Source organism: Coregonus clupeaformis, chromosome 20, assembly GCF_020615455.1.
Source record: "Coregonus clupeaformis isolate EN_2021a chromosome 20, ASM2061545v1, whole genome shotgun sequence".
NCBI classification, from domain to species: Eukaryota; Metazoa; Chordata; class Actinopteri; order Salmoniformes; family Salmonidae; genus Coregonus; species Coregonus clupeaformis.
This window is the reverse complement of record NC_059211.1, coordinates 60423264-60567442: the sequence shown is the minus strand read 5'-3', so window position 1 is coordinate 60567442 and position 144179 is coordinate 60423264. Positions and strand designations below refer to the sequence as shown.

At 44.5% G+C, this 144179-nt stretch overlaps 4 protein-coding genes and 1 long non-coding RNA gene across 8 annotated transcripts in view; 2 read left to right on the top strand and 3 right to left on the bottom strand.

Moving 5' to 3' along the window:
• The window catches only part of LOC121533001 (endonuclease V-like), a 20715-nt gene extending 12177 nt beyond the window's left edge, over window positions 1-8538 (bottom strand). The window contains exons 1-5 of the mRNA XM_041838770.1: window positions 8500-8538; window positions 8285-8360; window positions 7985-8193; window positions 971-1105; window positions 164-203 (exon numbers count right to left, since the gene is read on the bottom strand). Of these exons, the coding sequence (XP_041694704.1) occupies window positions 164-203; window positions 971-1105; window positions 7985-8193; window positions 8285-8360; window positions 8500-8538 (499 nt within the window). The remainder of the gene's footprint in view (window positions 1-163; window positions 204-970; window positions 1106-7984; window positions 8194-8284; window positions 8361-8499) is intronic.
• Window positions 8539-20350: 11812 nt separating this feature from the next.
• LOC121532838 (stromal membrane-associated protein 1-like) lies at window positions 20351-22115 on the top strand. The gene is made up of 3 exons (XM_041838630.2): window positions 20351-20630; window positions 21250-21611; window positions 21895-22115. The coding sequence occupies exons 1-3, from the start codon at window positions 20351-20353 to the stop codon at window positions 22027-22029; spliced, it is 777 nt and encodes a 258-aa protein (XP_041694564.2). The 3' UTR covers window positions 22030-22115.
• A 2513-nt stretch (window positions 22116-24628) lies between these two features.
• Window positions 24629-25982, top strand: LOC121533002. Its single transcript, XM_045205834.1, has 3 exons — window positions 24629-24950; window positions 25269-25714; window positions 25849-25982. Exons 1-3 carry the CDS (start codon window positions 24629-24631, stop codon window positions 25936-25938), a joined length of 858 nt encoding a protein of 285 aa, XP_045061769.1. The 3' UTR covers window positions 25939-25982.
• Window positions 25983-39536: 13554 nt separating this feature from the next.
• On the bottom strand, window positions 39537-83577 carry LOC121534012 (SEC14-like protein 1). 4 transcript variants are annotated; one of them, XM_045205856.1, is made up of 17 exons: window positions 83220-83577; window positions 74547-74636; window positions 50062-50211; window positions 49348-49479; window positions 47923-48051; window positions 47005-47314; window positions 46735-46844; window positions 46329-46563; window positions 44689-44777; window positions 44497-44567; window positions 43626-43797; window positions 43343-43477; window positions 43008-43142; window positions 42127-42384; window positions 41620-41798; window positions 41275-41301; window positions 39537-40102 (listed from the first exon to the last, which is right to left on the bottom strand). In XM_045205856.1, the coding sequence occupies exons 2-17, from the start codon at window positions 74607-74609 to the stop codon at window positions 39997-39999; spliced, it is 2301 nt and encodes a 766-aa protein (XP_045061791.1). In that variant the 5' UTR covers window positions 74610-74636; window positions 83220-83577; the 3' UTR covers window positions 39537-39996. The 4 variants fall into 4 exon arrangements, with proteins under 4 accessions (XP_045061791.1, XP_045061793.1, XP_045061792.1 ...); XM_045205858.1 differs by having other exon boundaries at window positions 46329-46518; XM_045205857.1 differs by lacking the exon at window positions 41275-41301.
• Window positions 83578-85316: 1739 nt separating this feature from the next.
• LOC121534013 lies at window positions 85317-91423 on the bottom strand. The gene is made up of 5 exons (XR_005994526.2): window positions 91268-91423; window positions 90116-90270; window positions 89075-89252; window positions 88202-88377; window positions 85317-85824 (listed from the first exon to the last, which is right to left on the bottom strand). It is a non-coding gene; the product is annotated as an uncharacterized LOC121534013 (long non-coding RNA).
• Window positions 91424-144179: the final 52756 nt, after the last annotated feature.

Sequence of the window (144179 nt, the reverse complement as noted above, 5' to 3'; positions counted from 1 at the left end):
CCCCATATGTATAGTATGGGACGTGACCGTCACAACCAGCTTAAGTCTGAATTCTCATGCGTTATCCTATTTAACAGGCTGGTTGAGAACGCAAGTATATAGCAGGCTACTGTTAGTAGTAAATGCTATCAGTAGACAGTATGTAGCCCGTTCCACTACTCACCTCTGTAGTGGAACAGACCATTCCCATCCACCAAGACCACCTATTGGGGACAGATACAGAAAGAAGCAACGTGTGAGAGATGAGCAAGTCTCAAAGCAGCTCTCTGCTGTCCCTTGTACTTAGCATAATGTCTTTCTTCATTACAGGCTAACTAAAGGAGAGTTTTCACAAAACCTAGTGAGATTTTATTGGATGGATGTATTGAACAATGCCAACCGCTCATTCAGTGAATTCTTACAGTGCCAAGGTGGTTGTACAGGCATATTTCTTCTGTGAATCATAAAGAAATCATTGTAGGAGCTGTACATAAAACAGCAGGGACTGGTCTGTCAGTGCCAATGGGTAAATGTCAGTGATAAATCCATGAGGGTAGTGTGCGCGTGTTTTGCGTGGGAGAGGTGTTTTGCGTGTGTGTGTGTGGACAGGGGCCCGACTTGAAGTGGGAATGAGTGATTTGTGTGGGCTGTGACTAACACAGGAGAGTGGGAAGGAATGGATGATAAAGCTGACTGGAGTCACATTGTGGGAGAGGAAGATAGAGGGGATAGGATAGCTGAGGTAAACAGTTAAACAGTTGGACACAGCAAACCGACAACATCAATGAAATTGTACTAATTTTCAATGAAATTGTACTAACCTTTAGTCTCAACAAAAGTTAGACATTAGTCTGAGACATTTCAGAGTGATATTTAGTTTCAACAAAATTGAGACATTCGGGTTCTCGGAGTATGACAGTAACTAAGTCAGTTAAACTGCAACATCTCCAATGCCAATGATAAGCCAGGGTGTGTGTGGCCAGGCCCTGACCTGAGGTAGCAGGCTGGGCTGGGTCGTCTCCAGGCGCTGCAGGGCCTCCAGCAGATAGGGGGTCTCCCTGAAGGCCAGGAACCCTGAGATGTAGGGGGCGGTTAGGGTTACCATCTGACTGTCCTCATACAGCAGCTGGTAGTGGGCACAGGGAACAGACAACAGAGAACACCGGCATAAATGTGTGCCCGTGTTATATCTAATACATTGCCTTCAGAAAGTATTCATACTCCTAAACTTATTCCACATTTTGTTGTGTTACAGCCTGAATTCAAAATAGATTAAATATGTATTTTTTTCCTCACCCATCTAAACACAATACCCCATAATGACAAAGTGAAAATATGTTTTTAGAAATGTTTGCAAATGTATTTAAAATGAAATACAAAAATATCTAATTTCCTTAAGTATTGACACCCAATACTTTGTAGAAGCACCTTTGGCCAGCAATTACAGCTGTGAGTCTTTCTGGGTAAGTCTCTAAGAGCTTTCCACACTTGGATTGTGCAACATTTGTCCATTACTCTTTTCAAAATTCTTTAAGCTCTGTCAACTTGGTTGTTGATCATTTCTAAACAACCATTTTCAGGTCTTGCCATAGATTTTCAAGTAGATTTAAGTCAAAATTGTGACTCAGTCACTCAGGAACATTCACCGTCTTCTTGGTAAGCAACTCCAGTGTAGATTTGGCCATGTGTTTTAGGTTTTCGTCCTGCTGAAAAATGAATTCATCTCTCAGTGTCTGGTGGAAAGCAGACTGAACCAGGTTTTCCTCTAGGATTTTGTCTGTGCTTAGCTCCATTCCGTTTAATTTTTTTTCTGAAAAACTCCCCAGTCCTTAATGATTACAAGCATACCCATAACATGATGCAGCCACCACTATGCTTGAAAATATTTATTATGGTTGCCATAACAAAGGGGTTGAATACTTATTGACTCAAGACATTTCAGCTTTACATTTTTTATTAATTTGTAAACATTTCTAAAAACATAATTCCACTTTGACATTATGGGGTATTGTATTTAGGCCAGTAAAAAAAATCTACATTTAATCCATTTTAAATTCAGGCTGTAACACAATAAAATGTGGAAAAGGTCAAAGGGTGTGAATACTTTCTGAAGGCAATCTTGTGACTCTACAAACTTGTTGGATGCATTTCCAGTTTGTTTTGGTTATGTTTCAGAATATTTTATGGCCAATAGGAATTATTGGTAAATAATGTATTGTGTCATTTTGGAGTCACTTTTATTGTAAATAAGAATAGAAAATGTTTCTGAACACTTCTACATTCACGTGGATGCTACCATGATTACGGATAATTATGAATGAATCGTGCTGGAGTACAGAGTTACAGACGCACATATATCTTACCCCCAAGACATGCTAACCTCTCACCATTATCAATAACAGGGGAGGTTAGCATTTTTTTGGGGGGGGTGTATGATATTTATGCCTATGTAACTTTCATCATTATTCATGATTCATTCATTAATCGTTCCCTAAAATGGGGGGACTATGTACAAAAAGTGCTGATATTTCTAAACAGTTCCCCCGATATGGATGAAAATACCCTCAAATTAAAGCTGACAGTCAGTCTGCACTAACCTTATAGTCATTGTATAATTTCATTCCAAAGTGCTGGAGTACAGAGCCAAAACAACAATACATATGTCACTGTCCAAATACTTTTGAAACTCACTGTATATACAAATATATAAACAAAGAAAGAGAAACTTTTGTGCACAGCAGTGTGTCTAGGTCCAGGTGCTGGTTTTGGCAGAAACGAGCATTAAAAAACAAGAGTATATACCGCACCCTGAAAAACGACAGGTGACCGACCTTGACTTAAGTGCTTACGATCGTTTCACTGCAAATATGAAAAATAAATAAGCCTGTCGCCTGTCTTTTTTCAGTGTGCGGGTTTTCCTTTTTTAAAATCTAAATATATAATTTCACAGAACTATCCCTTTAAAGCCGGACTGATTCTGGTACAAAACCTAACGGCTCTGATAAATAGAAAATTATCTGAATCTACAGTTGCCTATCCCTACTATACACCTTGATAAGCATCCCAACAATAGGCGGGCATGATAAAATTCCATTATATCACTTGTGCAAACAATCCTTCAAATACACAGAGAGGATACATTTCTTATGAAATTCTTCAGAGAACAAAATGCTCATGTTGATATACTTTCAAAGATTCAAGAAAGTATGTGTGGTACGGTAAGAGCAATGGTTGAGGATAAAGAACACATGAAAAGCCTTGTGGAAGCGAGGTATGACATTGTGCTCACAGATCCTGCATGGGGTGGGGGAGTCTTGCTGGCGCATTTTATTAGATTGCCTTTAGTTGACAGCGCTCGTTGAACCACAGCTGGTATGGCCCATTTTGCTATTTCTCCCTAACCATTGTCATTTGTTTCAGTTTTTAGATCAGGTTTATCGGAGGATATTTCTTACAGAGGCTCAGAAATATAATGTTTTATGGTATTATGGTTTACCAGGAAATTGTAGAGTTCGATCTATACTATGATGAGCTTTGTGATAAATACTTTGGCCGAGATATTATTACACATTGCTCCGTTCAGCTGACCTATGGTTGATTCGCTCAGATTTAGTTTTCGAGTCTCCACGTCCAACTATGCCAAACATTGTACACATTGGTGGCTTCTACTGTAAGCCTGCTCAACCGCTCTCCACAGAGCTAGAAGAGTTTGTTCAGAGCTCTGGAGAACATGGGGTCGTTATAATGTAGTTAGGATCCTTAGTCAGGCTTACGAGGGATGTATCCACTGAAATTGCTTCTGCCTATTCCCAGATGCCTCAGAAAGTCATGTGGAAACATGTTAGCGACAAGCCCTCCATTATGGGTAACAATACCCTCCTGGTAAAATGGCTGCCTCAGTCTGACCTCCTTGGTCATGACAAGATCAGAGCATTTGTGTCACATGGGGTTACAAATGGTGTCCAGGCGGCCATTTACCATGGTGTTGGGTTTGCCACTGTTCCAAGACAATTTGACAATCTTCTCCGGCTGGAAGAGAGAGGAGCCGCCAAGGATTTAGACATCGGCAGTTTTAATAGAGGGATCTTTCTTCAGGGCTTGCAGGAAGTTCTACAAGTCCAACATGCAGAGGCTCTCCAGACTGCACAGAGACCATCCCATGAAGCCACTGGACAGGGCCGTCTACTGGATCGAGTTCGTCATGAAGAAGCTGCTGACCTGCGCTTGATTGAGGAGGAGTGGCCGTAATACTGCAAAAATGCCTGTCATTGTCAGAATTTTTGTGACACTCTGGCTCCAGGGACTCTGATTTATGGAGCCAGGGTTGTTCATTTTCATTTGGGTGTATTTCTATGTTGGGATTTCTAGTTGTGTATTTCTATGTTGGGTTTTGGTTAGCGTGTGCTTGTTAGTCATATGACTCCCAATCGGAGGTAACGAGTGTCAGCTGTCGGCTCGTTATCTCTGATTGGGAGCCATATTTAAACTGTTGTGGTTTCACTGTGTGTTTGTGGGTTTTTGTTCCATGTTTCTGTCAGTGTTACAGAGGACTTCACTATCGTCATTTGTTGTTTTTCGTGGTTGCTTTATTAAATAAAGTCATCATGTTCACTCCACGCGCTGCGTATTGGTCCGCTTCTTCAGACGATCGTGACAGAAAAACCCACCATAGAAGGACCAAGCAGCGGGTCCAGGAGCAAGACAGCTGGACATGGGAGGAAGCGCCTGGTAAGGAGATCGAGAGGCTGGCGATGGCCCAGGTGGGCAAATCGTGGTCCTGGGAGGACATGCTCGGGGGCAAGGGACCTTGGGGGAAGATCAAGGCCCTGGCGAGAGAGGAGCAACGGCGTCAGCAGGGCCATCATCGTTGGAAGGACGAGAGGCAACCCCAAAAAAGTTTTTGGGGGGGGCACATGGCTTTGGGCGGCTGGGCAGCAGGAGGCTGCCACAGGGAGACGTGGAGAGAAGGCTATCGGATTACGGGAGCCATTGGCGAGTAGAGGAAGGGAAGTTGTTGCGGCACGGCGTGAGAGACTGATGTGTGTTACCAGTCCGGTCCGGCCCGTTCCTGATCCCCAGTTAAAGCCAGTGGTGTGTGTTCCCAGTACGGACCGGCCTGTTCCTACTCCACGCATCAAGCCCACGGTGTGCGTCGCCAGCCCAGCCCGGCCTGTTCCTACTCCACGCATCAAGCCCACGGTGTGCGTCGCCAGCCCAGCCCGGCCTGTTCCTGCTCCACGCACAGAACCTACGGTGTGCGTCGCCAGCCCAGCCCGGCCTGTTCCTGCTCCACGCACCAAGGATACGGTGTGCGTCGCCAGCCCAGCCCGGCCTGTTCCTACTCCACGCATCAAGCCCACGGTGTGCGTCGCCAGCCCAGCCCGGCCTGTTCCTGCTCCACGCACAGAACCTACGGTGTGCGTCGCCAGCCCAGCCCGGCCTGTTCCTGCTCCACGCACCAAGGATACGGTGTGCGTCGACAGCCCTGCCCGGCCTGTTCCTGCTCCACGCACCAAGGATACGGTGTGCGGCCGACAGCCCTGCCCGGCCTGTTCCTGCTCCACGCACCAAGCCCACGGTGTGCGTCGCCAGCCCAGTCCGGCCTGTTCCTTCTCCCCGCACTAGCCCTGAGATGCGTGTCCTCAGCCCGGTACCTCCAGTTCCGGCACTACGCGCCAGGCCTAAGGTGCGCCTCAGACGGCCAGAGTCTGCCGTCTGCCCAACGGCGCTTGAACTGCCCGTCTGCCCTATGGCGTCTGAACTGCCCGTCTGCCCAACGGCGCCTGAACTGCCCGTCTGCCCAACGGCACCTGGACTGCCCGTCTGCCCAACGGCGCCTGAACTGCCCGTCTGCCCAACGGCGCTTGAACTGCCCGTCTGCCCAACGGCGCTAAAGCCGCCCGTCTGTACTGAACCTGCAAAGCCGCCCGTCTGCCATGAGCCTTCAGAGCCGTCCGCCAGACCGGAGCCGCTAGAGCCGTCCGCCAGACAGGAGCCGCTAGAGCCTTCCGCCAGACAGGATCAGCCAGAGCCTTCCGCCAGACAGGATCAGCCAGAGCCTTCCGCCAGACAGGATCAGCCAGAGCCTTCCGCCAGACAGGATCAGCCAGAGCCTTCCGCCAGACAGGATCAGCCAGAGCCTTCCGCCAGACAGGATCAGCCAGATCCGTCAGCCAGCCATGAGCAGCCAGATCCGTCAGCCAGCCCCTGAGCAGCCAGGTCCGTCAGCCAGCCCTGAGCAGCCAGATCCGTCAGCCAGCCGCGAGCAGCCAGATCCGTCAGCCAGCCATGAGCCGTCCAGCCAGGATCCGCCAGGGCCGTCCAGCCAGGATCCGCCAGAGCCGTCCAGCAAGGATCCGCCAGAGCCGTCCAGCCAGGATCCGCCAGAGCCAGCCAGCCAGGATCCGCCATTCAGTCCGGTGCTGCCCCTTAGTCCGGTGCTGCCCCTTAGCCCAGTGCTGCCCCTTAGCCCGGTGCTGCCCCTTAGCCCGGTGCTGCCCCTTAGTCCGGTGCTGCCCCTTAGCCCGGTGCTGCCCCTTAGTCCGGTGCTGCCCCTTAGCCCGGTGCTGCCCCTTAGTCCGGGGCTGCCCCCCAGCCCGGTGCTGCCCCTTAGTCCGGTGCTGCCCCCTTAGCCCGGTGCTGCCCCTTAGCCCGGTGCTGCCCCTTAGTCCGGTGCTGCCCCTGAGTCTGGTGATGCCTCTTAGTCCAGTGCTGCCCCTTAATCCTGTGGGGTTTAGTTGGGGGGGTGGTCATGTGGAGGAGGGTACACAAGCGGGTAGTGACTATGGTGGGGTGGGGACCACGACCAGTGCCTGAGCCGCCACCATAGACAGACGCCCACCCAGACCCTCCCCTAGACTGTATGCTGGTGCGCCCGGAGTTCGCACCTTTAGGGGGGGGTACTGTGACACTCTGGCTCCAGGGACTCTGATTTATGGAGCCAGGGTTGTTCATTTTCATTTGGGTGTATTTCTATGTTGGGATTTCTAGTTGTGTATTTCTATGTTGGGTTTTGGTTAGCGTGTGCTTGTTAGTCATATGACTCCCAATCGGAGGTAACGAGTGTCAGCTGTCGGCTCGTTATCTCTGATTGGGAGCCATATTTAAACTGTTGTGGTTTCACTGTGTGTTTGTGGGTTTTTGTTCCATGTTTCTGTCAGTGTTACAGAGGACTTCACTATCGTCATTTGTTGTTTTTCGTGGTTGCTTTATTAAATAAAGTCATCATGTTCACTCCACGCGCTGCGTATTGGTCCGCTTCTTCAGACGATCGTGACAATTTTCATTTAGTATTTTACAATCTTCTATGTTAATTGTCATGTGAATGTCACACAAATTACTGTAATTCAGAAAATTACTCAAATATTCATCCTTGGATATTCAACACTATTTTCACTTCAAGCAGCCAATTTGTCAAAACTAATTGTGGCTCTTGGCTATACTGAAATTGTTTGGGCTTATGACGTGAATAAATCCAATAAAAACCAATGGGAGAGACTCTGGGTAAATGATTGTGTCTGCTCTGACTGGGGAACATTTAATTAGCCTTAGTATAATAACATTACAACAAAATTGGTCCATGTATCAACAAAACAAGCTGGCAAATATCATTAATTATGATGGGTTGTGTTACAGAATGTGTTGACAGCCCTTGATGGAGAATTAGGGTCGGGTCCAATAGAGGGAGTGGAACGGTTAAGAATGAAAAATAGAGGCAATGAAAAGTTGAGGCAAGACTCATGGTCACAAACTGCTAGGATGACTGAACAGACATGGCCTGTATGTCAATACCTTCAAGTCACTTCCTTTCCTTGTCTCCTTTCCTTGATCCACACTAATACAGAAGAGCTATACAGGTGAAATACAAAAAGAACACCATCTTTCTTTCATCCAGTATGCTCAAACAGTCCCTATGAGGCAGAGGAGAAAAGGAAACAAATTTATGGCATTAAGATACAGCCCATGGTTAGCATTAGCATAGAAATGGTCAGAGTCAGTGCCTTACCTCTAGGTCTGGGTAGCTGAGTACCACTAGCTGGGCACAGGCGTTGACGTCATCTCCTTTGATGAACGACAGGTCCACTCCACCGACCCTCTCCAGACCGGTGAAGTCTGGACTTCTCTGCCAATCCTCTGTGTCCTCCTCCACCACCTGCTGCCTCAGGCTGGCCTGTTCACTAGGAGAGAGAGAGGAGAGAGGGTGAGAAAAAACAACAAAGGGTTAGGGCCAAGGGGGAGAGGTAGGGAGCAGATTTGGAGCGGCCAACAGTGGATGAAGACTTCTACTAGTAATGAGGCATTCTACAGCACTGGTCCCCATACACCATCAGCTTGGCATCTACATCTCTACTGTCAGACACAAATCCACGAAGGATGCGGCGCTGGGAAAAGGGACATGATACCATTATCAGTGACGGTCACAATAGATTCACAAATCAGTGGCTGAGAGAGGTAGCCTATACTGGCAGCATTCCAGAGTTACTGTTGGCAGGAAACTACTCTCTTGCAGAAAGGTCTCACCTCACCTGCCCAGTTGCTGTGACCCTCTGCTGGTGTCATAGGGTAACTTACTACTGTTCTCCCACGACAACCCTACCTGCACCTCACCAGGGCTGTCCAGTATTGAACAAGGATAACTATGCCTACATTCAGACCTTTTACATGGTTATGTGGTTATGTGGTATCCCATGCGCACAGTTCATAGGGTTCAAAACACCAACTTGTGCAGGGCTGGCTCTAAACATAAGTGATCGCTTAGGGCCCTCGGACGCATTTTCACATGACCCTCCCTTTGTCCTGCAAAATAAAAGAGCGTTCTTTATTAATTTTTTTGGAACTCAGTTAGAATAGTAGAATACACAAGGTGCAATTTCGAAATTTGGTTGTGCATCAGCCGTTTTTCTCTTGTTCTGTCAGTTACTGACAGTCACTCAATTAGCCATGTCAGCTAACTATTTTTAGATTGCTAAGTTATTCTAGCCAGCTATCTAAACTTGTAGTAATCATGGCTGAATACCGACCGGGCACATGTCCTGGGGCCCTGACCTCCAGGGGGCCCCCATTGATGTTGTTAGTCACTCTCACTCAGATATCATTAACATTGCATATGTCATGGCAAAATGTGTAGAATGGCAGGAAATTAGCTTTAAAACTGCAAAAATGTGTCTCTGCCCCATGGCAAAATGAGTAAACGTGGATATCGAATTGATAACTTCAGCATGGTTCTGTGGCACAGTCGATGCCACGCAGGGCTACGGCCAGAAGGTTGAGGGTTTGCTGACCACCACTGACGAGCTCACTCTCCCTGCCTGTCTCATTACACTACGATCAGAGACGGCTGCAGACAATGATCAGCTAGGGGGAGCCCTGAATGCTGATTAGCTGAAATGACTTTTTACTGTTCTAATTACGTTGGTAACCAATTTATAATAGCAATAAGGCACCTTGGGGGTTTGTGGTATATGGCCAATATACATTTTACATTTTAGTCATTTACGCTCTTATCCACGTCTAAGGGCTGTATGCAGGCCCTCCGTGTTGCATCATGCGTAAGAACAGCCCTTAGCCATGATATATTGGCCACATACCACACCCCCTCGTGCCTTATTACTTAATTATATAAAACATATGCAACGTTTTCCACCAACAAGTTTCTGTGCCATTGCACCACACACAACCAATAAGTAATGCATAACTGCATACCGATTACCGACTTCATCGTGGTTTACGTTTTCAACACTACAATCCAATAGATTATGTAAATCTCGACAAACAGAAAATAGATCCCTCCCTACTCAGTACCAAAGGCTTGGCTTGACAATCTACGAATGTCATTAAAATGTTTGATGTTTTGTAACATTGATTGAATGGCCGGTGTGCAGTTTGGATGCTGGAATTATATTTGAGTGGAGTGGATAAACGTTCGCAGGTAGGTTACAGGATACTTTTGAAGTAGCCTAATCAGATGAAAACATTGTGACGGGTTGTGTGTTTATGCCACACATAAAAGGTCATACATTTTAAAAGTTAAATGACAAATATTTAGGCTATATTGAAGCCTTAGGTTCTAGGTCGAGGAATAGCCGCTCGGATCGGAAAAGGAGGCAGAATGCGTGTTAAGCTTTCCTGAATAACTGGGCCTACTGGGAGTATAGGCCTATGTCGCTACACTATATAGGACGACTTGGGAGAATGATGATCAGCAACAGACAGTGCATCAGTATCAGAAGTAAAAATACAGCCAGACTGTCCTGTACTGTGCCTTTCTAGACTCTATAATCTGAGAGTAGACCCACAACTGATCCAAATGGAATTAATGGAATTAAACATTCAAATAACAGGGCTTTTGCACCATTATTCCAATGACATTTTCACTCCAGTTTACAGTCTATAGTAGAATTGTACTCAATTGTACTCACTTGAAAACAATAATGTCCCTAAGGCCATACAAATTGAATTAACTGTATAACAGATTATTTACTTTTTAAAGTAAAAAAGTAATTGAACTTGCACCCCTTGTAATAACACTAAACAACCTTTCTACAACACCTAGCAACCTAGCCAAGATAATTTAGCTTTTTTGTATTGTAGCGAACGGTTGGGCAGGGAATACAACTCAGATCGCTAGCGTGAAAGACAAACATCGTGCCAATAGGGTTAACCCAGTTGCTGGGAATTGTAACGTGGCTCATATATTGAGGTTTGCTACACTGCCCCCTCCGTACTTGAAGGCACGTCGCTGTGCTTCGACTACCCAGCCACCTAGCACATCTGAGCCGTGCATTCCGATGGCCGCACGGCCGCCATCCCACTTCTAACACCAATGTAGAAAACGGAAGGACAAGGAAGTGAAACCGGGTCTCTGGCGTGAAAGGAAAACACCCTATGGGATCGTGCCAATACGGTTACTCCACTTGATAGGAATTGTATCATTACATTTACATTTTAGTCATTTAGCAAACGCTCTTATCCAGAGCGACTTACAGGAGCAATTAGGGTTAAGTGCCTTGCTCAAGGGCACATCGACAGACTTTTCACCTAGTCGGCTTGGGGATTCGAACCAGCGACTTTTCAGTTACTGGCTCAACGCTCTTAACCGCTAGCCTACCTGCCACCCTCATCATGGCTCATATAGCGAGGATTGTGACAGTATAATGGTTTTGGAATGACAGGGAACAGGGACCAGGGTTTGAGTCACAGTTAGAGTACCCCCCCCCCAATCCACTATATTAGTGTCAGCTGTTGGAGAGCACCATGAAAGTATGTCCCAACTGAGTTTTAGTCACAGTACATTTGTGTTAGGCTAGCGGCGTTTCTGTCAGCTTTCTTTACTGCACATATGATGGCAGAGTATGCAAAACAAATGTGCACCCCATTGATACAAATGATAATGATATCATTCTGCCAGGTAGGCCTACTTTGCAGTCAACATTAGGAAGGTTTTTGGGGAAAAACCTTCAAAATGGACTGTTTCAGCATGGGAAAAATAGTTTCATATGAATTAAATTAGTCATTATTTTATGTTAGCTTTTTTTCTATTTTGAGAAATGTGAAGAGGGGCATCCGTTATATAGTAAATTACATTTGTATGGCCTAAACAAGATCAGTAGGGAGCTTTTTGAGCTGCGTGTCTTAAGTGTTCTTTCATGCGCAATGATTCACCTGGCCTCTCCGCTGCCTATCAGCTACAGTGTCTTGCGAAAGTATTCACCCCCCTTGGCATTTTTCCTATTTTGTTGCCTTACAACCTGGAATTAAAATGGATTTTTTTGGGGGTTTGTATCGTTTGATTTACACAACATGCCTACCACTTTCAAGATGCAAAATATATTTTTTTGTGAAACAAACAATAAGACGAAAAAGAAAAAAAACTTGAGCGTGCATAACTATTCACCCCCCTAAAGTCAATACTTTGTAGAGCCACCTTTTGCAGCAATTACAACTGCAAGTCTCTTGGGGTATGTCTCTATAAGCTTGGCACATCTAGCCACTGGGATTTTTGCCCATTCTTCAAGGCAAAACTGCTCCAACTCCTTCAAGTTGGATGGGTTCCGCTGGTGTACAGCAATCTTTAAGTCATACCACAGATTCTCAATTGGATTGAGGTCTGGGCTTTGATTAGGCCATTCCAAGACATTTAAATGTTTCCCCTTAAACCACTTGAGTGTTGCTATAGCAGTATGCTTAGGGTCATTGTCCTGCTGGAAGGTGAACCTCCGTCTCAGTCTCAAATCTCTGGAAGACTGAAACAGGTTTCCCTCAAGAATTTCCCTGTATTTAGCGCCATACATCATTCCTTCAATTCTGACCAGTTTCCCAGTCCCTGCCGATGAAAAACATCCCACAGCATGATGCTGCCACCACCATGCTTCACTGTGGGGATGGTGTTCTCGGGGTGATGAGAGGTGTTGGGTTTGCACCAGACATAGCGTTTTCCTTGATGTCTATAAGTATTAAATTTTAAATATACTTAAGTATCAAAAGTAAATGTAATTGCATAAATTTACTTAAGTATCAAAAGTAAAAGTATAAATCATTTCAAATTCCTTATATTAAGCAAACCAGATGGCACAATTGTTCATGTTTTTTAAATTACGGATAGCCAGGGGCACACTCCAACACTCAGACATAATTCCGAAACAAAGCATTTGTGTTTAGTGAGTCGCCAGATCAGAGGCAGTAGAGATGACCAGGGATGTACTTTTGAGTGTCAGGGAAAATGTATGGAGTAAAAAGTACATATTTTTCTTTAGGAATGTAGTGAAGTAAAAGTAAAAGTTGTCAAACATATAAATAGTAAAGTACTGATACCCCAAAATAATGACTTAAGTAGTACTTTAAAGTATTTTTACTTACAGTGAGGGAAACAAGTATTTGATCCCCTGCTGATTTTGTACGTTTGCCACTGACAAAGAAATTATCAGTCTTTAATTTGAATGGTAGGTTTATTTGAACAGTGAGAGACAGAATAATAACAAAAAAATGTTATAAATTGATTTGCATTTTAATGAGGGAAATAAGTATTTGACCCCCTCTCAATCAGAAAGATTTCTGGCTCCCAGGTGTCTTTTATACAGGTAACGAGCTGAGATTAGGAGCACACTCTTAAAGGGAGTGCTCCTAATCTCAGCTTGTTACCTGTATAAAAGACACCTGTCCACATAAGCAATCAATCAATCAGATTCCAAACTCTCCACCATGGCCAAGACCAAAGAGCTCTCCAAGGATGTCAGGGACAAGATTGTAGACCTACACAAGGCTGGAATGGGCTACAAGACCATCGCCAAGCAGCTTGGTGAGAAGGTGACAACAGTTGGTGCGATTATTCACAAATGGAAGAAACACAAAATAACTGTCAATCTCCCTCGGCCTGGGGCTCCATGCAAGATCTCACCTCGTGGAGTTGCAATGATCATGAGAACGGTGAGGAATCAGCCCAGAACTACACGGGAGGATCTTGTCAATGATCTCAAGGCAGCTGGGACCATAGTCACCAAGAAAACAATTGGTAACACACTACGCCGTGAAGGACTGAAATCCTGCAGCGCCCGCAAGGTCCCCCTGCTCAAGAAAGCACATTTACAGGGCCGTCTGAAGTTTGCCAATGAACATCTGAATGATTCAGAGGAGAACTGGGTGAAAGTGTTGTGGTCAGATGAGACCAAAATGGAGCTCTTTGGCATCAACTCAACTCGCCGTGTTTGGAGGAGGAGGAATGCTGCCTATGACCCCAAGAACACCATCCCCACCGTCAAACATGGAGGTGGAAACATTATGCTTTGGGGGTGTTTTTCTGCTAAGGGGACAGGACAACTTCACTGCATCAAAGGGACGATGGACGGGGCCATGTACCGTCAAATCTTGGGTGAGAACCTCCTTCCCTCAGCCAGGGCATTGAAAATGGGTCGTGGATGGGTATTCCAGAATGACAATGACCCAAAACACACGGCCAAGACAACAAAGGAGTGGCTCAAGAAGAAGCACATTAAGGTCCTGGAGTGGCCTAGCCAGTCTCCAGACCTTAATCCCATAGAAAATCTGTGGAGGGAGCTGAAGGTTCGAGTTGCCAAACGTCAGCCTCGAAACCTTAATGACTTGGAGAAGATCTGCAAAGAGGAGTAGGACAAAATCCCTCCTGAGATGTGTCCAAACCTGGTGGCCAACTACAAGAAACGTCTGACCTCTGTGATTGCCAACAAGGGTTTTGCCACCAAGTACTAAGTCATGTTTTGCAGAGGGTTCAAATACTTATTTCCCTCATTAAAATGCAAATCAATGTATAACATTTTTGACATGCGTGTTTCTGGATATTTTTGTTGTTATTCTGTCTCGCACTGTTCAAATAAACCTACCATTAAAATTATAGACTGATCATTTCTTTGTCATTGGGCAAAAGTACAAAATCAGCAGGGGATCAAATACTTTTTTCTCTCACTATAAGTACTTTACACCACTGTGCACTACGCTACCCTGTGCCCCAACCTTCCCAAAAGCAAAGAAATATACAAAATTAGGCAACCCCCCCAGTAAACTTAGAACTATCCCTTAGGGCCCCCAAAAAGCTAGGGCTGGCCCTGAACTTGTGTATCAGATAGCCATATGTCAGAAGCTAGTGGACTCATGACAGTGGAGAGTGGAATGGGGAGGACAACAAATTGTTAGCTAGCTAAATGTCTAAAAGGAAGTTGGTTAAAAAGTTATGAGCTATACCTCCGTGTCAGTGGAGCCTCTTCAGAGGAGGAAGGGGAGGACCATCCTCCTCAGTGAATTTCATAAAAAATGTAAATGGTAAAACATTAAAAAAGTTATCCTTTTTACATAAAACTATACTAAATATAATCACGTCACCAAATAATTGATTAAAACACACTATTTTGCAAAGGTCTACTGTAGCCTCAACAGCACTCTGTAGGGTAGCGCCCTGGTGTAGCCGGAGGACAGCTAGCTTACGTCCTCCTCTGGGTACATTGACTTCAATACAAAACCTAGGAGGCTCATGGTTCTCACCTTCTTCCATAGACTTACACAGAAATTATGACAACTTCTGGAGGATGTCCTCCAACCTATCAGAGCTCTTGCAGCATGAACTGACATGTTGTTCACCCAATCAAAGGATCAGAGAATTAATATAGTACTGAAAGCATAAACTACAGCTAGCTAGCTAGCACTGAAGTGCATAAAATGTGCTGAGTAGTTGACTCAAAGAGAGAGAAAGACAATAGATGAACAGTTTTGAACAAATTCAGCAAATGCAGCTAGCTAGTTTAGCCTACTGAAACACCCTTCTCAAACAGAGGGATGCTATGTTAGCTAGCTGGCTATGACTATCCAACACAACATTGGAACTCTTCCAAGTCAAGGTAAGCTTTTGGTTTTACTAATTTATTGCCACCGGGGCCTGCCGGTGTAACTGCTTACTGACGATGTAGGCTGTGTGTAGCGGCTTTTTTTTTGCCTGGTCACATACAGCTAATGTGTTGTGCATTGAAGTCCACACGCGAAGGGATGAAGTGAGAGGAGGAGAACGCATGGATGCGAGAAGGAATACAACGTGGCTGTGTGTTCAGGGGTGTATTCATTCCGCCGTTTCTGTTGAAAAACGTTTCTTAAACGGAAGCAACCTCATGATGGGTATCATGTAGTAGCCTAAACCTATCGCTGTTACATTGAACTGGGTGAATGGAATATGAATGACAGTCATCCAATATGCTGTAATAGAAATAAGGCCACCCTCATCTTAAATGGCACTGACCGCCACTGCTCCACAAGCCAGACAACTGTTCTGCCTCTTGGCTGGTTGAATATGAACTTGAGACCCTTACTTTTTGTACTGTAATGTCTGGCTTTATTTATACTAACTAGCTAGAAAGCACTGTAATTGTAGCTACCAGGGGTGGACTGTTTCGCTAGCAAATTATGTGAGCTACAGTAGCTAGTTGTCACACCTGTCTGTGGTGTTCTAATCAAATGACAATTTGACACAGGTGAGGAGGAGCAGCGCGTGCTCCTTTTCGCTGTGAGTAGCTGTGAAATACAGTTTACATATAGCCATTTTATTATGTCAAATTGAGAGGAGAAACGTGTCTGACCTTTCCCATTTCTTGATCAATTCTTCTTGAGGAAGAATAGACATGTAGTTATTCTAAGTGAACAAGCAGAAGTGTCAAATTATTGTAGCGAAGACCTTCTTCCGGTTTGTACCCACTGAGGTATAATAACAACGGTTGTACCACAGACAGAAGAAGAAACCCAGACAGGGGCTATAAAGCTGAAGCGTTCGTTTTCTCACCACCAAATATGGCAGTGAGAGAAAGTACAGTCGTGGGTAGTGGGAGAATATGGAACTAGGTGAAACTGGGCCGACATTCTGCTATTTTTTTCATCAATTAAACATCTGCTCTCAATACATTTATGTTCCCAAAACTATAATCTGTTACGAACACAGTGCACTGAGTTTTATAGACTTGATGCTTTGCCAAAGTTTAAAAAATGGCGTTGTTTAGAAGGAGTGCAACGTCGAATTGAGTCTGTGCACATGCGCACTTCAAAGGAGGCGTTCCCTAATGAAAATATGCAAATACATGCTATAACGCGCCAATAGGATCTCGCTAGCTCGTGCTTGGCTTTGCCCACCTCCTTGCGTGTTCTGCCCACTATGCTGCATTTGCTCCCACTGTAAACCACACAGATAAGCTGTCTTGGGTTAGTTATAAATATCTTTGGTCGTACTTTGTGTTGTTTCGTGACGTCTCTCCACGTTCCCAACTAGGGTTCTGACTGCCCTCTCAATTTCCCCTGTGTTTAGCTTAAAGCTTGCTGCTAGACTCTCCAAATCCCTCCTGAACCCCCCTGTTCCTGTCTTAGGGTGCACTACACCCTCTATAGCTCTTACTACCTCTTTCTCTCTATCTAACTCTACCCTTCTATCATTACTGAATCAATGATAATACATTTACATTCTAGTCACCCAGCAGACGCTCCTATCCAGAGCGACCTACAGTTAGTGAATACATATTTTTTTATTTTTTATTTTTACTGCCCCCCCGTGGGAATCGAACCCACAACCCTGGCGTTGCAAACACCATGCTCTATCAACTGAGCTACATCCCTGCCGGCCATTTTCCCCCCTACCCTGGACGACGCTGGGCCAATTGTGCGCCGCCCATGAGTCTCCCGGTCGCGGCCGGCTGCGACAGAGCCTGGATTCGAACCAGGATCTCTAGTGGCACAGTTAGCACTGCGATGCAGTGCCTTAGACCACTGCGCCACTCAGGAGCTAATAACTGCAATAACTATCAATAATAATTATAATAACTATTACGAATTATATTGTCCTTTTTCTGATGGTATAATTGTAGTCTATTCCATCACTTTAGTTTAAAATATCAAGTTATTTATAACAAATCCAGAACCCACCACAGGCTGGCGCTATTCCCCCAGCACAACAGCCAATGCCACTTGCTTCCCTGTAACGAAAATAAATTATCGTTTTAAACTATTTGTATTTTCCCGCTAACCCATTTCAGTTCGCTATTCAATATCTTTCTGATTCGGCCCCAATCAATAAAACAAATGCTTGAAAGCGTTGATCAGCATACACTTAATGACATTCCTACCATCTGAACTTATGTACTGTCTCTCACACACACACACCCCCTCCTGCTCCTTCCTACATTATGGGGGAGGCGCAGGAAACTTCCCTACAATCTTCCTTCTTAGGAAATAATGTCATTCGTACTTGTAACATGTTTTCATAGACCTATCTAGAATACTACTAAAGCTATCTTATGCAACTTTTAATACACGTAAAAACTCTCTCTCTCTCCACCCATTCCCTATTGAATAAGTGAGTTTTTAACCCCCAACCACGCTCCAAATCTTCCCTTTAGCATTAACCAACCAAATACTAAGTAGTATCCGGTTACCATTCATCCCAGCCGTTGAATTCCCTCATACACACATATTTCACCTTATGCCATTCAAATGCCCAACACAACATAATAGTTCAATGCAACCCTCTATTGGTTCTGCAAATCGCTCCGGACCAGAGCGTCTGCCAAATGACCAAAAATGCAAATGTAAATATTCTCTACTTTCTCACTCATGACGTACGTCTACGTTTGAGTGCGAAAGTTCATACATATGCATCGTTGGAATTTTATATATTCCTTTGTTACCGTTAAAGCACTTTCGCGCTTAAAAAAAAACACTCGCTCTCTCTAGCCCCTCCTTTCGCTGTTTTTTCAAATTCATTTTATATGCAACTTTTTACTTCGAGATGCCCAATAAATTCATACCTCTTCTCCCAAATGGATCCATAAAACATATTTCTTCGATCTCTTCCTAACATATATCTTTCATCCCCCGTTAATTCCCGGACCTCTTTAGAAGATTTATTTCCCATGGTGGAAAAATAAAAATCCCCCCCTTTAGTAATAAGTCCCAGAATGATTCTTCTAGGAGCTATTATTTTAGTGCGTCTCTTGAGCCAATATATGATCTGCTTTTGTGATTAACCATTTAAAATTATTTAACCCCTAACCCAGAGTTTTTTATTTAAAACTCCGGTTTCATGAAAGGGGTCGATAACCATTTTTTTCTCACGCGACCAAATTTTTTTTTTTAGCTCCTTCCTTGAAACAATTATCACGTATACTGATGGATTCTCAAGTCTCACACGTACACAACATTATACAGTCATTTGCTAAACCTATTTGTAACCTAGAGGTCGTAACTGCTCTAGTTTCATGAAACACACAGAGTTCTAGCAAATCCCCAGTCGTATACGCGACTTTTGACCTGTTTTATGTATCCATAGCACACGACAAAAATCATCCCTTTCCCTGTTTATCGTAGCACTGTACCCAGTACAGTCTCAATAAAAACTAGTTTACATTGATGATGGCCTTTCACCCCTTGTCATTTCGGACTAGATTATTCTGGTAATAGCTATTTACCTAGGGTCAATTGCGGACCCTCCCCGTTTCGTAATAATTATTACTTCCTTTGAGATTTTGGTAACTTTTCTCTGCCCTCCACAAGAATTACTATTCTCATACAAGTTCAAATCATTTCACCAAAATCCATGAATAAAAATTACTGACCTTTTCCTTGCAGTTTGGATTTAAATGTTTTTTCAAACTCGTTAACGTCTTTATCGTTCATAAGAGTAATCACCGGCCTGTTTATAACCTTAACGTCGAAGGCCAGGACTCTTTCACGGATGCTATCACCCGCCCGTGCACGGATTCGGTGTCCTTAGAACGATAAAGACGTATTTAAGCTCCGCTCAAAGGACCAATCTGTCATGTGAATTTCTATCTCTAATTCAACCTAAGCTTGAATCATTACCAGAGGTTGTAAGGCTCTGGTTTTAATCATCAATGATTCAAGGTCCATAACCACGAAGAAGGATTTTTTGTATGTTTATTCATGGAGAGCTCTGGCGCCAAAGACACATACATACTGTTTTTATACCTCTTGACAAACAAAGGCACTATGCTCCTCCCACCTTTAGGTGTCTTTCTTAAACAGTTTCCGCCTTCCCCTTCAACCTTGAATGTTTAGTACCGCCCCCTCTGTTAGTGGGTTGACACTACATGATAATTCTAACATTTATACTGTATTTGGGGTGAAATCCTTTAGTCATTATTCTTAAAATCCAAATTAATCAAACAATCTTTAGGAGACAGAACGCGTCTCTTTCCTGAGCAGTATGACGGCTGCGTGGTCCCATGGTGTTTATACTTGCGTACTATTGTTTGTACAGATGAACGTGGTACTTTCAGGCGTTTGGAAATTGCTCCCAAGGATGAACCAGACTTGTGGAGGTCTACAATTTATTTCTGAGGTCTTGGCTGATTTTCTTTTGATTTTCCCATGATGTCAAGCAAAGAGGCACTGAGTTTGAAGGTAGGCCTTGAAATACATCCACAGGTACACCTCCAGTTGACGCAAATGACGTCAATTAGCCTATCAGAAGCTTCTAAAGCCATGACATAATTTTCTGGAATTTTCCAAGCTGTTTAAAGGCACAGTCAACTTAGTGTATGTAAACTTCTGACCCACTGGAATTGTGATACAGTGAATTATAAGTGAAATAATCTGTCCGTAAACAATTGTTGGAAAAATTACTTGTGTCATGCACAAAGTAGATGTCCTAACCTACTTGCCAAAACTATAGTTTGTTAAGAAGAAATTTGTGGAGTGGTTGAAAAACAAGTTTTAATGACTCCAACCTAAGTGTATGTAAACTTCAGACTTCAACTGTATATATATATATATATATATATATATATATATATATATCCATCCATGCATGCAGGCCAGTGCATGTTAGCGTGAGAGAAGTTTGAAGATCAAGAGACTGAATATGGTTAGCGACTTTTCTTACGTAGTTCTTACAGTTTTTGCTTCCTTCTTCCAGGCTAGCTCCAGTACCCCAGCCAGCACCCGAACACAACCCCCAGCAGCAACCCCATCCTCAGGCTCTACCCAGGGAGACCTGGACCTGTTCAGTGAGACTGGTGGTGGAGTTGGCATTAAGGGGGAGGACACCGGGGCCAAGAAACACCTCTCCAAGGACTCCATCCTGTCCCTGTATGGGAACACCAGTATGCCTCAGATGCCCCAGCACCAGCAGGCCCCGCCTGGTAAGGAGAAATACAGACAAGCGTACACATGCACATACTGTACACTCATGCAGGGCTCTACACTGACCCTTTTTACAAGGAGCACATGTGCGCCTAAGTTGAAAAATGTAGGAGCACACAAAGACATTTAGGAGCACAATGACAAAGATGAGGTTAACAAGCCGTTTTCTTTATAGTAATGAATCTGTGCTCAGTGTATTCTCCATGGCACTCAGGGGCTTCGGTACAGTGAAGTAATCATTACAACAATTATCATCTGGGGGATTTTTTAAAAATCCAGGCGCACTTGTGCTCCTAAATTAATATTCCAGGTCGCACAGCAAAATATTTAGGCGCATATGCCAGTAAAATGGTCGCCCTGTCATGCATCATTTTGGGCATGTGCACGCAAACACCAACAGAGGTTGGAAATGGTCCCCAACTGGCTCTGGGCTATATAGTGTAAATACCAAACACTTCTAAAGTAGCAAGTCACCAACCAAGTTGTTCAGTCACTTTCCCACTCTCTCAGTATATCTGTGGCAAGCTGTCATAAAGGTTAACAGAACGTTTTATTTTGAAAGAAAGACAAACTGTGCAACCCTGTTCTCAGTATTTCTCCTCTCTTTCTCCGCTCCAGCTGGTATATACATGAACCCCGCCCAGATGCAGTTTCCATTAGGCATCCCCCAGCAGCAGGTCCCCACTGGCTACCAGGCCTTTCCTGGCATGGGCACGGGCATGCCCCCCACCGAAGTCATGGGTGCCATGATGGCTCAGAGCGGAGCCGCCATGATGGGACCCAACACAGGCATGATGGTTGGCATGACGATGCCCAACGGTTTCATGGGACAAGCGCCTGCGGCCGGGATGGTTGGCATGGCTCCGAGGATGATGGGGGTACCCCAGGGGGGGATGCCCGCGGGTATGGTGCCCGCTCAGGGCATGCAGGGGATGTATGCCGTCCAGCCTGGGCAGCAGGGCCAGTGGAACATGGGACAGGTATGGTAGTTATTTTGTTGTCTCGTTCTTTGGCATATTGGGTTTTTTCCCCTAGGAGTAAGCTTTGCATTTGAAGTATAAGATGGTTTAATGAGAATACAAGATCAGTATCTTTGGGAGTTAACTTAATTAGGTAATGTTACCATATTGCCATAACTATCCAATTTTCTGAGATCAATATAGATGCATTGGGGTAAGGGGTTTGATTTTGTATTAGGCAATATTGTGTTTCCCTGACCCTGACACCTTTACCTTACTACTCGTCTCTCTCTTTCTTCCCCAGATGAACCAGCAGATGTCAGGGATGAGTCTGAACGGTGCCGGGGGGGGCATGGCCTTCGGTCAGCCTGCCTCCACCATGGGAGGCTGGGCCGCTTCACCCTCCGGTCAGACCCTCAGCACACAGCTCTGGAAGTGACCCACCTGGAGGTCAAAGATCAGGGATTGGGGGTCAGGGCAGCGGAAGAGGGGGTCTCAACCAGGGGGTCCGAAATTCAACATCCAACCCCCAGCAACCTTACTATGAACTGATGCCCGTTCTCCAACTGTTACTGACCAGTCTCCAACATCAAGCTCATTTATCTGTCTCTGTTCACATAATGAAGAGAAGCATCCTTTCTTCAGGTAAGCACAGATCCATTGGTGATTGGACAGGTGAAAGCAAAGTGACGGTCTTATTACTCTGACTGGCCCAACCAAATCAGATCAGTGATTACTTCAAGGAAGGAAGCTTTTCTGAAGTATTCAAACGGGGCACATCTCTCTCTCTCTTTGTCTCTTTCTGTCTCTCTTTTGTGAGTGAATTGGGCGTCATCATACATACACCATCATACGCAGGATGGCAGTCTGTGCCTGTTATGTGTTAGAAATCATAACTCTTTTAATTTTCCTTTTTTGGAGAAAATAAAATTAGCCCTGTCACACAACAATGACATCATCGACAACATATCGAAAAAGCTGCAGGACCAGTTACACAAGCTTTAATTGTATCATTATTATAAAAAATTATTATAGAGAATTAAAGAATAGTATTTAAACTTTGGGAGAAGACATGGCTATCATTTCTGTGAATACTGCTCTCCTATGTACAGCTCTGTTTAACCTTCTTTTAAAGTACCTGTGGTTCCCCTACAAAATAAAGTATGATAAACTGTGTCTGATGTGTGTTCTAGAGTCTAGACTTCTGGGTTCTAGATTTTGCCATTAACAACATTCAAAGTCAATTCTACCAGAACACCTAAGAAGGTAAAGAAGTTTGCATTTAAAACATGTCTACTCCATGTATCTCTTTTTTCCAGTGGTAGGCTACAGACATGCAAATGTCAGGGTGGTATCATTCTTTAACCATCCTTTGCAGAGCTGGCAAGTTATATACACCACATTTACAGTATTACATAAGAGGGAAAATAGACACGGGGAGACAAGAGCTCCCTGTAAGTAGGCTAAATATTTGAAAGAATTATGTTGATGGTGCAATATGGTAAAAAACATTTAAGAATACTTTTCTGAAAAATAACTGAATGAAGAAGAACTGAACTGGAGTGTTTGGTAGAAAAAACGAATTCCCAGTTGAGGAAAAGCGCGGGACATGATTTTAGCATGGTCCCTTTTGAGTGCATAAACAGTGAGGGTGTTGACCTTAGTTTACTCGATATTCTACAATCAATTACAATATTCAGAGGACGACATATTCTTAACATTTTGGTATTGGCCAGCGTGTGACTCTCATGTGCTACACCTTCGGTTGTTGATGATCCACTTGAGGAGGAGAATACAGCGAAGGTGCCCGATTAAGAGCTCCGGGCCCGTCTATCCGACTGACGCTTCTCCCTCCCTGTACCATCGACGCTCCCTCCGCTGCTACTACCTTTCTGAACTGCCTCAACACCGTCAGCTGTGGAAACCATCCCCCCAAGTCAAAACCAGCCAATGTCAGAATCCTACATTAGTTTTATTTTTAAAGCGTATTTGAAATTCTCTTTAATGAAAAGTGCTATATAAAATAAATGTAGTATTATTAAACAGAGATAGAATTCCTGGTCACACTTTATTTGGATAGTCACATATAAATAATCTACAGATGGGCATACTTTCAACAAACTATCTGTTGATAAGCAACTGCTTGCCAAGGTTAGGGTTAGTTTAGAATAAGGGTAAGGGTTACGTTTAGGGCTAAGGTTAAGGGTTAAGGGTTAGTGGATAGTTAGTTGAAATGCTGACAGTTATTGAACATCTACAAACTATCCACTTGGGACTATCCAAATAAAGTGTAACCGAATTCCATTCGAAACCCTGCGTAATGGCATTCTGGACATAAATAATTCCATCTCTATGCGACAGAGAGGGTCACAATGCCGACGCTTCGTATGGAACTCCAGAACCAGAGAGTTATGTTCAGAACTCTCAAGAAAACTTCAGTTCTTGATCGACAAACGAGAGATACAGCATTATGGCAAGCTTTTCATTCATCCTCCCTGAAGACGGACATTATTCTATTAAGGACAACGCAGTTAACTCAGGTAAGAATAATTAAATTATTTCAGTCTTAAAACTAAAATATTAATTGATTTAATTCTTAGTAGAAAGGAAATATCTTCAAACTTAGAATAAGATGGCTGTAAAGGCTTTTGTTGTTAGTTACCAAGCAATGTAACCATGCAAAATGAATATTTACAGCTGTAAATGGTTTTACTTAGGCCAAGTAAAATATGCAATGTCTCAATTATCTCTCCTTCCTCCCAAAGTGCGCACTTGTTCACTTCACTGAATTGAAAAGAAATGACTGGTATAAGAAATATGGTTGAAACTCCCACAAGCATATGCCTCCACCAATCCAACGGTTTAAGATGTCTGGGAAGTAGAGAAGGAGTGCACACTTTAAGGAAATAGGAGATATTATTGGAACAAACATTATTTGCCATGAGTGAAAAGGAAAATATCCCTCCCTTTCTTATAATGCTAAAAATCTGTTTTGTTGATCCTGTGCTGTCATGGCGTTTCTTTCAGGGTGGATTTCAATGGTGACCCAACTCAACACCCTTGAAGGTCCAGAGTCAGAGAGTCAGAACATCCGTCAGAGCTTTGCAGAGATACTTGGCGACAAGTACCACTACGCGAATGCCATCAACAGCTCTCTGCTCTGGACTGTTGGGTACACCCCCTACATTCCCCCAGTTCTGAAAGGAAGAAGCTTCCCCTCTGTCGAGAGCTTCTTCCTGGATGAGTGGGAGCCACTGACACTCCAGCAGACTCCTCAGGTTCTGTCCACCAGTGTTTCCATCGAAGAAGACAACCTGAACCAGTCGTCTGCAGGCCTAGTATCTCAGGTTCTGTCCACCAGTGTTTCCATTATGGAGAATGACCTAATCCAGTCTGCTGCAGGCCTAGTGTCTCAGGTTCTGTCCACCAGTGTTTCCATTGTGGAGAATGACCTGATCCAGTCTGCTGCAGGCCTAGTATCTCATGTTCTGTCCACCAGTGTTTCCATTGTGGAGAATGACCTGATCCAGTCTGCTGCAGGCCTAGTGTCTCAGGTTCTGTCCACCAGTGTTTCCATTGTGGAGAATGACCTGATCCAGTCTGCTGCAGGCCTAGTGTCTCAGGTTCTGTCCACCAGTGTTTCCATTGCGGAGAATGACCTGATCCAGTCTGCTGCAGGCCTAGTGTCTCAGGTTCTGTCCACCAGTGTTTCCATTGTGGAGAATGACCTGATCCAGTCTGCTGCAGGCCTAGTATCTCAGGTTCTGTCTACTAGTGTTTCCATCGTGGAGAATGACCGGTTCCAGTCTGCTACAAATCTAGTGTCTCAGGATGAGGACTCCACCCTGAGAGCCTCCAACCAACCTGAGGTCCATGTGGCTGATGTGTCAACCAAGGGAAGTAGACTTACCATCACTATTTCTATGGGTTCAACCAAGAGTAGCCATGTTGCTTTACGTGAAGTTGATGCTAGTGCTACCAGCCTGGAGCAGTCTGCTGAGAAAATGTCTACCTCTACTACTGATGTCAACGACATCTCATCAACTGCTGCTGCCAAGAAGAAGAAGAGGTGTGGATTATTCTCATCTCTCTGGAGAGCTCTCAGGGGGAAGAACAAGAAGCCTGTAAGTAATAACTCATACTGTAATTCTCTTTTGTACTTAACATAATCATTTATCAACTATTTTGATGCTAATATCCAGTGATAATGGCTGTCTGTAAAATAGGTTTTCTATATTTTATACCTTTCGTTTTTCAGGCTAAAGTGGCTTCCAAGAAAGAGGATGAAATCAACAAGGATGAGAGCCGCCTCACCTGCCACCACAACACTGTACAGGGAGATCACTGATGCAGGCACCAACAATGGTGTTTCTATTTTTTCTTCATCCCCAATCCCCTTCCCACACCCCACCCACGTTATCTTCAGTAAACCTTTTGTCGTTGCATTTGATTGTGTTTTGTCTTTGATTGGTATCACTGTCATTGATAAGGGCAGGGGTTTAGTAGTTCAACTACATGTCAATCAATCGCTGGTTAACTTTCAAACTCCGAAGGGAGACAACCGAGGCAAAGACGTAAGCAGGAGGGCAACTGTGACCTTCAGAAATGTGCAAAGATGTGAACAGTTTGTAACAATGTAACAACGCTAATGCGATCAGTTATCTCCACATTTTCTGGAGAATAACATGCATTCTCGCTCAGGGCCTCTAGATGGAGTAGCAAGCACAATTCTGATGCTTTTATCAGCTTTTGGAAATGGGGATATTCCCATATTAGGAATTCCTGTGGGAGATTTATACCATGAAATCCTGCAGCGCCCACAAGGTCCCCCTGCTCAAGAAAGCACATATACAGGCCCGTCTGAAGTTTGCCAATGAACATCTGAATTATTCAGAGAAGAACTGGGTGAAAGTGTTGTGGTCAGATGAGACCAAAATCAAGCTCTTTGGCATCAACTCAACTTGCCGTGTTTGGATGAGGAGGAATGCTGCCTATGACCCCAAGAACACCATCCCCACCGTCAAACATGGAGGTGGAAACATTATGCTTTGGGGGTGTTTTTCTGCTAAGGGGACAGGACAACTTCACCGCATCAAAGGGACGATGGACGGGGCCATGTACCGTCAAATCTTGGGTGAGAACCTCCTTCCCTCAGCCAAGGCATTGAAAATGGGTCGTGGATGGGTATTCCAGAATGACAATGACCCAAAACACACGGCCAAGACAACAAAGGAGTGGCTCAAGAAGAAGCACATTAAGGTCCTGGAGTGGCCTAGCCAGTCAAATCTTGGGTGAGAACCTCCTTCCCTCAGCCAAGGCATTGAAAATGGGTCGTGGATGGGTATTCCAGAATGACAATGACCCAAAACACACGGCCAAGACAACAAAGGAGTGGCTCAAGAAGAAGCACATTAAGGTCCTGGAGTGGCCTAGCCAGTCTCCAGACCTTAATCCCATAGAAAATCTGTGGAGGGAGCTGAAGGTTCGAGTTGCCAAACGTCAGCCTCGAAACCTTAATGACTTGGAGAAGATCTGCAAAGTGGAGTAGGACAAAATCCCTCCTGAGATGTGTGCAAACCTGGTGGCCAACTACAAGAAACGTCTGACCTCTGTGATTGCCAACAAGGGTTTTGCCACCAAGTACTAAGTCATGTTTTGCAGAGGGTTCAAATACTTATTTCCCTCATTAAAATGCAAATCAATGTATAACATTTTCGACATGCGTGTTTCTGGATATTTTTGTTGTTATTCTGTCTCGCACTGTTCAAATAAACCTACCATTAAAATTATAGACTGATCATTTCTTTGTCATTGGGCAAACGTACAAAATCAGCAGGGGATCAAATACTTTTTTCCCTCACTATAAGTACTTTACACCACTGTGCACTACGCTACCCTGTGCCCCAACCTTCCCAAAAGCAAAGAAATATACAAAATTAGGCAACCCCCCCAGTAAACTTAGAACTATCCCTTAGGGCCCCCAAAAAGCTAGGGCTGGCCCTGAACTTGTGTATCAGATAGCCATATGTCAGAAGCTAGTGGACTCATGACAGTGGAGAGTGGAATGGGGAGGACAACAAATTGTTAGCTAGCTAAATGTCTAAAAGGAAGTTGGTTAAAAAGTTATGAGCTATACCTCCGTGTCAGTGGAGCCTCCTCAGAGGAGGAAGGGGAGGACCATCCTCCTCAGTGAATTTCATAAAAAATTTAAATGGTAAAACATTAAAAAAGTTATCCTTTTTACATAAAACTATACTAAATATAATCACGTCACCAAATAATTGATTAAAACACACTATTTTGCAAAGGTCTACCGTAGCCTCAACAGCACTCTGTAGGGTAGCGCCATGGTGTAGCCGGAGGACAGCTAGCTTACGTCCTCCTCTGGGTACATTGACTTCAATACAAAACCTAGGAGGCTCATGGTTCTCACCTTCTTCCATAGACTTACACAGAAATTATGACAACTTCTGGAGGATGTCCTCCAACCTATCAGAGCTCTTGCAGCATGAACTGACATGTTGTTCACCCAATCAAAGGATCAGAGAATTAATATAGTACTGAAAGCATAAACTACAGCTAGCTAGCTAGCACTGAAGTGCATAAAATGTGCTGAGTAGTTGACTCAAAGAGAGAGAAAGACAATAGATGAACAGTTTTGAACAAATTCAGCAAATGCAGCTAGCTAGTTTAGCCTACTGAAACACCCTTCTCAAACAGAGGGATGCTATGTTAGCTAGCTGGCTATGACTATCCAACACAACATTGGAACTCTTCCAAGTCAAGGTAAGCTTTTGGTTTTACTATTTTATTGCCACCGGGGCCTGCCGGTGTAACTGCTTACTGACGATGTAGGCTGTGTGTAGTGGCTTGGCTTGGAACGTTTTTTTTTGCCTGGTCACATACAGCTAATGTGTTGTGCATTGAAGTCCACACGCGAAGGGATGAAGTGAGAGGAGGAGAACGCATGGATGCGAGAAGGAATACAACGTGGCTGTGTGTTCAGGGGTGTATTCATTCCGCCGTTTCTGTTGAAAAACGTTTCTTAAACGGAAGCAACCTCATGATGGGTATCATGTAGTAGCCTAAACCTATCGCTGTTACATTGAACTGGGTGAATGGAATATGAATGACAGTCATCCAATATGCTGTAATAGAAATAAGGCCACCCTCATCTTAAATGGCACTGACCGCCACTGCTCCACAAGCCAGACAACTGTTCTGCCTCTTGGCTGGTTGAATATGAACTTGAGACCCTTACTTTTTATACTGTAATGTCTGGCTTTATTTATACTAACTAGCTAGAAAGCACTGTAATTGTAGCTACCAGGGGTGGACTGTTTCGCTAGCAAATTATGTGAGCTACAGTAGCTAGTTGTCACACCTGTCTGTGGTGTTCTAATCAAATGACAATTTGACACAGGTGAGGAGGAGCAGCGCGTGCTCCTTTTCGCTGTGAGTAGCTGTGAAATACAGTTTACATATAGCCATTTTATTATGTCAAATTGAGAGGAGAAACGTGTCTGACCTTTCCCATTTCTTGATCAATTCTTCTTGAGGAAGAATAGACATGTAGTTATTCTATGTGAACAAGCAGAAGTGTCAAATTATTGCAGCGAAGACCTTCTTCCGGTTTGTACCCACTGAGGTATAATAACAACGGTTGTACCACAGACAGAAGGAGCAACCCAGACAGGGGCTATAAAGCTGAAGCGTTCGTTTTCTCACCACCAAATATGGCAGTGAGAGAAAGTACAGTCGCGGGTAGTGGGAGAATATGGAACTAGGTGAAACTGGGCCGACATTCTGCTATTTTTTTCATCAATTAAACATCTGCTCTCAATACATTTATGTTCCCAAAACTATAATCTGTTACGAACACAGTGCACTGAGTTTTATAGACTTGATGCTTTGCCAAAGTTTAAAAAATGGCGTTGTTTAGAAGGAGTGCAACGTCGAATTGAGTCTGTGCACATGCGCACTTCAAAGGAGGCGTTCCCTAACGAAAATATGCAAATACATGCTATAACGCGCCAATAGGATCTCGCTAGCTCGTGCTTGGCTTTGCCCACCTCCTTGCGTGTTCTGCCCACTATGCTGCATTTGCTCCCACTGTAAACCACACAGATAAGCTGTCTTGGGTTAGTTACAGTGGCGGCTCCTGAAAAAATTCTCAGGAGGGGCAATTTTTCTGATGATTTAGGTGACCTACACACATTTAAAAAAAGATATGTCCAGCAACAACATGAAGACAGGGGCAGCATATAAGTCAATACCAGAAGCATTTATTGACTGATCTCAAAAGTGTTGGCTTACCAGGGTTGGTGGAGCCCTCAGTTTCATCTTTGCCTCGCAAAGCTAACTCAAACACTCCGCAAAACTTCACACACTGGATTAGCCGGCTGAGGATGTGGTGGTTCTTGCTAATGTCGTAGTAAATATATTTGTTATAGTGAATATGGAATATGATATGTTGAGTAAAATGTTGTGCTAAGATCTATTTAGGTCAGGAGCTGGTTATAAGTTCTGTTCCTATCCAATAACAATGGACAAAAGGGTCCTATCTTGTCAGCCTTGTCAGCAGGTGGCCAAGGACAACACCGACGCCATAGGCCTCTCAGTTCTTCCAACTCACGAGTTCTTGCTCTGAGGACACACACACACACAAACACACACACACACACATCATCACTGTTAAACACACACACACACACACACATCATCACTGTTAAACACACACACACACACACACACACAAAAATCCCCTCTCTTAGGCTGAACATTTGAAGACAGAGAACCCGACTCAGAGCCAATGCAACAGTGACAGTAGCCTGCAGGGGACCTCGCCCAACTCATCAGGACCAATCAGAAGATCAGAACTACTAGATTGAACCTACTTCATTTATTGCATAAAAATGTCTGCACACAATGTTTCGGGCTCTCTTCAGATAATAATAATAATAATAATAATAATAATAATAATATGCCATTTAGCAGACGCTTTTATCCAAAGCGACTTACAGTCATGCGTGCATACATTTTTGTGTATGGGTGGTCCCGGGGATCGAACCCACTACCTTGGCGTTACAAGCACCATGCTCTACCAGCTGAGCTACAGAAAGTGGATACTCATGGATGCGCATTGCAATTGTAAAATGTCAACACAATTGGAGACACCACGTCATTTTTGGAGACATGTTATTGACAGTAAACTATTGTAGATGCGACTGCTAACTAACTAAAACATTTTAGCTGGCTAGCTAATCATCTTAGCTAAATGTGGGGCAAACAATTCAGTTATTTACCGTTAATTTGAGGGATTGGGGTGAAAGAAATCGAGTTACATAGTGATACTTTACGATATACTGTATTGACAATATCGCAATATTTTAGCGCTAGTTGGCTGTACCTGCACCAAAACACCATTATTGTTCCTTCATAGCTTGTTCTCAATCTTTTCACATTGGGAGCCAATTTGTTTTCAGCACTTTTATTTCCATGACTGATCAAAACTCGTTCTCATGGCTTTCTGATCCCTCTGCAACAGACATATGGTGCGCAATAAAATCACAGTATCGAATCGCACACGTATAGAATCATGAGACTCGCAATGCTGATGCATATATCTTATCGTGAGGTTCCTGGCAATTCCCAGCCCAAGTTCATTTGCCACAACAAATCTCTTCGCTAGCAAACGCGATGTCTTCTCAAAACGGCAATGTGTCTCCAGCAATGTTTACTTTTTTGACGTTCTATGGCATCTCCACTTTCCAAGCATATATGACCACATGTAATATTTTGGTAAGTGATGCAAATAGTGAACTATGTAGGGCCAGGATGTAAAATATATGTAGCTGCAGCAATTTCTCTTATCTGATATGGTAAGTAATGGGGCTTAATTTATAGCTCCCTAAGAGTTTGACGAACGGGTCCGTGAACGCGATTCCAGATATATTTACCTCTGAATAAACTGCCTTTATTACACCATATTCACATCCAGTAAACTTGTGATTATCAACACTAACCTCATCGTTGTGGCGGCGGACAGCTAGCCTGTATCCCTCGTCATCCAGTTGAGTGAGTGGCAATGTCTTTTTTCATTCACATTTTTGGAAAATCCTCGGTGTAGGACTTTCCGCCTTAGTAGATATACATATCGTTGGTCGTACTTTGTGTTGTTTCGTGACGTCTCTCCACGTGCGCAGGACAAAGGCGGAACCAAACAGCTCTTGCCGCGTTCAAAACAACTGGGAACTCGGAAATCTAGTTTTTAATGATCATCCAAGTCGGAATTCCAAGTCAGAAACACGGCATCTTTCTAGAGCTCCGGATTTCTGACCTGACGATCACGGACGTTATGATTTGACCTCGTTTTTTTCCCGAGGTCCCAGTTGTCTTGAAAACCCCCAAGTGTCACACAAAAGTTCAAATGTAGCAGTTTCATTGCAGTGGCACTAAATCCTAACTTGTCTTTAGATTGTGGGCTGTGTTCATGGTCTGTTCCATATTTGTTGATTGCCACCTAGTGGGCATTAGGCAGTAGTACCTTGGACAGCTCCTCAGTACCCATATACTTTTATTTATTTATTTTTATTTCACCTTTATTTAACCAGGTAAGCCAGTAAGCCAGTCAATATACAGTAATTAACTTTTTTTGATGTTGCCAAAAAAGCACTTTCAAATGACATTTTAAGCTTTGAACTGGCCCTCAGTGCATACTATACAGCTGTAATTCAGAGACCATGTTCCATGCCCTTCTAAAAACCCACCTTTTCACCCTCGCTTGCATGTAATCCAGTCCATCCATCGGTTCACCCATTCATCCACTCAAGGAATGTTCAACTCTTTCTGATGATAATTTTGCCTGACTGATGTGTGACAGCTCAAGTCACCTACATACAGATAACTAAATGCATCCACGTTGACACGGTCAAATTGAGTTTAAACTAAGATTGCAGCGTGCATCGCCCAATCATAGGTTGAAGCCGGATAAAAAATTTAATGATACACTACATGACCAAAAGTATGTGGACACCTGCTAGTCAAACATCTCATTCCAAAATCATGGACATTAATATGGAGTTTGTTATAATAATAATAAATAATATGCAATTTAGCAGACGCTTTTATCCAAAGCGACTTACAGTCTTGCGTGCATACATTTTTTGTGTATGGGTGGTCCCGGGGATCGAACCCACTACCTTGGCGTTACAAGCGCCGTGCTCTACCAGCTGAGCTACAGAGGACCCCTTTGCTGCTATAAACAGCCTTCACTCTTCTGGGAATGCTTTCCACTAGATGTTGGAGCATTGCTGCTGGGACTTGCTTTCATTCAGCCACAAGAGCATTAGTGAGGTCGAGCTCTGATGTTGGGCGATTAGGCCTGGCTCGCAGTCGGCGTTCCAATTCATCCCAATGGTGTTCGATGGTGTTGAGGTCAGGGCTCTGTGCAGGCCAGTCAAGTTCTTCCACACCGATCTCGACAAACCATTTCTGTATGGACCTCGCATTGTGCACGGGGGCATTGCTGAAACAGGAAAGGGCCTTGCCCAAACTGTTGCCACAAAGTTGGAAGCACATGATCATCTAGAAGGTCATTTTATGTTGTAGCGTTAAAATTTCCCTTAACTGGAACTAAGGGGCCTAGCCAGAACCATGAAAAACAGCCCCAGCCCATTATTCCTCCTCCACCAAACTTTACAGTTGGCACTATGCATTCGGGCAGGTAGCCGCCAAATCCAGATTCGTCCATCGGACTGCCAGATGGTAAAGCATGATACATCACTCCAGAGAACGCAGTGATCTTAGGCTTGTGTGTGGCTTCTCGGCCATGGAAACCCATTTCATGAAGCTCCTGATTAACAGTTATTGTGCTGACGTTGCTTCCAGAGGCAGTTTGGAACTCGGTAGTGAGTGTTGCAACCGAGGACAGACGATTTTTACGCCCTACAGCACGGTGGTCCAGTTCTGTGAGCTTGTGTGGCCTACCACTTTGTGGCTGAGCAGTTGTTGCTCAGATGTTTTTACTTCACAATAACAGCACTTACAGTTGACCGGGGCAGCACTAGCAGGGCAGAAATGTGATGAACTGACTTGTTGGAAAGGTGCCATCCTATGACATTGCCACATTGAAAGTCACTGAGCTCTTCAGTAAGGCCATTCTACTGCCAATGTTTGTCTATGGAGATTGTATGGCTATGTGCTAAATTTTATACACCTGTCAGCAACGGGTGTGGCTGAAATAGCCAAATCCACTCATTTGACATCAAAAGTATGAAAAAACACATATGGAATCATGTAGTAACCAAAGAAAAATGTTAAACAAATCAAAATATATTTTATATTTGAGATTCTTCAAATAGCCACCCTTTGCCTTGAAGACAGCTTTGCACACTCTTGGCATTCTCTCAACCAGCTTCATGAGGTAGTCACCTGGAATGCATTTCAATTAACAGATGTGCCTTGTTAAAAGTTAATTTGTGGAATTTATTTATATCCTTAATGCTTTTGAGCCCATCAGTTGTGTTGTGAAAATGTAGGAGAGGTATACAGAAGATGGTCTTTTACCAAATAGGGCTAAGTCCATATTATGGCATGAATAGCTCAAATAAGCAAAGAGAAACGACAGTCTATCATTACTTTAAGACATAAATGTCAGTCAATATGAAACATTTCAAGAACTTTGAAAGTTTCTTCAAGTGCAGTCGCAAAAAAATATCAAGCGCTATGATGAAACTGGCTCGCATGAGGACCGCCACAGGAATGGAAGACCCAAAGTTACCTCTGCTGCAGAGGATAAGTTCATTAGAGTTGCCAGCCTCAGAAATTGCAGCCCAAATAAATGCTTCACAGAGTTCAAGTCACATCTCAACATCAACTGTTCAGATGGGACTTTGTGAATCAGGCCTTCATGGTCGAATTGCTGCAAAGAAACCTTGACTAAAGGACACCAATAAGAAGAAGAGACCTGCCTGGGCCAAGAAACACGAGCAATGGACATTAGACTGGTGGAAATTTGTCCTTTGGTCTGGAGTCCAAATTGGAGATTTTTAGTTCCAACCGCTGTCTTTGTGAGACGCGGTGTGGGTGAACGGATGATCTCCGCATGTGTAGTTCCCACCGTAAAGCATGGAGGAGGAGGTGTTATGGTGTGGGGGTGCTTTGCTGGTGACACTGTTGGTGATTTACTTAGAATTCAAGGCACATTTAACCAGCATGGCTACCACAGCATTCTGCAGCGAAACACCATCCAATCTGGTTTGGGCTTAGTAGGAATATAATTTGTTTTTCAACAGGACAATGACCTAACACACCTCCAGGCTGTGTAAGGGCTATTTTACCAAGAAGGGGAGTGATGGAGTGCTGCATCAGATGACCTGGCCTCCACAATCCCCTGACCTCAACCCAATTGAGATGGTTTGGGATGAGACGGACCGCAGAGTGAAGGAAAAGCAGCCAACAAGTGCTCAACATATGTGGGAACTCCTTCAAGACTGTTGGAAAAGCATTCCAGGTGAAGCTGGTTGAGAGAATGCCAAGAGTGTGCAAAGCTGTCATCGAGGCAAAGGGTGGCTATTTGAAGAATCTCAAAAAAATGTGTTTAACACTTTTTCGGTTACTACATGATTCCATATGTGTTATTTCATAGTTTTGATGTCTTCACTATTATTCTACAATGTAGAAAATAGTAAAAAGAAAAGAAAAATCCTTGAATGAGTAGGTGTGTCCAAACTTTTCACTGGTACTGTATATGTTACACAAACAACAGGACAACTTTTAATTTTCATAATTCAAGTTTAATCATTTCAAAAAATGTAAAGGCGCTATTTTATATTAATTTAAAGTTATTTTTTAAACATAATTATTAATTTCAAGGGAAATAAAGATATGCAACATTATCGTTGTCTCATAGGAAGGGAGGCTAGACGAGAGAATGGGAAACAACAGGAGATGGTTGGTGACAGACAAACTAGACAGAAATAGCCCTCATATGTAAATGAGATAAGTAGAAGTGAAGGTTGACAGAAGTTGAGTAAAGCAGGTGACATAGCAGATACATTTCAGTCTTTGCAGTGACACTATGTTGTTGAGGTCAGTTGATGAAACTGAAAGGGAACTGAAGATATCAGTCTCTGGTTTCAAACAACACAGTGAGACACTTCTAAAGCACTGTTTTAATAATAATAATAATAATAATAATAATAATAATATGCCATTTAGCAGACGCTTTTATCCAAAGCGACTTACAGTCATGTGTGCATACATTTTTACGTATGGGTGGTCCCGGGGATCGAACCCACTACCCTGGCGTTACAAGCGCCATGCTCTACCAATTGAGCTAACTAACATTGAACACGACAGGAGTGTGAGGGGACAAAGAGACATATCCAGGACTGGAACCGTTCTCCAAAGCTTGGTGAACCGTTGAGCATGTTACACATTGTGTTGATATTATGTTACACATTATGAGTTTCCTTTGATAAAGAGCTGGAAAGTAGGATACTATGCTAGTCTATGCCTAGACATGCTTCAAGGTTAAAATGAGTACAGAAGAAGAGAAGTTAAGTTCAACTATACATCCTCAGACCTGACATGGGCGACACCCTTACAGATATTTACAGTTATTCATTATTTCATTTATTCACTTTCTGTTTTAATTTAATTCTGAGCGGGTCCTTTCCTCAGTGAGCAAAGCCTTTCATGATATTCCAGTTAGACACACACTGTACATTATAGACTGGTCACTTTGACCTTGGGCTTCATTATCACCAGCAGTTAAAAACAGACAGGTGCTGCTAGCCTGATTGGCCGATAATCATTGGAGTGAGATCCGATGCCCATCAACAAACACGTCTTTGGCCCTCTGTAACATCACGCAGCAGCACGGTGGCACTCTGACCAAGCTGGATGGGCTTACTTGTCTTGAGAGAGCCTCAGCTTTTCAATGGAAGGCAAACGCTTACCAACCCTTTGAAACAGCCCTACAGTCTAATCTGTAGAGAAGTTCATTATCTCTTCTGTGAACTAGAAGCTCACAAAATAGCCCCTAAAAACAAACATGGAAGCTAGAAGACGGAACGGACAGTTTTTTTGTTGGCTGGTCTTTGGCGCTTTAGAAGCACAAGGTGACTGTACAGAACATTATTTGCATGGGTACATTGCATTACAATGGAAACATCGACAATTTTGTCCACGTCACTCAGGCGAGGCAAAGGGAGTGTCCCCTAAAGCAGATATATTTCTTATATACATGGTTAGTTACAAAGGCTAAAATGGTCCTAACAAATGGCTCATGAGTAGTATCTGTTACTATGGTAACTCCTAAACTAAAATCATCAATCAACCATATGAGCATGCAGCAACACACTTCACTCTCACTGAAAACTGTAACAAAATCCAACCAGCACTAGTCCAAGTACATGTATCCATCAATACATTTCTACAAATGGCGCAGTAGCAAATGATAAGCTTCACCACAAAAAAACATTAACTTCCTCCCTCTCTATATCTACACCTCTAAAAAGAATAGCAGTTTGACCTAGTCAACCTCTGACCCTGACAGTTCGGGGAATTCCATTGGCTAGCAAAATCTCACCTGACTGATCATCAGTAGCACATTCAATCAATGGCCACTCAATGACAAGGCATCTCAATAACAACCACACCTACCTACGTGTCAAGTTCATTCCTGCAGACAGGGACAGACAGGAAACACTCAGTTTGGGGTGGAATCCATTCAAATTCAAGTCAGAGTAATTGAAATTCAAGAATTTAAAAGTCATCACTGGTTAAGTGTCTTGTGCCAAAAAGAGACTAGTAGATGTGCACATGAATTTGCAAACACATTCAAAATGTGTCAATTCAAATTCCATTTGTGAATTCAAATGTAAAAAATAACCTTTGGCAATTTATTTAGGTAATTTCTCCAAATGAAAGTTTAGCTAAATTAAATGTGTCTGTCTGTCTGTCAGTCAGTCTGTCTGTCTGTCTAGCCACACCCGGTAACTGGAAGGTCACCTATACATTGCACATAGCACACATGAGGACAAACCTCCATACACACATTTTCATGATAAATAGAAATGTAATTATGTCAATAGTAGAAATTCAAACTCTGCTTATTGCTTCTAAACGATACCTCGCTACGGCTTTACCCCAATCATGACCTATAAACAATTCATCAGGTAGAGACAAACCCCACTGGTGATATGGCAAATACTGTGTATTTTTGTATGTCATTGCAGGTGTGTTTATGGTTTGTGTTTATTCAGTATGTTTGTGTGTGTTCCTATGTTTGAGCATGTTTGTCTGTAGGTTTGAGCATGTTTGTCATCAACACCTTGGAAATGTGCATGGGTGTAAAGTCTTCTAATGCATACAGTGGGGAAAAAAAGTATTTAGTCAGCCACCAATTGTGCAAGTTCTCCCACTTAAAAAGATGAGAGAGGCCTGTAATTTTCATCATAGGTACACGTCAACTATGACAGACAAAATGAGAAAGAAAAATCCAGAAAATCACATTGTAGGATTTTTAATGAATTTATTTGCAAATTATGGTGGAAAATAAGTATTTGGTCAATAACAAAAGTCTCAATACTTTGTTATATACCCTTTGTTGGCAATGACACAGGTCAAACGTTTTCTGTAAGTCTTCACAAGGTTTTCACACACTGTTGCTGGTATTTTGGCCCATTCCTCCATGCAGATCTCCTCTAGAGCAGTGATGTTTTGGGGCTGTCGCTGGGCAACACGGACTTTCAACTCCCTCCAAAGATTTTCTATGGGGTTGAGATCTGGAGACTGGCTAGGCCACTCCAGGACCTTGAAATGCTTCTTACGAAGCCACTCCTTCGTTGCCCGGGCGGTGTGTTTGGGATCACTGTCATGCTGAAAGACCCAGCCACGTTTCATCTTCAATGCCCTTGCTGATGGAAGGAGGTTTTCACTCAAAATCTCACGATACATGGCCCAATTCATTCTTTCCTTTACACGGATCAGTCGTCCTGGTCCCTTTGCAGAAAAACAGCCCCAAAGCATGATGTTTCCACCCCCATGCTTCACAGTGGGTATGGTGTTCTTTGGATGCAACTCAGCATTCTTTGTCCTCCAAACACGACGAGTTGAGTTTTTACCAAAAAGTTATATTTTGGTTTCATCTGACCATATGACATTCTCCCAATCCTCTTCTGGATCATCCAAATGCACTCTAGCAAACTTCAGACGGGCCTGGACATGTACTGGCTTAAGCAGGGGGACACGTCTGGCACTGCAGGATTTGAGTCCCTGGCGGCGTAGTGTGTTACTGATGGTAGGCTTTGTTCCTTTGGCCCCAGCTCTCTGCAGGTCATTCACTAGGTCCCCCCGTGTGGTTCTGGGATTTTTGCTCACCGTTCTTGTGATCATTTTGACCCCACGGGGTGAGATCTTGCGTGGAGCCCCAGATCGAGGGAGATTATCAGTGGTCTTGTATGTCTTCCATTTCCTAATAATTGCTCCCACAGTTGATTTCTTCAAACCAAGCTGCTTACCTATTGCAGATTCAGTCTTCCCAGCCTGGTGCAGGTCTACAATTTTGTTTCTGGTGTCCTTTGACAGCTCTTTGGTCTTGGCCATAGTGGAGTTTGGAGTGTGACTGTTTGAGGTTGTGGACAGGTGTCTTTTATACTGATAACAAGTTCAAACAGGTGGCATTAATACAGGTAACGAGTGGAGGACAGAGGAGCCTCTTAAAGAAGAAGTTAGAGGTCTGTGAGAGCCAGAAATCTTGCTTGTTTGTAGGTGACCAAATACTTATTTTCCACCATAATTTGCAAATAAATTCATTAAATATCCTACAATGTGATTTTCTGGGAAAAAAAATCTCAATTGGTCTGTCATAGTTGACGTGTACCTATGATGAAAATTACAGGCCTCTCTCATCTTTTTAAGTGGGAGAACTTGCACAATTGGTGGCTGACTAAATACTTTTTTCCCCCACTGTATATGTAACGGTGCATCCATTTTTTATCCGGTCCCACAACTCCTTAAGAGTGTGACAATTGCTTGACCCGGCATTGCGCTCCATGGGTGTGACACTTCCCACACCTACCAAAGTCTCAGCAAGCCAAAAACATTCTGCCAACGTTCTGTTCAGCAGCCCAGCAGAAAGCTGGGAAGAAATATACATGGCCTTCTGCAAGAAAAACTGAGCCCTTTAAATCACAAGTCTTTGTTTTCAGTTTTTCAACCGCCGACATCTTCTTTATCCTCTGTTGTGCAAGCATGCTTCAGTTCCACATTGTGACTGACTAATAGTAGTACAGGTTTCAGGTGGTTAGGGTGGAAAGTGTGGACTGAAGGCTGGAGGAGCTGGGCCTTTTAATCCAGCAGAGGGAGAATTGTAGTCCTTGGCAGGAGTTGTGGTCCTCTACCTGGAGATCATGGAGCTGGACTGGGAGTGGTTAGAGGAGGAGGTGGCGTGGCTGAGCTGGGAGAAACCACTGTGACTCGACTCCAAACTGGTCATAGAGCCCCTGAGAGAGAGAAAAAAGGTATGATTTTAATTTTGTAAAAAAGTATTGTTGGCCTAACTAAGGTTTTAGAACTACATACTAAATGGTCTTAAATCAGGGTGCAAATACTATTTGAAATCTTTCAATTACTTTGAGCGTTTGCATTAGGAGTGACAGGTGGGAGGGGTTTGTGCTTGTGGGACTCTTTTATTGGTTATATTGCAACAGGAAAGCTCAATCAAGCACAGCTTAAGTATAAACAAATAAAATGTTTTATTGTCAAATAGGAATTATTTCAAATAGTATTTGATCCACGGTCTGGTATTAATGATGCCCAGCTCCTGCTTTGTCAAGTCTAGTGCCAAATAGTGTAGATCATGCAGCAAGTCAAACCAAAGGGAGGTGAATCCACTCTGTGACATTAATTTAGCATACTGCCCTAAATAGGTTGTTCTTCTAACCCACAGTGACTAAAACATGGCCTCTCATGCTTCAGTGAGAGTTTTGAGGGGCATGAATGAAAGACTTATCCTTATCAACCAATTTGCAGAGGCAGAAAAACACAGCAGGGATCATCAACTACATTCAGCTGTGGGCTGATTTTGTCTTGAGCGGATGGTTGGTGGGCCGGAAGATCATTACAAATAATTTGCAAGAAGCCCAAACAGATATCATACTTGGATTAAAACATAATAATTTTGAATGTACTTCACATGCCTCTATTATGCGTGGGAATACTTTGGAGCAGATTTCCTAAATTAAAATCACTTGGAGCTGATTTCCTGGTGTTTTTACAGTTATTTTATGTCCAACAATGAAAATGCACACAAAAAAACTTGCGGGGCCAAAAAAACTTTTGGGGCCAAATAAAACCACCTGCGAGCCGCCAGTTGGGGAACCCTGAAATACAGGTAGCCCTTTGTGGCAAAGGAGGAAGGCAACTCAAACTAAAATGCATGTGTCTGTTAGTCATTCATGCAAGCAAGGGTGAGACTAGCTAGCTTAGTGAGTGAGTGTGAGTGCCCTTTCTCTAACTGAAGCACAAAGAGAAAGCATTGCTGGGGAGGTCAAATAAAGCCATAAGCGAAGGGTCAGGATGCTAGCATCTTACAGAGCTGTCGCCAACTGTTAAACGGGAGTTCTCATAAGCAACCAAACACAATGCAAAGCTAAGGGAACACAAGTCCACTTACAAACTTTGAACATCAAAGCAAGCCGCTCTTCACAGGAAGAGAGAAGGAGTGGAAGAGGGGTTGATGAGCGATAGGAGGACAGGAGCACATTGAAAAGAAAGAGTGGAGGGTAAAAAGGCCGTCTATCTCTTTAGGAGGGGAAGCCTACACTTGGCACTTCATCATGGCTACAATGGACATTAATGTTAATGTCAATATTGTACAAAAAACATATCAAATGGAACAAAAGTGATGATACAATACAATCATACCACAAAATACAGTATGATTTAAAAAATTACATTTACTATGATGACCTATTTGATATGAGCTTTCTCACAGACACAAGCACACACAGCTACTAACCTGAAGTCCTCGGAGCCAATGACCTCTGTGTAGTACATGACTTTGCACTTGTGTGAGGAGACCTGCAGGGAGGCGAGGACGTCGTCCACGCGGGGCAGGTTGGTGGAAGCGCTGCCCGGCATGGTGTGGAACCTCCACTGGAGGATGTAGAACCCTGGCCATCTGGTCACGTGGGAGCCCTGGGAGAGGGACGGCGAGAGGGGGAGGAGAGAGGGAGAGAGGGAGAGATGGGGGAAAGAGAGATGCATTAGATGAGAGGTTTTAATCATTGTCAATCTGGATGTTCTTAACATTAGATTCATTAAGTATTGAATGGCATTTAAATCACACTTAACACTAAACAACTGGTTTCAACATTGGTGTAATATGCAAACCTGTATATTTTAATGACTCAATCTTAATTTCGTTAATTGAGTCAAGAGATTTTATCAGGCACTGACAAAGTGCCACCTGCATGCCTCATATCTTTCTCAACAGTATGAATAACTAGTCTGCTCCAATACTGACCTGCACGCTTTCCCCCTCCTTGCAGGTGAGTGGTGACTCCACCATGCTGTAGTCCCGGCCTAAGGTCCAGGACTTGTCTATGAGCTGGACGTTGTTCCCCCCGGGGGTGGTGATGCTGCTGTGTTGCCCCACTAGGGGGTCCTTGCGGGGGGGTTGGGGGGCGCGCTTGGAGTGGTAGATGTGGAAGACCACGTCGCCCTTACACACGTCAAAGTCCCAGGTGATCACAGAGGAGGCGTCGATGATCTCGATCCCCACCTGAGAGGGAAAGCAGGGAGAGGAAAAGAGGAGGGTTGAAGAAGGGAGGGGAGAGAAAAGGAGAAAGAGAGGGAGGGATGAGAAAAGTAGAAATAAGAGAGAGATTGAGAAATAATTAAAGAGAGCGAAAAGAACAGATGACAGACGGAGGTAAGACTGCAGATTTCTACCGAATAGTATCCACATGGCATGGCTCCTTTTTTAACAGATTATATCACCTCTCTACTTTTATGTAACAGAAACAAAATAACAACATGGGTGCAGATTCCTGTCAAAGCAAAGTTCATGTTCAATTTGTGACAGAACAGTGGCTAAATGTCTGAAGATCAGTTTGAATGCACTTTCAGGATTTCTCCAGTGGGTGGCAGTGTTGGTCAAGTAACTTCAGCAGACCAACATTTGGCTTGTTTTTTTCCTCCGTCTTTCTATCCACATCTTTCTCTCATTCTTCCCACATCTCTTTCCCCATCTCTCTCTTTCTCTCCTCTCACCTATCTGCCCTTCTCTCTCTTTCTTATTTCTCCTTCTCCCACAAATGACTTCAAAGCTCCAGCTAAGGCCCCAGTCGCCCCTCGAGTCCTCTCTGCTCTCCCCCAGCTGAGGTGCAGTGTGTTGGGGCTCACCTCGTGGGGTGCTCCCTTAAAGACGCTGGCACTCTGGTAGATAGTCTCTGTCCACAGGCTGATGTCTTCGTTCTCCAGCTCCTCTGCAGTACGGTACAGAGACTTGGGCACCAGGCCTCCCTCTGGGACTTCACACTGCACACAGACACACACACACAGAATTAGGCCATATGACAACAAAAACGTCATAGAAAGTATCTGTTTGCTATGATCCTCAATGGAAATTCTGCTTTATATGCACGCACAGACACGAAAAAGGGACATAAACATTATCATGGCAACCATACGACAATGTGACTATGCTGGGTGATGACGCCACACACACGGTGACTCACCATACACTCTCCTCCCAGGAAGTCAGGGATGACCTCCTTGTCTATGTAGTCCAGCAGGCCGCCAGGGCCCTGGTAGTCATTACCGGCGTAGATCAGGAACTTCTTACGGGTGTTCTCATCGATAAATGGGCTCACCTGAACACAGGACAGAGAAGGGGGGGGAGGAGTCATCACCCTACTGCTCCCACCTAAATACCTCGTGCCAAAATTGCCCTATGAGCACTACATAGGGAATAGGGTGCCATTTAGGAGTCTCCAGCCCTAGTGTTTCATAGTGTCTCACCAGGGTCCAGAGCACAGGGAAGACTCTAGGAGCCCTCAGTATGAGCAGACGTCCCAGGGTCTCTGGGTAGTTGGCCTCCACCACCTCAATGATCCTCAGAAGGGCCTTAACCCCCGGTCGCCACAGGTGGCGCATGTTTAACCCTTCGAGGTCCACCAGACACGTCCAACAACTAGAGGGAAGAGCGAGCGAGAGAGAGAGAGGAGGTAGGAGGGCGAGATTTTAAATACTATACACAGATTGTAAGTACAATACACATTACATTTCCAAATACGATCCTATGACGTCAAAAAACGGAGACAGATTCCTCCCACTCTCTCAATCAGGGGCTATCTCGCTCCCTCTGTCTTACGTGAGCGAAGCTCCGTAGCTTTCCACCCTAGCACACTTCAGATACATTCCTGCATGGCTTCGCTCCACAGTCACGTCCATCTGATAAGCCTGACAGCTGCCAGATAACGGCGCCATTCTCACCTTCTTTCTTTTTTCCCCCCTCTCCCTCTCTTTTCCCCCCTCTCCTCTCACTCTCTCCATTTCCCTCTCTCTCACACCCACACCTTTCAGAGAGGAACCCTCCACATTTTTTTCCATCTTGCCTAGAGATAGCTTCAACTTTAAAGAGAATCCCCCACACTCAGCACTCTCTGCGTTAATAACCCCACTGCACCAAGGCAATTCCCATGATACACGTTAGCTTAGCAACAGCTACAGAGCTCCCATAGGACTCATTACTGTTTAGTCCTCTTCTCCCACGGAACTTGTGTCCTGTAGATCTGAGAAGCTTGGACGGGTGTATGCAATATGGCTTAAACTCTACTTGACCTATCAGAGGGAGTGGTGGAGCTACTACCAAATAGCAACGGGTGTGTACCTGATTGGTCGGCCGAAGACTTTGGTGTTCTCCTCACAGCGCCTGAGGCCCTCCTCGTTTATGGATAGAACCTGAAGGGTTAAAACACACACACACTTAATGTGGGTATGCTTACACACACACACACACACACACACACACACACACACTTTGGTTACCACGTGTGATTGACAGCAGAAGAGGCCCACTCACATGTCTGAGTAGAGACTCCTCCCCCAGGGCTCGGACCAGCCCCTTGGTGTCCATCTGTCCCAGACGCAGGATATAGAGAGGACGACCCTCTGGAAGGACACACAGACATAAGTATATTTGAATAGTCTAGGGATGCAGATTCCGGTCAATTTTGCTGTCGACTAACCAACCCTCATTAACCAGTCAACAAACAGTTACAGTTTTTATGCATGCATACAAGGAATGGATATTTTTCATTACGAGACACATGCAACAATAGCAAGCATATCGTCTTACAGTCAAAAGGCTATAGCCTATTATTGAACATGCAACTCCTGTAATGAAGCAGCTAAAAAAATTTCATTTTCAAACATTTGCCAAAATGCAATTTGTGGGAAAACACCGTTCTAAACAGCGCACCTCATGCAAGTTGCTCCATATATAACTAGAAACCTGGAAAGAGGGAATCTAATAGCAACAACTAGGATGGGTTACTAATATGACCAGGATTGTGCCTTTGGTTTCTGGACAACGAAATAAAGTTGATATGAAACCCAATAGAACAGGAGAGAAATGCTGGTTAAATGGTATGAGGAAGTCTTTATAAAATAATTCTGGTTAAATGGTATGAGGAAGTCTTTATAAAATAATTGCCTCTAGTTTCTAGGATGAATTTTGGCAAGGCTACTTTGAAGCAGGGAAAGACATGCCTCGTTATTTGAAGTAAAGTAAAACGTTCAGGTTTCAGACAATCATACTGTCTCAAGCTCACATTGCAAAGTGGTGGGTGTCGCGCTGATAGCCTACCTACCATTGACTTTAGCCTATGCACTCGAATGGCGAATGGGAGGCGCGCTTTAATTACGAGTTGAGATTGAGAAATAAAAACAGTAGCTCTTTTTCTAATCGTGGCCATCAAAACAGTTTAACACACGATTGCATTTAGAGTTGTTATTTGTTGTGCAATGACTGGGCTTCGAAAAGCACGTTACACTCCAGTATCAGCTTTCTGAGGAGCTGCTCTCGCGCTGTCTGACTGGTGATTGGATATTCCACTCCTCAAACTAGGCTCTTATGCAAATTAACCTATAGACCGATAAGCATGACCTGTCAAATGTATTTTCGGCAGCTAACAGATTAACGGTTAACATCCTTAATACAGTTAATTGTGTGATGAGGGCAATGCCTTGGGACTGCCGTTAAGACAACAATAAACCAGAGCATGCAAATACCCAGAGCAAGTATGAAGTAACAACAATGTATTTGAAATTTGGACTGGTGAACTGCAATGCAGTCAATTCTAAGTTGTATTCCTTCATTGGACAAATATGGTGTGTGTCAGGAAGTTGTGGCTTAGACAGGGACTTCTTTTTCTATTTGTGAAATAGAAAGTGGCGTTTTGGGAAGTTACTTCTGTTAACAACTTATAAAGAAACAAGACACACAAAAAACTGTTTTTTTTTACCATGCGTAAATAATACGAGTGCAGGAGGGTTTGTGCCATGTGGGTCTAACTCTGAGTGACCACTGTATTTTGTGAACATCATATGACTACCCCTCTACATCAAATCAAGACTCCATGACAATTATTAGCGACTAATTGTGCGTGTATGCGTGCGCATGCCTTAGCATCTCTCTCTCTCTGTGTCCATCCTCCATACCTTTATCATGGTGGTGCCACCCTCCAGTGTAGTAGTCGTTGAGGACCTGTGGTGACGTCCATGTCTCTAACAGATAGTCCACCTGGTGCTGTTTCCTCCATGTTAAGGACTGACACAGGATCTCCCTGGCCTTCTCCATGTTAAAGTCCCTGGCCCGCAGGAAACGAAGGATGTGCTCGTCCTTAGGGATCTGGAAAGGTGGCGAGGAGGGAGAGGAGGGAGTGAGGGCAAGGGTCTCCAAGGGGGGGAGGTGGGGGGGGGTGTTCAGAGGGGGCAGGGTAAGAGTGTGCGTGTGCGAGCATGTCACACATGCCTCTGTTTGTGTCTCAAGTAGCCGAGTATGATTTTAAAGATAGAATATGCTTTAGTATGTGTGTATTGAAAGCTGTAAGGGTGTGTGTCTCACCTTGCCCTTGTGGCTCTCTTGCAGCCATTGGCGTAGTCGGATCAGACAGCTCTCCTGCAGAGGCGTCAGGTCTCCCAAGTAGCGCTTGATGTAGTCTGCATCCAACTTGTCTACAACACAAACACACACCATTTAGAGAATTCTCAATTCAGTCAATTCAATCTCATTCAAATCACTCACACAGCTAAACACCACTTAAAAAGAGAGTTTCCCATTGTACTAATGTAATGAAACGTTTTAACAGTGTGTCAATCATTCATTAGTACTAACCATCAGGTGTGCCCGTCTGGTTCTCTGTCTGGTTGTCAGGCTGGCTATTGGCATCGTTGCTGGTGGCATCACTTTGGTTGGCATCATTATTGCTGGCATTGGCAATCTCATGGTGATTGGCATCAGTAGACACAGGGATTGAGACGGCGGGAGTGACAGGGAGCTCCAGGTGGAGGACCTTTGGGGTGGCACAGATGGGTTTGGTGGTGATGGAGGAGGAGGGAGCATCCAGGGAGGGAGTCCAGCGGGGCACGTGGGTTATCCCCTCTTCCTCTAGCTGGTTTAAGTAGAACTCTATGATCTCCTTACCCTAAAGAGGAGAGAGGGGGAGGGGGAGGAAGGAGAGAGAGAGAGCAAGAGAGATGGAGAGAGAGGGGGAGGTGGGAGTACGGGGGAGGAGAGAGAGTGAGAAAAATAAGAAAGAGAGAGAGAGTTAGAGTTATTATTAGGGAAGGGGGCTCAATAGGGACTAGGAGTTTACACAAGCTTACCTTTGTTTACACTGGCTCGGCAAATTGGCTTACATTACATAAGAAGAGCCACTTAGCACTAGACGGCCCAATGGTATGTCTGCTGTATCAACACTGCATTCCGTGGTTGGGGTCGGTTCCATTTCAATTAACTCAATGCAGGAGATGCATTAAATTCCCAATACAATTAGGTTATTTTCTAATGTTGAATTGGAATTTCAATTCACTTGAAATGGAGCCTAGTTGGAGTCATTATTTTTGCACGAGGGAAATGTTTGGCGTCTGGTGAATTCTCTAAATGTGATACATCTGGGTTGTATTCATTAGGGCGCAACGTACCAATGGAAAACGAAAGCCAGCATTTCTTATTGGACAAGGTTCAGGTAGTCCCGCCACCTTTCAGTCTGTTTTCTTACTGTTACTGTCTAATGATCTGGCTCATACACACCTTCTTGATACTGCTGGCGTACTGCTTCATGGCTATCTTCTCCACCGTGCTCTCGAAGCCGAAGAAGGACTTGATGTCCAGGCTGGCCGACTGCTCGAAACACGTCCAGTCGTCATTCTCAGGGTGGGCCTGCACACACGAAAGAGAAGAGACACGTGTTACCGTGGCAACCACACACGGCAATGTGACTCTGTGCTGAGCACTGACGCACACTGCAAGCTACACATCCTCAGCTATGTGTGGGAGTGCGTACCGATGACACACTATCCACTGGCATTTTACCAATACTGACAGGTTGTGTCGTTATATGCCAACAAATATTGATATGGTATCCAGCAGACAGCACATTCACACACAGCCCGAGATTGTATAAAAATAGATTTTGTCGGATGTCAGTGAGTAGAGTGTGTTAGATAGGTCGGGAGTGAGAGTGTTGAATGTCATAGACCCTGCCAGGCAAACCAAGGCAAGTCATACAGTAATCCCTCCGTGACATACAACTTATGAAAGAGCTTATTTTACTATGTAGCTCTTTGGCTAGCTCCGATGGCTATTTCCGTAATTGGATACCTGTTTTCTTTGGCTACCAAATTATGTCAGCTTTAGCCAACTCTAGCCTATTAGCTCAGTCTAATTGAGCTGCCTAGCCTTGTTAGCATCCGCTAGCTAACTGTAACTGTTCTTCATAAGGATAGCTGCGTAATGGATTTAAAATAGCCACGCTAGCCTCGTTAGACGCTAATGCAATGTGCTTGACCTCATTAACTCACAGCGCATTCATTCACCATGGGAGCCTGCTGAGAGTAGCACTGAGGTCAGAGTAGGGAGTGCCGTAACACACTGCAGTAGGCCTGGGAGGTGTGAAAGAACTGACTCCAGAACAGTGTGTGAGTGTCTTGAGGCGGAGTGATGCAGGGAGCAATGGGAGGTCTGAATTATTCAGTGGGAAGGAAGCAGCATATGAGAGGCTGGTTGGAACACAGCTTTCTCTGTCTATCTGGAGAGAAGCATTGAGAGTGCAAGGTGGGAAGGGGTCAAACATAAGTGTACTGTCGACAACTTGCTTTTACAGGGCTTTGAGTGTTTGTGTGTGTGTGTGTGTGTGTGTGTGTGAGATAAGGTGATATAAAACCAAGGCTTAAGTTTAGTGTGTGTAGCTACATATGGGGAGCTGGATGGAACACAGCTTGATCCTTCCATTTGAAGAGAAATTGTGAATGCATGGAGGAAGCGGGGGGCTTCAAAGTGGTTTAACAGGACTTTGTGAGTGTGTGATTGAGTGTGTGTGCGCGCGTACGTGCATGCGGTTGACTAAATAAAACAAAGGCTTGAATGTGTGTTAGCGAATGGACAGGTAGCTTACGTAACCATTCTAACCAAAGCTACATTTTAATGTGTGTGTGTGTGACTGTGTGTGTAACACACCGAGTAGCTGCAGAGTTCGTGGATGATGACTCTGTTGGAGAAGGTCTCGTTGTGGGACTCGATGTGGAGCGTCCTTTCTCTCTTGTTCAGAGTGTTCTCCTGGCTGAAGTACACATAGTCCACCCCCGCAATCTGCACACAAAGGACACTCATGAAATCAGTTGCAGCAAAACTAATGGTCAAAAAGGAAAATCAGATACACGGATTACAAAATTCTTGCTATTTCCTCATAGAACATGATGTCATCTCCCTGAGGAGGATGAGCTGGCCAATCAGCGGTCTACTCACGTGAGTAGACCGCTGTGGTTGGGGTATGCCCACACTATTACAACACAGAAAAGCTACTTTTTAACATACTTAATTAACATTTTTGGGAAGGAAAACTATTTCACTCATATTTTAAGTAATTATAGGTCATATTTCATAGAAATCTGGAAACACTGGGCAGTAAACAATACTCAAACATTCATATGGATTCTGCTTTTGCTTGTCCTTTGGGGTCTAGGCTGGGTTACTGTAAAGCAATTTGTGACAATCCCTGATGTACAAAGGGCTTTAGAAATACATTAGATTGATTGATTGACTTACAGTACAAGACTCATATTAACTGACAATGCTTTATAAATACATTTGATTGATTGATTGATTGATTGATTGATTGACTGACAAGACTCATGAGAGAAGATAGCAACAGGTTAGCGACGTCAGGCGTACCCGCTTGAGGAGGCGAGGGGCGTCCACGTCCAGTTTGCAGCGGCGCTGGACCTGGTGTAAGGAGCCGTCCTCGCTCTTAGTTTCCTCCAACACCTCGCTGTCCACAAACATGGGAATCAGGTGACACGTGGGGAATCGCCTCTCGTAGGCCTGAGAGAGAGAGATGGAAAGAGAAAGAAAATGTTATTATTGTGGGACTCATTTGTTTTGGCAATGCAAGCTCCTTTACTTTTCATGTTAATAAAGTTGATTGAATTGAGAGAGTGAGATGCATCAGACAAGACAGTCTAGCCATTGCATATCCAACAATGACATCTAATGAAATAGCCTAGTTCCCAAAATCAATATTGTCAGCAGGAGAGCAAGAGAGAAAGAAAGTGATAAAGGTAGGCAAGAGAGGTTAGGGTAGAAAAGATAGGTACACAGATAGACAGCGAGAGACAAAACACCATTCAGCTCTATTCAACTCCATGACCTGCACATCTCCTCACTATAAGGTCCTTGGCATACTACTGATCCTGGACCTGATTTGCAGGGTTATGTAACCAGCCAGGGGAAAAGAGAGGACATGTATCGACAGTGCCCCGATCAGTTTGGACAGGTGTGGGAGACAAGGTGACGCTCCAGCCCACCTAAATGACACTGAGCTCAGAACAGTCAAGGGACTTGTACATTATGTCAGCATCTTTGCTAATTCTAGGCCAAGTCTGTGCCATGTGTTGTAATAAAGGACCTTGTTGACCTACAGTCCCTCATTTTGTCTACTTCTTCCTGACTGGTCTAGACACCATTATTTCTTTCATTTTGTGCTGAATGGGCAGATTTTTTTCCTGACCCAGTTGGAGTCTGCAGTCTCGAGAGAGCGAGAGAGAGAGACTGAGAGAAAAGAGGAAGGAGAGAGAGAGAGAAAGGAGCAAAGTTGCGTTGGGGCACTATGAGGCCACCACTTAGTCAAGATGGCTCAGACTGGAAACATACATGTAAAAGCACTCACCAAAAACTAAGTAAGACAGCAAGAGAGAAAGAACAATAATTGTTTTACTCTAGGTTGGCAGGGTTCACAGCTCGATCTTCAGTTATAATGGAGCAAGATGTCCCTGTCCTCTAGAAAGGGCTTTGGGTTCAGCTCAGGTCCTCTAAAACCAGGGTTTTGCAATCTTTTTCATACCAGGGACTCGCATGCTATGGCTTTTCCTTTTTGGGGCCACAGACTGGAGGTTGAGAAACAGCGCTCTAGCCTAGACTAGGGCCTTGTCGTAGAACTGCAATAAGGGTTAGAGCTTACCCTGCTAAAATGGGACCGGTATTCAGGCCAGGGTGTGAGGCGGCGAGCAAACCAGGCTAAGTAGGGGCTTTGGAAATTGGCAATAGCTGCACCTCCCATTCTTTGTAGTTACAGTCAGCATGGTACCAGACTGCCTAATAACACTTCCAGGGCTATTGGTTGTGTCCCAAATGGCACCATGTTCCCTAAAGTGCTAAAGTAGTGCACTATATAGGCAATAGGGTGGCAGTAGGGAGGCAGCCATTGAGCTGTGCCCACTATCATCAGTCATGCTGAGTTGTGCTTTTCTCTCTGGTCTAGAACAGAGTCTCCCAGAGCTGTACAGTCAGCACTATGGCAGGAGTAAACACTGTTTGGTGTTCACCCATCAAAACAGGCTACTGCATCAACATCAACAAATGCTCTCAACGGTGGTAAACATCACATGAAGGGGCAGGCCAAATACAACAAACTGAATTCTTCACACCCAACAACATACCTCAACACAAAACAGACTGGTATAACAAACACTCAACGTCAAACATCATGTCAGGCCCAATAACAACAATTCAAACCTCAAACAGACTGCATAAACAAGGCAAACATTTCTTGGTAAATCTACTTGAATTCAATCACTTTTTGACACCACCCGTTTTGATTTGAACGAAACATGCCATAAATATTTGCCCATTGTAGAAGTGCTCAGAAAGTGACTTGTTCGACCTGAATGCCAAAACATTAACATAAAGGTGATCAAAGTTAACCCATTTTGCATACCCCACCATACCATGAGACATCCATGTCTTAATCACTGGAAAATATAAAACAGTTGAGATTGATATTTAAAAGCTTACAAAACAGGGTTGTTAACCTATTTGATAATTTCTGGAAAAAGTTTTAAAAAAAATCAATTATCTAAAAACGGTGAACAATTATTTGTTTTTGTTTTTTACATATTCGCATATGCTGTAGCTTAGACCCTATTTTGCATCATCAAAGGTTGTGTTTTGCCCGCTATTGGTTGAGACACAACATGCTCTTGAATACTGGGTGGGTGTTATGTTTTGGCTGATAAATGTACTAAAATGGGAATACAATTGAAATTTCTACTTTCAGATTGTAACACAAAGATGGTTAGATGTCCACACATCAGAGAATGCTGACCTGAATGGGAATATCTGTTCATTTAAATGATACTGTTAATCCTCCATAGGAAACCTATTGACATCATAGAAATCTAGATCATAGAATAGACATGACCATTTCAGTTGACATTCGACGTTGGGTGGAATGACGGGCATCTTTGTGGTAGTAAAAAAAAGAAGCTAAATTGCAGTGGTCTGAAGGGATAGGTCCAGTCTATGAATTCTATTTCTATGATTGAAATTACACCCACCCCTGTATTCAAGAGCATTTTTTGTCTCAACCGATGGCAGGCACAACACAAAAACCTCAGATGATGTGAAATAGGGTCTAAGCTACAAAATAAGTTTGACATCGCTGTAAGCTTTTCAATTATATCAAACTCAACAGTTTTTATTTTCCAGTGATGAAGACATGTCTCATGGTATGGTGGGGTATGCAAAACTGGTCAACTTTGATCACCTTTATCTCCTGAATGTTTTTAAAGTCATTCTATGACCACTTCTTCCATTTGAAAAGTTTTGTTTTAATTAAAAGGGAAGCAGTCAAAAAGTGATTGAATTCAAATGGATTTACCCTTATGTAAAACAAAGAACACTAGGCTATATACACAGGTAACTGCCAAAATAAAGGAAACACCAACATAAAGTCTCTTAATATGGCGTTGGGCCACCACGAGCCAGAACAGCTTCAATGCACCTTGGCATAGATTCTACAAGTGTCAAACTCTATTGGAGGCATTCGACACCATTCTTCCACGGGAAATTCTATAATTTGATGTTTTGTTGATGGTGGTGGAAAACGCTGTCTCAGGCACCGCTCCAGAATCTCCCATAAGTGTTGAACTGGGTTGAGATCTGGTGACAGACGGCCATGGCATATGGTTTACATCGTTTTCATGCTCATCAAACCCTGTGGATGGGGTCATTGTCATCCTATTGGGGCATTGCCATGGTAGCCAAAATAATGGCCTGCCCAGCATTTTTATACATGACCCTAATCATGATGGGATGTTAATTGCTTAATTAACTCAGGAACCACACCTGTGTGGAACCACCTACTTTGTATCCCTCATTTACTCAAGTGTTTCATTTAATTTTGGAGGTTAGATGTACATAAGAGTCAATATACACCCAATGCTAAACAAAAGTCACATGACAATGAATAGGAAATGTCCTACTTATTACATCTGTATCATTCCGTATCAAAGGCCCGAGTCACATCACCGAAACTCAAATACCACATTTGCAAGCATGACTCATTGCTTTGTCACAGTTGAGCACATGCTCAAACATCAGAAACTCACAAGGGCGACTGGGTCAATATTTAGGCCTTAGGCCGTCTAATATTGACACAAAGCATCATGGTCCTCTTAAAAGTCAATTCAAGGGTGTCGGTAAAAGTCACGGAAGAAGCGTGTCACGCTCTGTGTTGACAGGTGGCAAGAGGAAGACGAGGACATGTTCCAATACTCTGACATGGTCTCCTTCCTTGTTTCATTTCCATCATTACTGTTGATAGGTGAAATGGCGGGATGGTTTCCCAACATGTTGCTTTAACCGATCATATCAGAGGTTGTGTATTGTGACGGAAAGTCACATGATTCTAACAGAGCTACAGTCAGTCAGATGCAACTGTTGGCGCTCCACCACAGCACGGCAATTATTGATTCGATTGCCTCCAGCTCAACCCTTACCTGGAGCAGATTAGGCTAGCTATGAAACGAAACGGAAAGAGAAAACATTTTACTAAATTCTGTTTGAGGTTTCCAAATAGGCACACAAGCGTTTGTGTGTTTATGTGTGTGTGTGTGTGTGTGTGTGTGTGTGTGTGTCAGCCCAGGTCTCCATAGCTACAAAATACAGGATAGGCAGGCCAAGTGTGTGAGTAACATTCCCAGGAATTTAGCTGGGATGTTTATAGGATATCACTTTCCAGACACGCATGGGGGAAATATCAAAACAATACACTGTTACCTAATCATTTCCAGGAAATAGAAAACATGCTTTCTTCCTTTAGGAAAGGATCGTAAGACTCTGGCATGGAAGACCGGAAGTGGAACTATTTCTTAGGGTTTTCCGGAAGGGGAACGGAGGACACTTTGGAATGGAAAGCAAGGAAGTGAAGGCAGTGGGAATAAATGAGTCGGGTGGAAAAGGAATCAAAGGATATTATTGAGGCTATTTCCAGACAAGAGGGGACTAGATGGTGTGTGTGTGTGTGTGTGTGTGTGTGTGTGTGTGTGTAGTGTGGCTTTGAAAGAGGCTGGTCATTAGAAAGGGAAGGACACTGGCAGCTCTGCCAAGGTCAGGCTGAAGAACTGATCCCAGAGCAACCCTTAGCTTAATTAGAGCTGATGTAATTGGCGTGATGTGAGGATGATCTGCGTGTGTACCGTGCAGACAGCCTGCTCCGCGCCTAAGCAACATGAGCCTCTACCCAACCCCACTTCTTTCACACATACAGTAGGCCTACATAGCAGGACGGGTCTCAGAAACACACTGAGGTCAAGTTGTCATTGACTTCGCAGGGCACGTAAATTTCCCTTCCCAACACACACTCAAACATTATCACTGCTAGTGACGAACGTTGCGGCAACACTGAGGCGGTCACACGCCCACACATCAACTCCAGCACCCTGCCCTTCAATCAGCAGAGATCTAGCCGACACGGAGAACCGACACTAGATCAGATGACAGGATCTGATTAAGAGCAGCTTAAAAAAATGGACAATGCAGACAGGCCCTACTATAATCTGAGATCACAGATACCTAGTCCTACACTCTCCCTAGCACACACACACACACACACAGAGGGAATATTGATGTAATTGCACAGTGCTGATGTAGCCTAATGGTTAAATCAATTTACAGTAACCACAGATTGTTGGGAGCTGGGGGGACACACGGCTTATACAGTGAGGGAAAAAAGTATTTGATCCCCTGCTGATTTTGTACATTTGCCCACTGACAAAGAAATGATCAGTCTATAATTTTAATGGTAGGTTTATTTGAACAGTGAGAGACAGAATAACTACAAAATAATCCAGAAAAACGCATGTCAAAAATGTTATAAATTGATTTGCATTTTAATGAGGGAAATAAGTATTTGACCCCCTCTCAATCAGAACGATTTCTGGCTCCCAGGTGTCTTTTATACAGTTAACGAGCTGAGATTAGGAGCACACTCTTAAAGGGAGTGCTCCTAATCTCAGTTTGTTACCTGTATAAAAGACACCTGTCCACAGAAGCAATCAATCAATCAGATTCCAAACTCTCCACCATGGCCAAGACCAAAGAGCTCTCAAAGGATGTCAGGGACAAGATTGTAGACCTACACAAGGCTGGAATGGGCTACAAGACCATCGCCAAGCAGCTTGGTGAGAAGGTGACAACAGTTGGTGCGATTATTCACAAATGGAAGAAACACAAAACACCTGTCAATCTCCCTCGGCCTGGGGCTCCATGCAAGATCTCACCTCGTGGAGTTGCAATTATCATGAGAACAGTGAGGAATCAGCCCAGAACTACACGGGAGGACATTGTCAATGATCTCAAGGCAGCTGGGACCATAATCACCAAGAAAACAATTGGTAACACACTACGCCGTGAAGGACTGAAATCCTGCAGCGCCCGCAAGGTCCCCCTGCTCAAGAAAGCACATATACAGGGCCGTCTGAAGTTTGCCAATGAACATCTGAATGATTCAGAGGAGAACTGGGTGAAAGTGTTGTGGTCAGATGAGACCAAAATCGAGCTCTTTGGCATCAACTCAACATCATCGTGTTTGGAGGAGGAGGAATGCTGCCTATGACCCCAAGAACACCATCCCTACCGTCAAACATGGAGGTGGAAACATTATCCTTTGGGGGTGTTTTTCTGCTAAGGGGACAGGACAACTTCACCGCATCAAAGGGACGATGGACGGGGCCATGTACCGTCAAATCTTGGGTGAGAACCTCCTTCCATCAGCCAGGGCATTGAAAATGGGTCGTGGATGGGTATTCCACAATGACCCAAAACACACGGCCAAGGCAACAAAGGAGTGGCTCAAGAAGAAGCACATTAAGGTCCTGGAGTGGCCTAGCCAGTCTCCAGACCTTAATCCCATAGAAAATCTGTGGAGGGAGCTGAAGGTTCGAGTTGCCAAACGTCAGCCTCGAAACCTTAATAACTTGGAGAAGATCTGCAAAGAGGAGTGGAACAAAATCCCTCCTGAGATGTGTGCAAACCTGGTGGCCAACTACAAGAAACGTCTGATCTCTGTGATTGCCAACAAGGGTTTTTCCACCAAGTACTAAGTAATGTTTTGCAGAGGGGTCAAATACTTATTTCCCTCATTAAAATGCAAATCAATTTATAACATTTTTGACATGCGTTTTTCTGGATCTTTTTGTTGTTATTCTGTCTCTCACTGTTCAAATAAACCTACCATTAAAATTATAGACTGATCATGTCTTTGTCTGTTGGCAAACGCACAAAATCAGCAGGGGATCAAATACTTTTTTCCCCTCACTGTATCAACACATAGTGACGATACTACAGTGCTGGGGTTACACAAAGCAACTTTTACAATATTTTTGTTGCAGTTGCAAGGGACATCATCTCAAAAGCAATTGAAATTGCCTGGGACTCCAGTGGACTTCCTAGTTAGGTGTGAGTGTCGGCTCATCTCCTGACTGTATCAGCATTGTCGTGTAACAACAGAGCCAAGAGCCAACAGGACGTCAGTCCCTATATTTATAACAACCGTTTAACAGCGACTGGGAAGACATTTTGGTGAGGGGCCGCTTTTGAGATGAAGACATTTGATGAGGAGGGCTTGGTTGCCATGCAATATCAAAACAAAAGCAAAACAAGGCATTTAGATGTTCGTGATAGGGCCGGAATGTTCTTATTGGGGTTTTTGGTTGACAAAACGATTAGCTTGTTCGAAAAGACAGACGTTTACCTTAGAATTAAGCGATTTGTACAAAAGAGATTGAGGTATTTGGAGTGTTAGGTTACATACGAAGCTCTTTTGTCCAACATAGACCTACACAAGTCTTCAGATCACATTTCATACTAATATTTGAAATGAAAACAATCCCCTTTTTTCCTTTCCCTATATTCCATTATTCAATTTCTCTTCTCTTTTCCACCACAAACAGTGGATTGAATTCAGGGCAGGGCCCACACACACACACACTCACATTGTAAACAGAGGAACAAAAGGTGCATTATTGTGTTTGCTTGCGGCAATATTCTGGAAAGTACTGTACTGCCAATACCAGGCTTGGATGCCAGGGGCTTGCTGTGTTGCTGACTATGAGGGCAGTGATCAATAGACGCTTTGAGTGGGTCTGAAATGGTATCCTATTCCCTATATAGTGCACTACTTTTGACCAAGGCCCCTATTGAACAAGGCCCAGGGCTCCATGGTGGTTCAATATCTTCTTAAGCAGGACTGTAGGGTAGGGGCAGGTGTCAGAGTGCCACATGCTGGTTGTAGCCAGGTGGCGGTATAGGGTGGCATGGCCGTGGTGGCTATTGATTAGACTGACTGGCTCATGTCTACTGACCTAGCTGGCAGAGAGGATGGTGTGTTTGTGTACGTGTATGACGTGTGTTGGTCAGATAACCACTTGACCCTAGAGTGTATGTGACGCAGAGTGTATGTGACGCCTGCGGCTGGGTCCTGTGCTGCGGCTGGGTCCTGTGCTCCGGCTGGGTCCTGTGCTGCGGCCATGTAGTCCAACTGGCAATATTTTGGGCACCTCTCCTACTGGCATTTATGCTCAAATATGGAGCATACTTCCACATCTATTCAAGAGAGATGAAGAGATCACACACACACACACACACACACACACACACACACATACATACACACGTCTGCTTACACAACTTGATTACAACAAGACTGCATCCATCCTAAAAGGGTCAGGGCAGGCTTTCAGGTGTGCTGCACTCTGCATTGCACCAAATGTAATGTGGGGGAAAAATTCCTCATGGAAAAGCCATAAAGTCAAAAATAGGTCACTGTGGAGCACTGGGAGAGAGAGCGAGGAAATCTACTGAGTGAGCAGTTTGAGAGACAGCTGTGTTCCAGACGGTTCTGAACGGTCGAAATGCAAAGACAATATTCTGGTTTTGTGCAAGTGCAGACTTGGTATAATGAAGTTCCATGAAGTGACTCCCTTTCCTTTGTGAGTAATGATATTTAAAAGGGGTGGAAAGGTTTCATAAACCATCATAAACGTTCAACCATCACATCCTTTAGCATTAGTGGTCAAGGAAAGGAGATGAGGAAGGAAGCCATTACAAGCTATTGAAACACAGCCTAGGGGCTTTAAGGATCTCTATTACATTTCTATGGTTTGTCTTGTCTGTAGACAGAGTAGAATATCCTACATCCCCTTTAAAAATGGCAAACTCCTGCCAGGTGTCATGGCTTCCATTTAAACCAGTCTTTTCACTGCTCACCAAAACCGGATTCCTTATTCTGCCCAGTCTCTCACCTCTCCTGTTTAGTAGGATAATAGCTATTGACTGAGTGATGAATGGGGAATAGCTAATGTGGCCTGGAGTAGGTGGAACCGCGCCGTTGGGAGTCCTTGGGTAAAACACTGAGACCTGTCACTCCTGCTCAATACAGAGCATAGACTAACAGGTTATACAGCTTTAAAGTGGGGCATCTCAGGGATGCAATGGCTTTCCATGTTATATTTTATACACAGAGTACAAATCATTTGGAACATCTAAATCCACTTCAATCAGTGTAGATGAAGGGCAGGAGATAGGTTAAAGAACGATTTTGAAGCCTTAAGACAATTGAGACATGGATTGTGTGTGTGCCATTCTGAGGGTGAATGAAAGACAAAATATTTAAGTGCCTTTGAACGGGGTATGGTAGTAGGTGCGAGGTGCACCGGTTTGAGTGTGTCAAGAACTGCAACGCTGCTGGGTTTTTCACACTCAACAGTTTCCTGTGTGTAACAAGAATGTTCCACCACCAAAAGGACATCAAGCCAACTTGACATAACTGTGGGAAGCATTGGAGTCAACATGGAACAGCATCCCTGTGGAATGCTTTCGACACCTTGTAGAGTCCATGCCCGACGAATTGCGGCTGTTCTGAAGGCCAAAGGGGGTGCAACTCAATATCAGGAAGGTGTTCCTAATGTTTTGTACACTGTGTATAGGCTACTTTATTGTCAATATCCTGGTTGTTTCATCTCAATGCTAAGTAGCTACAGAGTTGAACTGCAGTATTCACTATGGTGCACCAGCAGCATGGCTTTACAGCACACTCATTAAGATTGTGTTTCGGTGGAGAGGAGTGTAGGGGTGAAAACTATACGAACTATTTGAATAGCTACATAGCTAGCCTAAGCTCTGTATAGGGCAGCTCCTTACCATCCACCACCACCCACTCTACAGCTCTCATCAACACAGGGGTTATTGTCCGGGCAGCATTCTTGGCTCTGCCAAGGAGGGTATAGTGGGTATGAGCCCCCCTTTGTGGGAATGCAGTGGGCATCAGACAGTATGCGCGTGTGTGTGTAGACTGAGGAGAGCATGGGAGGAAGCCCATCTGTCAGCCGTCAAACACTCTTGCCATCAAAACAGGAAATGCTGAGCTAAAAGTACAACTAGACTGGCATTTAGAGAGGGCACTGTCTATGTGGCATACACAAAGCTAATGTGTTGCCCTGTAATGCTACAAATGCTTCTACCTCTGCAACATAAAGTTGTTCTTATATTTAACCAACTGAGTTAAGCTACTTGAAAAAGAGGAGTCAAATGTAGATACAAGTACAGAATGAGGTGGTCACAGGGCAGAATGAAGTGGTCACAGGGCAGAATGAGGTGGTCACAGGGCAGAATGAAGTGGTCACAGGGCAGAATGAGGTGGTCACAGGGCAGAATGAAGTGGTCACAGGGCAGAATGAGGTGGTCACAGGGCAGAATGAAGTGGTCACAGGGCAGAATGAGGTGGTCACAGGGCAGAATGAGGTGGTCACAGGGCAGAACGAGGTGGTCACAGGGCAGAATGAGGTGGTCACAGGGCAGAATGAGGTGGTCACAGGGCAGAATGAGGTGGTCACAATTGATACGGAGTTGTTTCATAGCCTACATTTTGTCTGTCACACAGCATTTCCTGATGCTGACTACTGCATTAAACATAGCAGTCTGGTGGTTGGTATCAGGTTACATGACATCTCATTGACTGGAAGTTCCTGTAATGGGAAACTTGCATCGTCATCAACTACTGTAGAAAAACAAGAAAAACTGGCATCTTCATCAACTTTTAAAAGTAGACAGTATCATACCCTCATTGACTGTAAAGGGCATCTTGTATGAGCAGTGCTGCAGGTTCATTGATTGTAATGGGAAATACTGTAGGTATCAAATCTTAATTGCCTGCCAATTGCCTGGCGATGGGCACATTGACCAGCGCTGCACCGTCATTGACTGTTAAAGGAAACAAGAAACTCTGGCATCTACATTGAAGTTTATGAGTAATAATGTCTTCCTATCCCCCTTGACTACATATGGCCAGTGCTGCACCTCCATTGACTTACAGGAAACGCATATCCCTGGCATCTTTATTGATGGCTGTGGGAAACTGCCAATCTATAACATCTTCCCATCCCCATTGACTAGTTACAGGAAACAATGTGGCATCTTCGCTGACAGCGATTGGAAACTGGTAATCTTTTTTATAATGTCTTCCCATCCTCATTGACTGTGGTGCACCTCCATTGACTGTATTAGTGAATGGTGCAGAGGCTGCGTTGAGCGTTATCATCACTTCCTGGAAATAAAGGCTGCTGTGTCAGGAGGCTATGGGCCGTGAAGCGTGGGACAGCAGGGAAGACAGGGGGAGCAGGGCGCAGGTGATTTGTGCTCTACTGCGTCAGAGAGAATTAACGGCACAGAGGGAGACAGTGTGTTACTGTGTGTGTGTGTGTGTTGTAAGTGAATACGCAGGATGATAGGGGAGGGACTCACACACTGTACATATAGCCTAGCCTACATACTGGTATACAATATATGTACACACACACACGCACACTATACTGTATGGGAATATGTAGGTCAATCATATTCCTATTAACGTCACACTGGCTCCCTACGTCTGCAGTGAGTCACTGACTGCAGCTTGGCTCTGCTTAGACTGCACCATGTAGGTGCAGCAGAATACGCTAACGGTCAGTTGTGTGACGAGTGTGTCTGTGTGTGTGCCACTGCTGGTAGAGCGAGGCGGTGGAGTACGGGGGGGCTGTCGTCGATTAGTCGTCGCAGCATCTCCACCTTGCAATGAGGAGTCTTGTGATAAGTGAAACGGATCAGGATAATTCTCTCACAGGCCAGAGTCAGTTGGTAGAAACCGATACACTCTTTTCAATGCAGCCTACTCACATATAGCAGGCCCAGAGTCAGTCTTTCATCAATGCTGCCTCACAGAGCAGAGCGCTTCTCTAGGGGCTGTAACCCGTCTCTGGCAGAAGCAGAACTGTCTCCGATGAAGTGAATTACACTCTGCAGGCGGATGCTGCTCGCTGACAGACTCATTCACAAAGTGTGTGGAGGAACATTTCTGAACCAAAAGATGTTGGCGTGACGCCAGCCACTGGGGAGACGGCAACTCTCTGCATAATGCATAAACAACTAGCATCATAGAGAATGGAAATTATACTGTAGGCAATATGTAACGAGTTCCCATGTTCCCCAAAACCTCAATTAAAAAGACCTCTAGCCAAACCAGCAGCAAAGAAAGAATGGAAAAACAGCTCCGTCTTGCATAAATTCTCATTAGCGCAGTAAGTGCACTATAATTCCCATTAGCTCAATAGGTTAACATAGGAATGAATCAGCTGTACTTAGCCTACTACTGTTTAAATCCTAATGACAAAATCCTGAAACGTGACGCGCTGGACAGGATGCATTGAGAGAATAAATCGACAATCCCCAGGCTTAGGGCCTATAGGAGATCGTAAAGAGATTAGAATAACAACACAGCTAGAGATAGAGATGAAAAGTTAAGCTATGGCACTTCAGGTGAGAATGTTCTAGATCTGGGATGGAGGAAGGGGGATGTAGGAAGTGGGTCAGGACATGGCAGGATGAGGATGAGGGATGGGATGGCTGCCATGTCATACCGAGTTGTTCTTCTACACTGGGCCAGAAACAGACAGAGCCAAACAGAGACAGAGCGCAGCAGGCCAAGCCAGCAACCTAGTTTAGAAATAGTGCCTTGGAGGTAAACAGATCCACCTGTAGTGAGTAAAGGAGAATGGACAGGTAGTGAGGTTAACTCAATCTAGTCTGACTGGTCTTCAGGTTTCAAATGGTATTTCCATTGGGCTGGGGAGACGTGTGTTTGGTGGATCTGCAATAATCTGCTTGATTTAATAACGTCTGTTTGTGTGTTCATCTCCAATTCTACAATGTTTATTCCCCTTGGCTCTAGGTTCATCCCTGAAAGGATGAGACGAGCCTTTGAAAATGCTGTAAACTCAGTGAAAATAGTACTATAGTGCCAGAAGCTCAGGGGGACAACCAAACGTGGCAGCAAACGGGCCTATTTGATCAAGCTGGCCATAGGCCTTGTTCACACACAGACCTGCTGCACTGTTGGCACAACTTTACACTGAGGCCAAACACCCCACAGAGAGAAAGTGAGAAAGGTGGAGAGAGAGAAACAGAGGAGTGAGAAACAGAAGTGACAAGGAGATAGAGGAGAGTAAAAAAGAGAGAAGTTAACCAGCCAGCTGACTACACACTGCACAGAGAGGGAGAGAGCAACGGAGAGCAAGTGAAAAGGAGAGTGGGTCCTCGGAGAAAGGACAGAGAGAGCGAATTGGAACAAGTTGACTGCGGTCTAGTTAACCGACATCAGCGCTGTCCAGCGGTTGCCAAGAGCAGTTGTTATCCTCATAATTAGTTGGTTACATACACAGTTACGGCATATATAGACCCAAGGGCTTCGTCTCTGCAGCCAATCCAACACCCAGTGCAGCCTTGGCCCAAGGGGAGTCGAGTGCCCTCAAACCTCTTGAGTGAAATCTAAACCCTCCCCACAAAAGTCTTTATATTTCACAATACACCTAAAAGATTCAACATAAAGATTCCACTAATAATACTGTAGCATTCAGAATCCTCATCTTGTGAGTTAGAGGGGTTGGAAGTTCAACATTTGGGAGTGTTGTCAAGTGGACATAATCTAGTTAAAATGATATCATCATCATCATCATTCTACAGGTTCTGAGGTTTCTACAGCCAAGCTTCTAATGCACTTTCCCTCAGCGTAGAATCATAGTGGAGCGATTGTAAGGCTACAGTGGCTTCAGAAAGTATTCATACTACAGCCTGAATTCAAAATGGATTTTTTTAAACACTCACCCTTCTACACACACAATACCCCATAATGACAAAGTGAAAACATGTATTGAAAATTAACTATAAAATATGTCATGTACATAAGTATTCACACCCCTCAGTCAATACTTTGTAGAAGCACCTTTGGCAGTGATTACAGCTATGAGTCTTTCTGTGTGAGTCTCAGAGTTTTTCCACACCTGGTTTGTACAACATTTGCCCATTATTCTTTTCAAAATTCTTCAAGCTCTGTCAAATTGGTTGTTGATCATTGTTAGAACCATTTTCAGGTCTTGTAATAGATTTTTAAGTAGATTTAAGTCAAAACTGTAACTCGGCCACTCAGGAACATTCACCATCTTCTTGGTAAGCAACTCCAGTGTAGATTTGTCCTTGTGTTTTAGGTTATTGTCCTGCTAAAAAGTGAATTCATCTCCCAGTTTCTGGTGGAAAGCAGACTGAACCAGGTTTTCCTCTAGAATGTTGTCTGTGCTTAGCTCCATTCTGTTTCTTTTTTATCCTGAAAAACTCCCCAGTCCTAAATGATTACAAGCATACCCATTACATGATGCAGCCAGCCAGCCACCACTATGCTTGAAAATCTGGAGAGTCGTACTCAATAATGTGTTGTATTCGATTTGCCCCAAACATAACACTTTGTATTCAGGACAAAAAGTGAATTGCTTTGCCACATTTCTTGCAGTACAACTTTAGTTCCTTGTTGCAAACAGGATGCCTTATTTTCACTCTTTCAATTAGGTTAGTATTGTGGAGTAACTACAATGTTGTTGATCATAGCTGCGGTAAGATGTTTGGGGGGTGGGGGTGCCGCAATCTTTTTTGGGAGGGGGGCAGGAAAAATGATTTTGCCCGTGCTAAAGATGGCTATATTGGTCCACTAATACAGGACTAGTAAAGGCCCAGTGCACTACTTTTGTGAAGAAATATACACTACCATTCAAAAGTTTGGGGTCACTTAGAAATGTCCTTGTTTTTGAAAGAAAAGCATTTGTCCATTAAAATAACATTGAATTGATCAGAAATACAGTGTAGACATTGTTATCATTTTAAATGGCTTTTGTAGCTGGAAACTGCTGATTTTTAATGGAATATCTACAGTTGAAGTCGGAAGTTTACATACACCTTAGCCAAATACATTTAAATTCAGCTTTTCACAATTCCTGACATTTAATCCTAGTAAAAATTCCCTGTCTTAGGTCAGTTAGGATCACCACTTTATTTTAAGAATGTGAAATGTCAGAATAATAGTAGAGATAATTATTTATTTAAGCTTTTTTTTTCTTTCATCACATTTCCAGTGGGTCAGAAGTTTACATACACCCAATTAGTATTTGGTAGCATTGCCTTTAAATTGTTCAACTTGGGTCAAACGTTTTGGGTAGCCTTCCACAAGCTTCCCACAATAAGTTGGGTGAATTTTGGCACATTCCTCCTGACAGAGCTGAGATGTTGCTTCAATATATCCACATAATTTTCCTTCCTCATGATGCCATCTATTTTGTGAAGTGCACCAGTACCTCCTGCAGCAAAGCATCCCCACAGCATGATGCTGCCCCACCCCCCCAAGGATAAACCAGACTTGTGGAGGTCTACAATTTTCTTGGCTGATTTCTTTTGATTTTCCCATGATGTCAAGCAAAGAGGCATGTCTTCACTATTATTCTACAATGTAGAAAATAGTAAAACTAAAGAAAAACCCTTGAATGAGTAGGTGTTCTAAAGCTTTTGACCGGTAGTGTGTGTGTATATATATACAGTGGGGAAAAAAAGTATTTAGTCAGCCACCAATTGTGCAAGTTCTCCCACTTAAAAAGATGAGAGATGCCTGTAATTTTCATCATAGGTACACGTCAACTATGACAGATAAATTGAGAAAAAAAAATCCAGAAAATCACATTGTAGGATTTTTTATGAATTTATTTGCAAATTATGGTGGAAAATAAGTATTTGGTCACCTACAAACAAGCAAGATTTCTGGCTCTCACAGACCTGTAACTTCTTCTTTAAGAGGCTCCTCTGTCCTCCACTCGTTACCTGTATTAATGGCACCTGTTTGAACTTGTTATCAGTATAAAAGACACCTGTCCACAACCTCAAACAGTCACACTCCAAACTCCACTATGGCCAAGACCAAAGAGCTGTCAAAGGACACCAGAAACAAAATTGTAGACCTGCACCAGGCTGGGAAGACTGAATCTGCAATAGGTAAGCAGCTTGGTTTGAAGAAATCAACTGTGGGAGCAATTATTAGGAAATGGAAGACATACAAGACCACTGATAATCTCCCTCGATCTGGGGCTCCACGCAAGATCTCACCCCGTGGGGTCAAAATGATCACAAGAACGGTGAGCAAAATCCCAGAACCACACGGGGGACCTAGTGAATGACCTGCAGAGAGCTGGGACCAAAGTAACAAAGCCTACCATCAGTAACACACTACGCCGCCAGGGACACAAATCCTGCTGTGTCCCCCTGCTTAAGCCAGTACATGTCCAGGCCCGTCTGAAGTTTGCTAGAGTGCATTTGGATGATCCAGAAGAGGATTGGGAGAATGTCATATGGTCAGATGAAACCAAAATAGAACTTTTTGGTAAAAACTCAACTCGTCGTGTTTGGAGTACAAAGAATGCTGAGTTGCATCCAAAGAACACCATATCTACTGTGAAGCATGGGGGTGGAAACATCATGCTTTGGGGCTGTTTTTCTGCAAAGGGACCAGGACGACTGATCCGTGTAAAGGAAAGAATGAATGGGGCCATGTATCGTGAGATTTTGAGTGAAAACCTCCTTCCATCAGCAAGGGCATTGAAGATGAAACGTGGCTGGGTCTTTCAGCATGACAATGATCCCAAACACACCGCCCGGGCAACGAAGGAGTGACTTCGTAAGAAGCATTTCAAGGTCCTGGAGTGGCCTAGCCAGTCTCCAGATCTCAACACCATAGAAAATCTTTGGAGGGAGTTGAAAATCCGTGTTGCCCAGCGACAGCCCCAAAACATCACTGCTCTAGAGGAGATCTGCATGGAGGAATGGGCCAAAATACCAGCAACAGTGTGTGAAAACCTTGTGAAGACTTACAGAAAACGTTTGACCTGTGTCATTGCCAACAAAGGGTATATAACAAAGTATTGAGAAACTTTTTTGTTATTGACCAAATACTTATTTTCCACCATAATTTGCAAATAAATTCATTAAAAATCCTACAATGTGATTTTCTGGAATTTCTTTTCTCATTTTGTCTGTCATAGTTGACGTGTACCTATGATGAAAATTACAGGCCTCTCTCATCTTTTTAAGTGGGAGAACTTGCACAATTGGTGGCTGACTAAATACTTTTTTTCCCCCACTGTATATATATATATTTTTTTGTCTGATTTGTTAGGAGGTGCTGCAGCACCCTCAGCACCCCTACTTCCCGTGGCTATGTTGTTGATCCATCCTCAGTTTTCTCCTATCACAGCCATTAAACTCTAACTGTTTTAAAAAATCACCATTGGCCTCATGGTAAAATCCGAGCGGTTTCCTTCCTCTCCCGCAACTAAGTTAGGAAGGACGCCTGTATCTTTGTAGTGACTGGGTTTATTGATACACCATCCAAAGTGTAATTAATAACTTCACCAAGATCAAAGGGATATTCAATGTCCGAATTATTTTTTTTTTTTACCCATCTACCAATAGGTGCCCTTCTTTGAGAGGCATTGGAAAACCTCCCTGGTCTTTGTGGTTGAATCCATGTTTGAAATTCACTGCTCGACTGAGGGACCTTACAGATAATTGTATGTGTGGGGTACAGAGAAGAGGTAGTCATTCAACAAACATCCATGCAACTTATTACGTGACTTGTTAAGCAACTTTTTACTCCTGAACTTATTTAGGCTTGCCATAACAAAAAGGTTGAATGCTTATTGACTCAAGACATTTCAGCTTTTCCACTTTGACCTTATTGGGTATTGTTTGTAGGCCAGTGACAAAAATTATCTCAATTTAATCCATTTAAATTCAAAATGTGGAAAAAGTCCAGGGGTGTGAATGCTTTCTGAAGATTTGAGGTGAGGAAAGTTCTCAATTCTGAGATGACGTTAACCATTAAGATGTTTAAAGTGTGTTCTTCAACCAGATAAATTATATCGAAAGAGAGTAAAGAGTCTACCAAAAACAGGGCCCCACAAGGTTATTAAAATTATATCCAGAAATTCTTGGAATCTGGCCTGAAAATCCACTCATCAGGACCACACAGACAAACATAGACTACTCTCTCCTCCCTTCTCTCTCTCCATTAATGTGATGCTGTCTGATACAGTATCAAAGCTCCAACCCATATTAACCTATAGGCTACTATCCACAAGCATACAACCATCCGCCCAATGACATCAATTCGTCGAAAAGCTACTTATTTCACTAGTGCCATGGAAATCGCATCAGTAGTCTATGCCACACAGATGCTTGGCTGATGGCAAAACCCAGACATTCCCATAAAATATTAAGGGAGATTACCCTGAGATGGCCTATCTCTATCCACTAGAGAGTGTGTCGGTAGCCAGGCTGCAACCCAAAGAGGATGACTAAAAAGAGGACACTTCCACTTCTCGAAACGGTGCACTGATGTGCAGCTGCAACAGCAGGCTGGCATGGGTCACACTGTTCATTCCCAAGGTCTAAGGCGTTTTGTCCTAGCGGATTAGCCTAGCGCAACCCTCCACTTATAATGGGCATGCTAGACTAGGCTTACGGCCACGCTAAATCACCTTTCTGACCGTGCCCAGATGTGCAGCAGGCTGGCATGGGACACACTGTTCTGTTCCTTCCCCCGATGACCCGGTGGTGCTTTGTCCTAATCTAGTGGATTAGCGCATCCCCCTGTCTGTTGTGGCTCAGTTGGTAAGAGCGTGGCATTAGCAACCCAAAGGAAGTGGGTTCTATTCCTACAGGGATCACAAACACATAGGCTAGACCCACTAACAATGTATGTACTCTAAGTCGCTTTGGATGGTATCTGCTAAATAGTGAGCTATGCGAGGCTACTCTAATTCATCTGGACACTATTGGAGTCTGAGGGAGAGGAGGGAGGGAGGGGTGGGGGTTGGTTGCTTCAATGAGAACGCAGAACCTCTCTTCACCTGAAACAACAAACAGTGTTCGTCTCTCGCCTACTTTGGGAACACAATTTCCCCCAAAGGGCAAACCTTAAAACTCATATAGTCTGTAGGGGAAATAGTGGTTGTTTGTTTCAAGGAGGAGGACACTGAGTCCTCTAACCTGGAACAACAAGTCTCTCGACATTCCCCTCTCCTCCCATGGGGAACACTATCTCAAATCAAATGTTATTGGTCGCATACACATATTTAGCAGATGTTATTGCGAGTTTGTGTAGCGAAATTCTTGTGAAATGGTCATGGGCTCCATGGACCGGCGCGGCGTGCTAATAGCAACAATAACATCGACTACACTTCCTGTTATTGCGGAGAAGGCACGCAGGAGTCGGGAGTGAGAAGGGAGGCTATGGGCCACTACTGTGTTTATGTAGCTATTGTTGTTTTCCCTTCCAAAGCCCTTCCTCTAGAGAAATATTACACGGGTGAAAGCTGGACGGTATGCGTGCGACCCATGCATATGCATGGGTCCAGATTACTGAAGCACACTAGTTAGCTGTTGCAGTAGTAGCCGATGGACACTTTCTTCTGAGAGACTCTGCTGACAGTGTCATGCGTTATCTAGCCTAGTTAAAGAGGAAGTTGTGTTTCCCATTGCTGGGCTGCTGGGTTCGGTGTTTCTCAGCAATTCTCGCTCCTTATCAGTCACGTTCACAGGAGTCCTTTGCAATTATTTCCTGACTCACCGTCCAAAAAAACTGTAATTTTGGAAAATGATGAAGTGCTAATCACTCAAGACGGTGGTCTTATCTTTTTTAATTAATGTTCAGTGTTTCCGCTATTTCTTAGGAGGGCCGCAAAGGCAAACTAATTGGAGTCATATTGTATAACAGTATGCTACATAGGCCTAATCATCAGCCCCTAATACATGGGCCCAGCACAGGAGGTTGGTGGCACCTTAATTGGGGAGGATGGGCTCGTGGTAATGGCTGGAAAGGACTGGTATCAAATACACCAAACAAATGGTTTTTCATTTTAAAAAGCGGTTTAATGTAACGTAGGCCTACTTTAACTTAACTCCTCTCAAATTGCCCAAGTCAAAGCAGGATCGAACTATTTTAATACTTAAGGAAAATAGACAGCTACAAGGCAAGAACGGGCTAAGGACTTCATGATGCTGTTAATATATTCCTTAGAGCCTAATGGCAACATCGTTATAGGTGGAAACATTTTGCTTCAATCCTGTCATCGCCTTGAGTGGGTGGTTGAGGCGCAGCAAAGAAAGAGGCTGTATTTCTTCTAGAAGGAATGTGTTTAAAGGTAATTGACAGACAGTCAGAGGAATGCAGCGCTTTAGTTCTCTCCTTCCAAAGACGGTAAGAGGGTGTTTCAGAAGACTGACAGTTTCCAAACAGAGAAGAAAAGTGGTCAGGGAGAGAAAGAGAGACATGCAACATTCCTCAAAGCAAAATGTCAAATAAAATCCCTTAAAGAGAGAATGAGAAGCCATGTTTTCCGTTGAAAGACGAACTGCAAGGGGAGAACTAGCCTAGTCATACCAAACAGAATCTAATGACAACACAGCACGGTCTATAACACACCCACACTGACATATCAACCACACGCACACTTCCTGCAAGAACGCCTAAAAACATGCACACACGTGCGGCGCAAGCCCACAGCTATGCTGCATGAAGGTGTGGAACGAAGTAGAACATCCTGCCTCACTATTAGGGACACTCAAATAGGTGCAGTCAAGGCGTTAGCTGGGGGCAGTGCAGGAATAGACAGCTTGCAAGGCTTTGTGATCTCACTGGGGCATCAATAACACCAGGGCAATGTTCTGTTCAGTAAGGCACACCGTAGCAAAACGTATTGTTTTCTCTCAGCTCCATGGCAGAATATTTAGAATCGCAGGAAATTGCTTTAAAAATGCAAAAATGTCTCTACACCGCCAAGATGGGGGACCACCACCTAAGCCCCTTTTTGATCCAGAAAATACCTTGAGTGTCTGCCAATTTGTAATTTCCCCGTGGAGCATCGCGGAGAGCGAATAAAATCAAACTGCCTCTTGAAACGCACCAGCTTTAGAAGGGGCCATATCAGTCAGTGTAAATGTTCCAATCTCGCATCAATAAAGAAAAGAACAGACAATAGGCTAGAGAATACGTGGCATAGTGAGCCACCTCTCTTATACCGATTTCATTTGATCTACTAGGCTACATCATTCTGAAGAGTCTAAAAAGAAGGCTCTGATTCTGACAACTCTGATTCCGGCCTACCTGTTAAAGATATCACTTTTTTTTAAAGACAGGACAGACAGACAATTGTTTTTTTTGGGCTGTTTTTCTCGAGGCAAGCTGAAGCCGGTAGTGAAGTCTTGGCCCCTTCGTCGGTGTTTGGTCAACAGTAGGGATTATTCATTCAAGTGTTTGTTGTCATTCAACGAGAGACTAATCGTTTTCATGCAATTTTTTTCACTTGAGAAATACTGCACCAAACATCTTAGTTAGATGTAAAACTGCACGACTAAGATCTCCTCGGGAAAAATGTCAAAATTAATGACAGATCTCTTGCGTTATCTTAGATTAATTCTGACTATTTTGAGGAAGTGTATACTGGCTATGGTGTCTCAAGATGGACAAACAGTACTATTGCATCTTATTTCTCGTTTTTCAAGTTAAGGTCTTTTAAGGGTGTATGCGAGCACAATCGTTCGGTTCACCTAGCCGAGTTTGGCTAGGCGCCAGCCGAACCAAAGCATGCAGAAGCCTTAAGGCAGCTCGGATGTCCCTTAGGCAGGGTCATCTACAGTACAAAGCCCCTCAGGCAGCCCAATGTGGTTTTACTGCTATTTCAGTCCAGCCCCCCTCCCCTCTTCCTCCCCTGCTAATCCCCAGGTGTAGAGATCCAGCAGCCTCCACTCACAGACTATTTATAGCCCCCTGTCCAGTGTTTGCCCACCACTCATCCAGCCCAGCGCTAAGGAGATTTGCCTCTCCTCGTCGCTTTAGTAGAGGACGCTGATTTGAGGCAGAAAATAGCACCTGCATGCATGGCTACAATCTTAAACTCAAGAGTTTATTGAATCACATTCAATCGAAATGCAGTTACATTGGATTGAACTGAAACAATGCTTTGGCTGCATAAAAGCCGTGCAAATCTTCTAGAAATAGTTACAGGTCTTGAAGTTGGCCAACCTTGATTTGCCAATGAACATTTTGTAACAACACCTATTAAGTAAAGCAAGACGAGGTGGTTAACCAAAATGATGAAAACATGTCCTCCTCCTAGCTATGTACAACATGGTCATGAAGAAGTAACACTACTAAATTACCACAGATAATTATTCTGATGATAATCCACCATAACACAGTTCAATGTAGTGAACATGCGCCTCCTGGCCTGTAATAATAATAATATGCCATTTAGCAGACGCTTTTATCCAAAGCGACTTACAGTCATGCGTGCATACATTATTATTTTGTTGTGTCTGGGTGGTCCCGGGGATCGAACCCACTACCTTGGCGTTACAAGCGCCGTGCTCTACCAGCTGAGCTACAGAGGACCACATGTAGTCATGTAGCTACTTTACTGTGGAGAGGCTGAATAAGCGAGTGTTTTTCCACTGCTCTTCTGCCACTGAACCGTTTATTCAGTGAACTCTCTGTGACAGCCCTGCCTGACTGACTGTCCTGTCCTCTAGCTCTGGAGGCTGAGCAGAGAGAGAGAGAGAGAGAGAGAGAGAGAGAGAGAGAGAGAGAGAGAGAGAGAGAGAGAGAGAGAGAGAGAGAGAGAGAGAGAGAGAGAGAGAGAGAGAGAGAGAGAGAGAGAGAGAGAGAGAGAGAGAGAGAGAGAGAGAGAGAGAGAGAGAGAGAGAGAGAGAGAGAGAGAGAGAGAGAGAGAGAGAGAGAGAGAGAGACCGGTGCCAAGAGAGGAAGAAAGATGGAGCGAAAGAGAGGGAAAGAAAAAGTGGACAGTGAGTGCATTTACATGTACAGTAATAATTACATATTAAACTGATTATGGCAGTAGGCTGATTATGCAATAGTCATGTAAACACCTTACTCTGCTTATCTTACAATCGGCGTAAGGTCAAGATCTACGTAAGCATACACCGATTACAACACCTAGTTTTAAATTGGCGTTCCAGCTGTGCATTTGATCTGCGCATGGGCTAGCACCAGCCGAGCGAGCCTCCCTCTTTAGCGCAAGTGAAGTGAGTTTGGAACAGCTAAATGTATGCAAAGTAGTTTTCAGAATTAAATATGCTTCCCAAAAATAACATGGTCGCTGTGGTAGAACATTTATTTTTGTTGGCGATTTTCTGCATTTATCAGAGTGCCATCAGGTAGCCTGATTTCAGATGTGTCCATGTAAACAGGATTATTAGGGAAATTGTTATTCTTGCAAAGCTTGTAAACGTTTTAATCAAACTATTATATTAATCTGACTATCCACAATAATCACATTATTGTGTGCATGTAACCATACTCATTGAGGCAGAGAGAGTGGAGGAGAGAGAGAAAGTGGTAGAGATAGAGGGAGAGAGAGACAGAGAGAGAGAGAGACAGAGCTAGACAGAGAGAGACAGACAGACACAGAGAGACTGACAGCGAGAGAGACAGACAGCGAGAGAGACAGACAGCGAGAGAGACAGACAGCGAGAGAGACAGACAGCGAGAGAGACAGACAGAGAGAGAGACAGAGAGCGAGACAGTGACAGAGACACAGAGAGAGAGGCAGACACTGTCTATACTTCTAGTTTTTGTACTGCACACATCCTCTCATCGGATCTGAGTGAGTGAGTGAGTACAACTCAAGCATACTGTAGGAGCCAGAGTAGACACTCACTCACCAAAAGCCTGCACAGGTGCTGCATTTTTTAACAGAGGAAGCAGACCAGCAACCAACTCAGCAGTGGTACTTCTGTTCAACATAACAGTGCCCATCATTTGCTACTCAGATATTTAAAGGGTTTGTGTAGGGACATAGCTGGCAGCGGTTCCACAGCTGGCTGAACAGTGTTCAGGTTCTCAACAATGGCCTGAGATGGTGTGGAGGTTTGAGTTGTCTACATACTAGTTGTACTGGAAGTGATTTGTGCATCCTGGACTGGACTTGGCTGGACAATTCTTGAGTGGTCTGCTTGGTACATTACACAAATGACCAGTCAAGACAATCACAGTATTATGACCGCTAGTGCATGTTAGACCCAAGCAGCTAGATCGTACGCAACAGTGCAACACAACCACACATCATGTGGCACACATATTCAATATGAAGCCAAGGACAAGGTTGCCCTGATGTACTTTACCAACCATTCCCTCAAGGTGGTCTTGGAGACCCATTCATTACCATTACATAACCCAACCACTACTGCCTGTGTATTTGTTAGACCTAGGCTACATCTCATACAACCATTTTGTCAAGTTCAAGTCAATCATATGAAGGACAATGTTGCCCTAACATCCTTACTAACCATTTCCTAGAAGTGGTCTTGGGGACCCATTTATTACCATTACATAACCACTACAGTACATATAATATTCATGTGAAGTGTCAATGGAGGTCAAGAGTAGAGGGCAGAGTAACACTTACCTCCATCACCAGCTCAAAGGGCTGCTTGTACACCCTGATGGGTGACTGATACTTCTGCACCATGGTGGGAACGACTGTGGTGCCAACGACCTGAGAGAGAAAACAATCTGATATTAGAGCTTTTATAACTATCATCACAGATTTGTCCCCATGTCTTGGTGGGAGAAGATAATGGGCCACAATGCATCAGATTGGGTGAATAACACACAAAGAAAATAGTGCTTGAGGTGGCAAAATGTCAGTATCGTTCTGGATGGCCCCGCAGGAGGCATTTGACATGTCATTAAGTAAGCTTTGTTTGTTTGTTTGTTTGTTTGTTTGTTTGTTTGTTTGTGTGTGTGTGTGTGTGTGTGTGTGTTGTGATGTCACGAGAGGCTACACAGCTTTCAGCGGGATTGCTCAAGTAGTGCAAGGAGACCAGGTTCAACCAAAACAAGGATTTTATTAAAGGTCTTGGGAAACTAACGAAAGTATAACACAATACTGTTCTCTGGTGGCTCTTAAGGGTTAACAGTTCAGGGATGTCTCTTCCACATCCAAAATCATAACTCTCCCTCGCTCAAATAACTTTTCCCCAGTCTTACTGTCTTCCACGTTGCAGCTAGTGGCCAACCCAGCAAAACGTCCTTCCAAATGTCCCACACGTATTTCCACAGGTGCATATATCCAAAGGTGAGTATTTCCCCAAAGGTAAGTATCTCCAAATCCTTATATTCCTCATGGAAGTGGACGTGCAGCACTCTTGTCCTCCAGAGAGCCCAGGTTGGAGACGGTCTCTCTTCACTTCCCAAACCTTCAGCTCATCAGCTCCTGATTGGTTTCAGCTGCGTGGGAAGATTGGCCATAGAGGGTTGGAGTTCCCGACCATACCAGCAGATGGAGCCATAGCTGTCTGGGTTTGCAGCCATCTCAGGGGGATGTAACGTCCCTCCAGGACACAGCCTCTCGTGACATCACACATCCCCTCCTCGGGACCGACGTCCTCGTCGGGGTAAAGGCAGCGAAGAAGGCATCACGCCGGGAGAGGGCGTCCCGCATTGCCGTGGTGCTTGCCAGACTGCTCTCTCTTCAACTCCTCCAACTCTAGGACCAGGGACTCAGCCTCCTGTTGTCTCTCCTTGAGTTTCTTACTGAACGCATCAGCCTTGGTTTTAGCAGAGTTTAGCTTCTGTTGAGCAGCTTTCAGTTCCTTCTCTCTCTCTGCCTCCGCATTCTTCATCTTGTTCTCCAACACCTTGTACTTCTCCTCTGCCTTCTTCTGGACCTCCTTACTACTGCGCAGGGTCTCCTCACACTCTCGATGGTCCTGCGCAGCCTCTCCAGCTCCTCCTGTTGCTTAGGGAAGGAGCTCTGTTGGAGTTTAGCCTGGAGGATATCTAACTCTTCTGTCTTCATGTCTAACTGTTGCTTTAACAAACGATACCTCTCAGCGGTCCCCTTCAGACCAGACAGTTCTTTGTCCAGATTCTGTAGCTCCGTCTCTGTGTCGGTCTGGGCACCTGCCATCCCTATCAGAGCCCGGGCGGGAGTGAGTAATTCGGAGGATTGCACCGGAGCCTTCCCAGCCTGAGTCTTGCCTCTCCGTTTCCGAGGTACTCGGGTTATCCTCTCCTGAGACTCTCTCCAGAGTGGGTAAAAGGCTGGGCAGTCTCGTCCAATTAGGACAGGGACGGGGAGGGAATCAACCACCCCGCCGTCGTGTGTATGGTTCCCCGTGTGCTGGTCATTGTAAGTTCAGTAATGGGGTATTCTCTGGTGTCCCCATGGACACAGGAAACTGGGAGGACTTTCCCCCGGGGTCAGACACGTTGGGCCCACCAAATCCTTACGCACCAGGGTGGCCCGGCTACCAGAATCCAGTAAGGCCTCCACATCATGGTGATTCACAGTTACCGGGCAGGTGGGGGGTCGATCTGGGCCGCCATCTACGACTCCCAAGAGCGAGGCAAAACGGTGTGTGGGTGCTGAGCTGGAGGACTCGCAGTGGGCATAGGTTCATCGGCTGGTTTCCCACACTGCCAGGAGATATGTCCCATCTCCCCACACCGGTAACACTGTCGAGTTTCCCCCTCCTGGTGTACTCTTCTTGGACCCGCCTGGTTTCTGGCTCCCCCTGGAGCCGGGATAAGTCCTGACGTGGCTGGGTTCGAGACCTTGGGGTTCCTTTGGACGGGTTCTTCCCATTTGTGGTGGGGCCGCACTCCTGGGGTCTTTTTCGGGAAGCATTCAGCATCTCCGCTGTGGCCTGGTACTTTTCCACAGCTTCCACGGTCAGATCAGCCGTGGTCAAGGCCTGTTGACTGATGAACCGTTTTGCCTCATAAGGCAGGGCGCGTAGGTAACGATCCACCACAACGGCCTCCACCACCGCCGCTGCTGTATTCCTCTGCGGATCCAGCCATTTCCCTTGCGATTCGGACAAGTTCATGCATCTGCGCCCGAGGAGGTTGGTCTGGTTGGAAGGTCCAACTGTGAAAGCGCTGGGCCATACCAAACTTTGTGAGTCCATATCTGCTGAGGATCTCAGACTTCAGGGCATCATAGTCAGTAACCTGGTCAGGGCCCAGGTCCCGGACAGCATTCAGCGATTCCCCGGTTAGAAAGGGGGCTAACAGACCAACCCACTGTTGCTTGGGCCAGGCTTCCCTAGTGGCCGTGGCCTCAAATGCATGCAGGTATGCCTCAATGTCATCGGTAGCTCCCATCTTAGATATAAAGTCACTTGCCTTTATTGGGCGGGTATTTTGGACCACCCTCTGTCTCTGCAACTGCAATTCCTCTGCCTTCAGAAGGTTGGCTTTCTTTTGCTCCTCCAAGAGAGCCACGTTTGCTTGCATCTGGGCTTGCTGGCCAGCAACAAGGGCTTTCAATATGTCCTCCATTTCAGTCGGCGGGGAGCCTACGGCCAACTTGGAAAACTGGGTGATCAAACCTTCGGTATCCTCCTCTGACATGCACTATTAACGCTTGAGCGTGCCTGTATTCTCCACCATCTGTGATGTCACGAGAGGCTACACAGCTTTCAGCGGGATTGCTCAAGTAGTGCAAGGAGACCAGGTTCAACCAAAACAAGGATTTTATTAAAGGTCTTGGGAAACTAACGAAAGTATAACACAATACTGTTCTCTGGTGGCTCTTAAGGGTTAACAGTTCAGGGATGTCTCTTCCACATCCAAAATCATAACTCTCCCTCGCTCAAATAACTTTTCCCCAGTCTTACTGTCTTCCACGTTGCAGCTAGTGGCCAACCCAGCAAAACGTCCTTCCAAATGTCCCACACGTATTTCCACAGGTGCATATATCCAAAGGTGAGTATTTCCCCAAAGGTAAGTATCTCCAAATCCTTATATTCCTCATGGAAGTGGACGTGCAGCACTCTTGTCCTCCAGAGAGCCCAGGTTGGAGACGGTCTCTCTTCACTTCCCAAACCTTCAGCTCATCAGCTCCTGATTGGTTTCAGCTGCGTGGGAAGATTGGCCATAGAGGGTTGGAGTTCCCGACCATACCAGCAGATGGAGCCATAGCTGTCTGGGTTTGCAGCCATCTCAGGGGGATGTAACGTCCCTCCAGGACACAGCCTCTCGTGACATCACAGTGTGTACGTGTAGCAGCAGTTGGCGGGGAGCCCGGAGCACTAGGCAGTTGTCTGCAGTGATAGATTGCAGGAAGGCACTCTGCTCTGCCGTGGGTGAGGAAGCGCGTCTCATTGAGCTGATCAATGAATGCAGCGTTTTGCACCATACATCACACATTCAGGAACTGAACTGCATAGGGAACAGAGATTGGGATAGACATGGCCAAAAACAGGAAAGTCAGGGACTGCTAAATGCCAACTAGTCACTACTGCATGACTGATTAGTTATTTAGGTAGACCTACATTGATGAGTATGGGGGGGATGGGGGGGTAAAAACGTGTATTTTTTCATATATAGGACACACCATATGTGTTTTAATAAAATAAACTATATATGCATTGAGCTTGTCTGATGCTTTAAGCACACTGTTTGATGAAATAAGACACAAATGACTCAAGAGGGAACCAGAGATCAAGATAACAAAAAAACATGACCTGACCATTCTCCTCCCACTCCTACTGGCTTTTGCATATTCTGCCGTTACTCTCCTGAAGTTGCCTGTAATAGGCTACACGAGGAGTCGGCAACCTTTCTCATGTGGAATGACAATTTATCTTACAATTTCTACCGATCTGCGTGCAAGTTATAGTTTTCATGTGCATATTTTGTGAAACTTTTTAATCTCATTTATAATAACGTCTTAGTATCTCAAAATCATTGTCATGTGGTTAATCAAAATTCTATCCAAATCTAAATGAAAATGATACAATCCTAAAAAGTAACTTCTATTGCCAACTATGTAAAAATGTCCTATAAAGCCAACAAATAAAAACATTGTAACCTGCAGGTAGATAATATATCCTGATAAAAATAAATATCCTATAAATCACATTGGCTACGCATGGCCTGTCTGCAACGAACTTGAAACATTGTATCAACTATTAACTTGGGACATTGGATAAATTATTCTGGGCCTTCAGAGTTTCCTGTGCCAATGAACTCGGGACAGACACAGCTGTAGGCTATTTGCACAATGGATAAGAAGTAATTAAGTAGGCCTATTTTATGACCTTTCCACTGGATCAGAGCATTAAATTTTTCCCTTTCACTCCGAGTGGTTATCGAAAGGGTGAAAGCTGGAAAGATTTTTCAAATACTTTTAGGAACTATCGTCATTCTCAATTAATGTAAAAAGAGACTGTTTGCATACTGTTTCAGCTGAAGAAAACATTAGAGAAGCTCCACAGCTCATTACTGGTGGTGCGTTATGCCAATCAGAAATACTATCATATCCCCAAATGGGCACATTTATATGCCTACATTTGCACACAGACCAGGTAGCCTATAGGCCTACTTCTATGCGGAATCAGGTGCACGTCCTTACTCAACATTGACAGGAGCGCTCCAAACAAAAGACAATGAATAAATTGACAAAACTCATAAATGGAATGAAATAAACCAAAACTTGTTTCTCACAAGTGTAGCCTAGGCTATGCACTCTGCAAACAACGTGTCCATTCCGACAATGACAACGGTAAGACTGTAATAATAATATATTGAATGCATTAACAGAAATTACAGTAACCAAACAAACATTGTAGATTAGAAATTATAGGAATTAACGGTACATTTACTACTGGTGATCTACTGTATGTAATGGGGAATTGATAGACACTAATAATCAAACGCAAACAATGCATACAATGAAGTTATGAAACAATGAATGTGCACAAATTGGCAGGAGAGAGCACATTCTGGAGAAAGACATGCATCTTAAAGGCATTGCATGGTCAATCCGACATTTTGCATTGGCCGTGCAGCATTTACGGTGATACGGCATCTGCAGAAGTCAGGGCATTCATCCTTATTGTGCTTGTGGAGCAGCGCATAGCTGTTGTGAAGGAAGTTGTCAAGGAAGTGACTTGTGTTTATACAGGACCTCCCGCCCCCACCTACTGTCAACCAATCATGTCAATGCAGAGCTATAGGGAGCCCTCCACATTGTTACAAAATTTGAGAGCCGCACGGCGATGCGGTACAGAGCTCGATTTGGCCTCTGCATGCCACCGGAGGCTCCGCAATTGCGCCACACCCTCCATATGGAGCATCCGCCACATTCTCGGATCAAGCATAAATTGGGTTTAATCCATAGCGCAGGCCGCGGAGATGGCACAGTCCAATAAGAAGGGGAGTGTGGCGAAAAAGGCCATTCATGCTTGATCTGAAAAATGCTCCGTATTGCAGAGGCCAAATCAAGCTCCATACCGCATCGCTGTGCGCCTCTCAAATTTTGTAACAATGCGGAGGGCTCCGTATAGCTCCGCATTGACATGATTGGTTGACGGTTATGTGAGAGCGGGAGGTCCTGTATATACACATATTCACTTCCTTCACAACAGCTCTGCGCTGCTCCGCGAGGAGCAAGAAGTATGAATGCCCTGACTTCTGCAGAGGCCGTTTCACCGTAAATGCTGCACGGCCAATGCAGACTTCAGATTGACCATGCAGCTCCTTTTAGTCTCTGCCTCCGCAATGAATTAGTTCACTGAGATGGGCGCGAATAAGACAGGTGTCTCGTGTGCCATAAAAAGGATATCTATATATATTTGCTACTGCTCGACTAAAAAAATCTTGGTCGACCAACAGGCTATAGACCTGTCCTAGTACAATGTTGATACAGTCCCAAAATGTTTTGCATCTCAGCAGTCAAGTTAACACATTTTGCATCATCATGATGGTGTGGCAGGTGACACTTTGCTTCTTGAAAGTCCAATATATCTTGAAAACTTGACTGCTGACAAGCAAAACATTTTAGGACGGTATCAAATGTCTAAGGAACTAAATATATATATATATATATATATATATTTTTTTTTTTTTCTTCTTTAATTACCTATAATGTCAATTTTTAAGTACCAGAGTCCACTGGAAATATTGTTCCAAACAACAATAAGCTAAATCAAAAAAGGTACTTTTGAGATATTCATATTTGTTATGTTGAATAAATGAAGTGATATTTTTTATTTCAGAATCTAGACATATTTGAGAGCACACTGTAAGGAGTACAATGACACCAAGATGGTGGCAATGTCCGAACACCCATACTAGCGTACTCCATACTTAAACTGAATACTCAGCGCTCCAACCCCAGCTGTAAATAACCTGGTCAATCTTATCAACCAGCTAATTATTAGAATCAGGTGCATTAGATTAGGGTTGGAATGAAAATCTACATGATGGTAGCTCTCCAGGAACAGGGTTGGAGAGCCCTGATCTAGTAGAATTCACTCATCGTTTCTGACAACAACTGATAATCCGATAAATTGATGCGCCATACCAAAATAAAATAAACTAATGGTGGGAGTCAACGCAATCGGAGTACTATTTTCAAAATGTCACATACTTTAACACTTTATTTACGCATGCTATTTAGTACGCTAGTATGGGTATTAGGACAGAACCGTTATCTGTATCTTGTACGGTTCAGCTCATAGGGTCTTACAGGAGTTATGTAGGCCCTATTTACATTTGACATTTTAGTCATTTAGCAGACACTCTTATCCAGAGCGACTTACAGTTAGTGAGTGCATACGTTTTGTATAAATTTTTTCATACTGCCCCCCCCCGTGGGAATCGAACCCACAACCCCTGGCGTTGCAAACGCCATGCTCTACCAACTGAGCTACACGGGAGTCTAAAAAGGGCCTAAATTGGCCGCTTTCATCATGATTTTCTCAAATGGTTTGTGATACAAATGTAAAAAGCATGTCAAACATTCTTCCTCCCAATGAAGTTTCTATGTGAGAATTGCCAGACCAATCTGAGATACGTTAAATATTTCCGTCCTGGCGTGGAATCGCCCTGTTGTCTAATAGCTATTTGGTAAACATGGGTTGTGTTTATTAGGGGCACAACGAGCGCTTCTTATTGGACACGTTCAGATTTTACTACCTCCCTGTTTCAGACCATTTTCTTATGCTTTGTGCATACTGAACACAATCCAGATGTACAAGATCTCAAAAACTAAAATCACATTGCGAAATGTTAGTGTTGCTGTAAACCTATTCCGATACAAGGACATGTAAAGACAGGCGGAGTACCTGCCCAGTCTTAGCGCATGGCGTACCTTGTTCAGTGTTGTTGATTTATTTAACGTGCAGATACATGTTCCTGAGCAGTAAGTGTTGCCTGACCTTTTCAGCAGCTGTGCCGCAAGAAAGGGATCTTCTGTGATAGGGGTGTTAACACTTGCTACACAGCACTACTTCTGGTAGGTCTGGTCCAGGACGTTAGGTTCGGCTTGAGCCTCCTTCAACGTTTAAGAAGGCATACGCCGCACGCACGTAACGCACTGGACCAGAGCTATACTTCTGAGGGATATGGGGCTATTCAACTAAAACATCACACTAGCCTCGGTATCAGTCTGTTTCCCCCAAAGAAATTTGCATGACAATTTTATAGGAGTTGGCAAGAGACCAGAAGACTGGTACCAAGGCTACATCTATGCTACGGTCTGTAAAAGCTAACCATCTTCTACTAAAGTGACAACTAGGCTACGCCTTTCCATTTAGCCAACTATAGGGGTTATTTAGGCTACTTTAAACAGGTGAACAATTGTTACCGTCATGTTTTAAAGAGAGATGATACTTCTCTGTTGAACAAAATATGTAAGTCAAGGGGAAAAGAACAGGCGACATTTCAGAAACCAAACCACAATATTTACAGGTTCTTTGTTCACTGTTATCCATTACGCCATAGCGATGGCTAGCAGCACTGTAATCTACTGTACAAGCAAGCAGTGCCACTCAAAACACTTACAGCTGAGCCCTTCAGAAATCAAGAACACTCACTCAGTGATGCTCAGTGAGTGACAATCTCGCACACGCACGCGCGCGCGCACACACACACACACACACACACACACACACACACACACACACCGCAGCCTATATAGCTATAACATGTGAAGTCGTTAGAAGCCTAGTTTAGGCTACTTAGTCTACATTTTAGGTAAATTAGCTGGTCATCACAGTGCACAATCACTGCAAGCAATACGAATTCACACATGTATACCTGAACAAATATAAATGACACTCACCAATTAATTAACAGAACTTCTTCAACAATTATCTGGTTCTTTCGATATATTTGGCTTGTACTGTTTAGTCTGGACAGGGCACTCAAGTACCGTTATACTGTTAATCCATAGCCTTCTTCGGTTCCTTTTCGCCGGTCGGTGATGAACCAGTGCTGAACCTTAGCTAGCTGTTTTGCTAGCCAGTTAGCCATCGACCTGACAGCGACAACAACAGCATTTTAAAAAGGCATAGCTAGCTAACAACAGGTTCAGAATTGGGTTTTCACCGCGAAAAGATTCCAGATGCCGCTAGCGAGCTAAAGACAGCCAGCTGAAGGTTTGAGCCTTGAGGACAGGAGAGAATTAATGTATTTGAATGCTCGAGCTTTCTCATGGACAGTTACGCCCCTCCCCCTTTGGTACGGACAGAGCGCAGCAGTGCCGCGGTGCGGTGTGCGGTGTGCGGAGCGGTGCGCTCATACAAATAAAATCCACTGCTTCTCCATCCTTTTCATATGCGATTACAATAAAAAATCTGTTTCTAAATAGTATGTAGGTCTATCAGGGAAATAATAGTTGAGTGCTGGGACAGAATATTAGAGACAGATGAGCTGGCATATTATGCTACCAGCTCAGCTGTCATAAGATTAATGTCAAATGTTTTTTTATACTGTGAAGAGAGACAGGGGATAAAGGTACATGATATGAGTAAAGCCGTCATCTTCACTGCTCAGGGAACTGTCCACATGCAAATTTGACATACGTTTTTTTCATGACCATGCATCAATTCATATTGGACAATAGGCCCATGTGACATTTGTTAATTGGTCTCTTTCATCATACTTCTGTTTGCAAAATGAGTGTAATTTACTGTACGTGGATCCCCTAAAATCCATACTACATTTATAAAATGATATTTGCCTAATTCTGCACTCAAATATAATATAATCTTGCATAATTTATAAGAGGGCTTTATCCATTTAAAATACAGCATGACATGGCATGCACTTCACAAGTCATGAGTAGAACTCAGTCTCTAGAACCCATTTATTGGATTTCAGCTTAGTTCTGCTAAAGTCCATGTGCACGTGCCAGTCTTTCAAATAAGTGTGTGGCATAAATGAGTTGGCAGTGCAGTTGATCATAAGCATGAGTTGAAGGGTCCCCCAAAATGATTGGGTTATGGTTACTGTATAGGATAAGATTGCATGAGGAACATGTTCAGTAGGCTGCATTGAGTCACCGTTGGGAATTCAATCACCCATGTACTATACAGCAAAATGAGTCATGGGATACAAAGAATGAAATATTTTATAAGATAGTTTCAGGATTTCCATCTAACCTGAAAATCATAAATTTTTTTGAACTTGACTGAACTGGTAATGACATTTTCAATACCAACCCCATTAGCCATGTAATAAGATCTGCTTCCACCGCTGGAATGCCTTTATCAATATTCCATTGATTCAATTCGGTTGTTGATTTCATACATTTAGGACATTATGGCACAGAGGGACTGTTGCATAAGGCATATCCTTGTGTCCTCCAAAAAAATATTACATGTGTAATTTCACAACTACCCACTTCCCCCTAGGGCAGGGCTTCCTGTTGGATAACCATTTGAGAACGCCAAATCCCAGCAGGGATATTAAGAGGTAAGAATATTTTGCATTCAGCTGCAATATGGAATCATGCACATGTAGTTATCTGCACAGAGTTTGGATATTAGATCCAAGTAGAACAACTAAGATAATCCTCTTTAAGATCCACACAGGGCAATGTCATTCTATCCTCTCCATTCTGGGCACATGTGCGTGTCAAACAGGGATTTTAGGTCATATTTCATAACAGTGCCATCAATGACCTTCTGGGCATAAGCAGCAGCCTTGGGATGAAGCTTATTCTTTGGGCCATGGAATTACACACACACCAAGTATGCAATACATTTAGTGCAGATGGATAGTGCCGATAGCATGGGAGGCAATTACATTTCAAAGGCAAACTAGTAACATGATCCATCCAGCCTCAAACCAAGGTCTACCATCAAACTACAGTAGGTGGTGCAAATGCCTTCATTTGGATTGTTTGCTGTATTAAAAATGAATAGATTGACATAGATACAATGAATTTGTTTAGTTTTATTGATGAATCATGGCCAAACTACAGTTCTGACATCATGCCACAGTTTACTCCACCAAGAGAACAGCATGTTCCAGAAATACATTCATACAAATGTGATATGGTCTTGGCTGAGAGTCAAGTTGTTACAGAACCCTCTGCAAGGTCATTGCAATAACATTCTGTCATGAACACATTTTTCATGGTTGTAGCATTTGTTGCTTGCTACCTTCTCCTTGAGGAAGTGGATAATAACATACTTCACTGAATCTTTGACAATGGTTCTCCTGATGACAATACACCCCTTTAGATACCATTTAATCTATTTCTATGAAAATACATCAGTCAAAACATCAACGGTTAGTCCGATTCTGCTCCTTCACTCCATCAGGACAAGTCTTGGAACCAGGATGTGGTACGAAACCTAACAAGAGAGGAAGTTCATCAACTGACGAGTCAGAACCCACTGGGCTGATGAGGGGCACAGCAGAGCACGGGGCATCACCTCCTTGGGGGTTCAAACAAACAGATGGGTTAGGAAACTTTATACCAGGGGTCTCCAACAGGTAGTTCGCGAGCTACTAGTAGCTCGCCAAGCAATTCTGAAAATACATGCTTTTTCTTTCTTTTACATGTTCTAATCGCAAACTGTCATAAACAAAGCTCCCGGCTGCTTCCCAATCAACGCCACATTGACATTATCCCACACCTGGTTAGCAACCATTGGCTTAAAAAGCCAAACGTAACAATATCTGCCAATTAGTTTCCAGCAATATTGCCCCAGTCTGTCTGTCTGGTGCGCGCATTTGTCTAGCACTCTGTATGTAGCCAGTTAGCGATGCTAATGTTTGCCGTCTTGTGGGTAGACAGACTTTCCCCAAAAACCTTCTCAATTAAATGTTAACTGCAAAGTAGGCTTACCTGACAAAAATATATGATTATGTATAAATTAGGTGGCCATTGTTTAGCAAACTGTGCTGCAGCAGGCATAACAGCAGAAACATCGCTAGACTGACATTCCTTTCTTGCTTAATGCGCAATTAAAAGGAGAATTAAACTCAAATTGAAATGTGTTCGTTTTTCCCCAGAACTCAATTTACCTGATGTGATTTAATCATTGACATGGACTCAGAACATCATTTATTGTTTCTATAATATATATATGTAAAAGGCCTATTGAGAGTAACATTTTAATTCCAGAAAATACAACATTTATGGGGCCCCCTTAGTTGTTTATTAAGCATAATTTTACCAGTTATATTGACAAAAAAAACATCTTTCATACACCAAGGACCCGGGGGAGAGGAGAAGAATGTGCCCATTTGAAAGCTATAAAAATAAATTAGTAGCTCGTGACACATTACATATATATATATACATACATATATATCTATTTTTTAAGAAGCTCTCATGCTAGAAAAGGTTGGAGGCCCCTACTTTATACCATGGCATTGTTAAATACTCGTTTCAGATTTAAGGGCATTCTAGAGCATGCATTATTTCCCTATAATGCACAGTATATCAGCACGGTAGAATTCAATGGCTAGAGTTCATTCTTACATGTTCTATGTTTGAACTGCTTTTGAAAGCAAAAGTCAAATTGAAAACATTATTGGCATTGTTGAATTTGATTTTCATAATAGCAAGCTAGGACTGCTGGTTTGGTCAGAGATACTTTTGAGGAGATGGAAATTCCATTGGAATCGTATTAACGCCCATTGTGTAAGTTGCCCACGTGTCGTCAATGGGCCGCACGGTACATTCTGGGACAAGGAAAGCTCTCCTTCAAGTAGTGAATGGGAGTCAATTGGGCGCTAGCTCAAAAACCCAACAGCAGCATGAATTTCGTCAACAAGTGCAACATCACACATTTTTTCAGAGATAATGAACTTGTTCTCCGTAATATCATAAATCTTTGGAATAGTGACATTACGTACTGTTGAGGAAAATGGGCAGGTTTCACAACTCATACCCTGACTTTGAGAAGGGATTGCGTGACAATTAGCTTAGCAACCGCGTGACGCAGCATGACAACGTGAACGCGATTGGTCAACAACCTGCTGGGTGAGGCATTATACGTTCCTCCACTGCCCAATGGGAGTCCCATCTCTGGTTTGGTTAGCTAAACAAGCAAGTCTGTCTGGTTACCAAGTCAACTACTGTAGCTATCAATTAAACTTGCTAGCTACTTCAGTGGATGTTGAACACATTTCTACCGGTAAATGTGTTAAATTATAGCCATGGTACAAAAGGGATAACCAACGCAGGGTTCTATGCGTTCTCTGGGAAAAAATGCAACTCTGTGGAAGGTTAGTTCCACTCCAATAGCGCATCGTAGGACATGCCTTCCACGTCGTTCATAATTTTCCATAGAACGCATAGCCCCTCGATTATCCCTTATGTAATTGACAAATCTTTACACAAGATGTAGTGTTGAAAATGGTGAGAATATAGCCTACGAAGCATGACACATGCAATGAGGAAATAGGATAGGAGTTTCACAATACATCTACAGCATTTAACCACCATTAAATATAGAAGGAAGGGATTCATCTGTTTTCTAAAGACATTTGTGTGCAGTATCATACAAGAGCATCAAACTGCTGTATACATGCTCACACCTGCAACTGCCAGGGCAGGCTTCACAGAACCCACTCTGTTATAGTATAGGTTCAACAAGGCACGCTGCAGCATACGGCCATGATGGCTACACTGCAGCACCTGCCCAAGACCAGATTAGCAAAAGTTGCACGCCCCAAATGGCACCCCACTTCCTATATAGTTCACCACTTCTGACCAGAACCATATGGGCCCTGGTCAAAAGCACTGCATTAAATAGGGAGTCATTTGGGACAGATACACTTTAAGCCATGTAGCCTACTTACCAGGTTGGCCAATTACAGCAGAGGTGAGAGGGATCCATGGATCTTGGCGCCACAGAAATAGAATCTATGTGATACTATTTATATGCTTTGCCCCTTCATTGTCATCATGCATCTCATCTCAATGGCCCCCATCATGTGACTTCAAGGACATTGACTTGTTCAGATATCGTTCCCATCTGTAGTGGTTCAGGATTAGAGACAAATGTTTTAGTAAAGCAGTTTTTTGCTGAAATGATAAAACATTAGTTTCATATGTCAGACAGTTCAATTTAGAAAACAGAAGATTTGATCTGTCCCTCATGACTATTGATCTTATCCTAGTATGCCATCACTGGAAGACGTGTATCATTACCACCAACAGGGAAATCTTTCTGGGCCTAGACTACTAGCTAACCCTGTATACTAGTTTTGCTACAGTACAGCTTTGCCACTAAATTTAGCTAACTGGTAAAAGCCTATCTAGTTTCAATTAATTGCAAAGACGTCTACAGCATTAGATTTCTTTCAACACTAAAATATATAGAAGGGACACAACTTCAGTTTTCTAAAGACAATGTTTGTCTGCAGTATCATACATGAGCATCAAACTGCTGTATACATGCTCACACCTGCAACTGCCAGGGCAGGCTTCACAGAACCCCCTGTTATAGTGTAGGTCCAACAAGGCACGCTGCAGCATACGGCCATGATGGCTACACTGCAGCACCTGCCCAAGACCAGATTAGCTACACAGTGATTCACTAATGGCACCCTAGTACCTATATAGTGCACTACTTTGACCAGAGCCCTGGACAAAAGTAGTGCACTAAGTAGGGTATAGGGTGCCATTTGGGACAAACCCAGACTATAGGCCAAGCCATGTAGCCTACTTACCCAGTAGACCAATTAAAGCAGAGGTGAGAGGGATCCATGGATCTTGGCGCCACAGAAATAGAATCTATGTGATACTATTTATATGCTTTGCCGCTTCATTGTCATCATGCATCTCGTCTCAATGGCCCCCATCATGAGACTTCATCAAGGACATCTTACTCGATGAGATGCTGAACCACTACGGGTGGGAAACAGAAGAGAAGTGTTTAGTAGAGTAGTTTGTTGAAATGATAAACATCTGTTTCATATGTCAGACAGTTCAAATTATAAGACATTTGATCAGTCCCTCATGAGTTTATTGATCTTATCCTAGTATGCCCTCTACTGGACAACGTTATCATTAGCACCAACAGGGAAATCTTTGTCACTAGACCACGTGTCAAACTCATTCCGTGGAGGGATAAGTGTCTGCAGGGTTTTGCGAGGGATAAGTGTCTGCAGGGTTTTGCGCCTCCCTTGATAAGTTTGGAACTCCTGTCACCTAGTTGTCTAGGTCTTTATTGGACACAAATTGAAAGGAAATAAAAACCAGCATACATTCAGCCCTCCATGGAATGAGTTTGACGCCCCTGCACTAGACTACTAAACCTGTATACTATTTTCTACAGTACCCCTTTGTCACTAAAGTTAGTTGGCAGGCGAAAGCCAATCTAGTTTAATTGTAAATACTTCTACAGCATTTAATTTATTTCAAGACCAAATTATATAGAAAAGTCACTTCTGTTTTCTAAAGACAAAGTTTGTCTGCAGTATCATACATGAGCATCAAACTGCTGTATACATGCTCACACCTGCAACTGCCAGGGAAGGCTTCACAGAACCCCCTGTTATAGTATAGGTCCAACAAGGCACACTGCAGCATACAGCCACACTGCAGCACCTGCCCAAGACCAAATTAGCAACACTGTGCGTTCCAAATGGCACCCCATTCCCTATATAGTGCACTACTTTGTACAAGAACCCTGGTCAAAAGTAGTGCACTAAATAGGGTGCCATTTGGGATGCATTCAGTCTATAGGCCAAGCCATATAGCCTACTTACCCAGTAAACCAATTGCAGCAGAGCTGAGAGGGATCCATGGATCTTGGCACCACAGAAATAGAATCTGTCATTCTATTTCTATATTTTGCACCTTTATTGTCAGCATGCATCTATTGACTTCAAGGACATCCAACTCGTTGAGATATGTTGAACCACTACAGGTGGGAAACATTGGAGATGAGTGTTTTAGTAGAGCAGTTTATTGTTGAGATGCTAAACATTGGTTTCATATGTTAGACAGAATATTTTCTGTCCCGCATGAGTTTATTGATCTTATCCTAGTATGCCCTCTACTGGACAACGTGTATCATTACTACCAACAGGGAAATCCTTCTGGCACTAGACTACTATCTAAACCTGTATACTTTTTTCTATAGTACCTTTGCCACTAAAGTTAGCTAGCTTGCTAGTGAAAGCTAATATAGTTTAATTGAATTCTAAATACATCTAAAGAATGTTACATATATCAACACAAAAAAAAAATTTGAGGGAAGGGACACAATTTGTTGTTTTCTAAAGACAAAAGTTTGTGTGCAGTATCATGTGAGCGTCAAACTGCTAGTCCAGGCTTCACAGAACCCACTGTTATAGTATACGGCAAAATAAAGGAAACACTTGAGTAAATGAAGGATTCAACGTAACGTTATATTGAAAGCTTCCACACAGGTGTGGTTTCTGAATTCATCAAGCAATTAACATCACATAATGTTCAGGGTCTTGTATAAAAATGCCAAGTAGCCCATTACTTTCACTGCCATGACTAGAAGAGATCTGCATCTTTGAAAGACGGGTCTCAAAAGAGCATAGGTGGTTTAAATTGTGTGTGCGTCAGTCACCAGATCTTAACACGCTGCAGCCTACGCCGACCATGATGGCCCAAAACCAGATTAGCTACACAGCGATTGGCAAATGGCACCCTATTCCCTAAGAGCCCTGGTCAAAATAGGGAATACGGTGCCATTTGGGACGGATACAAATATTATAACAGTTACCAGAAACACGTTCGCTTTGTTACGAAATGTGACCCCGTCACCTAGCTCGTCTTGTTTGGCCTGGTTGGACGTTTAACAAACCCAGCTCGATGAAGTTCAACAAATGTAGCTAGCTAATGTTAGCGTTTTGCCGGCAGGTTAGCAAGGAAACTTTTCTTACCTTGTTCGTAAATGCGTTTCGGTCATTTCCATCCATGCAAATCGTCTCCTTTGCTCAATACATAACAAAATTAAACGTTTTAACAAAAGTTAAAAATGAGCTCTACTTAGATTGCTTGCCACCCTCGGACAAGAACAAAAACACTTATTCTTTGGGATTGTGTTGGCGGATCGCACCCAATTTAAGGTGCATACACCGCCACCTACTGTATTGGAGTGAGGCCATTCACCGCCTACCTATACTGAACAAAAATATAAACGCAACATGTAAAGTGTTGGTCCCATGTTTCATGATCTGAAATAAAAGATCTCCGAAATTTTCCATACGCACAAAAAGCTTATTTCTCTCAAATTTTGTGCGCAAATGTATTTACATCCCTGTAAGTGAGCATTTCTCATTTGCCAAGACAATGCATCCACCCGACATGTGTTTTTATTTATTTCACCTTTATTTAACCAGGTAAGCCAGTTGAGAACAAGTTCTCATTTACAACTGCGACCTGGCCAAGTTAAAGCAAAGCAGTGCGATAAAAACAACAACAACAACACAGAGTTACATATGGGATAAACAAAACGTACAGTCAATAACACAATAGAAAATCTATATACAGTGTGTGCAAATGTAGTACATTATGGAGGTAAGGCAATAAATAGGCCATTGTGCAAAATAATTACAATTGAGTATTAACATTGGAATGATAGATGTGCAGAAGATGATGTGCAAATAGAGATACTGGGGTGCAAATGAGCAAAATTGTCACGAGTTACAAAGCCAGAACCCAGAAGCAGACCAGGACAAGGTAAGTTGAAACGAAGGTGAGTGTTTATTTACAAATTCAAGAGTGATGCTGAATAATCCAGGGAACAGAGCGGGCGGCGTTGATTAGTTGTTGGGGGTGCAGTGGTTGATCCAATCATGGCTCGGCAGCCGCCGACCACCAGGCAGAGGTTGGATGAAGGTTCCGGACGAGTGACTGCAGATGGAACAAAACGGAGGTAAGTAAACAACAAACCAACAAGGTGCAAAACAACAAAACTAACGCTAGAAGCTCTAAGACTGATACTCTGGTAAACCTACTGTTCATGGCTAACGATCCGGCAGGGAATGGATGTTAGGCCAGAGCCTAAGAAGGGTGATGATCAGGACCAGGTGTGCAGATTGCTGATGGGATGCAGGTGCGGAAATCAAGAGAGCTCCCGCCTAGCAACGTTGCCCGGCAACCAGGCAGGGAGCGTTCCAGAACCCTCGGGAAACTGGAGATCACGAGCAGAAAGACTAGTACACAGACAGGACCCGACTCAGACTGCCGGGATCGTTACAGTACCCCCCTCCGACGAACGCCACCGGGCGGACTCCCGGAGCGCCAGGATGGAGGCGGTAGAAGTCACGAATGAGGTCAGCATCTAGGATCTGTCGCCGCGGAATCCAACTCCTCTCTTCAGGACCATACCCCTCCCAGTCCACGAGATACTGGAAACCCCGGCCCCGCCGTCTGGAATCCATGATGCGTCGCACCGTGTAGGCAGGACCACCTCCGATCATCCGAGGAGGAGGAGGAGGAGGCGGAGGAGGCAACAGAGGACTGAGGAAAACAGGCTTGAGGCAGGAGACATGAAAGGTGGGATGGACTCTGAGCGTCCTCGGTAGTTTGAGTCGAACTGCCACCGGATTGATCACCTTCTCCACCACAAACGGACCAATGAACTTCGGTAACAACTTCCTAGACTCAGTCCGTAAAGGAAGATCCCGTGTAGCCAACCAGACCCTATCTCCGATGGTATAGGTGGGAGCGGGGATCCGGCGACGATTCGCCTGGAGCTGATACCGGTCCGAAACTCTAAGGAGTGCCTTTCTGGCCCGATGCCAGGTCCGGTGGCAACGACGAATATGGGCCTGAACAGAAGGCACTGAGAGCTCCTTCTCCTGAGAAGGGAACAAGGGAGGTTGGTAGCCATACAGGCACTGGAAGGGAGACATCCCAGTGGCAGATGTAGGGAGAGTATTGTGGGCATACTCAACCCAAGGCAACTGAGAGACCCAGGAGGTGGGGTTGGAAGAGACCAGGCAGCGTAGCGTGGATTCCATCTTCTGGTTGGCTCTCTCCGCCTGACCATTAGATTGGGGGTGAAAACCAGATGTGAGACTGACTGTAGCTCCAATGGCCAAACAGAAGGACTTCCAGACAGCAGAGGTAAACTGAGGGCCACGGTCGGAAACGATATCACTGGGCAAACCGTGGACCCTGAAAACCTCCCCTAACCAGGATCTCGGACGTCTCCGAGGCAGAGGGAAGCTTGGCAATAGGCACAAAGTGGGCGAACTTGCTGAATCTGTCCACGATAGTCAGAACGACCGTGTTCCCCTCAGAAGCGGGCAACCCAGCGACAAAGTCCAGGGCCAGATGCGACCATGGTCGCCGGGGAATAGGAAGGGGGTGAAGTAGTCCAGAGCTGGACCGATTGGTACTCTTATTCTGCGCACACACTGGACAGGCAGCAACAAAACCCCGAGTATCCTCGGCCATGGCAGGCCACCAAAACGTCTGCGAAGAAACGCCATCGTCCGAGCCACGCCAGGGTGACAAGCCATCTTGCTGGCGTGGGACCATTTGAGGACAGCAGGATGAACCGACTCAGGCACAAACAACCGACCGGGTGGACCGTTATCGGGACCGGGCTGCGTCCGAAGGGCCGCCATCACCTCCTCCTCAATCTTCCACATAACTGCTCCCACGACGCAGTTCCGGGGGAGAATTGTCTCGGTCTTGGACCCACTCTCTTCCGTCTTGGAGAACATCCGGGACAAGGCGTCCGCCTTGCCGTTCTTAGATCCAGGTCGGAACGTCAGGGAAAACTTGAATCGTCCGAAAAACAACGCCCACCTGGCCTGGACGGGAGTTGAGACGTCTAGCCGATTGCACGTAAGCAAGATTCTTGTGGTCAGTCCAGACAATAAACGGTTGCTCCGCCCCCTCCAACCAGTGGCGCCACTCCTCCAAGGCAAGTTTCACCGCGAGAAGCTCCCGGTTACCCACATCGTAATTCCTCTCCGCAGGCGAAAGGCGACGAGAGTAGTAGGCGCAGGGATGGAGTTTACTGTCCGTGGAGCATCGCTGCGACAGGATGGCGCCAACTCCCACATCAGACGCGTCCACTTCAACGACGAACTGACGGGCCGTGTCCGGTTGAGAGAGAATCGGTGCGTTGGTGAATCGCCTCTTCAAATCCAGAAACGCTCGATCCGCCTCCGGATTCCACTTGAAGGTCCTGATACTGGAAGTCAAGGCAGTTAACGGAGCGGCCACACGGCTGTAATCCCGGATGAATCTGCGGTAGAAATTCGCAAACCCCAAAAATCTCTGGAGCTGCAATCTCGTACCGGGCTGGGCCCATTCCAGAACCGCTCTAACCTTCTCCTGGTCCATCCTAATCTCTCCCCTGGAGATGATGTACCCGAGAAAGGATGTCGTGTGGGCGTGAAACTCGCACTTCTCGGCCTTCACGAACAGGCGATTCTCCAACAATCGCTGCAGAACCTGCCGGACATGCTGGACGTGGTCGGAAGGTTCCTTCGAGAAGATCAGAATGTCATCCAGGTAAACAAACACAAAGAGACCGATCATATCTCTCAGGACGTCGTTCACCATACTCTGGAATACCGCTGGAGCATTGGTCAGTCCAAACGGCATCACCTGATACTCGAAGTGACCCATCGGTGTATTGAAACCCGTCAACCACTCGTCCCCCTCTCTGATCCGGGACCATGTGATACGCATTGCGTAGGTCTAGCTTGGTGAACACCGTAGCACCCTGTAAGGAGTCGAAGGCAGAACTCATCAAGGGCAGGGGATACTTGTTCTTGACCGTGATGTCATTCAACCCCCGATAATCAATACACGGTCGAAGAGAGCCATCCTTCTTACCCACAAAGAAGAATCCTGCCCCCAGGGGTGATGACGAGGGACGAACGAGACCAGCAGCTAGGGACTCCTTGATGTAGGTCTCCAAAGCCTCACGTTCAGGTCGGGAGATACTGTATAACCTTCCCTTAGGGTAGACAGCTCCAGGGAACAGGTTGATGGCACAATCATATGGTCGGGTGGGGGAGGGAGTGACAGAGCCTTCTGCTTACTGAACACTTCCCCCAAATCGTGATATGTCTCGGGAACCAGGGACAAATCTGGGGGTTTAGCCTCAATCACCTGACTGGGAACCGAATGGGGACAGGCAGTCTTGAGACAGTTAGCATGACAATCAAGGCTCCAACTCGTTACCTTGCCCGTCACCCAATCGAACGTGGGATTGTGTTCCTTCAGCCAGGGGTATCCAAGGACCAGAGGAACATGGGAAGACGGCAGAATGAAGAATGAAATCATCTCAGAATGATTCCCCGACAACAGCATCTTAACCGGTTCAGTCCTCATCGTGATACGTGCCAGACTACTGCCGTCCAGAGTGGTAGCTTCAATGGCTTCCGGCAATTGCTCCTTGGAAAGCCCCAGCTGTTCCACCAACTCGGCATCAAGAAAGCTTCCATCGGCACCTGAATCGATAAAAGCGTTAATCGCTAAGCTCTGATTCCTGTTCATAAGGGTAGCCGGGAAACGGGGTCTGACAGAGGTATTGAGAGGTCGAAACTGGCTCGCTAAAAGTCCTCCCAACTTTAGCGAGCCGCGCAGTTTGACGACCGCCGGGAACCAGTGGCGAGGTAATGTCCCGAACCACCACAGTAGAGGCAACAGTTAGTCCTACGTCTGTGTTGGCGCTCCTCCTTGGTTAACCCGTGCCGCCCCACTTGCATGGGTTCAGAATCGGGAGACAGGACCTCTCCACTAATCCTGTGTGGTGGACGATGATCGACGTATTCTGGTCCAATCCCCGACCCGACTGGCACCTGAGAAGCTGATCGGTTGGACGGGACCCATTGCTTCTCCCCTCCTTCGCTCTCGGACTCGATTATCCACCCGAATAGACAAGGCTACCAAGCTGTCCAGGTCACTAGGCTCCGGATAGGAGATCAACTCATCCTTGAGCTGCTCCGACAGACCCTGGTAAAAGGCCGCTTGCAGAGACTCCTCATTCCACCCACTCTCCACAGCCAACGTCTTGAACTCGATCACGAAGTCGGCCACGCTGCGAGTTCCTTGGCGAAGCGAAAACAGGCGCCTAGCTGCGTCCCTCCCTCGGACGGAATGGTCGAAGAGCTTCCTCATCTCGGCCGTGAACCCCTGGTATGAAGCCATGCAGGGATCCTGTCGTTCCCAAACGGCTGAAGCCCACTCCAGCGCTCGACCACGCAGCAACTCAATCACAAAGGCTATCCTAGCTTTGTCTGTGGCATAAGAGTAGGGCTGTAGATCGAACACTAATCCACACTGCATAAGGAAGGAACGGCATCTTCCCAGCTCCCCCTCATATTTATCCGGCGTCGGAACCTTGGGCTCACGGAAGGGCACAGCTCCAGACGCGGCAGGCGAGATGGGTGAAACCGGTAGTGGATCCTCCACCGAAACTTGCGCTGGTTCTGGACCTCCGTCAGACCGGTAGAAAGGTTCCGAACTGACAACGCGATCTCCTGTAGTACCGTGCTATGATGGCCCAACATCTTCTCCTGATGGGTAATGGCATGGCGAACAGAGTCCAGGTCCGCTGGGTTCATTACTGGCCGGATCGTTCTGTCACGAGTTACAAAGCCAGAACCCAGAAGCAGACCAGGACAAGGTAAGTTGAAACGAAGGTGAGTGTTTATTTACAAATTCAAGAGTGATGCTGAATAATCCAGGGAACAGAGCGGGCGGCGTTGATTAGTTGTTGGGGGTGCAGTGGTTGATCCAATCATGGCTCGGCAGCCGCCGACCACCAGGCAGAGGTTGGATGAAGGTTCCGGACGAGTGACTGCAGATGGAACAAAACGGAGGTAAGTAAACAACAAACCAACAAGGTGCAAAACAACAAAACTAACGCTAGAAGCTCTAAGACTGATACTCTGGTAAACCTACTGTTCATGGCTAACGATCCGGCAGGGAATGGATGTTAGGCCAGAGCCTAAGAAGGGTGATGATCAGGACCAGGTGTGCAGATTGCTGATGGGATGCAGGTGCGGAAATCAAGAGAGCTCCCGCCTAGCAACGTTGCCCGGCAACCAGGCAGGGAGCGTTCCAGAACCCTCGGGAAACTGGAGATCACGAGCAGAAAGACTAGTACACAGACAGGACCCGACTCAGACTGCCGGGATCGTTACAAAAATACATAACAATATGGGGATGAGGTAGTTGGGTGGGCTAATTACAGATGGTCTGTGAACTGGTGCAGTGATTGGTAAGCTGCTCTGACAACTGATGCTTAAAATTAGTGAGGGAGATAAGAGTCTCCAGCTTCAGAGATTTTTGCAGTTCGTTCCAGTCATTGGCAGCAGAGAACTGGAAGGAATGGCGGCCAAAGGAGGTGTTGGCTTTGGGGATGACCAGTGAGATATATCTGCTGGAGCACAGACTACGGGTGGGTGTTGCTATGGTGACCAATGAGCTAAGATAAGGCGGGGATTTGCCTAGCAGTGATTTATAGATGACCTGGAGCCAGTGGGTTTGGCGACGAATATGTAGTGAGGGCCAACGAGAGCGTACAGGTCACAATGGTGGGTAGTATATGGGGCTTTGGTGACAAAGCGGATGGCACTGTGATAGACTACATCCAATTTGATGAGTAGAGTGTTGGAGGCTATTTTGTAAATGACATCGCCGAAGTCAAGGATCGGTAGGATAGTCAGTTTTACGAGGGCATGTTTGGCAGCATGAGTGAAGGAGGCTTTGTTGCGAAATAGGAAGCCGATTCTAGGTTTAACTTTGGATTGGTGATGCTTAATGTGAGTCTGGAAGGAGAGTTTACGGTCTAACCAGACACCTAGGTATTTGTAGTTGTCCACATATTCTAAGTCAGACCCGCCGAGAGTAGTGATTCTAGTCGGGCGGGCGGGTGCAAGCAGCGTTCGATTGAAGGGCATTATTTAGTTTTACTAGCATTTAAGAGCCATTGGAGGCTACAGAAGGAGTGCTGTATGGCATTGTAGCTCGTTTGGAGGTTTGTTAACACAGTGTCCAATGAAGGGCCAGATGTATACAAAATGGTGTCGTCTGTTTAGAGGTGGATCTGAGAGTCACCAGCAGTCGGCCCGAATATTGAACCCTGTGGCACCCCCATAGAGAGTGCCAGAGGTCCAGACAACAGGCCCTCCGATTTGACACATTGAACTCTATCTGAGAAGTAGTTGGTGAACCAGGCGAGGCAGTCATTTGAGAAACCAAGGCTATTTAGTCTGCCAATAAGAATGAGGTGATTGACGGAGTCGAAAGCCTTGGCCAGGTCGATGAAGACGGCTGCACAGTACTGTCTTTTATTGATCGTGGTTATAATATCGTTTAGGACCTTGAGCGTGGCTGAGGTGCACCCATGACCAGCTCGTAAACCAGATTGCATGGCGGAGAAGGTGGCATATCAAGAAGCGGATTAAACAGCATGATCATTACACAGGTGCACCTTGTGCTGTGGACAATAAAAGGCCACTTAAATTTGCCGTTTTGTCATACAACACAATGCCACAGATGTCTCAAGTTTTGAAGGAGCATGCAATTGGCATGCTGACTTTAGGAATGTCTACCAGAGCTGTTGCCAGATAATTTAATGTTAATTTCTCTACCATAAGCCATCTCCAATGTCTTTTTAGAGAATTTGGCAGTACGTCCAACTGGCCTCACAACTGCAGATCACGTGTAACCACGCCAGCCCAGGACCTCCACATCTGGCTTCTTCACCTAAGGGATTGTCTGAGACCAGCCACCCGGACAGCTGATGAAACTGAAGAGTATTTCTGTCTGTAATAAAGGCCTTTTGTGGGGAAAAACTCATTCTGATTGGCTGGGCCTGGCTCCCCAGTGGGTGAGCCAGGCTCCCAAGTGGGTGGGCCTACGCCCTCCCAGGCCCACCCATGGCTGCGCCCCTGCCCAGCCATGTGAAATCCATAGATTAGGGCCTAATGAATTTATTTCAATTGACTGATTTCCTTATATGAAGTGTAACTCAGTAAAATCGTTGAAATTGTTGCATGTTACATTTATATTTTTGTTCAGTATACATTACATTATTTGTGATAAGGTACTATACAATTGGGGAAAAGGAACAATTACCCTGGCAACTATTAGCACTCTTAAAAAATAAAAAATAAAATACATCAATAAAAATAACACCACCCCATTCCACTATTTACCCTATATAATCCTACTCCAGACCAACGGTCTGGGAGGACAGAACACTACCACTCAACACCCCCTGCAACTGTGTTGCAGGTAAAACCTCGCAATCGCAAGTATTGCTCTGTCGCTGCCACCACTAACCTTTATTTTCTGTGACTTTCGATCCATTTCTGCAGTACAATTAACAACCATAGCTATGAATGCCAAGAAACCTACATTATTGAAGCACATATTCTTCCAATCACTCTCTGCTTACTCACATTAATCCTCTCAGGATCGTTCACCCTGTACCCATTGTCAATCAATCATCAATCAATTTTATTTTATATAGCCCTTCTTACATCAGCTAATATCTCGAAGTGCTTTACAGAAACCCAGCCTAAAACCCCAAACAGCTAGTAATGCAGGTGTAGAAGCACGGTGGCTAGGAAAAACTCCCTAGAAAGGCCAAAACCTAGGAAGAAACCTAGAGAGGAACCAGGCTATGAGGGGTGGCCAGTCCTCTTCTGGCTGTGCCGGGTGGAGATTATAACAGAACCATGCCAAGATGTTCAAAAATGTTCATAAGTGACAAGCATGGTCAAATAATAATCAGGAATAAATCTCAGTTGGCTTTTCATAGCCGATCATTAAGAGTTGAAAACAGCAGGTCTGGGACAGGTAGGGGTTCCATAACCGCAGGCAGAACAGTTGAAACTGGAATAGCAGCAAGGCCAGGCGGACTGGGATTGTCCTCTGCCACTCTCTTCACTGCTTCAGCATATGACACTTTCTGTACTACTCTGACCCTAGCAACCTCAACCTGACTTTCTCTCACCGGACACCTCCGATCTCCAGCCCCATGGGCACCCCCACAACTAACACACACAACTTTCTCCACCAAAACGACACATTCCTTCGTCTCATGCCCTCCTGCACACTTCTCACATCTAGGACTCTCCCTCCTATATACTGCTGCAACATGGCCAAAAACTTGACACCTAAAACACCGTAGAATAGTCTACTGAATGAATATAGCCTATTCAAGTAGCAGTTATAACGGCTTTTGCACTGTGTCCTCCTGCATGTTGTTGGAAGACCAAAGCGAAAGTAATATGAAGATTGGGACACACAAGTGATGCTTCATGATACTCATAACTTGATTTAAAGTGAATATTTTTGTCCAATAAACAAATGACTTGCATGGATACGTGGTTTTGTGTAGGAATTTTTGTTCGTTTGTAACAAATAGTTGATATCTGATTCGAATTATATCACAAAACTAGGCTGTGTGAAAACGCCAAGTTAGGGATCATCAACTAGATTCAACCGCATGCCGAATTTTTTATTTAGTGGATGGTCGGGAGAACGGAACATAATTACAAATAGTTTGTAGACTGCAAATTGACCGCAAGAAGTCCAAACATATATAATATTTGACTAAAACATAATAATTTCAAACCTTACTTACTTTGTATATGATCATGTGTCTCTCTATTATGCGTTGGGGGACCCTGCTCTAACGGTTCTCTTCAATCTGTAAAACTGAAGCGTTACAGATTCCGCAATAGAAATTTAGCCTAAAGGTAATTTCCGATTGAGCCGACATATGCATCGTTTATCGTGAATGCAGTATCCTCTAAAGCAGGAACATGCATTTACATTTCAATCACGCTGTGAAGTTGGACTAACGCCATGCGGATTGAATAGACCCCTAAAATGAACAGCCAGTCATGCAATAGTTCAATATAAAGCAGTCGTTAACGCACACCCCAAAATTTTGGAGATGTGCTGACTAACGGAATAGTAAACTTGTGTAAAACATTTATAAAGATACTCTCAACTGGATACACGCTAAATATGCTACCAATAATTTCATGGATTAACACCAACCCTGAAGAAGTCTATGGTAAATGTCTACTTTAAAACCTTGTCACAATGGCATTCGTTATTGATATATCAAATAAAGGCAACATCATATCATGACATTCTTTATTCAACTCATCACATCAATAAGCAGAAATTCCTCAGATTACTTCACAAGCAATACAGCATTCATCATCAGAGGTCCCTATTCACAAAAAGAGACATCATGAAAAAAACTAAACTTCAATAACTTCTAAAGCAAGTTGCCAATCTATCAAAATATATGAAGCACACTAACAGTCTATCTTTCTCTGTCTCTCTCTCTCTATATATATATGTCTCTCTCTCTGTCTCTCTCTCTCTCAGAGTGAACCTTGCCACTCCGGGGTGAAGTTTTCCCTAGGTACAGATCTAGGATCAGCTTCCCTTCTCTCAATCCTAACCTTAACCATTAGTGGAGGAAATGCAAAACTGACCCAAAATCAACTTCTAGGGACTAACTTCACCCTACACCGAACACTGCCCATTGCTCACACTCCTGCTCAATGGGTTGGTCAGTGCTGTGTGGCTCAGGCAACAGGTGAAGGTCTGTCCAGAGCTCCAGCGTGTGGAGGGCAGAGTAAGGAGGCTGCTTAGGGCGTACGTGCCGTCAGCCTGGCGCTGAGACTCGCCCTTCTGGATCTCTGCACCCGTCAGAGAGCCACCATCGTCAGACCAGGCCAGGGAGGCACCGTCAGGGTGGAAGCCCTGTGCCAGGCACACCAGGGTTGGTCTTGTCCCCAGAGAGAGGGGCCTGGGCTGGGGCCATTAGGACCAGAGAAGGGGGTGATGGAGGGCGGGCTGACAGGGGAGGAAACATAAAAAACACAGACTGCAACAGTGAGGTGAATCAAGATCCTTTCTCATTGAAAACAATAAGAATGGAATTAGACTTAAAATACACTGTAATTGTTTCAAATTCAGTCTATTAAATAAGGTAAACAGGTTATTTTTCAAACCAGATGTTGATATTTTCAGTATTTTACTGTTTTCATTCAAAATTAAAACAATTCATTATTTATCTTTAAGAAAAATAGCTTTATTATCCAAATTTTCAACTTTGAACTGCCTCAGTAGTCTATTTATATTTTCCAGAATATCACTTATAATCCTGAAACCCCCCCCAAAATGTCCCTCTTTCTCATAAGATATTTAGTATACTTTACTTTATTAGGTTTATTTGAAAGGGACTATCAAATCAAATCAATCAAATCTTATTTGTCACATGCGCCGAATACAACAGGTGTAGACCTTACCGTCAAAATGCTTACTTACAAGCCCTTAACCAACGATGCAGTTCAAGAAATAGAGTTAAGAAACTAAATAAACTAAAGTAAAAAATAAAATAAAAAAGTAACACAAGAAAATTACACAACAATAACGAGGCTATCTACAGGGGGTACCGGTACCGAGACTATGCACATTGATCAACATCATCTACAGTGGGGAAAAAAAGTATTTAGTCAGCCACCAATTGTGCAAGTTCTCCCACTTAAAAAGATGAGAGAGGCCTGTAATTTTCATCATAGGTACACGTCAACTATGACAGACAAATTGAGAAGAAGAAAATCCAGAAAATCACATTGTAGGATTTTTTATGAATTTATTTGCAAATTATGGTGGAAAATAAGTATTTGGTCACCTACAAACAAGCAAGATTTCTGGCTCTCACAGACCTGTAACTTCTTCTTTAAGAGGCTCCTCTGTCCTCCACTCGTTACCTGTATTAATGCCACCTGTTTGAACTTGTTATCAGTATAAAAGACACCTGTCCACAACCTCAAACAGTCACACTCCAAACTCCACTATGGCCAAGACCAAAGAGCTGTCAAAGGACACCAGAAACAAAATTGTAGACCTGCACCAGGCTGGGAAGACTGAATCTGCAATAGGTAAGCAGCTTGGTTTGAAGAAATCAACTGTGGGAGCAATTATTAGGAAATGGAAGACATACAAGACCACTGATAATCTCCCTCGATCTGGGGCTCTACGCAATTTCTCACCCCGTGGGGTCAAAATGATCACAAGAACGGTGAGCAAAAATCCCAGAACCACACGGGGGGACCTAGTGAATGACCTGCAGAGAGCTGGGACCAAAGTAACAAAGCCTACCATCAGTAACACACTACGCCGCCAGGGAGTCAAATCCTGCAGTGCCAGACGTGTCCCCCTGCTTAGGCCAGTACATGTCCAGGCCCGTCTGAAGTTTGCTAGAGTGCATTTAGATGATCCAGAAGAGGATTGGGAGAATGTCATATGGTCAGATGAAACCAAAATAGAACTTTTTGGTAAAAACTCAACTCGTCGTGTTTGGAGGACAAAGAATGCTGAGTTGCATCCAAAGAACAACATACCTACTGTGAAGCATGGGGGTGGGAACATCATGCTTTGGGGCTGTTTTTCTGCAAAGGGACCAGGACGACTGATCCGTGTAAAGGAAAGAATGAATGGGGCCATGTATCGTGAGATTTTGAGTGAATTCCTCCTTCCATCAGCAAGGGCATTGAAGATGAAACGTGGCTGTGTCTTTCAACATGACAATGATCCCAAACACACCGCCCGGGCAACGAAGGAGTGGCTTCGTAAGAAGCATTTCAAGGTCCTGGAGTGGCCTAGCCAGTCTCCAGATCTCAACCCCATAGAAAATCTTTGGAGGGAGTTGAAAGTCTGTGTTGCCCAGCGACAGCCCCAAAACATCACTGCTCTAGAGGAGATCTGCATGGAGGAATGGGCCAAAATACCAGCAATAGTGTGTGAAAACCTTGTGAAGACTTACAGAAAACATTTGACCTGTGTCATTGCCAACAAAGGGTATATAACAAAGTATTGAGAAACTTTTGTTATTGACCAAATACTTATTTTCCACCATAATTTGCAAATAAATTCATTAAAAATCCTACAATGTCATTTTCTGGATTTTTCTTTCTCATTTTGTCTGTCATAGTTGACGTGTACCTATGATGAAAATTACAGGCCTCTCTCATCTTTTTAAGTGGGAGAACTTGCACAATTGGTGGCTGACTAAATACTTTTTTTCCCCACTGTATTTTGTGAGGATTAAATACCCAATAAAAAATACTTAATTAAGTTACAAAACACTTTCCATGACAGACTGACCATGTGAATCCAGGTGAAAGCTATTATCCCTTATTGATGTCACTTGTTAAATCCACTTCAATCAGTGTAGATGAACGGGGAGGAGACGGGTTAAAGAAGAACTTTAAGCCCTGAGACAATTGAGACATGGATTATGTATGTGAGTCATTCAGAGGGTGAATGGGCAAGACAAAATATTTAAGTGTCTTTGAACGGGGTATGGTAGTAGGTGCCAGGCGCACCAGTTTGAGTGTGTCAAGAACTGCAAAGCTGCTGGGTTTTTTACGCTCAACAGTTTCCTGTGTGTCTCAAGAATGGTCCACCACCCAAAGGACATTCAGCCAACTTGACACAACTGTGGGAAGCATAGGAGTCAACATGGGTCAGCATCCCTGTGGAACGCTTTCGACACCTTGTAGAGTCCATGCCCTGACCAATTGAGGCTGTTCTGAGGGCAAAAGGGGGAGCAACTAAATATTAGGAAGGTGTTCCTAATGTTTTGTACATTCAGTGTAGCATGCACTTTATGTCTGGTATCAATCAATCAATCAATCAAATGTCACAAAGTGCTTATAATGAAACCCAGTCTAAAACCCCAAACAGCAAGCAATGCAGATGTAGAAGTATGTCCCTGTATCACCTAACCAACAAATGAATGTCCGATATACTAACCGATTGAAATTCAAACACTTACCAAGAGGGTGTGTCCTGCTCAAGGTTGGTCTCATCAAAGGTTTCTACAATAAGGGGGAAAATAAAATTGATATCCGTGACACTTCATGTATGGACAATCTGCATGCCAGTGTTGTTACAGAGACAAGCCATAGATAGAAGGCCTAGGTATGGAAGGGTCAAGTCAGAGGCAGTCCCTATTATGAAGACTAAATCTGTATTTCAATATTATGAAAACTTGTGTGAGGTCAACATTGCCATGAGAAATGGGTTCCTGAGACTGAAAAAAACAAACAAACATTATAATCTCCTGTGTAGCTCAGTTGGTAGAGCATGGCGCTTGCAATGCCAGGGTTGTGGGTTCGATTCCCACGGGGGGCCAGTATGAAAAATGTATGCACTCACTAACTGTAAGTTGCTCTGGATAAGAGCTTCTACTAAATCAGAGGATAATGCTGGAAAAAAATCAGAATTTATTAAAAGTCTGATATTGAAACAGCAGGATTAAAAATAGTTCAAAAGCACATCTTTAACTCACTCAGTGTAGGTGAGGAGGACTTATTTATTAGAGAGTGAGTCACAAGTAGTATCTGCAGGTTCGGGTCAACTGAAGAAAAAGGAGCACTTCTATATATTAACTTCACATGGTTACAAGGAAACAATCCTGAATTTCTATAAATCGTTACCCAGTTATGGAGCTTAGGGTGATAACGTTTTGCTGATTGAGAAGATAAAAAAATGTGACCGCTTTTAATCAAGATAGGATAACAGAAAATCTTCTGTCAAAGTCAAGTGATAGGAATGATTACAATGTCACATTATGGTGGTGGTGTTGTTGTTGATGATGATGATGATGGCATTCTGTATAAGAGAAAGGCTGCAATGACAATGTAACCATTTCCTAATTTACAGTACAATCATATGAGATGGAAATATTTAAACATAGAAAACTCATTAAATATAAAATCATCATATAGGCTCCGTATTCATGGAATAGGAACTCTTTGTTGCCTCAGTTGCATCACTTATGTGTTTAAAGATAATCAGCATTTCACGCATGCTCACTCGCACATGCAGACACACACACCAAACGCTATGTTCCTACAACAAACATAAACCATCCCTCTGCTGATGGCCAGTGCACAGCACAGCTAGTCCTGAAAAGACATCAAACCACATCTGGAGGTGATAGCAAAACTCAATCATGATCAGTTGACACACATAGCACCAGAAAATACAAGTGGACGTGTGTAAGAAATTCAGAACTTTATGTAATACATTATAAAGAGTCAAAGGAATGTACTGTACTGAATAAATAATTCAAACTTTCCTGAACCAACACTTGCACTTGACCCCCCCCCCCCCCTCCCTTCTAACTCTGACTTTGCTGATAACTACATTATTGAGGAAAAGTGTACTTACTATGCCTGTGATATGTGGTTGTCCCACCTAGCTATCTTGAGATGAATGCACTAACTGTAAGTCGCTCTGGATAAGAGCGTCTGCTAAATGACTAAAATGTAATTCTATAAGCTAGAATTCAATAGATTGTATAAGAGAGGTATATAAGCTACCTATATAAGATCTGTTTATCGTCTGTGTTACATCATACCTTTCATTACTTACAGTTTTTCTCAATCGTGTACAATCATTTTTAGGATCTGTGTTGAAACGTATCTATAGCAGAAAACCAATGATAAAATGTTCAAATACATTTTTGGGGAGCTGCAGAACGTCAAGGCCAGCCTGAAGAGAAGCTAGTTCAGTGGGGCCATGCAGCAGAGAACCATTGAGAAGCGGCAGAGGAAGTTGGATGAGGTGGAAGTCAGGGCCTTGTGGATGGAGAGAGGCCTTGAATAGACATCTCATCAACTGAGCAGAGCAGGGCCTCCCAGCTGGAGAAAGCTCTGAAAGACAGACTTAAGATCAGCGAGGAGTCTGAGACCAGGGCCTCCCAGCTGGAGAAAGCTCTGAAAGACAGACTTAAGATCAGCGAGGAGTCTGAGACCAGGGCCTCCCAGCTGGAGAAAGCTCTGAAAGACAGACTTAAGATCAGCGAGGAGTCTGAGACCAGGGCCTCCCAGCTGGAGAAAGCTCTGAAAGACAGACTTAAGATCAGCGAGGAGTCTGAGACCAGGGCCTCCCAGCTGGAGAAAGCTCTGAAAGACAGACTTAAGATCAGCGAGAGTCTGAGACCAGGGCCTCCCAGCTGGAGAAAGCTCTGAAAGACAGACTTAAGATCAGCGAGGAGTCTGAGACCAGGGCCTCCCAGCTGGAGAAAGCTCTGAAAGACAGACTTAAGATCAGCGAGGAGTCTGAGACCAGGGCCTCCCAGCTGGAGAAAGCTCTGAAAGACAGACTTAAGATCAGCGAGGAGTCTGAGACCAGGGCCTCCCAGCTGGAAAGGGAGATGGCAGATATGGAGGCCAGACTGCAGGGTGAGGAGAGCACAGCCTCTCAGCTGGCCAGAGCTTTGAAGGAGGAGCAGACCGCCTGCGACCACAAAGGAGTGAGCCGGGGAAAATGGAGGAGAAGAAGAGTGAGTTGGAGAACAACTTGGCTGAAAGGGAAACAGTCACGACTATCTGCACCCAGCTGAGGAGGGAGATCCAGGCTAATTTGGCCAAAGTGGAGCACTGGCAGGTGAAGAGGATTCCCTTTGAGCAGCTCAAGGCTGAGCTGGAGGGCAAGATGGCAATAATGGAGGAAGAGAGGCAGTCTGAGAAGACCGCCTGGGACCAGCTCAGCACTGAGCTGGCCACAAAGCTGGTGAAAGTAGAGAAAGAGATTGCCAGACTCTGGCAGCCCAGCGGCAGGCTGAAGAAGGGAAATCACTGCTTTGAAGATTGAGATAAACCAAAGTCATTTGTTGGGCAAAGAGTTAGCCTGTTTATGTGAATTGTGCCACGAGCTAATGTGTTAATGTGTTATACTCTCTTTCAGATGCTCAACAATAGGAGGGTTTTTTGCTGCCTTCAGAAGAAAAGGAAAGAGAACATGAAATGCCCAATGTAGTCAAAAACTAGATTTTCTTGTGTTTTATGCATATTTCCACACTATGAGGTTGGATTAATACTGTGGAATTGTGAAAATGATGAGAACGCCCTTTTAGTGTAAGAGCTATTTAAAAAGGCCGCCTGAAATTTCAGCCTGTTTTGGTCGGATGGAGATTTGGCCATTCCATGGTGATATCACCAGGTGGTAAATTAGGTCATAGACCAATAAGAAAGACTTCCAAACCTCTCTGCCAATAACAGCTAGTTCTCCCCTCCCCACTCAGACCACCCAGCAAAATTCTTGCAAAATATGCCCCTACACACTTTCTTCTTATTGGGTCTGGGATGATAAAACATTTTCTGTATTGAACCAATAACAAATATGGATGCAATATGCTGCTGTAGTGTCTGAAGGTCTATGATTTTGCTGACATTTGCAAATGGTGTAATGGATGAACTCTACTCTGCTTTGCTGAAACATCTGGAAAGCATTACTACATAGGCTTCTTGGAATAGAGGACATTTGGAGATATGCGGAAGCCGGGGATTGGTCTGTCAAAAACCACCCATCTTATGTTACATAGGATAAATACCATGTTTTGAACAAAGGACGGGGAGAAATAACATATCAGAGATTTGGGTCCGGTTATTCTCCAGATATCTGCAGATGTCTGTAAATTGACGCTGGAATCCTTTGATGGAATAAACCTTTATAATCAAAGTACAGCGTCAGCGGAATTCTTATCATCACAGCATAATTAGCAACATATTTTTAGATACCACACTGCTTTTGTGGTTTTATTCATCAAGTCTTGATGACCCTATAGCCATACTTCTAAATGATATCATTACATTTCATAAGCTACAGTAGCAGTAGTAGCTACTGGATACGATCTGTTCATCTTCACTCAGTTACATCAGTCTCTTTTTCTTTAAAGAGAGGAGAAGATCAAGCCATGGTCAGTTATATACTGTAACAGTGACCCTGGGTCATCTCTAGAACATTAGGTAATCTCTAGAACGTTATGGCCTAGGCTACATCTTCGGCTGATAGGTTGGAATGTCCCAAGGAATCCAAATGGAATTCTAAATTCTATGTTTGCTACACATTCTGGCCATAAGAAAAATGGAGAGAAAGCAATTTTCATTGGTTAGGCATTTAGAATATAACACCCTCTTTATTCCTGCACTCAGAGAGATCATGCGTAGGAGAGAAGCAGGTACGCAAGGGTAGCCTATTGCATTATATATATTTTATCCATTTGTCTTGTCGTCTATCAAATTAAATTAAAATTCAATAAAAATAGTAACTATAATTTCCTGTAAGGGAACTTATTTTGTTGAGTGCGTCATACAGCAATCACATTGCACATCCATATCATGTAAGCTATTATGAGTAAAACTCATGGCAAAAATAGATAACTGTTCATTGAACTTCTGTCTCCTGTTTCTTCTAAAAAAACAGCCACTAGATGGAGCCATATGCCATTTTATGTAGAGAACTTGTAAATGAAAAAGTCCTGCTAAAGGCAGTTGTTTTGGTGATTGACAGACAAAATGTTGTCCCTCTAGATCACGTGATGCCATAAGATAGGCTACATGGAACTACAACCGTCCCAAGAAAATCGCCAGTTCTGACATCAGCAGCACTAGCCCTGCTTAAAACATCATCATCATCATCATCATCATCATCATCATCATCAGTCATCATCATCGTCATCGTCATCGTCATCATCATCATTGTCACCACCAACCTTTACCTTACATTCCCTCTGTTCAACAATCATATCAATAATCCTTAAACCCCACAGCATCACATAATCCCTTTAATAAGGTAAACATTGGAGTGAAATTAAAAAGGATCAACACAATGATGGTCCCCAATGTCAAGAGTTGCCGACTAAACTAGAGCAAAGCCAGAGCACAGCTCCATTGATTACCATGGTGCATTGCAGGCCTCTCCTCTCTTTTCCAATTCAACTCTAATCATCAGTGGGGCTATGTGTGAGAGGGTTGGTTGTGGTGGAGCTGTTAACTCTCTGCTGAAAGTTTTGGGGCTGACTGGGTGTCTGTAGCTGAGAGTGCTCTCCCTCCCTCTGTGGAGGCCAATCACCAGTGAGTGAGTGATGAAGAGCGTGCCTCCTTTGATCCCTGCTTTATTCCGGGCACGGAGCACCCCCTCCTGTCTGCCATTACCCCTGCCTTGCTGATTAGAACATTAGAATAGAACAGCCACCTTCTGGAGAAGACAGACTGAGGGAGGCTGATAAAGGCCCCAGGGAGGGTAGGATCTTTCCCAGCATGGACAGGGTTGGTTTGTCGTATAGCTGTAAACCTTGGGCTAGTTTATATAGCTAGAAAGGACTAACTAGACTAACTAGAATGAGATACTGGTCATGGTGGATCAAAAGAGTTACCTGCACAGCTTGCTGATCAAGTGAATGTTTCGGTCTTCAGTTGATATAGCATTGCTAGTTACTGCATACTGGTCTGAGATGTGTTGTAGGACGACCACAGTCATGGTGACACACCCTGTCCATTAGTTTGTTTTTCTAAATGACCCATCTGATTGGGGCAGAGAGCTTAGCTTGGACCGCCACACTACGGTAACAGACCACCCGGACTATTTGCATTGACCCCCCCCTTTTTTTTTAAATGCTGCAGCTACTTTATTAGCCCACATTACCCCTGCCTACATGTACAAATTACCTCGACTAAGCTGTACCCCCGCACATTGACTCGGTACTGGTACCCCCTGTATATAGCCTCATTATAGTTATTTTATTGTGTTACTTTTTTTGTCTATTTTTTTTAACACTTTAATTTATTTAGTAAATATTTTCTTAACTCTTATTTTTCTTAAAACTGCATTGTTGGTTAAGGGCTTGTAAGTAAGCATTTCATGGTAAGGTCTACACCTGTTGTATTCGGCGCATGTGACAAAATTATTTTTTGGGGATTTGATTTGATTCTCATGCAAGGTTAAAGGGCAGGTGTGTAAAAATAATTAGGAGGTGCTTATATTTGTCCTGTTACACACTTGTACACGTGTGTCATGAAAATGTGTTAATTGTATATCCCAACACCTGCAGGGAGTTGGGTCACAGACAGAGTCACCATTGTCCTGCACCCCTGGAGCAATTGGCGTTAAGTGCATTGCTCAAGGTTACAGCGACACAGTTTTCACCTTGTCAGCAACCTATCAGTTACTGGCCCAACACTCTAACCTCGAGGCTACCTGCATGTAGTTGTGTGTCTCATTAGAGAGAGAAAGTGTGGTTGTAAAGTTATTCACTTTTGATGGGGCAGATTGCACAGTGATAAATAATTGTGGTGCAGCATGTCAAAGAGGAGGCTCTGGGGAGGGGGAGGGGGAGAGGGAGGGAGGCAGAGAGAGAGAGAGCAAGAGAGAGAGAGAGAGAGAGAAAGAAAGCGATAGAGAGATAAATGAGAGGAGAAAGAGAGGAGAGTGGGTAGAGACAGAGAGAGCCACATGAGAAATAACCCAGCTAGCACATACATTCTGAGAACCATATATTACTTAGAGCTTTGTGAGAGTGTGGTTGTCCTATGGTTATTTTGCATACAACCTTCCCACAACTTTCTGGGAATGGTACAGGATAGTTGCTTGGCTTTGGAACATTCTCAGCACATCTAAGGAACTTGACAAAAAAACATGATCTTCTTCATTACTTTAACAGAACGTTTCCTAAAAGTTAAAACATGGTTACATTTAATTTACATTTTGGTAATGTTCTAGGAACGTTCTCCAACTGGTTTGACATTGGGAATGTTGTCAAATAGTTCAGAGAACTTTAAGAAACAATGTTCTTCTGTGGGAATTTCAGTACTTCAGCATAACATTTCCTACAGGGTTCCTTATGGTTCTATTTAAAGTCATGTTCTCAAATTGTTCCGAGAACGTTAAGAAACGTTCCATAAAAACCACGTTCAGAGAACGTTCTAAGAATGTTGTTTAAAAACATATACATTCCGTTGTCAGCATCAACAAAACTCTCTCTATCCTCTATCTTGTTAAGTGTGTTCAGGTGAGTTGGTCTTAATGAGTGCTTGTTACCTTTGAAATGGGGTCTGCTTGAATAGACTAAAATGAACAGCTTTGTATGAGTTAAAAAACCCATGTTATATTAGCTCCATCCTGGTGGCGCAGTGGACTAATTCCATGGCTAGAAAACAGAAGAGCATAGGTTAGAAATTCGATGATGCTGTGCCACAATAAAAAAATAAAAACATGTATTTGCATGATTTATCAATTTCCATCTGTGCTTGGAGTTCTAAACAGCTAGCCTAAACTAAGCTAGCATTGTTATCAAAAAACGTGTTATTCATCAGATAACCTACAATTTCCATTCAAAGAAACTTTCAGTGAACCATAGTAAAATGTTCTCAGAACCTCCCTGCAACTTAAAAATGAAGGTTCCCAGAACAGGGAATCGTAATTCACTTCCGTTCTCAGAAAGTTAAAAAAACGTTCAGTTTTACCAGTCAGGAAACGTGTGGCTTCGTACCCAGAACCAGTGGAAAACCAAAAACTTACTTTCGCACAACTTCCAAATAACCACATTTTCTAGCTGGGAGCACCCCCGCCCCCCCACACCACGCTCCACTCATCTCCTCTCTCCGTTCTTCCATTCTCCATATCCCAGGCTGTATGGGAAAATCTATATCAGTAATCTCGGGAGCTGACATGTCTCAAGTCTCAAGCTCCCAGCTCACACGGCAATCTCAGTCACAGCCATTTATAGATAACCTGCATCCTCCTTTCCACCCTCCACCTCCTCCTCCTCCTCCTCCTCCTCCTTCTCCTCCTCCTCCTCCTCTCCGTTCGACCCTCACGGAATGGGAGGCTGATGAAGACAAATGGCGCCTTTCAGTTTTCCCTCACCATTCCCATCTGTTTCCCAGGAACAGATGAGGCAGAAAATCCCTGGGTATCTCTTCCCAGTATTCCGTATGGGTCTCGCTACCGCAAGCCTGGAATGGGATGGGATTACAAATGGTGTGGGAACGATGCACAGGCAGATAGGGGGATATCAGTCATGGTCGTGTTTCTAAAGTCCAATGCTTGGCAGATTTCAATTGCAGAGGAAGCGAACAGAGAGAATTAGACAAGTCATTTGATAGAAGGATTAGAATGTCATTCTGGTTCCATCTATGATACCAAGATGACCAGGCTGATAATAAAGGGTTGGTAAAACATCAAGAGTCCCATGTACTCCCCACTGGGCACAGATGTCATTTCAATGTCTAGTTTTGATTTAATTTTGATTGAGTTGTCAACCAACGTGAATTCAATGTGAAATTAACAAAATATTTTACCATGTCACAGGATTTAGATAAAAAGTTGAGTAAATAAAATACAAAATCCCTTACATTGAGGACTTTTTGTAAATCCAATCTGTTTTCCACATTGATTCAACTTCATCACATATCTTTTTATTTTTTTATGTCGTGAAAACAACGTTCATTCAATCAGTTTTTGCCCAGTGGGTCTGCTTTTGAACAGCAGAGGTTCTTACTCTAGCTGAATACATAAATACACGAATGAATGAAACTAACTTCACCAGTGATGGGACAATTTTAAAAGCATCCCCTTTGCACCTGTAAGAGGCTTCACCTCTAACTTTCAATGTATAGTAGTCTGGGTTATTTCACATATCACACATACTGATACTGTATATATTGACATAATGTTCAACAAATACACTGCAGTATTCATCGCTATCTCATAGTAGACATTTTGCAGGAATACAGCCATACAACGCCCAGAGGGTCCTGGTCAAAAGCAGCACACTTCATAGGGAATAGGGTGTCATTTTGGACTCTACAGGTTTCATGCAGTACAGTGTGTCTTTGGAATGCTGTGTGTGTGTGTGTGTGTGTGTGTGTTTGTTATGTGTTACGAATTCTCTTCTGGTGATTTTCATCAGCACCCCACAACTCCTTTCAAGTCTAGGGGTACCATAAACCGGCCTCTCAAACTCTCTCTGACCTGTGTGACCTGGGCCCTGATTGGTTGCTGAGGCAGTCACTAGGGCAGTTGATAGGGGGCCGGACACCCTTCTACTCTCCAGGTCACACACTCTTCAGTCTCTTCCAAGCAGTGACAGAGACAGCAGCAAGCTCCCCTCTGTTCTGCACAACATCTGGACTCCTATATCTGGACTGGTGGGATGGTGTGCGTGCCCAAACTGAGTTGTGTGACATTGGTATATTGTTCTTCATAGTTAGCTACCACTATTACCTATTGTATGTCGCCTCTGTGTGTTTACTGTGTTCTGTAATATGTGCAGGTAGCATTTCCATCTATACAGTCCTTCCTTTGTTAATAGCTTTGTGTCTCTACTTGTGCTATCAGTTATTGTATTGTGTACAGTGTATTCATTACCCCTTGTTTTCTGTCCATTACAGAACCACTACCATTCCACCACCATTTCATGTCCATTTCATTCCTGTGTGTGTCAATAAAGCATCCTTGTGTGTAACTCTGAGGTTGCCTTATTCCCCTCTTACCAGGGGGAGGTGCTAGCGGGTCACAGATCAGCCCAGAGAGTCGTTCTCTTTCAGTATGGGTGTGTGTTTGTGTGCTTAGTTACACCTTTATATGAGGACACAATGGCCTTCAAAGAAAGCAGTCTATTTCACTTAGCTAAGCACCTTGAGCCTCTAACACAGGCAGCAGCCCTGAAACACAGCAACCAAGCCAGTAATTACTGCTTCACTCCTCTCTCGTTCATTCCACTCACTTTCCTTCCTCTCTTTGTCTGATGGTACGGTCTCTACACAGGAGAGTACCTCAGAAAAAACAACCCGGCCTTATATCATGTGAGTTAACTTGGAAAGGAATGGAAGAGACATGGTTCCGAATGAAATAAATGAGGTACTGATCTGTAGTTATGTTGAGCTGAGCAACTTTTATCAAATGACGCATATGACACAAAGACTGAGACGGAGCTGTGTACACAGCACACAGGTCCACACATTACCCTTTCAATTTGGTATACGCTTTGGCTTAGTGGGCCAATGCACTTTTCATGAGACATGGGTTTGAACCCCGTGTCACACACATGCGTGCGTGGCAGAGCAGATGCTTAGAGAGTGTCCCGATGATCCCCAGAAGCAGAGCTAATTGGAACAGGCTTGGGTGGCAGGATAAGCTGTTGTTCCAGAAGACCAGGATAAATAACACTGTAGAACACAGTTGGGATGGAGAGAGAGAGAGAGGGTGGAGAGAGAGGGAGAGAGACATTGAGAGAGAGATGGTGGAGAGATGGTGGAGAGAGAGGCAGAGAGAGAGAGACAGACAGAGACAGAGATGGTGGGGAGAGAGAGAGAGAGAGAGAGAGAGAGAGAGAGAGAGAGAGAGAGAGAGAGAGAGAGAGAGAGAGAGAGAGAGAGAGAGAGAGAGAGAGAGAGAGAGACAGACAGACAGACAGGCAGAGAGAATGAGACAGACAGAGACAGAGAGAGATGGTAGAGAGAGAGAGACAGAGAGAGAGCCCATGCTGAGACAGACAGAAAGACAGACATATACAGACAGACAGAGATGGTGGAGAGAGAAAGGGAGAGAGAGAGACAGACAGAGAGGGAGATGGTGGAGAGAGAGAGGGAGAGAGACAGATAGAGAGAGAGATAGACAGAGATGGTGGAGCGAAAGAGAGGGAGAGACAGACAGAGAGAGAGAGAGACAGAGAGAGAGACAGAGAGAGAGAGAGAGAGAGACAGAGAGAGACAGAGAGAGACAGAGAGAGAGAGAGAGAGAGAGAGAGAGAGAGAGAGAGAGAGAGAGAGAGAGAGAGAGAGAGAGAGAAAGAGAGAGAGAGAGACAGAGAGAAGTGGAGAGAGAGAGACAGAGAGAGCCCATGCTGAGACACTGCCAAGTGGGCCAGTGCAGTTAACTAGGCTGGGCTTCTCTCTGTCAGCACTGTCTGGACCTCGGTAGCAGAATCTGTGTTAGGCTTATTCATGCAGATGTAATATTATATATATATATTACAATTCTCAACATGAGGTAATGCATGTATGTTTGTCTCAGGTGGGTGTTGCTGTTGGCTTCTTTTGTTTGCCTTTCATTGTGTGTCTTTGTAGCATACAAAGTAACTACAGGATGCTCAAACATGAAAGTGAAATGGTCCAGTCACACTCACCAAACAATATAGCCAGTTAGAGAAAGACACCTGACTTTCTGCAAGATTATACTTGAGACATACCGTCTCAAATGCTTCTGTTATTATCTATTGTTGACCACAGTAAGAGCACAAATGTACTGAATGGAGCTGTAGAGAAACTAAAAATGGTTTTGTGACAATCTGGAGGACGAAGGACACTTGCATAAATAACACATTGAGTTTTCTCCTCCTGCCGGCGTGCATATAAAGTCTCACAGGCTCTGATGAGTAATGTTGTATTTATTCCAAGGTCAAATTCAACTCTTCACTGTAGGACTTTCTCGCTCTGTAAGTGTGACAGAGTGGAAATCCCGCCCTGACTGGGATGCGAACTCACAACCCTCCGCACTGCAACACAACATACTCCAGAAGCAACGTCTATACCACTGGCCCTGAAAAGCATGTCTTTATCCAGGGTGACAGTACTTCCACTGGCTATTTTACTACCTCCACACACCCTGTGTCTCAAAGCCAAAACATAAGCTCCCCCTTACTCCTCTTCTGGCAGCACTCTTAAAGGGAGGCAGCCCATGGGGTTGTCTATAAAAATTCAGTGATCCTGCGCTGCAAAGGCACCTGGGAGACGGTGTCACAGACAGGCGCCTCCTGCCACAGCCTGCTGTTTAATTGGCTGGTCTCCCTCAGCAGACGACATATGCTGGCAGGCAACATATGCTGCAACGCCACGAGATGTAGCTCGGCATTACCAGTTCCCTAGACCCTAGCAACATTACCTGATCTGACACTGTTGTAGAGCAATTATAAAACTAGAAAGCAGGACAAAAAAATGTACATTCTCATAGGAATATCACATTCTCATAGGAAAAACTCTTCACTTTGATTGTGGCGATGAACAATAATTGATTGACATGTTGAGTATTCCCACTCATGAATATTGCCTTTAAAACACGATCCAGTCACATGATTGACTGCAATGAGGAGTGAAAAAGTCTGAAAAAATGTGTATTCTATGTTAGTGTCAAGGCCTGGGAGAAGGAAACTCCTGGCAGTTCTTCACTCCGCTGGGCAGATATGAGATTCATGAGAAGGACCAGAGGTGGACGCACACAAAACCCAGCATGATGGCTGGGCGTCAAACTGCACAGAAACACTACTGACAGGGGTGGGATGGGAGAGACAGACGGATGGGAGGTGATAGGTGAAAACTTTCAATGAAAGCTCTGTAGGAGCAGATAGAAATCTCTCCAAATTGATGGACTGGGGTTAAACATCAGACTGGCTATGGTGGATACAGCTGCTGCATTGCAAGTAGTGTGTGTGTGTGTGAGTGTGTGCGTGTGTGTATGTGTGTGTGTTGGGGTGCTGTAGTCCCAGCTATGTACTGTATTCCGAGCATCTATCTGGTTTGATATTTTAAAAAATGCTAGCACAGAGGTACACTCCCCTATGTATTGATTTGGACAGTAAAACTAAAACTATTCATTTGGGATTTGAGATCACATTTTTTATATGAGACGGAAGTACAAAATGTCACCTTTTATTTGAGGGTATTTTCATACATTTGTTTTACCATTTTGAAATGAATGCACTTTATGTATCTTGTCCCTCCATTTGAAGGTGTCATAAGTATTTGGACAAATTCACTTTTATAGCGTATTAAATTTAGTCAAAAGTTTAGTATTTGGCAAATGCACCAACAAGTTTGTAGAGCCACAAGATTGATGTAGTCATTGCTGGCTAGGAATATGGTAGCAAATACTAACCTTTTGACTACTCTAATACACTATAAGTGGGGGGACAAGATACATAAAGTGCTTTCATTTCTACCCTCAAATAAAACTTGACATTCTGTACTGTCGCCTCATATGAAACATTTGATCTCAAATCCAAAATGCTGGAGCATAGAGCCATATTTAAAAATAAAATTGCTTCACTGTCTAAATAAATACGTGTATGTTGATAAAAATGATAGGCGAATGGTTGGGTGACTGATCGTACATAGTGATTGTGTTATTGGGTTTAGCTTTGAAGAGCTTTGAAGCACACTTTCAAAGTGAGTGTGTGCTTCTTTTGCCCATTTGTACTCAAACTGAAAAATACTATTTTGCTGGGGGGGGGATTTATATTCCACTTCCATCAGACTGCAATGTCGCTTTATTTATTTACATCTTCCATTTGAAAGCTCTAAGTCTAGTCTGTGTCTGTCCAATCCCATATTGATTACAGTCAAACAGTGTTTATATTCATGGGGAAACATTTGAAAGATTTATTTGATTAATTTCTTCTGTAGTGCAATCTGTCTGAACAAAGGCACCTCTGTGACAGGCTTGGCGGCAATGAAACGAGTGGGTAGGAACCTTTCTTGCCGCCTTCGTTTACGGGCATAAATAGAAGCGCAACACCTCTCCCCACTCAATCATTTGTGGACCTTGTGAAATTGGATGTTGCCGAGGTGCCTTTGAGAGTAAGTGCATCTCTGAAAGTGTGTGTGTGTGTGTGCACATGTACGTCTCTCACACACTCTCAGAGACGCACACACACATGCACACACATATGTGCACGTCACACACGGGGTCACACACGGGCGCACACACGCACACAAACACACACCCTCGGCACATGCGCACATACACACATGCACGCTCGTGCAGACATACACCCTCACACGAACACACACCTGTCCTTTAACCTCACATGAGAAGTGCTTGTTCCTGTAGTGGGCCATTCAAGGATATCTCCTCAGCTCCAGTCAGACGTGTCATTTAGAAAAACAAACAAATGGCAAGGGTATGGTATGTCACCATGGTAACAGTGACAGTGATGGCTAATGGGATTCTTCCTGCCTGGCAGTTATACCACTGTGATGGACAAAGCAGGTGCAAAACAATTAAAGGTCCAGGGCCTGTATTGACAAAGTATGTGCTGATCTAGGATCAGATCCTCCCAGTTCATATAATCTTAAATATTATGATCTAAAAGAGAAAACTGATTCTAGATCACCACGCTTATGCTGAGAAGCTTTTTGATTACGGGCCCAGAAGAACACCTCTCCACTTTTGATTCCGTTTTGATGGAAAACTATCAATTTCACTAATACATATTCTCTGCAACATTGACTGACCTTTGAAAAATAGACATATTATTTTGCATAATTGGACATCTAACACTGGACAAACTACATTAATTGCCACCAATTAAAAATCCCTGGAGAGCTTGTCTGCTCGTGGTTGGTATGGCAACATAAAATCAAATTAGTGGGGCACTTTAATAATCAGATTGCAGTAAGGATTTGGGTAGCCACACTAGTATAATTAAATAATATTTGAATTAATTACAACCAGTGAGCTTCTCAAACACAAGAAGAACTTGTGAGGGGTGACTTCTAATCTCGACTAACAGTGTGAAGTTAATGGATTATCCAACCTTATCTAATAATATAAAAGTTCCTAATGCTGAGGTCTCATTGTGTGTAGGCCTAACCGTCAGAGTTTGTTGCCTTGGTAATCACCTCAGGTTGGCATTGCGGCAGCACCCCCTGTGAGGCACACTTCCTGTCTAATAACCTCATGAAAGAGGTGCAGAGGTCTCGGATTGGTTGATTAAGCACTGAATGGCGCTCTGCTGCCTCCTTCTGCCCACCTACTGGGTTTGATCATTACTAAGTATACTCAGGTCTGTTCTGTAAGGCAAGGAGTACAGTAGAGAGGTGCAACCTGTTCCAATTAGCGCCTGGTCTCCGTTGGACCCTTGGTCATAACCTGTTGTTCATCTCCAATGTGCTTGTGTCAAAGACGCTGTTAGCTATTAGCACCCCGGCGGCTATTTCATTTGCCACGGTAAATATAGAACCCGACACGCTAGTAATGGAAATGCACAAACAGTCGTAATTGGCTCATATTCCGCCTCGCTGTCAGAACTGTGTTTTTCTGGGGAAGTACGTATTAGAGCCTAATAGCAAAGGCTATGCTGCTTTGATAAGTATCATAAAACAGACATAATTACTTACCTCCAATGACTCACAGTAAAGTTAAACCTAAAGGAGGAAGTAAAATATCTCTCATTGAAAAGTTGTAAGAGCCTGTACTGTACAGTATGTGTACTTTTTCACTGTGGTAGGAACATTTTTACAAGAAAGGACATGTTTAAATTAAAATGGTGGATTTGTATCATTCTTATTAAAATCTTATTAGAATTTGAGAGGAAACCAATTTGGACTATTGAGATGTACCCTATTCTTCCCACTCACTGCTAATGGAGGTCAGGTCAGTATAATGCTCCCTGCAGAACTCCTGAGCTTGTGCCCATGTTTTGTCCAACATAGATGTGCTTCCCAGATACCAAAGAATGTTGATTGTCCCAAGATGAGGCTTTCATCAATCTCTTAGCCCCCACACTCTGGACATGAGGAGCACTGTGTAGATGGTCTTCTTCATTGCGGTGTTCAGATGTGAGGTGTGAAGTAAAGTGTATTTTTAAAATTAAAATCTTATTCGAATTTGAGAGGAAAGCAATTTGGACTATTGAGATGCACCATATGAGATTCTCAGGTCCCTCTTCCCTAAGAAGGTCTCTAGTAGCAGATGAAGTTGAGTCCCTTCTGGCAATCCCTGGCCTCCCACCCTCCCTCCGTTGCAATGGCCCCACAGTTAAGGTTCCAGGCGGGGGCACTGATGCTGTCCACCCTGGGGCCTCGTACTCTAGGGGGTCCCCGTTCACCCACAGCCAGCGGTTGGCCAGGTAGCGCAGGCCCGTCCACACGTGGGCCGTGGTGGTCTGGTCCTCTCTGCTCTCCCTCTGGGCCAGAAGCAGCTCCGTCTCAGACACCAGGCTGGTGAGGTCAGTGTGCTGCTCCCTGCAGTACTCCAGAGCCTCCTCCCACATCTTGCTCTCCCTCACCATGATCAGCTTAGAGCAGAAGAAGGGGGATGGAACATTCTCATAGTTATGCCACCCATCACAATAGAGAAAACCATCGTTTTCCAAGAGACCGTTGTTTGGTTGTTTGAGTGCCCAGGTCCCAAAGTAGGTTGCATATCCACCTCCTGACCACCTCCAGCCTGTTTGGTTGTAAGGCTCTCTGTACAGACCAATCATCCAACGATACAACCATCTACTTGCAACACTTCTTAGCTGTTCCTCTTCCCACTCACTGCTGATGGAGGACAGGTCAGTATAATGCTCTCTGCAGAACTTCTGAGCTTGTGCCCAGGTTATGTCAACAGAAACATAGATGTGCTTCCCAGATACCAAAGAATTTTGATTGTCCCAAAATTTAATCAGTCTCTTCCCAAATACCCCCAACACACTGGACACGAGGAGCACTGTGGAGATGGTCTTCTCCATTGTGGTGTTGTGTTCAGATGTGAGGTGTGAAGTAAAGTGTGTCTGTTCTGCTGTGTCTGCTCCGTCTGATGATTTGACTGATGAGTGATGAGGATGAGGATGAGGCTGATCTGTTTGGAGGCACAATGGACCAAGAGCAGAACTTTACATTTCTTAGTTGTTTTTGAGACAGACTGAAAGGAAAGTTTCTTTGCATGCTCATTCAAACATGCTGCAAGCAAATCTAAAAACACAAATGGTGTTCTTTTTTCCCCAAACAAATTCCCTGTCCGATGTCTGGAAATGTGACTGATGCAGTGGGTACACAGTGGACAGGAAAGTTTGAACAAATGTGTGCAAATGAAGTGCATAATTTTGAATGAGGAGCAACAGTCATTTGTCTTTTCATGTGTCGTCCTACCAAACAAAATTGTATGGAACACCTGGCACATGCAAAAGTGTTTTGAAAAAGTGTTCTGAAAGTTACACAGGTGAACTAGCTCAATGATTGTCTTTAAATTAAACTATCTGACCCAGCAAGGTGAGCTGTTTCAACAGAAGGCAAACAAAATGGGGTAGCTAAGTGGTAAATAATAACTAGTGTTGACATAAAAGTGGAAACCCAGACTGGACACGTAGAAAAACTTGAAGCGTCTGCTAGGGGCATCCAATCATTACCAAATATGGTGATGAGAGGAAGTGCAGTGGCAAGGTAGAGGCAGAAGATGTAGCAAGATTAAACTGGGCTGACATTCTGCAAATGTTCTCACGGATGACACATCCTATCTCAGTACAGTTTTCTGTTCAAAACTCAAATCTGGTAGGAATAGAGCGCACCAAGTTTTATAGACTTGACCCTTTGCTAGTGCTGAGCGATTAACCAAATACTATATTTATTTGACATAGGTTCAATTTCTTGAAATCCATTTACACTGAACAAAAATACAAAATCAACATGTTAGGTGTTGGTCCCATGTAAGGTGTTGGTCCAATCTTTCATGAGCTGAAATAAAAGATGACTGCAGGAATGTCCACCAGAGCTGTTGCCAGAGAAATTTATGTTAATTTCTCAACCATAAGCCGCCTCCAACGTTGTTTTAGAGAATTTGGCAGTATGTTGAACTGGCCTCACAACCACAGACCATGTTTGTGTATGGCGTTGTGTGGGCGAGAGGTTTGCTGATGTCAACGTGGTGGGGTTATGGAATGGGCAGGCATATGCTACGGACAAAGAACACAATTGCATTTTATCAATGGTGATTTGGATGCACAGAGATACCGTGACGAGATCCATTGTCATGCCATTCATTTGCTGCCATCACCTCATGTTTCAGCATGATAATGCACGGCCCCATGTCGCAAGGATCTGTACCCAATTCCTGGAAGCTGAAAATGTCGCTGTTCTTCCATGGCCTGCATGCTCACCAGACACATCACCCATTGAGCATGTTTGGGATACTCTGGATCGACTTGTACGACAGTGTGTTCCAGTTCCCACCAATATCCAGCAACTTCGCACAGCCATTGAAGAGGAGTGGGACAACATTCCACAGGCCACAATCAACAGCCTGATCAACTCTATGCAAAGGAGATGTGGAGATGGTGGTCACACCAGATACTGACTGGTTTTCTGATCCACGCCCCTACCATATTTTTTAAGGTATCAGTGACCAACAGATGCATATCTGTATTCCCAGTCATGTGAAATCCATAGATTAGGGACTAATTAATTTATTTCAATTGACTGATTTCCATATATGAACTGTAACTCAGTACAATCTTTGACATTTTTGCATGTTGCATTTATATTTTTGTTTAGTATAGTAAAAAAAATGGTGAGCTCAACGCGCCGTTTCTCTAAAGAGAAATCATATCAAGCACGAGAGACATCAAATCAAGAAGAACTGTGGGACGCTGTAGGGAGTTGTAGTTTTCAATAGGCAAATATTCAACCCAGGTCAGTGCAGAAAACATAGTAATTAACTATAATCTCCAGAATCCATTGCGCCTATTCTTTCTGGCCCCGCACACAGACCACATGAGAGCGAGAGGAATGTACGGTATGTATGTAGGTTTTTTCTGGCCACTCCTCCGTAAAGCCCAGCTCTGTGGAGTGTACGGCTTAAAGTGGTCCTATGGACAGATACTCAAATCTCCGCTGTGGAGCTTTGCAACCCCTTCAGGTGTTATCTTTGGTCTCTTTGATGCCTCTCTGATTAATGCCCTCCTTGCCTGGTCTGTGAGTTTTGGTGGGCGGCCCTCTATTGGCAGGTTTGTTGTGGTGCCATATTCTTTCCATTTTTTAATAATGGATTTAATGGTGGTCCGTGGGATGTTCAAAGTTTCTGATATTTTTTTATAACCCAACCCTGATCTGTATGAAGAGCTCCTTGGTCTTCATGGTGCCGCTTGCTTGGTGGTGCCCCTTGCTTAGTGGTGTTGCAGACTCTGGGGCCTTTCAGAACAGGTGTATATATACTGAGATCATGTGACACTTAGATTGCACACAGGTGGACTTTATTTAACTAATTATGTGACTTCTGAAGGTAATTAGCTGCACCAGATTTAGGGGCTTCATAGCAAAGGGGGTGAATACATATGCACGCACCACCTTTCCGTTATTTATGTTTAGAATTTTTTGAAACAAGTAATTTTTTTCATTTCACTTCACCAATTTGGACTATTTTGTGTATGTCCATTACATGAAATCCAAATAAAAACGCCAAGGGGGATGAATACTTTTGCAAGGCACTGTTCTGGACCAGTTTAGAAAGTATTCATACCCCTTGATTTATTCCACATCTTGTTATGTTACAGCCTGAATTCAAAAATGGATAAAAAATAAATATTTCTTACCCATCTACACACAATATCCCATAATGACAAAGTGAAAATGAAATACAGAAATATCACATTTACATAAGTATTCAAACCCTGGAGTCAATACATGTTAGAATACCTTTGGCAGTGATCACAGCTGTGTGTCTTTCTGGGTAAGTCTGTAAGAGCTTTGCAAACCTGGATTGTACACTATTTGCTCATTATTCTTTGTAAAGTTCTTCAAGCTCTGTCAAGTTGGTTGTTGATCATTGCTAGACTTGCCATAGATTTTCAAGCCAATTGAAGTCAAAACTGTAACTAGGCCACTCAGGAACATTAAATGTCATCTTGGTAAGATACTCTAATGTATATTTGGCCTTGTATTTTAGGTTGTTGTCCTGCTGAAAGGTGAATTCATCTCCCAGTGTCTGGTGGAAAGCAGACTGAACCAGGTTTTTCTCTAGGATTTTGCCTGTGCTTAGCTCTATTCCGTTTCTTTTTCTAAAAAGAAAACCTCCCTAGTTCTTGCCGATGACAAGCATACCCATAACATGATGCAGCCACCACCATGCTTGAAAATAGGAAACGTGGTACTCAGTGATGTGTTTTGTTGGATTTGCCCCAAACATAACACTTTGTATTCAGGACAAAGTTAATTTCTTTGCCACATTTTTTGCAGTTTTAATTTGGTGCCTTATTCTAAACAGGATGCATGTTTTGGAATATTTTTTATTCTGTACAGGCTTCCTTATTTTTGCTGTCATTTAGGTTAGTATTGTGGAGTAACTAAAATGTTGTTGAGCCATCCTCAGTTTTCTCCTACCACAGAGTTTAATCTCTGTAACTGTTTTAAAGTCACCCTTGGCCTGAGCGGTTTCCTTCCTCTCCGGCAACTGAGTTAGGAAGGATGCCTGTATCTTTGTAGTGACTGGGTGTATTGATACACCATCCAAAGTGTAATTAATAACTTCATTCACCATGCTCAAAGGGATATTTGAGCGGTTCTAGACCAGTTCTGACTAACTGTCAAGAATGCTGTAGGTGGGTGTAGTGGTGGAATCAAGCGCAGGACACCGAAGTATAGTCCAACAGACTTTAGTACAAAATTCCAACAAGGAAAATACGAACAAAACAGAAAATAATCACACACAAACACAGACACACCCAACGAGACTTAAATAGAACACTAATGAGGACTAACTAGACACAGGTGTACAACATCAAGACCAAACCAAACGAACATGAAACATAGATCGGTGGCAGCTAGTACTCCGGGGACGACGACCGCCGATGCCTGCCCGAACCAGGAGGAGGAGCAGCCTCGGCCGAAACCGTGACAGTACCCCCCCCTTGACGCGCGGAACCAGCCGTGCGCCGACCCCGGCCTCGGGGACGACCAGGAGGACGCGGAGCAGGGCGCGCGAGATGGTCCCGGTGGAACTCCGACAGGAGAGATGGGTCTAGGATGTCCCTCCGTGGCACCCAGCACCGCTCCTCCGGGCCGTACCCCTCCCACTCCACGAGATACTGGAGACCCCCCATCCGGCGTCTGGAGTCCAAGATGGACCGAACGGTGTACGCCGGAGCCCCCTCGATGTCCAATGGGGGCGGAGGAGTCTCTCCTATCTCATTGTCCTGGAGTGGACCAGCTACCACCGGCCTGAGAAGAGACACATGGAACGAGGGGTTAATATTCTTATATTCAACAGGTAGATGTAACCTATAACACACCTCGTTCAATCTTCTCAGGACTTTAAAGGGCCCCACAAACCGCCGACCCAGCTTCCGGCAGGGCAGGCGGAGGGGCAGGTTTCTGGTAGAGAGCCAGACTCGATCTCCGGGTGCGTACACCGGCCCCTCACTGCGGTGGAGATCGGCGCTCGCCTTGTGACGAAGGACGGCCCGCTGCAGGTGGACGTGGGCAGCGTTCCACGTCTCTTCCGAGCGCCTCATCCAATCATCCACCGCAGGGGCCTCGATCTGGCTCTGCTGCCATGGTGCCAGAACCGGCTGGTAACCCAATACACATTGGAAAGGGGTTAGGTTAGTAGAGGAGTGGCGGAGAGAGTTCTGGGCCATCTCGGCCCAGGGAATGTAACGCGCCCACTCCTCAGGCCGGTCCTGGCAATACGACCTCAGAAACCTACCCACATCCTGGTTAACACGTTCTACCTGCCCATTACTCTCCGGGTGGTACCCCGAGGTAAGGCTAACCGAGACCCCCAGACGCTCCATAAACGCTCTCCACACACGGGAGGTAAACTGAGGGCCTCGATCAGACACTATATCCTCGGGGACCCCGTAATGCCGGAATACGTGGGTAAATAGGGCCTCAGCGGTCTGTAGGGCAGTAGGAAGACCCGACATAGGGAGAAGACGACAGGCCTTAGAGAACCGGTCCACAACGACCAGGATGGTGGTATTCCCCTGAGAGAGGGGAAGGTCTGTTACAAAATCCACCGAGAGGTGGGACCATGGTCGTTGTGGAACGGGTAGGGGCTGTAACTTACCCCTGGGCAGATGTCGGGGCGCCTTACACTGGGCGCACACCGAGCAGGAGGAGACGTAAACCCTCACATCCCTAGCCAAAGTAGGCCACCAGTATATAGTGCTAAGGCAATGCACTGTCCGGCCAATACCCGGATGTCCAGAGGAGGGTGACGTGTGAGCCCAGTAGATGAGTCGATCCCGAATCTCGAGCGGAACGTACCTCCGACCCTCGGGACATTGTGGAGGGCTGGGGTCTGTACGCAACGCTCGCTCGATCTCGGCATCGACCTCCCACACCACCGGTGCCACAAGGCAAGACTCCGGTAGTATGGGAGTAGGCTCAACGGACCTCTCCTCCGTGTCATACCGCCGGGACAGTGCATCTGCCTTACCATTCTGGGACCCAGGGATGTACGTGATTTTAAATACGAACCTGGTGAGAAACATATTCCATCGAGCCTGGCGAGGGTTCAGTCTCCTCGCTGCCCGGATGTACTCCAGGTTCCGATGGTCAGTCAAAATGAGGAAAGGGTGTTGAGCCCCCTCAAGCCAATGCCTCCACACCTTAAGGGCTTGAACTACAGCTAACAGCTCTCTGTCCCCAACGTCATAGTTACGCTCCGCCGGGCTGAGCTTTTTGGAGTAAAAAGCACAGGGGCGGAGTTTAGGTGGCGAGCCGGACCGTTGAGAGAGAACGGCCCCTATACCAGCCTCAGACGCGTCCACCTCAACCTGAAATGGAATTGTGGGATCCGGATGCGCCAGCACCGGAGCCGACGTAAACAGGTCCTTCAGTCTCCCAAAGGCCCTGTCCGCATCTGCTGACCACTGCAGGCGCACCGGACCCCCCTTCAGAAGGGACGTGATGGGAGCTGCCACCTGTCCAAAACCCCGGATAAACCTCCGGTAGTAATTCGCAAAACCCAAGAACTGCTGCACCTCTTTTACAGTGGTTGGAGTTTGCCAATTACGCACTGTGGACACACGATCCACCTCCATTCTCACCCCTGACGCGGACAACCGATAACCCAAAAAGGAGACCGACTCCTGGAAAAACAGACATTTCTCTGCCTTGACATATAGGTCGTGCTCCAACAGCCTCCTCAATACCCGTCGCACCAGGGTTATATGCTCGGCTCGGGTAGACGAGTACACCAGAATATCATCAATGTACACGACCACCCCTTGTCCCTGCATATCCCGGAAAATGTCATCTACGAAGGATTGGAAGACTGATGGAGCATTCATCAACCCATATGGCATGACAAGATACTCGAAATGACCTGACGTGGTACTAAACGCCGTTTTCCATTCATCGCCCTCCCTAATGCGCACCAAGTTATACGCGCTCCTGAGATCCAATTTTGTGAAAAACCGCGCCCCATGCAATGACTCCGTCATGGTCGCAATCAGAGGGGAGTGGATAACTGTATTTCACAGTAATCTGATTGAGACCACGGTAATCAATGCACGGGCGCAACCCTCCATCTTTCTTTTTCACAAAAAAGAAACTCGAAGAGGCGGGGGAAATGGAAGGCCGAATGTATCCCTGTCTCAAAGATTCGGCTATGTAAGTCTCCATAGCTTTCCTCTCCTCTTGAGACAAAGGATACACATGGCTCCGTGGGAGCGCTGCTCCTGCCTGGAGATCAATCGCACAATCCCCCCTGTCTATGGGGAGGCAACTGGGTCGCCCTAGTTTTGCTAAACACAAGAGCTAAATCCCCATATTCAGGCGGAATGTGCAGTGCGGGCACTTGGTTTGGACTTTCCACCGAAGTCGCCCCCACGGAAACACCCAGACATCGCCCCTCACACTGAGCAGACCACCCATCGAGAGCCCTCTGTTGCCACGAAATAGCAGGGTTATGGTTGCTTAACCAGGGAATCCCCAGCACCACTGGGGTACGCAGGAGAGTCGATCAGATACAGCTGTATAGTCTCTTCATGACCCCCTGCGCACACATCCTAAGTGGCGCTGTGACCTCCCTGATCAACCCCGACCCCAACGGGCGGCTATCTAAGGCATGTACGGGAAAAGGTTTGTCAACAGGCAGGAGAGGGATCCCTAACTCTAAACAAAACTTTCGATCAACAAAATTCCCAGCTGCGCCTGAATCTACTAGCGCCTTATGCTGGGAATGAGGTGCAACCTGTGGAAAACCAACAGGTATACAAAAGTGCGCAACAGAAAGCTCTGGGTAAGCGGGCGTCTACTCACCTGGGAGGCCCCCCAGTGCGTGGCCTGTTGTCCTCTCCCCCGGAGAACCCTCCCCAGCACCTGGCCGCAGTGTGCCCTCCACGACCGCACTTGGTGCAGGAGACAGGCCCCCTCGGGCTCTTCCTCCTCCGCTCTCTAGCGCCAGCGCCCCCGAGCTCCATGGGGCACGGCTCGGAGGCACTGGAGGGTGAAATGGACGGACCCCCCTCGGAACGTCCGCGGGTAGCTAGCAGGTTATCCAGCCTGATGGACATGTCGACCAACTGGTCAAACGAGAGGCTGGTGTCCCTACAGGCCAGCTCCCGACGGACGTCCTCGCGAAGACCACATCTGTAGTGATCGACGAGAGCCCGCTCATTCCACCCTGCATCTGCCGCTAGAGTACAGAATTCTAGGGCGAACTCCTGGGCACTCCTCCTCCCCTGCCGGAGGAAGACCAGACGCTCCCCCGCCGCTTTCCCCTCCGGGGGATGGTCAAACACCGCCCTGAAGCGGCGGGAGAACTCGTCGTAGGTGATGGTATCCGCGTCGATCCTCCTCCACTCCGCGTTGGCCCATTCCAACGCCTTCCCGGAAAGGCAGGAGATCAGGGCGGACACGCTCTCATGTCCCGAGGGCGCCGGGTGCACGGTGGCCAGGTACAGCTCCACCTGGAGAAGGAATCCCTGACACCCGGCCGCGGTCCCATCGTAGGCCCTCGGGAGTGAGAGTCGAACTCCTCGGGGTTCCGGAACGGAATTGGGCTGACTGGCCGATGGTGCTGGCATGGAGGATGGCGGTGGAGGAGTCCCCCAGCCTCGGATGGTGGTGATCACCTCTTGCAGTGCGGACCCCATCTGCAGGATCTGGTCACTTTGTTCCCGGACCTTGTCCTCCAGCGTCGCCTGGGCTGCTGCGGCTCCTGCTGATTCCATTCTTTGGTGTGTGATTCTGTCAAGAATGCTGTAGGTGGGTGTAGTGGTGGAATCAAGCGCAGGACACCGAAGTATAGTCCAACAGACTTTAGTACAAAATTCCAACAAGGAAAATACGAACAAAACTTGCCCGAAGGCGAAACTACGCACGAAGGCGACACAAACAAAAGGCGCACTAAACAGGTGCGTAAACGCTCCAACAAAGTGGAGTGAAGCTCAACCGAGCGAAAAAACAAGCACAACACACGACAGAAAATAATCACACACAAACACAGACACACCCAACGAGACTTAAATAGAACACTAATGAGGACTAACTAGACACAGGTGTACAACATCAAGACCAAACCAAACGAACATGAAACATAGATCGGTGGCAGCTAGTACTCCGGGGACGACGACCGCCGATGCCTGCCCGAACCAGGAGGAGGAGCAGCCTCGGCCGAAACCGTGACACTAACATTTTGGTGTACAAAGCACTCTGTGAACATTGCAGGGTCCAGTGCCTTATAGTGCCAGAAAGCCCCATCTGTCTACTCCCCGCTACCACTCTGTCAGAAGAGCTAACTTGAAGTGTCAGATTTCACATCCCACATTTACATAGGGAGTGACGTGTCACAAATTCTGGCCTATCCAGACCAATAATTGATTTAATCTGCAGAGCCCAGCCTGGGAGACGGCAATCGTGGTTTCATCTGTGATATTCTCAGCTGGATTTAGAGATCTCAACATGAAAAAATACTAAATAATTTTGAAGAAATGAAAATGCGTTACCGAACCGACCTTAAAAAGCCCTAATCGCTCAGCACTACCCTTTGCCAGAGTTTCTAAAATGGTTGTTGTTTAGAAGGAATCCAAGGGCGAATTCAAGTTCTTGCACACACGTACTTCAGAGACGTTCCCTAACGGAAATATGCAAATACAGTACATGCTAATACGTGCCAATTGGATCTCTCTGGCTCTTGCTTGGCTCTGCCCACCTCCTTGCTTTTTCTGCCCACTGTGTGGTCCCAATTGTAAAAGGCCCATCTGTCTCATCTTGAGTTAGTTAAAAGTCAATTTGTCGATTGAAAGTAATTAAAAAGTGTGAATACAATTACATTTTCCTCTAAATCAGATCCTATTTTGCTATGATTCTAGGCTATTTTGCACAGGCAACCGGGCAGGGAGGAACTGGCCGGGGTGTCAAGGGAAGACGCTCCTAAAGCAGTGGCGCTAAACTAACAACTGTCACTCCTCATTCAAAGTTATTCATGTTATTTGCACAGACCCGAACCTTTTCCATCCATTTTCTAAGAGCAGCCTTTTCATGTGTCAGAGAATTTGTTTGACAAATAGAGACACAACGACAAGACAAACAACTTTGGCCCCTCATTCAAAGTTGTACGTGTAACTTGCTAACTCCTGTTCAACTTTTTCCACCCATCTTCAGTGATCTCCCAAAGAGACATCATTTGTATGTTAGAGTTGTCTTCCTTATGTTTGTACAGGTGAGCATATTTCCAAAACAAAAATGTAAAGCTCTTCTTCTATTGGACCATCGTGCCTCAAAACAGACCAGCCTCATCAGACATAACAGCAACAGCAGAAGAGACACACTTCACCTCAAATCTGAACACAACACTGTCATGGAGAAGACCGTTTACACAGTGCTCCTCATGTCCAGTGTGTGGTGGGTATTTGGGGTGATGGGAGACGGGGGGAATCAACCATACACCTCTGTATCTGGGAAGCACGTCTATGTTTCTGCCGGGAAAAGCTGGTTACAATCTCAGGAGTTCTGCAGAGAACATTACACCGACCTGTCCTCCATCAGCAGTGAGTGGGAAGAGCAGCAGGTACAAAGGTCAGCAGGTGGATGGATTCATTATTACACCTGGATTGGTCTGTACAGAGAGCCCCACAACCTAACAGGCTGGAGGTGGTCAGGAGGCGGATACGCAACCTACCTTGGTACCTGGGACAAGGATCAACCAAACAACAGGCCTAAAGAAGCCTATGGTCTGATTGGTTTTGTATACTATCAGCTACCCTTCTTCTGCTTGAAGCTGATCATGGTGAGGGAGAGGAAGACGTGGGAGGAGGCTCTGGAGTACTGCAGGGAGCAGCACATTGACCTCACCAGCCTGGTGTCTGAGACGGAGCTGCTTCTGGCCCAGAGGGAGAGCAGAGAGGACAGACCACCACGGCCCACGTGTGGATGGGCCTGCGCTACCTGGCCAACCGCTGGCTGTGGGGGAACGGGGACCCCCTAGAGTACGAGACCTGGCCCCAGGGTGGACAGCATCAGTGCCCCGTCTGGAACCTCCGCTGTGGGGCCATGGCAACGGAGGGAGCATGGGAAGCCCGGGACTGCCAGGAGAGCCTCAACTTTATCTGCTACTGAAGACCAATTCCAAATTGACCCATAACCTTTACTTCCTATATCCTTGATAGATTTAGCGTTATCTCTTTATTTCTTTTTTTTGCATGTGATTTCTGCTAATACTTGTATAAATAAGTTTCCTGCTATGCATATTGTCCTTATAATTGTTGAATCACTTAATCAATTGATAATAATTTAGTTGTGAATAGGCCTATTTATGACCTTTATAATCAAATTGCTTTATTAAATGTTGACTTAAATAAATGTTTTTAGCGATTCATTATGATTTCCACTGATTTGTAAATTGGTCTTTATCTCTGAAAAGAGGGTACCCCAACTACAGTGCCATAAGGGACTTATTTTAGTAGGGCACCAAACAAACTAAAACAGGGAGGGACTACCTGGATTTGTCCAAGAAGAACCTCTTGTTTTCATGTTCTGTTGAAACATAGTTTTTTTGTCCAAAATTAAACCACTTGTTTCACATTACGCTGAAAAGCGTTTTGCTACAGTGTGCCCCAATGAATATGACCCAGATGATTGCAGGCCAGGACAGGTGACTAGATGGCACCCAGGCTTTAAATCAACCAACCAGCCTCACAAAAGGTCCTGATAGATAAAAGCTAAACGATAAGCTCAGGTAATTTCCCCTTCTGATTATACACCCAACTCCAGCAGCACACATTTTAGTTGTAGCCCCAGACAAACTCACCTGATTCAACTCATTGATGGCTTGATGATTGAATCAGGTGTGCTTGTCCGGGGCTACAACATACATTTGTATTGTTGGGGGTACTCAAGGACTGGAGTTGGGAAACAATGGGCTAGATCAAATGTAATGAACATTTTCCAAAGGCAGCCATTTAAATTCACAGTAGGGGAGCTCTCTCCATAATAAAGTGAATAATCACATTTCAGAGCACAGGCGTTGATGCTGGCAATCACTTTAGCTAGGGGTAGGTAGAGGTACTCTCCTGGGTGATGTTCATTAGGCACGAAACAGAAGAAAACAGACAAACAGGAATGGAGTAACTATCTATCCAATAAGAAATGCTCGTTTTTGGTTTCCTTTGCTACAAGTTTTGCAACGATGTGCCCTAATGAACACAGACTAGCTCTTTCTCACACATAGACTACAATAGAAACACAAAGAGATCGAAACATGGCAGACAGCTTCTGGGTGCAACGAAAACAACTTACTTAACGTCATCCATTCTCCCGGCATAAACAAGATAACTAAATCAACAGCCTTTGGTGCTGAGGCCATTTTTCTAATTATCCACATGTGTGGCTGTCTTGGGAAGAATTACTATTGAAGTTTATTTATTGAAAGTTTATTTACTGATAGGCTATATCAGTCAGGGGCAGAAGATTGATGCACCATTGTTCGATGATTAAATTATGATGACAAATGGCCTCAGAGGGGAAAAGAAACTTGTGTTACAAATTGCATTACAATGGCAAATTAAATGTGAGATTGAATTCTCCATTAGGAGTCTGTTTGACTGATATGGGCTTGTGGCAAAAAAGATGTGTCAATGTAGGATATTATATGGGAAAACGTCACATGCAAATAGTCCCCCTTAGTAACTCACATTGGATACTACCATAGAGGCTCATTCAGACAAGCCTAAATTGTTACTAAGCATTACATACAAGTTAATGATTTTTCCTCTTGGCCATATCTGAATCAACTGTAGCTGAATTAAAACAACAAATCACATAAAGTAAAGCCCTATCAAACAGTTGGGAGGTCAGGAGGTCATGTGGGGGTCAGATATCGAGCACGCCACCCCAGAGGGTCAACGCCGACAGACGCATCTGCCTCATGGCGTCCTCCTCCCGGGGCGGTCAGTCAGTCACACAGAACACACACATGCGCACACGCACACTGCCAGTCACGGAGAAAAACACAGTCAAACAAACAATTAAACTATGCTAATCCAGGTTTTGCTAATCACACGCTAATTAGAATAAAAGACACTGCCTGTTGTAACATAAGTCATCTCTCTGGGAGGGAAAGACCTTCAAACCTTATTTTTTCCGTCCTTTAACTAAATATACTTTCCTGCAACCCGCCTCACCCAATGTGGAATGGATTCACATTGGGTGAAACTACGGCTGAAACTAGCCAGCTAGCCGGCTAACTAGCTACATGCTATTAGCCACCGTTAGCGGTCTTCACCACTGTCCGTGGCCTGCACTACCTACCAGCCAGCTCTAGCCTGGACAATTATCGGCCAGTCTGCACAGTGTGCTATCGACCCAGAGCATATCAGATTTTCTGCCGGAATCACTGAATCACTGGACCTTAACACCGGATCATCGCAACTAGCTAGCTGCAACCGAATGGCTGTTGTTGGCTAATCACCACTGTCCCGACGCACAGTTAGCCTTGACCTAGCCTTGAGCCAGGCCCATCTCCCGGCTATCTACCTCTCTGTCAACCGGACGGGACCTCCTAGTGTCGACACGGAGCCCCGCCGATCCATCACGACTGGTCTGCCGACGTAATCGTCTGATGTGGTTTCAACAGGCTTCCTGTTGCGACGACCACGAAGATCCATCTGCTTGCCCTGGTCCGCTAGCACGCGCAATCAACAGCCATGCCTCCTGCTCGCCTGTAGCGGCCTACGAACTGCTCCCGGACTTACCTATTGCTGTTCACTGGACCTTATGATCACTCAGCTACACAGCTGATGCCTGCTGGACTGTTCCTTTACTGCTCAATTGCTACCTCCAGTGATGCCATCTCTTTCATCATTACCCAATGCTTAGGTGTACCTCCACTGTACTCATATCCTTCCATATCCTTGTCTGTACATAATGCCCTGAATATATTCTACATTGCCCGGAAATCTGCCCCTTTTATTCTCTGTACCCAACGCACTAGAAGACCAGTTCTTAAAGCCTTTAGCCATATCCTTATTCTATTCCTCCTCTGTTCCTCTGGTGATGTAGAGGTTAACCCAGGCCCTGTAGCCCCCAGTATCATTCCTACTCCCCAGGCGCTATCATTTGTTGACATCTGTAACCATAAAAGCCTTGGTTTCTTGCATGTTAACATCAGAAGCCTCCTCCCCAAGTTTGAGTTATTCACTGCGTTAGCACACTCTGCCAACCCTGATGTTCTAGCAGTGTCTGAATCCTGGCTTAGGAAGGCCACCAAAAATTCAGAAATTTCCATCCCGAACTACAACATTTTCCGTCTAGATAGAACTGCCAAAGGGGGCGGAGTTGCAATCTACTGTAGAGATAGCTTGCAGAGCTCTATCATACTATCCAGGTCTGTACCCAAATAGTTTGAGCTTCTACTTCTAAAAATCCACCTTTCCAGAAATAAGTATCTCTCTGTTGCCGCTTGCCGCATTTGTGAATTGCTTGCTTCTATCCTCAGAGTTTGTACTGCTTGGTGACCTAAACTGGGATAGTTTTAACACCCCGGCCGTCCTACAATCTAAACTAGATGCCCTCAATCTCACACAAATTATCAAGGAACCTACCAGGTACAACCCTAAATCCGTAAACATGGGCACCCTCATAGGGGCGGCAGGTAGCTTAGTGGTAAAGAGCATTGTGCCAGAAACCGAAAGGTCGCTGGTTCTAATCCCCGAGCCGACTAGGTGAAACTGCCTTGAGCAAGGCACTTAACCCTAATTGCTCCTGTAAGTCGCTCTGGATAAGAACGTCTGCTAAATGACTAAAATGTAAAATGTAAATATCATCCCGACTAATTTACCCTCTAAATACACCTCCGCTGTCTTCAACCAGGATCTCAGCGATTACTGCCTCATTGCCTGCGTCTGTAATGGGTCCGCGGTCAAACGACCACCTCTCATCACTGTCAAATGCTCCCTAAAACACTTCAGCGAGCAGGCCTTTCTAATTGACCTGGCCCGGGTATCCTGGATGGATATTGACCTCATTCCGTCAGTAGAGGATGCCTGGATGTTCTTCAAAAGTGCTTTCCTCTCCATCTTAAATAAGCTTGCCCCATTCAAAAAATTCAGAACTAAGAACAGATATAGCCCCAGGTTCACCCCAGACTTGACTACCCTTGACCAGCACAAAAACATCCTGTGGCGTACTGCATTAGCATCGAACAGCCCCCGCGATATGCAACTTTTCAGGGAAATCAGGAACCAATTTACACAATCAGTTAGGAAAGCAAAGGCTAGCTTTTTCAAACAGAAATGTGCATCCTGTAGCACTAACTCCAAAAGGTTTTGGGACACTGTAAAGTCCATGGAGAATAAGAGCACCTCCTACCAGCTACCCACTGCACTGAGGCTAGGAAACACTGTCACCACTGATAAATCTATGATAATCGAGAATTTCAATAAGCGTTTTGCTATGGCTGGCCATGCTTTCCACTTGGCTACCCCTACCCCGGCCACCAGCTCTGCACCCTTGCCCATGCACCCCCCGCTTCTCCTTCACCCAAATTCAGATAGCTGATGTCCTGAAAGAGCTTCAAAATCTGGACCCCTACAAATTGCTGGGCTAGAAAATCTGGACCCTTTCTTTCTAAAATTAGCATGTTCAACCTCTCTTTTGTATCGTCTGAGATCCCAAGAGATTGGAAAGCTGCCGCGGTCATCCCCCTCTTCAAAGGGGGTGACACTCTAGATCCAAACTGTTACAGACCTATATCCATCCTCCCCTGCCTTTCGAAAATATTTGAAAGCCAAGTTAACAAACAGATCACCGATCATTTTGAACCTTCTCTGCTATGCAATCTGGTTTCAGAGCTGGTAATGGGTGCACCTCAGCCACGCTCAAGGTCCTAAACGATATAACAACTGCAATCAATAAAAGACAGTACTGTGCAGCCGTCTTCATCGACCTGGCCAAGGCTTTTGACTCTGTCAATTACTGCATTCTTATTGGCAGACTAAATAGCCTTGGTTTCTCAAATGACTGCCTCGCCTGGTTCACCAACTATTTCTCAGATAGAGTTCAATGTGTCAAATCGGAGGGCCTGTTGTCTGGACCTCTGGCAGTCTCTATGGGGGTGCCACAGGGTTCAATTCTCGGGCCGACTCTATTCTCTGTGTATATCAATGATGTCGATCTTGCTGCTGGTGACTCTCAGATCCACCTCTACGCAGACGACACCATTTTGTATACATCTGGCCCTTCATTGGACACTGTGTTAACAAACCTCCAAACAAGCTTCAATGCCATACAACACTCCTTCCGTGGCCTCCAACTGCTCTTAAACGCTATTAAAACTAAATGCATGCTCTTCAATCAAACGCTGCTTGTACCCGCTCACTACTGTCAGCGGGTCTGACTTAGAATATGTGGACAACTATAAATACCTAGGTGTTAGACCGTAAACTCTCCTTCCAGACTCACATTAAGCATATCCAATCCAAAATTAAATCTAGAATCGGCTTCCTATTTCGCAACAAAGCCTCCTTCACTCATGCTGCTAAACATGCCCTCGTAAAACTGACTATCCTACCGATCCTTGACCTCGGCGATGTCATTTACAAAATAGCTTCCAACACTCTACTCAGCAAATTGGATGTAGTCTATCACAGTGCCATCCGTTTTGTCACCAAAGCCCCATATACTACCCACCATTGTGACCTGTACACTCTCGTTGGCTGGCCCTCACTACATATTCGTCGCCAAACCCACTGGCTCCAGGTCATCTATAAATCACTTCTAGGCAAATCCCTGCCTTATCTTAGCTCATTGGTCACAATAGCAACACCCACCCATAGTATGCGTTCCAGCAGGTATATCTCACTGGTCATCCACAAAGCCAACACCTCCTTTGGCCGCCATTCCTTCCAGTTCTCTGCTGCAAATGACTGGAACGAACTGTAAAAATCTCTGAAGCTGGAGACACTTATCTCCCTCACTAACTTTAAGCATCAGTTGTCAGAGCAGCTTACCGATCACTGCACCTGTTCACAGCCCATCTGTATTTAGCCCACCCAACTACCTCATCCCCATATTGTTATTTACATTGTTATTTATTTTGCTCATTTGCACCCCAGTATCTCTATTTGCACATCATCTTCTGCACATCTATCACTCCAGTGTTAATACTCAATTGTAATTATTTTGCACTATGGCCTATTTATTGCCTTACCTCCATAACTTACTACATTTGCACACACTGTATATAGATTTTCTATTGTGTTATTGACTGTACGTTTTGTTTATTCCATATGTAACTCTGTGTTGTTGTTGTTTTTATCGCACTGCTTTGCTTTATCTTGGCAAGGTCGCAGTTGTAAATAAGAACTTGTTCTCAACTGGCTTACCTGGTTAAATAAAGTGAGAAAAAAAAAAAAAAAAAAAAATGGAACTGCACTGCCGAAGGTTGAGGTAAATAATCAAGGAGATAAACAGAACATGATACATTTCCCTGTTTCCTTCTGTGTCTCTCCAGGTGCATCGGAGCAGAGCTAACCAAAAGAGTGGGGCAGTGTGTGTGTGTGTGTGTGTGTGTGTGTGTGTGTGTGTGCGTGTGTAAAAACAGGAGAGTTGCAGGACTGTGTGCTTAGTACATGTATATATTTGCTAGTGTGAGTGTATCTAAATAGGAGCTGTGTGTGTGTTTGCTTGTGTGTGTGTTAGTAAAGAGAGAGACAGTGGGACAGGTTGGCACAGGTAGCTGGTCTCTGGCCCCTGGGCCTCCTGCATTATTCAAGAGGTAGATAAGAGACAGCACTCCCTCAGCCTCACTGATACAGCCCTGCTTAACTTAATAAACGTATAACACACACACACACACACACCTCACTCCCTGAGCCCCACTGATACAGCTTAACCTTTAAAACAACAAAAGCTAATGCATTGCACAAACTAACCCAGGAGGGTCACACCCAGATTGCCTCCTCATGCCACACAATAGAAGGGCACAGTGGTACATACTGGCACAGTGGTACAATATGCCAATGAGGATGCAGCACAGTGGGAGAGAATAGAATGAAGTGAAGTGAATGGTTCAACTCCCAAAGTTACTGATTTCGGATCATATTACAGTATAGCAAAGGTAAGCACATGCACTAACAATGTTTGGTGAACACTAAGTATGTAGGTGGGAACACAAACAGGCTTAAAAGACTATGGATCTACACAGCACAAGGCCCAGTGAAATCATTTAAAAAAAACTTTATTTTCACAGGGAGTCCCATTGAGACCAAGGCCTCTTTCACAAGGGAACCCTGCATACACACAACTCATACTATTTACACAATTCATATTATTTACACAATTCATACTATTTACACAATTCATACTATTTACACAATTTACAACATAATACAAATTTACAAGATTTACAAGAAATTCAAGTAAAACAATCACATTCCTCAGTAAAGAGGTCTATAATCAACAATTTGAACTGCCTCAGAGACACCAGAACATCAAGTTGCAGGGAGCTCTGTATGGGGTGCAAAAGAACTAAAAGCAGATTTATCCAACTCAGTGTAGATCAAAGGGATCTCTAGAGTTAGCCATTCCTGAGACCGGGTCTGGTATCTCGTACATCTGTAGGTTAACCATGAAGTAAGGTACGGCTGAAGTTTATGCAGGAAAGCTTTATAAACAGAAAGGGAGCAAGGCATCGATCTACGAGACTTCAAAGAGGGGGCCAACCTACTTTCTGATACTGTCACACCCTGATCTGTTTCACCTGTCTTTGTGATTGTCTCCACCCCCCTCCAGGTGTCGCCCATCTTCCCCATTATCCCCAGTGTATTAATACCTGTGTTCTCTGTTTATCTGTTGTCAGTTCATTTTGTTTCGTCAAGCCTACCAGTGGGTTTCCCCTTGCTCCTGGCTTTCTCAAGTTCCTGGTTTCCCGGTTTTGACCATTCTTCCTGCCCTGACCCTGAACCTGAGCCTGCCTGCCGTTCTGTACCTTGTCACACCACCCTGGATTATTGACCTCTGCCTGCCCTGACCCTGAGACTGCCTGCCGTTCTGTACCTTTTGGACTCTGATCTGGATTACTGACCTCTGCCTGCCCTTGAACTGTCGTTTGTCTGCCCCCTGTTTTTGTAATAAACTTTTGTTACTTCGACACTGTCTGCATCTGGGTCTTCTCCTGAAACGTGATAGAGACAGAATGCAGTGATGTGTACTGAACCTGTCACCCGTCATAAATGCTTATAGAACGATGTCAGCCTCTATAGAGAGGATCTTTCAGTGTGTGCCCAGTGTCTCTTTACTGTGGGCATGTCAGGGGCTGGCTGGAGGAATGTTTGTGGTCGTGGTTATGCCACCCTAGTTGCCCCTAAGGTTACTCTGAGGCACGCTCCAGCTCCACCTCATTAAGAGGGCCTGACATATACACACACACACACACACACACACACACACAGCAGCATTGGGCACAGGGCCAGGCCTCCTTAAGCAGCGCTGATGAGAATCATTAGGCCTGATCAAAGCAGGGGATTACAGCCTGTGTCTGAGAGATGGAGAGAGAGAGAGAGAGAAAGAGGGGGAGAGAGAGGAGTTGAGGGAGAGAGAAAGTAATAGAGATTGGGTCCATCTCAATAGTGTATAGTTTCGTCTTCTCCTTGTCTCCTTTCCTGCACATTGAACAATGGCAACAGTCCATAGAGTGAGAACCATATAATAATAGTGATGGATGTCACTGACTCCCTGACAATCCTCTATCCATCTCCATCCTCCAGTAGACAAAATGAACCTCTCATGCCGTAAAACATGTTCAGGATGACCTAAAGCTATTCCACCATGCAAATGACTCCTTTACTTTGATATGCCCTGTTCAAATGAAGCAGCACAGAAGGTGATTTAGCTAAATCCAACTATAACACTCCAATGAGACGGAACATGTTGGAAAGCACTGGACCAGAGGCCACTCAACCCCTCTCTCCCCATCCTGAGGTAATGTTAATGTCTGCGTCCCATATGGCACCCTATTCCCTTTTAAGTGCACTACTTTTGACCAGGGCCCATAGGATTCTGGTCAAAAGTAGTACACTATGTTGGGAATAGAGTGTCATTTGGGATACAATCAATGCTGATATATTCAGTCCCGGAGAAGCTTTGATAAATTGACCTCATTATTAATGAACATATTAGTTGGCGGCAGAGTAAAATATACTGCATGTGTATAAGTACATGTCATTAATATATGAAGCCCTTCGCCCTTAGCTTACTACTCGTGATTAATTACACCCGTGAGGGATTGTGGGTAATTACCTTTGAAAATATTCATTTGCAAGTCCCCACTCACGGGGTGTTCATTATATACTTAGAACATTAAGAGCAATATATGCTTACTACGCTACTGTAGGAGAATGAGGAGGATGAGATGGCTATGGTGGTATATAGTAAGCTAATCTTATTGAACTGAGAATGCTAGCAAGTACTGTACATGTCATAGTATTCTGCTCCTACTACAAGTTGCAGTATGAGACAGGAACTTTGAGGTGCACACACACACAACATTTCTGAGATAGTGTCTCCCGTTGTCTTGTGTGTCTCAGAGAACAACTAAACTGTAGGAGTAATTCTCAGAGGAACCGTTCTCTCTGGGATACTGTGGGAGAGTCCACTTTTCACCGTCGCACGCGCACAGTACACACCACTGCGGCTTTGCCCCTTTTATCTCAAAATAATGATCCATCCTCTCCTGCTGCTGTCATTGTCTAGTCTGGGGTGAAGAAACAGAGACAAAACACTATTTTCCACCATATAAAAGATAACATTGACTCAACTCATCTCCAAAGGCCTCCTAACCGCATAACACATAGTGACTCATTTGGGAAGTCTTACATGAGCTTTCCATTAGCCAAACTGTGAAACCACCGCCTCTTGTGTTGAAAATAGAATAGAATGGAAGCATATCTTCCTAGGCAATGTCCTGGGTTAACTTTAAACCCTATTACCCATGAAGCATGAGGAATGACTGCTACACGTTCCTTTTAAAGAATGCTCAGAGGAAGGCCCTAAAAATTGTCAAAGACTCCAGCCACCCTAGTCATAGACTGTTCTCTCTGCTACCGCACGGCAAGCGGTACCGGAGCGCCAAGTCTAGGTCCAAAAGGCTTCTTAACAGCTTCTACCCCCAAGCCATAAGACTCCTGAACAGCTAATCATGGCTACCCAGACTATTTGCATTGTCCCCCCCACCCCACTCCCTCTTTTACGCTGCTGCTACTCTCTGTTTATTATTTATGCATAGTCACTTTAACTCTACCCACATGTACATATTACCTCAATTACCTCGAATAATCGGTGCCCCCGCACATTGACTCTATACCGGTACCCACTCCTCCCTACTGTTATTTTATTTTACTGCTGCTCTTTAATTATTTGGTATTTTTTACTTATCTATTTTTTACTTAACACTTTTTATTTTTTTCTTAAAAACTGCATTGTTGGTTAAGGGCTTGTAAGTAAGCATTTCACTGTAACCTGTTGTATTCGGTGCATGTGGCAAATCATTTGATTTGATTTGATTAAAGGGTTGTTGTTCAGCCTCCAGCTGCTTTGATGGAAGCCCCGTGGAGTGTGTGCGCGCGTGTGCGTGTGTCAGAATTCCCTCTCTCTTATAGGGAGCAGTCAAGACATCACATTCCCCCATTGGACGCTGCTACACAGCCCAAGAGACTGGCTGGAGCTTTGGGGCCAAGTCATTATTTTATTGGCAGAGTTTGTGTCCAATTTCTGAACAAACACACACCAACACACACACCAACATACACACACACACACACACACACACACCTCTTTCTTTCAGACACACACACACACATAGATTTTGTTTCTCACGCACGCCTGTACACTCCCAGACACACAGCGCCCCCCATACACACACACACCTCCATTCCCCTTGCTGCCCAGCTCTGATAACCAGAGAACAGAGGTCCTGTTAATCACATGATGAAGAGGGCTTGCAGGCCTCCAGAGGGATGGAGGGAGGGATGGAGGGGTTGGAGGGAGGGATGGCGGGATTGGGCCAGGGGGGAAAGTAATGAAGCCGTCTGAATGTTTTCAGCCGCCCTCTCCATCATGTCGCCTCCACGACCTTGGCTGGATCGGACAGGTCACCTCGCTGGGGACTGAGAGGAGATGAGAGGAGAGGCGAGAGAGAGAGAGGGAGAGGAGAGAAGAGTGGGGAGAGGCGGAAGAGAGATGGAGAGAGGAGAGGAGAGGAGAGGAGAGGAGAGAGAGGAGAGGAGAGGAGAGGAGAGGAGAGGAGAGGAGAGGAGAGGGAGAGGAGAGGAGAGGAGAGGAGAGGAGAGAGGAGAGGAGAGGAGAGGAGAGGAGAGGAGAGGAGAGGAGGAAGAGAGATGGAGAGAGAGATGGGATAGAGGCTAATGAGGTTATAGAGAAAGAAAAAGAGAGTACATTGAAAGAGAGAGAAAGTGAAAGAGAGAGATAGACAGGAGCGACAGAAGTATAATGAAAAGGGTTAGAGAGAAAGAAAGAGGTCTGTCTATTCATGGTGCCTTACACAGAGAGAGAAAATGAAAGAAAGAGAGATGTCTGACTAATCATGGAGCCTCACAGCAGGAGGCAGTTCCTGCCAGCCTTGGTATTGGGATTAAACAAACAGTGAGTGTTTTCTCACTACTGGTCCCACCAGACTGAGAGTCAATCTGCTGAATCTCTCTCTCTCTCTCTCTCTCTCTCTCTCTCTCTCTCTCTCTCTCTCTCTCTCTCTCTCTCAGATACCACTTAAGCTTAGCGTATGCTTCCCAGTCAAAACAGTTTGCATATACAGTGCCGCATT

Coding starts and splice junctions, on each gene's coding strand:
- LOC121532838 (XM_041838630.2), top strand. CDS start 20,351: ATGGTTAGCGACTTTTCTTACGTAGTTCTTACAGTTTTTGCTTCCTTC. Junction 20,631..21,249: donor GCACCAGCAGGCCCCGCCTG/GTAAGGAGAAAT, acceptor TCTCCGCTCCAG/CTGGTATATACATGAACCCC. Junction 21,612..21,894: donor GCCAGTGGAACATGGGACAG/GTATGGTAGTTA, acceptor TTTCTTCCCCAG/ATGAACCAGCAGATGTCAGG.
- LOC121533002 (XM_045205834.1), top strand. CDS start 24,629: ATGGTGACCCAACTCAACACCCTTGAAGGTCCAGAGTCAGAGAGTCAG. Junction 24,951..25,268: donor ATCTCAGGTTCTGTCCACCA/GTGTTTCCATTA, acceptor AGTCTGCTGCAG/GCCTAGTGTCTCAGGTTCTG. Junction 25,715..25,848: donor GGGGGAAGAACAAGAAGCCT/GTAAGTAATAAC, acceptor TTCGTTTTTCAG/GCTAAAGTGGCTTCCAAGAA.
- LOC121534012 (XM_045205856.1), bottom strand. CDS start 74,609: ATGGTGCAGAAGTATCAGTCACCCATCAGGGTGTACAAGCAGCCCTTT. Junction 44,778..46,328: donor GTGGCACCACCATGATAAAG/GTATGGAGGATG, acceptor GTGTCCTTCCAG/AGGGTCGTCCTCTCTATATC. Junction 43,478..43,625: donor TCCCTGTGCTCTGGACCCTG/GTGAGACACTAT, acceptor TCCTGTGTTCAG/GTGAGCCCATTTATCGATGA.